Genomic DNA, 131,203 nt, shown 5'->3' on the forward strand with positions numbered 1-131,203 from the left:
CGTTTATAAATGGGTAGAACATAGAATTTCTTATAATAATTAAATTTTAAAATATTGATTTTTTACAATTTATATGATTCTAGCACAAAAATAAAAATAATAAAAATAAAAATCTCAAATCTCAAACGTAAAAATTTTACTATCAAATAAAAATTTCACGTAATTTTTAAATATAAAATATTAAGTTTTAAAATTTGAGAATAATAATAATAATAATAATAATAATAATAATATAACACATGTTATATACATGAAACGAAATTAGTTTGGTTGATTTTTGGTTAAAGTAGTGTGAAATATAATAATAATAATTAAAAAAAAGACATGTGTAAGAAAAAAAAGTAAAGATGAGTAAATCTCCTGGAGTAGGATAGAATTGGCCGTATAACGACCAAAGCATAATATCTATAATAACCAAAAAGGTATCCTACAATCTCCAAAATGCATTAATTAAGCATTCTTAAGCATTTACTTAATTTTTAGAACTTTAACTAACATATTTCATAAAGTTTAATAAAACTCATCAAAATTTACAAAAAGTGAAATTAATAAAAATAAATATGTTTAGTGTTCATCAAGGCACCAAAATAATCCATGCCTCTACATTTACAAATCCATCAAAAGTTAGAACTTCAAACCAAACAAAAAAGAAAGAAAAAAGAAAAAAAAGTTTTATAATTAAGAGCAACCTCGAGTTCAAAACTGTTATACTCGAGTATTGTATATTGTATTATTTTATTTTATGAAATTGTTTACCGTATACCCAATTTGATATTCGTTCGAAATTCATCTAGATTACATTTAAATTAATGGATCAATAACAACATTTACATGATCACTTGTTTAGATGCTTTTGAAATCACTATCTTTTTTTTTACTAGTTTACTAATTAATACAATGTATTTCAATAAATGCCATATAGGAAACAACTCAATGCATTTACATGAAATGTTAGAACAAAATTTGAACCACGCAATCGATAATTAGATCAATGGATTTGAAATCAATAACTTCACATTTTTTTACTACTATTGTACACGATCTAAAAACCCATGAATAAATCCGACGGTGTAGAACCCCTCACATGGAAACTAGCCGTTACATTCCGAGCGTCCAAAGCTCAACGTTTTCTTTTTCCTCCCTCCCTCCTCTTTCATTCAATGAAATCTAACCAAATCAAATAGCAAAAACCTAAGGTCGCGAATTTTTCATACTGAATCGCTCCTCTTCCTCTCTTTCTCCAGGAATTTCACCATGGATTTGAGTTCGAAGACTGCTGCTGCAATGGTTACTCCTGGGAAAGAGAAATCCAGCCTATCAAATCCATCCAAAACAAACGATTCCAAAAAATGTTCGGAGAATTTTAATCCAAATTTGTCGAGCCCCAAATTGAAGTCCTCCAGTTCTCGGTCGGTTACTGATTCTGAAAAGAGTGCCCGAAAGGCTTTCATCAGAAGCCCCAATCCTAACCAAATAGCTTCACCTTTGCTGAAGAGCAAGATCCGTGATAGGAAGTTCGTGATAGCAAAGAAGAAATCTCGAAATGAGGAAGTGAACTCTCCGACCTCCGCTGTGGTCTGTCAGAAGTGTAAGAAGAGCACCGGGAAATCCAAGTGCCTGTGTGTGGCTTATCAGAGTTTGAGGGCTTCTCAGGAAGATTTTTCTATGGATCGGGGGCAAATAGATAATGACGTTGAGTTTGAGAAGCTAAAAGAGTATGATGATGAAACTGTGAAGGCGCAGATAAAAGTAAACTCCATTAGCCAAGACTCTAATATTGTCAATGGAGGGAAAATAAAGGGAAATGGCGCAGGTGGGGAAGAGGGTGAATCTGGGTTGAAGAGGAGCAGGGATAGGTTTTTGGAAGAAGCAAAGGCGAGTGAACAGGAGCCAGGATCCGGAAGGGTGATGCAATTGGTGAAGGCATTTGAAAAATTCAATTTGATTCCCAATTCAAATGATTTGAATGAAAAAGAAGTGGCGGAGGAAGTGAAGGACGAAAGTAAGGGGCTAAAATGGGAGTCGACTGGACTTCAACAGCCTCCTAAGTTTTCTAAAACGGTGGTCTCAATCTCTCCGTTCAGTCCACCAGACCTTCTCCTTACATCGGAGAGCTTAGGTTTAGATTCAAATCGATCTTATTCACTTGACAGCAGCCAAGGAAGGTCGGTAGTCAAGCTACCGTTCTAAACATCTGCACAACTAAATACTTTGATGTTTTGCTATTCTTGTATTGGTTCTGAATTTTAATTTGTGCTCTTCTGAAGCGTTAACATTTCAGTCAGGTTTTCTGCGGATGGTAGAACAAGCAGGCGGCGAGTGAGAACTTGCATTCATATGAATATTCCTAGAGATGATTCATTTAGTCAATATAGGTGAGCTTACAAACGTTTTACTTTTGCAGAGTGCCGAATCATCTCTAACCTTTTCTGGAAGACGTTGTAAGAGAAAACAGCTCCAACCAACCTCTCAAAAGCCCTTCACGCTCAAAACTGAGGTTTGTTGCAAATCATATCCTTCCCATCTGGCAGTTTGGTTTGCGAAGGTTAAACACTGGCAACGTTTTATTGTACACATGATTCTCGTAGCTGAGTTTTAAGTTAAACACCATTTCATCTCGACATAGCTTCTTATTTTTAAAAAGCCTTTGGTGTTGGGAAAGTTGACATACAACGATCGAACTGTAAATTTTAGAAGGATATTTAACAGATATCGTCCTTCTATAAAAGAAACCATTCTCAACTCTGTGCCCTGGTCAAATCCCAGTAAGTATATTAACAGTGAGTGTTCTTTGTGGAGAGATTATTGAAATCCCATCATAAATTGGATCTCCCCAGACAGTGCCACTGGTTCTTCCTAGATTACATTAAGCGGTGAATCCATTCTTTTCCCTGCAATTCTCACAGTGGAAGGAAATCAAGAAATTAACAGCAGACAAGCATAAAAGACATGTAGATATTTGGCAGGGAATTTAGAACTTTTAGTCATGCTTATGTAGGTATTTACTGGATTGATTTGCTAAAATTGCAAAATATAATAAAATGAATTACAACTACTTACTATCACGTGGATATCCTTAAAAAGCTTAATATCCTCCTACATTTAGTTACTCTTTTACAAAAAAGAAGTGATCAAGAGAAGGTGGCTGTTCTGATTTTCCACTCTCAAACCTACAGATAAGTCAACCAACATATTCTTGAGTTGGATTGAGTTCATAGTGATGGGAGGAAGAAGATATTTGCTTCAGCACATTTTGGCACATGTAACATGTTAAGTAACACAAACCTAGCCAAATAAAAGTTTGAGAATGAAAGGAAAGATGAGCTATATTTTCTTTTTCCATATCAATAATTGCCGCCTACTACAGTTTTGGTAAATCAGAAAGTAATTTGTTTTACAATTAGTTCCAGAGCTATGATCGTGTGTTTGATTATCATGAGTTACAAGAAGTTGTCACTGTTGATATGAGATTGTCAAGTACTAATGATTGTCATCAGATACAGATGTGTCGAAATGTGATGCTTGATTCACTACTCATTTAAGATACGAGTTGCATCATTAACATCAAATACGACTTTTATAAAACGACACATACTTGACCTTAGAGTTTTCTGTATCAAAATCCTACCTCAAAAGTATTTCCAATAATTAAACCAACTCGCTTGATGAGTGGATTGTGGACAGGATCTCTATCTCAGTTCCACTGTTATTTGTGCCTGAAGGTGATTTGCCGATTTTGGTGCCATACTTAGTTGAGTCAAAACTACTACAACAAATGAATACATTATTATACATGTGTGGTGCTTCGTATTTTTTGTCTCTTTACGAATAACACTAATTCTAGCAATTGTTTATACTTTAGCAAAGAGGAAAATGCAAGGAAGAAGAATTCATGAAGAAGTTGAAACAAGTGATGGAAGAAGAGAAAAGATTGCGAATACCTATTGCTCAAGGTCTACCTTGGACCACGGATAAACCAGAGGTAACATTTACCTCCTGAGGGAAGCTTTTTCTTGTGAATTGAGGTTTTCTCGTGTTAAATGCTTATGCCACCTTGATTTCATTTCATAATTTTGACTTGGTCTTTTTTCTTTTGGCTTCGGGCAAATAATATGAGCACCAAGGCTTTCAAATTTTCATGACACTGGTTTATAACTTGAGTGAATTAATTTTGGTGCAAGTTGGCATCTCCAGTTGACACCATCCTGTATTTTATTACTTATGTGTTCCATTGTTGTTCGTGTATATATTTCAGTGAAAAGTTGATAGTGTTAATTTCTTTCTTTTCAGTGTTCGATGAAGCCTCCAGTTAAAGAAAATACGAGGCCCACGAATCTGGTCTTGCATAGTGATATAAGGGCAGAGGAGCGGGCTGAATTTGATCATCAGGTAGGTAAGCACAGCCTTCAGGCTCCACATTTGGACAAACCAGTTGACACTTATAAGAGAAACATACTGATCTCACATATGATTGTTTAGGTCTAGTTGACACTTATAAGAGAAACATACTGATCTCACATCTTCTTTCATTGTCTTATATAGAAGCTAATTTATTTCTATGGAATCGTTACAGATTCTTGTTCACTGTGTTCACATTTCATATAACCATTTCATTTGTCCATGAAGGTTGCCAAGAAAATGAGTTTAATTGAAGAATACAGGATGGAAAGGGAGAGACAGCAGAAGGTAATTCCACAAAGAAATGTTCTAGTCAAAGGAGTGTAATGACAGAGATTATCCTTAATTGACACCTCTTTTGCAGCTTGCCGAAGAAGAGGAAATCAGAAGACTGAGGAAAGAGATTGTTCCAAAAGCTCAACCTATGCCATATTTTGACAGACCATTCATCCCCAGAAGGTATCCTCGGCTACATATACGCTTTGTCACATTGGATTCAACTCAATTTGTTTGTTGCTAAACTAAAATACAAGATGAATGTCTAAATCGGCGAGAGCCACATAACGGATATGTAATAAGACAGCAGAAAAAAGCACATGGTGGCTATCTAATTAATTTTTGAGCCGCATAACAAATATCTAATATCTAATGAAAAAACATACCTAGAAGTTGGCCTAATATACACTTCCGTGTGTGTGCAGATCTACAAAGCAGCCCACCAAACCCAGAGAACCAAAGTTCCATGCACCCCAACAAAAGAAGATAAAGTGCTGCATGTCCTGGGATGACAATTGCATTGAACATGAAGGGTGAAAGGTCGAATGTCGGGTTTCATTTCATCCATGCAGAAATGTAACGTATAGCGTCTTTCATGATCATAGCTGATACTTTCTATGGTGCCGAGGAATCATTGAATTTTATTCTTTACCATTTGTATATATCTCATTTGTTCTATTCAAACGTCAGAAACTGTATCCGCGGCAACTAAACACTCAATTTTGGTAAGCAGATCACATGAATTACCGGCACAATAATGTAATGATGTGCCATTTTATTCTTCATTTCGTGAACAAGGGACGACAAAAAGGTTCGGGACATGCTCATCTCTATCTTTTTAATCTCGTTATACAGTACTGAATGCCAACTTACTACACACTGAAGCCGATAAAACAAAAAAGTTCTTTTTAAAAAAAAAGAATTCCACTTTTCTTCTAGTAAATTTTCTTTTGTAATTTTTAAGTTGGGCTGAATCAACCAAAAGCTAATTAGAAAACTCATCACTCATTTAGAATGATCAAGCCTTCCCACGGAAAACGAGCAATTAGAAAAAAACGCAACAGGTACAGGCTACAAAGCATCTGATATCATATCCAGAAAGTAATTAACTAAATCATATGAAAATGTAAACCAATTACGAGAGTACATCTTAAAAATAAGAAGGTAACCACATGGAGAACTTCGCAACCAAAAATAGTTCGACAACTTCTTCAGACAAAAATTCTCAACAGATAGGACACATCCTTTCACACTCAAATAACCTACGGTGCAACAACAACAATCCTTCCAGCAACTTGATCAAGATCCCTTTGTCCATTGGAAGTGATTCTTCTTCCGCTGTTAAATACAAGGACACACAAAAAAGAAAGGAACATTACATCAGAAAGTTCAAAACAATTTTGGATGCAACTGAACGCTGATCCGAAAAATCTGTTCCATAACATTTACCATAAATTCAGCCGACCTGGTTTACGAATATATTCTATTCCTCAAAGGGTCGCTATGTAGATAAAATATCTATATGCACATATATTATATACATAAGTATATGCACTAGACTCATAGTAGCTAGTGGCTTATTTTTATAGGAGTAGTTAGAAATGTGATGAGACATAATACAAAGTTTCACTTTACTTCATCAGTTTGATATAGCTTGAGTTCTAAGGTACCATAATGATAAATTTTTAAAAACTCACCCCCTTGGTTCCATCTCAACAATGCCCATAACCTGCAACTGTTGAAGTATGTTGCGAGCAATGGACCCACTGCTTTTGCAGAAATGAGGGGGACGACTCCCATTCCTCTTGCTCCCACCATAAATTCTCCGGAAAGCACCAACACCGAGACCTCCCCTCAAATAAATCTTCCTAGCCATGGAAGCTGTATAATTCAACAAACCAAATTTCATTTCAACACAACATTCTGAAGCAGATATAGACATATAGTACATAAAGAAAAACTTCAATAACAACTAAATCAAGAAAGTCCTTTGCATAAACATAATACCACAAACAGGTAACCTCACACGAGTACTGAACAAATGTCAGAAATTACCACAACTTAGAAACTAGATCATTTTGGAGTTGCATATTCCAAATTGAAAGATGAATGACCAGCCAGAACAGGTAAGCAAAAATAGAAAAAGAAAAGAAAGAGCAGTTTACCAGCCCTGATGTAGTACCAGTCAGGATCATAAGGAGCAAGCTCTTTGTGCACACCAGTTTTCACGATATCAGTCCACTCCGGAAGCTCCATCTATTTAGATAACTCCGCATGGTTAAATTATCTTCAACTTTATGACTCAATAAATGCATCCACGAGCAAAAAAACAAAGCAGGAGAATAGGAAGAGAAAACAACCACGAGATGGTTAACAAATTCTTCTCAAATCAAAATCACCAACTCTCCGAAATTTGCTTAACAAAGTACAGAACGTTAATAAAAAACCACAATTGTCTGATCTTTAATCGTGATAAAAATAATCTGAATACCGAGCCTCGTACCTTGCCGGAGCGCTTGAGATGAGCGGCGTATGCCTTCACGAACTCGAGAGGGGAGACATCTTTGACAGTCTTCGCAGTCGCCATAGCTGAAGATCTCAAATCTCGCGCAGACCACGATATCACCTCTGCCGAATATGACGACTCGCCAGGCAGCAGTCGCTAGGGAAAGATGTTAAAGATTTAGGGTTTGCGTGAGATTTATAAATGGGATACTGGGCAAAAGCCCTGCTTCGTGTTATTGGTGGGCTTAGGCCTGTTTGTAAACAGGCCCAACATATTTTTGTGGCCCATTATTTCTACCTGGATTAAACAAATTATCAAATCCTTATCCTTTATTCGGTTCAAAATAAAGAGAAATCATGTTCAATTTTTTTGAAATAATTTGAATTTATCTCGAATCTCGAGCAGACGACGATATTGTTGGAAATTTGAATCAAATTTAGAGTTTGATAGTGTCTTTTGGCTTTCCATATTTTTAAGTTAGTTGAAGAGTTTTGGCTATTCATATTCTTGAGTTAATGAGAAGATTAATTGAGTTAATTACTCTTGCACGACTCTTATGTGCATTTTGGCTTATAAATAGTGTGTTTATTTCTTCATTTCAAATATATGAAAATCTTATATCTTTCAAGTATTCTCTTGCATTTAATATTATTAGCTTTTCATTTGACCTCCGTTAAAATCGCGGTGATAAAGTAAAGGTACGTTTTCAGTTCGTCGTAGTAATCTCCCGTGCTAATTCACTAATGTTTGTTCCGTTGTATTCTGGGAAACAGACGTCCAAGACGATCCTCAAAGCACATAAAAGAGAGGACGAATCTGTTTTAAGGACATTGTATTTCATACAATCCTCAGTTTGCTTTATTTTAAGCATTTCTCTACTGTTTTTCTTTACTATACTTTTCGTTGGTTTTCTTTGTCAAAATATTTCTGTACTATATCATTCTATATATTGTGCAACAAATCACTACTTTGCTATTAATTAAACTAGTTTTTCACTCCGTGCGAAGCACGGACAATTATTTTATCTAATTTATTATTAAAATTAGTATGTATGATAATTTGTTTATTTTCTCTATAGCGTAACTTTTTATCAAAGTGAAATGTTTATTGTTTTCATATACATATAGATCTTAACAATGAAACACTGAATAAAAGAACCATTTTTATATTTCGACTGAAAATTAATATCACATTTGTATTAGACAATGAATGAAATAATGTGTTTATCAATTATATTGTATTCACATAAAAATTTATGTACTATGTAGAACACAATAACTGTAACAAAATAAAATGATAAATATCATACAAATTTTTAATGTTGTTTTAATTTCAATAAATAATTTAAATTAAAATACAAATAAACTAAATAGATTATAGATCATACAATTAGAACAAAACAAATAACAAATTTTGAAAGATAATGGTAGTTTATATTAAAGTGACATACAATTATTTTGTAACCATCATAATAATTCGAGAATTTTGAACTAATTAAATGATTTCAACGGAGCACAATTTTTGAAACATGTTTCAAATTTGCAGAATTCATATTTAAATTTTGAATAACAATTTGAATTTGGTTTATAATTTTCATAATGTAATTTAATTTCTAGATTTGAAATTTGAAATGTAATTTAATTTAGTTTGTAATTCCTAGGAGAGATTCAAATTTCAAGCAAACATTAATATACAGTTTTAATAATGAATTGAATATATTTAGACATTTATTACTATATTTTTCGTGTTTCGTTTTTTAGAATGTCATTTAGGCGAGAATTTACTAAATTTAGTAACAACTCAGCTTTTATATATATATATAGATGAAGATAAAAAATATTTCTAATTTCATAGGTATATTTTAGTTGATGAAAAATTATATTATGATTTTAAAATTAGTTACTCCAATCTCCTTTTTATTATAAGATAAAAATGTTAGTTATAATATAATTATTACCGTAATCGATGCAAGAATTATTTCATATTGCATCTGATCAAATATCGTATTTGATGTTTGTTACTCTTTTTCTTATTTTATATCATCATAGGTAGTTTTGGCAGCTGGTGCTGTTAAGCATGAAGATATAGTTGAGCAAGTGAAGAAATTTTTTACTAAGTTGTCCACAGATGCAACAACAGCTTCTGAGTTAGTTGCGAAGGAACCTGCAATCTTCACCGGCTCAGAGGTATGCTTATTGTGTTTGAGTGCTTGAATCATGTTGAAGTTATTGTGCTTGATGCTTTCCATGGGCAGCAATCTCATTTTGGTTTCTGATATTGGGAATATGTGGATAAGGATGCTGAATGACGATGTGCCTCTTACCCATTTTTCAGTTGCTTTTGAAGGGGCTTCTTGGACAAATCCAGATTCCATTGCTTTAATGGCCATGCAATCGATGTTGGGTTCTTGGAACAAGAGTGTTGGAGGTGGGAAGCATATGGGGTCAATGTTTGCTGCATAACATCCAAACTACTCATCTAATTTAATTGTATACCAGTTTTGATCTTCACTATTTGTATTCATGAAATGTGTCCAAGTTTGATTGCATGCAGAACTCATGAGCTTGCAGAGAGGGTTGGTATCAACGAAATAGCGGAGAGCATGATGGCTTTCATTATCAATTACATAGACACTGGTTTATTCGGTGTTTATGCTATTGCTAAGGTGGGCACAAAAGAATTTTTTTACTCGACTCTTGAATTAACACAGATAGTAGATCATCAAATCTTTGCTTCAGTGAATTATTCTTACCAATGTGACAAAGAATTGATAGTCATGAGCAATTTAGCGCCTATAAATTCAAGAAAAACCAATTCATGCTGACAAATAAACCGACCATGGGAACCGATGCTGCGAACTAGGCAGAAGATGAATATATTTTCCGAAGAAAATGCCAACCAGTTTCTGTTCCGGACGACACAACGCTGCCCGAATTTGTGCTTTCCAACGTGGACTTATATATGGACAATATGGCATCTGTGGATGCAGTCACTGGGAAAGGCTACACTTACAGGGAAGCGAGCATAGATATCAAGAGATTCTCCAAGGCTGTCAGGTCACTTGGGCTGAGGAAAGGCAGAGTCGTGGTGGTGCTCCTTCCCAATGTGGCGGAGTATGCCATCATTGCACTTGGAATCATGGCTGCCTGCAGGGGGTGTTTTTTCTGGTGCGAACCCGAGTGCTCATGCATCAGAAATACAGAAGCAAGTTGAGGCTGCTGATGCAAAGCTTCTTGTGACAGATGGATCAACCTATCACAAGGTCGACATCATTATAATTGATTTTATGTTGGATCATATGTATTCTGATGAATTTGCCATCTGAATTTTTGTCCACACAGGTAAAGGATTTGGGATTGCCCATTATAAAACAAGGTGAAGACCTTGTGGATGGAAATATATACTGGGATGAACTGCTTGAGGCAGCAGACAAGGCACATACAGATACTATTGATGAAAAAGTGGAACAGACTGATCTATGTGCCCTCCAATTCTCATCAGGTAATAATTTCAGAGAAACAAGAGACTTAAACTTGGCTTTTTCACTGGTCCAACATAGCTCAAACCAAACTTGAGATCTTTCCATCACATAAAAACAATCGAGTTTCAGTTCTTATTATCAGGCACCACTGGATTGTCAAAGGGTGTGATGTTGACACACCGAAACCTGGTGGCTAACCACTGCTTGTCCCTATTCAGCGTGGGACCTGAATAATTGGTCAGATCACCATACTAGGCCTAATTCCATTTTTTCGCATGTATGGTCCAATTGGAATATGATGTGCCACCATAAAGAGCAAAGGGAAAGTTGTATTGATGCGTCCGTACGAGCTCCAAACATTTCTCAATACATTGCTCACACATGAGGTCACGTTTGCGCTTATTGTCCCACCCATTATTCTGGGATTGGTCAAGAACCCTATCGTGGATGAATTTGATCTTAGTAAACTCAAGCTTAGATCCATCACGACTGCTGTAGCTCCCCTCGCTCCAGAAATTCATAAAGAATTTGAAAAGAAGTTCCTTGGTGTTGAAGTCCAAGAGGTAAAGTACTATTCTAAATCTGTCCAATCTCAAAATCCCACAAATCTTGATGTGTCTATTATATATGATTGTAGGCATATGGAATGACTGAGCATATCAGCATTACACTAACTCACGGGGATCCAAACAAGGGATGTGGAATTGCAAAGAGGAATTCAGTAGGATTCATTCTTCCAAATTTGGAAGTCAAATTCATCGATCTCGAAACAGGTCACTCACTTCCCAAGAACACACCAGGAGAAATCTGTGTGCGAAGCCAGTGTGTGATGAAAGGTGAACTAGCCAAGCAGAAGGAAGATAACATATAACTTTTATCGTTTCTTGTATAGTAGTTATAACATTATATGGAAAAATAACTTCAGGATACTACAAGAATGAATATGAAACCACTCTCACCATTGACAAAGACGGGTGGCTTCATTTTCCTTGTGGATCAAATCAAAGAATTGATCAAATACAAAGGTTTCTAGGTGATTATGATAATATATACATAAAAATGTAGGGCCGTCACTTGTTTCTAGGCGAAAAGTATAGTTGAAATGGTATGACTTCAATACTTTAAACTGTGTCAAAATCAAATGTCACGTCCAATCATTGTCCCACATACGCAATTTGTGCAAAAGGAGAAAAAATAATAAGACTAATCAAACTGCTAATTATATTATACATTTCTTTTATAAAAAGAGTGAGTCTCATGTGAGACCGTCTCACGGATCTTAATCTGTGAGACGGATCAACCCTACTCATATTCACAATAAAAATTAATACTTTTAGCATAAAAAGTAATATTTTTTCATGGATGATCCAAATAAGAGATCCGTCTCACAAATACGACTCGTGAGACTGTCTAACACAAGTTTTTGCCGTATAAAAATTGAAGAAATGTTAAATTCTTAGTCTAATTCCCTATGTTAAAAAGAAGGCAAAAACTTGTGTGAGACAGTCTCACGGGTCGTATTTGTGAGACGGATCTCTTATTTGGGTCACCCATGAAAAAGTATTACTTTTTATGCTAAAAGTATTACTTTTTATTATGAATATGGGTAGGGTTGACCCGTCTCACGGATTATGACCCGTGAGACGGTCTCACATGAGACTCACTCTAAAAAGAAACCATCGAATTATTTTTGAGTCGATTCAAGTCCAAACATGAATGATAAAACACATGTTGAAGGATAAAATAGACATGTCATATATAAATACTAAATCAAAATTATAAAAAAATAATAAAAATCCCAAAATCAGCACAATTCACGCATCTAGGGTTTCATATTGGTACACCATTTCTGCGTCCAGCGAAATTCAATTCCTCGACAGCACAGGTATTTTCTCGTTTCTAAGAACAGTTGATTTTATCTGACACTCAAATTTCTGAACAGTTGTAGCCAAGGTTGTTTTTTTTTTTTTAAATATTTACGCGAATCTCCTGAAGTTAGAACTATTAAAACTTTCCATTCGAGGATAGAAATTGCTTTATCATGAGGGTTTCTACTTGATTCGATTCGCTTGTGTGAATTAAGTTTCCCTCTCCGTATATATTGGTTTCGGATAAATTTAACTATTTGATGTCGTGGCTCATCGCTAGTTACTAGCTAGAGGCAACGTTTTTTCATTTGACAAGAAAAAAGATTAACGTGAATCCCGTGGAGAATCGAACTGTTAAAATTGAATCATTTTAAGACGGGGATTGTTAACTGTGCTATTTGGACGACAAAAAAAGAGAGCTTTGTGGCATTTGTTTATTAAATGTGTTATTCCACGAATATTTATTTGGATGAAGGGGGCATTGACTGATTATTTTTCCGTTGGTCAAGCGTTTGACGCGTGTCAGACACGCCTCAGAAATGAAATCAAAAGGGATAATATAACTGTTTAAATTGAACATTTAAAGATGGGGATTGCTAACTGTTCTATTTGGAAGATGGAAAAAGAGAACTTTGTTGCCATTTGTTTATTAAATGTATTATTCCATGAATATCTGGATAGAGGGGGAATTTAGTGACTATTTCTCCATTGTTAAATGCTTGACGCGCGTCAGACACTCAGACCGTTTTCCAAAAAGAATAGTGAAATTAAAATTCTAGTCACTCAGTTGAAGATACAGATCAATGGGGGAAGCACTTGACATTTCCGTAAAAAAATTTGATGGTAAAAGGACTAGTTCATTGATTAGTTCATCCAGATCCAGTAAATTTATGGCTTTCCACAATAAAGAATCTTACGAAATGTGTGTAGTTGAGCTCGAGTAACACCCTACTCGAGGTGCCACTTGACCTAACAAATGACAATGTTGCTTAAGCTCGAGTCTTAATACTAAATCTTAATATTAATTTTAAAAAACACTTGAAATTTTATAAAAATAAAATTTGAATGAAATGATGATTTAATTAATATTTTAAAAATATATAAAATAAATAAAATTGTCAAGTTTGAGATTAAAATGACTGCTCAAGAGTGAGATAACAATGCGTTATCATGAAAGAGTGCTCGAGCGACTCAAATTCGGTTTGAACGAACTTAATATCAAACTTTTAATTGCATAGCTGAAGACTTCTCCCTCCACTATTAGTTAGTTTCCCTCCTATATGCACAGCGAGAAGACTTCTTCCTTGATGTTTGTTTATTAATTTTGTTTTTTTTATACTAATGGCTTTTGCCATTGTTGGTGGGAGGTAGAAAGATTAAATTTTTTCTAGGGCATCAATTTTTATGGGTGAAGGAAGATGATGCGGCTGAAATTCATACCTATATTGTGGCCAAGTTGGTAGAAACTGACATGATTGATTGTTTGAAGATTTTGGTTATTTGTTTATCATAATTAACTAGCTATCTCTTTTCTCTCTACTCAACTACAGATGATGACCCAGCCATCCGAGACTGATCGTAGTAAGTTTCCTCCCCATTAAAATCTTTTAGTATGGTAACATACAACATTATATTTTGAAGCTATTAAGTATGTAGTAGTTGTATGACTTGTCTTAAAAATTGGTTGTATGATACTTCTCTCTAGCTTCCACCATTATTTATTAATTTTATAGAAATGGCTTGTTAGATATATTTCACAGATTTTGTTTTCGCCTGATAACATACACATTTTCCATGTGAGAAGAGCATGCAATAAAAGGAACCGAAGTTTTTGTTGGTGGTTTGCCCCGGACCATTTCTGAAGACAAAATCCGCCAGGTATGATTTCTACTTCATCTTGAACAGCTACAAACAGCAGATTGCTAGTTTGCATTCATATGCAACCTAAAATATATGTAAAAACACAAAATATGAATGTTGGACAGAGTGATTATGATTATAAACACTTATTTTTCTGTGTTTTGTTTTCCTGTGATTACTCTTTCTTGTAGCTTCTGATCTACTTCAGATTTCACCTGTTTTCATCCTTTGTAACATGCATGATAGTTGTTGGTTTTAGAACCATCGAGTTATCGTCTTCCTTGTATGTTTTGTAACTGATAGAAACAACTTTATGAGGTTTGAGTTACATTACCTGAACTGTCACTGGATCAACTTCCATTTTCACAGGAATTTTCTGTGTGCGGTGAAATTGTGGAAATTCGTTTGATAAAGGACCAGAATGGCAATTTGAAGGTCACTCTCAGTTATACAATTTATGTGCTTCCTTGAAGATGATTATTTTTAGTGCTGCATGCCATTTTCTGTAACCCAACAAAGAAAAGGTACTGAAAGAAGACCAAGAAGTTACTTCACTCTATGTCGCCATCTTCTGATTTTTCAGGGATTTTGCTTTGTGCGTTTTTCAACAAAAGAAGCTGCTGGTAGAGCTGTGAGAGAAAAATCTGGAACTTTGGTGAGAATTATGAGTGGGAACTTTTATACCTTGAAATTTAATTTTGTTTTCTCATCAAGAGCATTAATTATTGCTTTGTTGATGACACTGATTATTACATTTGAATTAAAGTCTATTTCCTCTTGGGGAGATTATTGAAGACACGCCTGTGAATGATGTTAAGATACTTGAAGTTGCTTGAAAATGAATAAGGATGACTTGTGGCCTAGCTCTTCAGCTCCCAATATTTTTCCCTAGCCCAGAGTCTTTAATCTGTATCTTCTTGCACTTAGTTTCTGCGATGTTTATTGGGGTAGTTATTGGGAAGGGGAGGGCTGGGAAATGATCCCTAATCTATTGATGTTAAATAAGCTAGAATGCCTCCTTTTTTACTGTTAAATCATTCATGTGCCATTTGAACGTGGAGAAGCTGATACAAGATTGTTTGTGATACACTGTTAACATTTCCTAAATACATAAATTTGTTCACTTGGACTCCTATCAAACTTCAACTGGTTCGGGCCTATTGAGCCTCATTTTGAAATATTACCTGATGTATATCTTAGTCTGAAATCGTATGCATTTGGTTTACTGTTATAATTAAATCGTTTGGGTTTATTGGACCTGTTTTGTAACTTTACCTTATTAATTTTCTAGTTACAACGTGGGCCGAAGAATCTTACATAAAAAAAGTTTAAGTACATTCTTTACATGTATTGATATACAACATGCTGTTTGTCATGGTTGTTCTCATCGGTTATTTATTTTTTATTTTTCAGCTTGACGGAAAGGCTATTGGTGTCCTCCCATCAATTGAGCACAACGCTTTGTACTTTGGAAACCTTAATAAAGGTTTATTTCTTGTGGCACTCCCAATTTTAGATAATAATTGTTGACGTGCAGTAACCATTTTTTTAACGTTAGCCTGGCCCTTTATCAAATTTTTTTGGATGTTTAAATGCACAAACTTAATTGAGAATCTGTGTAATAACTAATAACTGTTGTTTATTATGATATCTTGTGACAATAGTTTGAGATTTATGAAATTGTTTCAAAGCTCAACACTAATGAAATGAGCGTTACTTTTTATATTGTAAGTTTAATGTTTTGGATCCTAGCATAATGCCTACAGTATTGGGTCTCCTACAATGATCACTTGACCATTTGATTGCTATCGTTTTTCCTTTCTATTTGTGAATTTTTGCAATTGACTTTTAAATCTTATGATTATAAACACTTTTTTTTGTGTTTTGTTTTCCCATGATTACTCTTTCTTGTAGCTTATGATCTACTTTAGATTTCACTTGTTTGCATCTTTTGTAACATGCATGATAGTTGTTGGTTCCCAATCCTGACTCAGATTTCTTTCCCTCTCCCAGCATGGAGTGCTGATGAGTTCGAAAAACTTGTGCTCCAGGTATTTTCTTGTTTGGTTCAATACTTGGTCTGACTTGTGACTGCAACCCCTTTGCTGCCTCTTTCTCCAAGTGTAATTTTTTTTCATTATGGAGGTTTTCCCTGATGTGGTATCCGTTGACCTTCCTATGGTTAAAGACATGCAGCCAGGTCAAAAGCCACGAAATCGTGGTTTTGCCTTCGTGAGATTCTCATCTCATGCTGTAAGTTTTTCACTTTCAAACCTGTTCTTCTAGTTAATAAATTTTTGGAAATCATACTATCCAAAGATTGTGTGAATTTTAGTTGACTCTCCTGTTGTATTGAAATCATACAGGATAAAAGCTCAGGTTGGTGGTTTTGATTCTCAGTTCCAGCATCAACTAGTGATCCTTATGTTACTGGAAATCCAAAGAAATAAAAAATAAAGAAATACTGTCACAATAGGTGCAAAATATGTTCCTCAAAATTTGATACCTTAATTAATAAATATTATTTTCTTCCACCGTCGAAAATCCTAATACTTAGTTGGAAAATGAATTCCCCAAAATAGTGATACCTTAAATTAAAATAAAATACTCATATTGCTTATGAAACTGGGGACTTTGATTGCGAATCTGGATTTGCTAAAATATATCCTGGAGAAATTATTAAACAACTGCCATGATTTTGACTGACTTGTTGCATCTGAAGTAATGTTGGATAAAAGCTTGGTTTTGATTCTCAGTTCCAGATTCAACTATTGATCATGTCATTAGAAATCTAAAAAATACTTGCCCCAAGGGATGAGAAGAATGAGGCCCAAGCAATTTGATACCTAAATTTAAAATTTAACAGTTCTAGTTCATTAAGGAACTGAAAACATAAATCCAAGTTTGAATTCTTTACAAGTGGACAAAATAGTGTGAGTTAATTGAAACAAAAAATCGTGCATATCTGAAATTTTATCTCTAGTTTGTTGCATCTCTGTTTTATTGGTTTTACAACTAAACTATAATTATAATTTTGATTTGTCTCTGTGGTTTCTCCTCATTTCCTTTGCCAATAATTTAAATTCAATGATCTTCTTCATTTCTTGTCATGTTTGGCAAGAATTTTCTTGTATTGTTAGTGTGTCAATATAGTACTTAAATTGGATTTGTTGGCATACGACATGTTGGTGGTACACAAATCATTTGAAATTTGCCCACCTTTTAAATTTAACGATTATGGAAGCTTAAGGGACCGACCAGTTGTCTTGGATCTCTAGTTTGATTGTGAGTTATAATCTCCCAGGTTTTCTTTGATGCCGAAAAGAAATGGAACTTGAATATATGAAATTAGACAACTATAACATATTCTGGAAAAAGAAATTGTTAGGAATATCCGAACAAGAAATTTACTGGATCAAAGCTAGGAAGAGGAGTTACTAGTTAGAAAATTGGAGAAGTTAATAATTACACTAAAGTTGCTATTAAATTGCTATGAAAATTGTTTGGTCATATACTGAACCTTTATGGTTGATTCTGTTCTCTGCCCACACATTTTCCTATCGTTTTTATGTGGTTCCTAAGGACGGTGCTCCAGTATTTACAGCATCATGCGTGATCCACTTCCTTCCCAACTTCCACTCCCATCCCAAGGACTTTCTATGATCTATAACTGAAAGCCTGGTTCCTTTCAATATAATTAATTATTCTATTAATCAAGCAACTCTACACGTGGCATAAAGAGCTCTCCCAGATCAGTGCTCTCTGAGCTTAAAACTTGGGCTTCTTACTTGGAAAATTGTTCAATCATAGGGTTATCAACCAATCAATTGAGCAATACATCACGTGATTAGCATTTTTGAGTGTTGGTGTTAAAAACTGAAGATATTGTTACTATGTTAGAAGATTGTATAAATAATATCTGGTAGATTTTTAATTGATATTGTGTATTTTAGATTCATATAGGTCTATATTTGGTTTCCTTAAATCAAGAGATTGCTAGGATTAAGATCTAGGGTTTCCATTATAAATAATTTAGTGTGATGTATAAATACCAAGTAGTTATTGGAAAATGATACAAGAAATTATTTTTTACAGTTGGGAAATGAGATAATTATATCTTCTTAGTGGGTTCTAAAATGTTAATTTGGTGTATGAACAGTTATAAATGCCATCCTTCAAACTCAGGGAAACGTCCTGATTTTTCAAATTTTCAAAGTTTGCCATCATTATTTACAAGTGATGTTTGTTAAGAGAAACATTTTTCCTAATTAGTTGGGGTGGATAAAGAAGTTTTAATGCTACTCCAATCAACAGTATAATTAACTAGGTTGAGAGAACTTTTGTTGTTCTCATTTGTTATTGTCTGCTTTTCCTCATGAGATCAGCTGAGCTAGCTATCTGTCTTTGGAGTTTTTGACTGCCTCAATGGGTTTCCTTTAATTTTCTGGTTTTTTTTCTTCTAGTAACTGGATTATCTTTTGTTTTCTTCTCATTATCTCGCTAAATTTGAGATAAGCGCAGCATATATTTCTATAATGTGCTTACTTGAAATTTTGGCATTTTGATTCACATATTTTTTATCCTCTGTTTATTGGTATCATAGAGTTTTTTTATTGTCAGCATTGTTGTTTTCTTCTTAGGATTCCAAAATAATTTTGTTGATCTTGTAAGTCTCTTTGATGACATCAATCATTTTCTCTTTATTTCCTCTGTTGAACCTTTTTCCTGCTTCAGTGACTGCAGATACCTGAATAATGATCTTGTCCTCGAGATTTGTCACAAGCCTTAGTCTACTTCAAGGACTAATCAGAACCATGGCATTGAAAATAAAAAAATCAGGGTTTTTTTCCTTCACAAGTGCGATATGATATTTATTTACTTGTAGACAATAACAAGTTTAAATTTGCACTGTCAAGTACCTCAATCTTTAACATTGTCAGACCACGAGAAAAAAGAAAGAACTGTAAGTTTAAAAGCATAATTTCCATTTCCATGTCTGTATAATACAAAAGGAAGCTTGGTTCCATAGTAACTAAATCCATCTGAAGTCAACATATTGATTCCTGTCTGGTCCTAAGTCCTAACCATATCGGTCTACCATGTCTGAAATTTGGCTTCTAAACTTCAAGAAATCTATTCTTATATAGAACTCTCTTAATCTCAACTGAACAATGTTAAAATTTATTCAGAAGTATCACACATTGACTTCATTTGTGCCAATCCGCTGTTATCCCTTCAATATGTAATCCTTAACCAGTTCTTTAACAATTTCTTCCCAAAAAAGTCATTGGAGGCTGATAAGATCCAAATTAAACTCGCCTCGAAAATTATCAATCACAGGCTGCAGCGCGTGCTCAACGAGTAGGTTCCCAACAAGATTTTCGTCTCGGTAATTTGCACCCAGCTGTTCAGTGGGCTGAGGAAGATCCTGAAATTGATCCAAAAGAGCTTGCCAAGGTTCATGATTAGTGTCTTCCTTATTTTGGTATTTAATCTTTGAAGTATCTCACTTTATCTTTTGTTCTTTCTTTTTATTTTCAGATAAAAATAGCTTTTGTGAGAAACCTTCCAATCAATGCTGATGAGAATTTCTTGAAGCAAACATTTGAGCCTTTTGGCAAGGTCTTACATATTCCGTGTCTCATGTAGCGGTTCCTTGATTATATTTCCATTTTAATTTTTCATTGTGATGATGCATTCTCAGGTTGAGAAAGTTGTGGTATCAAAAAAAGGTGGCATTCCACTTGGGTTTGTTCATTTTATTGAGAGATCGGTGAGTTAGTTTGTACAGTTTTGTATTTGATATCGTAATTCCGTGGTAGCCCTGCTGATTCATTTCCATCATGTGCTATAATTGTGCAATTAATTGGTTTCTTTTTTCTGACTTTGGCTAGGTTGTGTAAATTGCTTCTTCTATTGACTGGAAAATTGAAACTGTCCTGAATTTAAATTACTCTAAATTAAAAATATCATTTTGAATATAATCAAAATATCCTTTATTTCTTTTCTTCCTTCGGTTTGATTTTAATGATTTTAGCCATTTAATAGATATTCAACTACCCTAGCTATCTTTAGCCTAATCTTTTGCTTTCGTTCTCGTTATCCCCTCTTGCGTTTGAAAAAGTAAATGGGTGATTTAGTGGATAGAAGAAATTATTAAGTTGCTATTAGCTTCCCTTGAAGAGCTATTCAATTTCTGAAGTCATGCATTTTTTTTAAGTGCGGCACTTGCTAACTATCAGAGAAATAGTCATTGAACCTCAAAATTTCATCCCAAGAAATTATTTCAAAATAACTGTTTAAAGTCGTGTAACATTACAGAACTTACATACGAACATGTAACTCAGAGAAGAAAGATAAGGAATGGAAATGAACTTCTGTTGATTCTGCAATGTGGCACTATGTGTGATTTTAACAATAACCTTCGTGGACTTTGCGCATGGCTGAGTTTGGTTCCCTTCTCCGTATTTCTGTAGTTGGACGTGGCCTTTTCTGTTTTCTTCCCTTTTTGATTCTAACCTATGTTGTTATGGCTTTTTCGAGGAGTTTTGGCCGAGTCTCCAACCTTTTATTTTTTTTATTTTTTTAGAGCTGTCGAGATCTTAAACAGCTTATAAATTGTTTCAAAGAGATAATTTAAAAGCTCGGTCAAACACCTTTTAAAGAGAGATCATGATTGCACTGCATTTTAAAAGATTGTCAAATATCCAAATTTCGGTCGATACATGGATTTTTTTATAAATGAAATTTGTAGGCCAGACTGTTTCTTCGATCAGGTAACAAATACTGTATTGTTTATCCATAGGCAATTATGCAGTCATTTTATATCATAAAGTGTGGTGACAAATGGAGCTAATATCCGAATTCCAGTAAATGCAGGAATTTTAAGTATTAAATGTCCAATCTAGAAACTGTTTCTTTGATTCGTTAAATATTTTCATTCTTATGCACACTGAATTTTTATGTCCTGTGGTGATAACTGACAAATGCTAAGATAAAAAAAACCTGGATATCTTGTAATCCTTTGTACCTGGGTAAGTGAAATGGGGAGACTAAAGGATTTTATTATTGTCTGATTCTATATGTTTAATTTTGGCTTCACCTTGTATAATTCTTTTTCTTGCTTTACGGTCTAGGTCATAAACACGGTTTAGATTTATTGTGATGAAATTTGTTTTGGCTCGTCGATGTCACTGACTTTTAGTAGTTGCTCCCAATCCCTCAGCACTATTTTGTGGTGCAGGATCTTGACAGAGCCGTAAAAGAAATGAATGAGAAAGCAATTCGAGGACCTGGGGGAGGCCCGATGCATAAACTTCAGGTATTCGGAATTGCCACCGAAGCATTAATAATCCTGATTATTGACAACCGGTATTGAGCATAATTGGAGAGCTTGCGTTGTCATGAGATCAAGGAGTCTTTACTATTGAATCTGATATTTAATGTCTGCAACTAGGTTGAAGTTGCAAGACCTATGGACAAGAACAAGAAACGAGCACGTGAGGATTCAGAAAGTAACCCTGTCCAGGGTCATTCCAAAGTTTTTAAGGAGGAAGCAATTGTTGCTCCATCGATTAATCCTAAATGCCATGTCCAGAATGTAAAGTCATTCATTGATTCACCTTTTCTGTTTATCGATTTTCCTCGTTTTTAGCTCGATACTTTGTTTGGACCAACATTGAATGTCTGTACCAAAATTTCAACGATTACTAACGAGCAGGCTGGGACTTGGCTGTCGAGAAATATAATCATAGGGACAGCTGTAGGTGAAACATAGGTCCTGGCCTGTAAAATCTCGAATTGCACATGTTTTATGGCTGTGATTTAAACATAAAAGAATGAATCTATAGGTTGCACAATCACTTCCCATCTTTTCTTTTTTCTTCAAAATATTTTACTTGGTGCTCTGTGCATGCTAATTATGTTAAGAAAAATGATAACTGAAAAGGAAATAGGAATTAAGTTTGAAGCACTTGTTATTTTAGGCGTCCTTATTTTTAGGAAATAAGAATTAAATTTGAAGCACTTGTTATTTTAGGCGTCCTTATTTTTATATTACTCTCACTACCTGATTACATTTTCCTTTTTCAGCCGGAGTTTTTATCTCCGGATCCTTATGAGGATGCTGTTATAGCTTTGCCATTAGCTGTTAAAGAGCGACTACGTCGAATCCTTCGACTTGGGCTTGCGACTCGATTTGATGTGAGTTTTGAAGTTGCTAACAAAACATGTTTGATAATGAAATTAGATGCAATACTTTCTTGGGCTGACCTACATTGGAAGAATTTGGTCATCTTACGCTTGGATAGAAAGTCTGTCTTCCCTATCAAGTCTTGCATAAACCCTTCTTCCAGTTCATTTGAGAGAAGCAATTATTTGGATTTTGTTGCATTCTATGCATGTAATGGGCCTAGTGTCTCCTCCCTTTTAAATACCCTCGTTTTATGGCAACCTGGGAGAGGTTGACCTTGTAAACATTAAAACTAGTTTGAAATTTACTTATATCTATCTTGATCTTCCTTGCACGTTCTTGGTTCCTAAAGTTAATTTACAATAGCTTGTTTTTGTGCTTAGTCAAGGATTCAAGGCAATTGAATTCTAACTCGTCTCTTTCTAGAAGGAAAATAATCATTTTCGGTTGAATGCTTTTAGTTCACCCCTATTTATCACGCGAAGCAATTTTTCTTAGTTCGTGTAATCGTTGTTGTTCGTGACAGATTGATGTCAAAACTTTACACAGTCTCAAGAAATTACCCGAGTCTACTGCTATTTCCATCCTTGACCAGGTGATGGCTTGAAAATATCTTTTATTTACATTTACGTGACATGCACACCTTGGTTGTATTTTAATTATTCGTTATTGCTCCTTTATAGTTCATGTTAACAGGACCAGGTACCCAACATAAGGGTGCATATCTTGCCGCACTGATTTCTAGAGTATGTAACTGACATATGTTGAATAGATGGGGCTCATTATACTTTTTCTGGAACATTCATTCTTTATTACTCTGTACTGAGCATTTCTTTCCCCAATTTAGCACCTAGTTGACATAGTGGGATTGAGTCCCAGCTTGGGAAGTTGGCCAAAAGTTGGCGCAACTTCTGCGAAAGAATCGAGCCTCTTAAGCTTCTCCCACCGTCTGTCTCCGCCAGCTGTTGCCTCTTTTCCTTCGCACTCAACCGTGGGCAGGTTAGTCTCTTAACTTAAATTTGGCGAGTTGGCATACTTTCATTGAGGTCTTTCTAGAGAGCAGATGAACAATTTTTGCAAGAGGTCTAATGTTGTGGTTAATTTCTCATAGGTCTGATATCTGTGCTCCACGTTACTTATCATCATTGTATGATTATCCCTTGTCAAGCCGAGCAGTAACAGGACGATTGGAGGAGAAAAGCCCAGATTTTCCCTTACCAATCGGAGCTGTAGCAGGACGATTGGAGGAGAAAGGCTCGGATTTTCGTTTACCAAGCCGATCCATCCCATCTGGATCCCAAAGCTTCCAGATTCCAAAAATGGTAACTTTGGAAGACAGAAATCGTCCTCACTGTGAGGTTCCCCGGAGCATGTCTCTGGCATACCGAAAAATTGGATCAAGAATAGACGAAACTCTCCCTTTATTTCAGGCACCACCCAGTTCATCTACAGCTCAAGCAAGACATGGGTTAAATTTGAGTTCAGACACTACACCCAGTGCTGACCGGCAAGGATCTCGCCCTCGAGTAAGATTTGACCCTTTTACTGGCGAGCCTTACAAATTTGATCCTTTCACCGGGGAACCAATTTTTCCTGGGAGTTGATTCTAATGTTACTAAAACAATCGCCTCCTCAAGTACTGGATCCTTGTTATTTGTTTATGCCGAAACAACAATTAAGCTATGCTCTTGTTTTTCCCTTTGTTTGGTTTCTGTGGTACCACAAAATGATCAGGCCACTCTCGTAACGAGTGTTCATGACTAAAGCACATTTAATTATTCTTTTTTTTTTTTTTTATATTTTTTGTTTTGTTTTGAATGTTGTATGGAATTTAGTTATTATGAGGAGCGTAACAATTTTTTTGTAAACCGCATAATAATTTTTTTTAAAATATATATTTTTTAATTTTGAAGTTAGGTAATGGAGCGACATGGTTTTCAAATAAAAAATGTGTGTATCTTACACAGGAAAGAGTTTATTATAATCGAGTTTTAAGTCTATGATACCGTCAAAAACTAAATTATGTTACACTCCTAAATATTTCCCTTGTCCTTATATAACTAGTAAACAAGAAATTAATTTAAATAATTATTGTTAAATACATCAATTGATATATGTATGATATGGGAATGGAAGCACTATCTACATATTTATCAATCCGTAAAACTAAGGGCTATTGGGCAATTTCTGAGAGGGGCAAAATGAAAATACAGCAAGGTTGCGGGAACCTCTGGAAAAACAAAAGGAGTAAAGCAAAATACAAAGCACATGGTTTGATGCTTATGTGACCCCCAAAAAAAGGATTGTCATTTGTCATCGTTATTTTCGAAGCATGCACGTAGCCTATCAGTTCAATTTTTATTCTAAAATTTTTTTAAAAATTAATTTAATTTTTTTATATATAAAATTGTAATATGGTATTTTGATATTATATACAGTTGTTTAGATAATAAATATATATAAGAAACAATGTCGTACACATATTATTATCCAAATGACACATTCTAGCATGTCTACACTGTACTTGACTTTTGCCAATAAATAAAGCTATACACGCATATATAAACATATTTACAACCATGTTAGCTTTGAGGGGACCCTCAAGTTTCTTAGTCATTGGACTCAACCAACACTTGAGCTCGAACCACTTTGAACTGGTCGATTGTTCCGAAGATGAACCCTTACTCCGTGTGTGTAACTCGGATCTACCTATTAACAAATAACACCCTTTAAAGTTGGTTTTGTGACTCAAGAGATATATTGCCACAAAAAAATCCTAATCCCAAACTGAAAAGAAAATGATGCATATGAGCCATTTTAATTTGAAAATATGATTATGTTTTCATCTTATCATCGTATATTAAGCCCCTATAGCCTATAGGCATGCCAACGATTTTTGTCGACTTTGATTATATATAATTCTTTATCCCACATTCTTAATTCTTTACACACACACTAAATTGCTATTACGATATTTCGACCCTCTGGATCATGTTTTTTCCTGTAGAACGGATAGTTTTCAGAATATAGAATTATAAATTCTTTGGACGATTTTCGTTCTCCAAAACATTACTTTCTGAAAATCTCCAACTCCCATCAAATCGAACAATTTCTTCATGATAAAATAGAACCGAACAACCACCAATATGTATATGTATGTGCAAAAAAGGAAAAGGGTGAGATGCTAGCTCGTTCAAAGACGAAGCTACTCTGATACGTATAGTGCATGTGATGGAGGGCATTTTAGGGAAACATGATTTTTTTTTCTTAGTTACTTTAGAAAATATTTGTTATATTCAAAAAGGGGTGCGGGGGGGGGGGGATGCAGGGAATGTGGTGAAAATGGACTACAATTGATTCTGCTTCACTGTCGGTCTCGCCTTTCTTTCTTTCTTCACATGCTATTAATCCACCGCCATGTGCACTCTCACATGTTACACATTACTCTTCCGGTCTTCCCCATAACCAACATTCACATGCCATCCATCCTTGATATATATATATATATATATATATATATATATATATATATATATATATATATAACGATCCCGACTTTTGTGAAATGACTAAAATACCCTTGCTGTACGACGTCATAGAGTTGAAAGAAAAAAAGGGATAATTATTCAGACAACGAGAATGAAGTTCCATTAGATATATAAAATGGATTGTTATTATTATTATGGGGGATATTTAAGTAAAAAAACCGAAGGGTTACCCCGGGTTCACATGTGCCGTTGCAGATGGGGCAGGCTTTCTATGCGTAGATTTCGTATTGTTCGCAAGCTTTACCGTTTTCCCGCTATAAGCGTTTATTTTCAACTGAGATAATCTGAAATTACGAAAGCACCCCTCTATTGCATGAAATAGTGACAATTATATTACTCGTGTAAAAATTGAAGATAACATACACACATATATATATATATATATATATATATATATATATATATATATATATATATATATACTAGTAAAAGATGCACATGCAATGAAATAGTGACAATTATATTACTCGTGTAAAAATTGAAGATAACATACACATATATATATACACTAGTAAAAGATGCACATGCTATTATTATTTTTAATTTAATTAAATAATAATAAATAATTAACATGAACTTATTTTTGATTTAGAAAAATTGTTCGATTTAAAAGAGAAATTTTTGTTTTGATTTTTTTATATTTAAAATATGGAGTGATTTGCAAAATGATTTTTAGAGTAAGAAGGGTAATTATGGAATTAGATATTTTGGTGTCCTCAAAGCTAGTTATTCTAAGACCCTCACAATTAATATATACTAGTTACTCTGCACACGCGTTGCGTGTGTGTACAATCTTTTTTATCATTATTGATGGACTAAAATGAAAATTGAAAAATTATGGAGGGATTAAATTGATATTTGAATGATTGAAATAAAAAAAAAACAAAAAAACAAAAATGTAATATTACTATAACTGTAAGGGTAAAACTGGAAAAAAAAGATGGTGTCCTCCTTGGTAGTTTTTATGAAGTGCTCAACCTTAATAAATAGTATAGATATATATATATATATATATATATATATATATATATATATATATATATATATATATAATAGACAAATAAAAAATTAAATGATGTGGACACGTGATTATTTCAAAATAAATAAATAATTTCTTTTTTGTTTCCTAGTAATTTATTGATTATTTTCCACAACACGTTATTGGGTTAAATGATCGTGTCACACATTAAATTTCTAGCAATAATGAAAAAAATTGAATTGCAATATTTTAAAATAAATAATTTATAAGATAGTCAAATGATCAATGTGCCATGATTTGGAAATTATGAGTTTCTTTTAAAATGTTCTTAAATAATAGTATCTAAGAAATAAATACTTTTCTTTTAAAGATATATCTTTTATTCATTAATTTAAATTTATTAGTTTTTAATAAAATTTTATTGATGTAATTGAAATTCATATCATATAAATTTATATAAAAAAAAATTAACTCAGGTGTTGTGGAAATAAAATATTTATTTTCAGTCTAGGATGGTATTGTCGTAATTCCTGCTCAAACTAGTGGCATTACTGCTTATGGTCTTTACTTATGTCCCCCGTAACGCCATTCGCTTCTGATCCCGTAAGGCCGTGATATCTCCGCATTACCTCTCCCAACAATCCTTCGCCGCCGCTTGCAACTTTTAAATGGGTTCGAGGGCAAGAATTTCATCGCCTGCCGCCTTGAGAGAGATGAGAAGATCATCAAATTCGAACAGAAAGCCGAGAAAACCTCAAGCCTGCCACCGCAGGACCGCCCATATTCGCGACGGCGCTTCTGTTTCCGACAAACTGGAGGCCCTTAAAAACCTCATCCCTTCTCAAAGCTCAGATATTAAGCCCGACCAGCTTTTTCAAGAAACAGCCGACTACATTGTACTCCTCAAAGCTCGGATTTTTGTTCTGCAGAATTTGATCGAGTGTTACGGGTCGGCTGAGTCCGAAGAAAATCGAAATGCTGTATAGTTAGTGGCATTTTTCCATCACCATCGATATCCAAAAGAAAAGAGAAAAAGAAGAAGAAGTCGTAATTTTGATTTTATTTTCACTTTTCTTGGCTAGTACCACATAATTAATTATGTGATAAGTTTACATTGGTGCTCATCATACATTGAAAACGATAAATTTAGCATCTTTTTACCCTCTAATCATTAATAGCTCGAATTTTGATGGTCGATTCTTATTTTTCTTTGGATTGGGTATCTTCATTCTGTCTATCTTTGTGTGCTTCATTCGAGAATGGGACTATTCCCATAAAACATTATAGTTTCTTGGTTGGTATTTGACATTCTGAATCCCGGAGCCTTTTCTTAGAATATTAGAAACCATTGTTGTTTTTCAGTTGGAATCGGGTTTCTTTGTTAGAATTTGCTGTTTCTCCCTCCTTTTCTTTGGAATAGATTTAGTTACTATTCACTTCATAATTTAATAAATGAACTTTTAATCTTTATTTTCGCGTTCTCCTTTTTGGGAAATAATCTGTATAATGCCAGAACTCCGTGTTAACTTTCGACTGCCATCAGTTTTCTACTTTTCTTGTTTCATTTCTGAAATATATCTTACGGCCCAGTGAACCATATCGGAGCATAAAAGAGAGTGCCATTTTTCACGGCTAAATTATCATAATTAAAATTTGTAGATTCAACTTTCTTGTTTTAAAACAAGATGAGTCAACTCAGCTCATGAATTTCTCGAAAATTCAGTCCCATTTTTCATGACAAAACCATCACTTTCTCACTCTTCACGACAATTTGACAGCAGCAGTTCCCTGTAGAGAGCATGCCGATCAATTAAAAATTTTTCCAAAACAATAAATGCTCCGTGAATTTAGACATTAGTAATTTTCACATGATATCTGAATGAAACAGACAGCTCCGGCCCCCACCTTGTAATGGCGTCCACATGCCGTGTTGTGGCGTGGCAGGGACAGAGTTTTGCAGTAATTGGTGAATGTTTTTGTCCCTTCTTTCATAATGTTTGAACTTTGAATAAAACTAGGTCTTCCTTTGAATCTTGTAGAAAATATCCTATCCAACTCTTCAGTAGCAAATCAAGTTGAGTTCGTACATATATCACAAGCCAGTGCTTGATTTTTATAAACATTTGTAGGTTATTTTAGTGAGCATCAGCTTTTAAATAATTTCGATCCTCTTAAGCTCAACTAGTTGTCACGGATACATATTGTTAAAATATCAACTAACAATTGTGTTGCTTTTCATGAACTCGAGCTTTTGATTTGATACTAGAGCAATGTGATCAAAGATTCAAGAATCGCGGAATGCAGAACCTTGTATATTTTGTTTAGTTGGTCATGGTGGTATTTATTGCCTACTATTCGATTAACTTACATTTGTACACCCTGGATACCAATTTCAAGCATGTGTTCTTTGATTTTTGGCTTATGCATAAAAAATACGTTAAAAGTGAAATTATTTATTGAGACAAGTGGTTTTATTCATCACATATGTCGGTCGAGTTCAAATCTACTGATTTTCTATTTGCTGCAGCGCCTGTTATGTACACAACAGTATGGCCTTAGCAGAAAGAAGCTCACAGAAACAGTTATGATACTCAAGATTACTACTGCGGAAAACAAAAACCACAAAATGATAGGTAAATATTTAACTCTTATCAATTAATCTAACACGAAATACTTTAATCTATGCTAATTTCGTAAACCATAATCTTAATTTTCCTCGATCCATTCAACGAACTTGTTGAAATTCTTTTGGGAGCACCCTCCTTCAGCGACATTAGCTTTCGCCTTAGCTTGGAATTCCAATGCCCTTGCTTTGTATCCTCCACCAGTCAGGAGTTGTTCCACCTTATTCTTGATTTCTTCCTGTTTAATGATTCCATTCTCATCTTTATTAAAACCTAGTCCAACTTTTCAAATATCACAAATGTAGCTCTCATTGAGGAACTGGTTAAGGAACTGTTCTGCAAAGTATGGCCAGCAGAATAAAGGGTCTCCATTGCTCAAACCTTCGATAGTAGAATTCCAACCGCAATGGCTGACGAAGCAGGCGATAGAGGAATGGGATGAGACCTGTTGTTGAGGTGCCCATGTCACCGTATGCCCTCGGCCTTGCACCGTCTCTTTGAAAGCTTTTGATAAGCTTTTTCTGCACCAGCTACTGTATCTTCCCTTACAACCCACAGGAATGGCACATTGGTGAGTTCAAGACTCAAAGAGAGTTCCTCGAACTGAGTTTGATCAAGTACAGTGAAACTTCCGAATGCAACATATATGACAGAATTAGCTGGCTGTTGATCAAGCCATGTCACGCAAGCGGAGTCTTCAGGCCAGAAATAGCCTACAGATTTTCCGAGCCGGTTTCTTGCTAGAAGAGGGCCTACTGGTGAAATATTTGAAACAAGGAGAAGGCCCCTGGCTCCAAATCATGAGATGAGTTGCATATGGGCCAATCTGCCCATTTGACTGCTTGGTTATTTTTCACCAGAACATTGAAAACAATCTTCTGTGTGGTTTGGTCACCAATGCAGGTCCACATGAAGTTCGAAGGATTCATGAGCGGTCTTGTTGGAGAAAGCTCAACCATCTCATTCTTTAAGGGTCTTCCTGCATTGTATGGCATAAATAAGGTTGCACAAGTAACAAAACTGTCAAAAATAAACAAAAGATTAATTTGTGTAGCATTCTTGACAAAGAAAACAGGTAATTTCCCTCGATGAAGATCAACCATCACTGTCTATAACACCATCATCCACCAGCTTTTGGATATTAAACGGCAAGGCCAACACTGCAGCTGCCGCAGGCCAGAAGAATGTTTTTTTTCTCAATCCCAATGCCTCCCCAACCTCAAGCGCCCATCACATTCCCCAATCAGCTAGAACACATGTGATTTTATTGACTTCCGACTCATTTATTTTTTGAATGAGAGCCCCAAGCTCTCCAGGCATGACCCTGGAAATCCCTAGTGTTAATTTCCCCAAGTCATTTCTATCCTCCCACGGCTCTAGCCCATCTGGGATACACATCATATTTATCATTCCTCGTATTTTTTCCGACTCTTGCACGGATTTGACAACCCTCTTGTGATTAACCCCGTGTTCACAAGGTGACTTTGATCCCATTCTTTACCAGCCAAAGCAAAGCCTCCATCGAAGGGATCACATGGCCTTGTGCTGGATAAGGTATAGCAATGACATGTGGACTTCACATTGTTTTCTTGTGCTTCCAAGTCTAAGTTCTCAATAATTTTATAGATGTTTTCCAATCTATAGAAGCATCGTGTAAGAAGTTTTTCGTCGGGGTATATGCTTCAACGGCAATCAAATGTGTCCTATCTGTATTGTCTGCTATCATATCTCTGTCCATTCCTTCTGACGTGTTCGCAGTTGCTTGTGTAAACTAAGTGTTAGTTGCTTAGTTCTTCAGTTCTGTTTCCATTTGCATGTTTGCATTATGCAAGTATGCAAGCTTCGATTTGATTTGTTGATGCCTTACAATGTGCTATGCTAGCTAGGTGACGGAAACTCTCAAGTACAAACTTTGTTAACTTTATGCTGTATTCATCGTTACTTGCAAATATACGAGCCACATAAAATTTATTCATCGTTTCTTGCAGGTAAATGGAAATGGAATCTCTAATTTTGAAGATATCCTCATTTGATTTTAATTTATTACTTTTGAATAAATGGACGATAAAAGTATGTCAATGCATCATAATACTAAATATTAGCCCACATTGTTAAAATAAAAATAAAAATAAAAGGATTAGTCCACATCACTTAATAATCAAATTACCAAACTACTACTAATAACAAATATTTGGCACTATCACTGCCGAGTGTTATTATTTAGTAACCAAAAACCTATATAAGTCATCACTATTATTTGGACTTGAATGAAATGACATAAATCTTTCTTATGAGGATATGAATGAACCCGACCCCACGTAAATCAAAATAATTCATCATCCCAATATTGTAACAATAATTAAAACAAAAACATGCAAGTCCTAATACCATTAATTGCAAAAGTTCATACCAAGCTATATAGATATGTGTGTATTATACATTTTGTCTAAGAAAGACACTGCCTTTGATGCCCACCAACCTCACAAATAGGGATATAAATGATCCAAATCAAGCCGAACAGTATCAGGCTGGAGCTTGGCTCGTTTAAGATTAACTCAAGCTCGAGCTCGAGCTTTTATCATCTGGCTTGAGTTTGGCTCGTTTAAGATTGATAGAGCTCGAGCTCTTTATTCGAGTTTTTATCATTAGGCTAGAATTTGACTTGTCTTGATATTACTAAGCTTGTGAAAAGCTCGAGTTCGACTCGTTAAAAGCTCGTTTATCATGTTAATCAAGCCGGGCTCGAGCTTGGTTTATCAATAGCTCGTTTATCATATTTAACAAGCCTGACTTGAGCTCGGCTCGTTTTCGAGCTCGTAAAACATACAATTGATCTCGAATTTGAGCTTGTTAAAATTAAATATATCTATGAACTAATTTTATATTAGACATAAAAGTTTACTTTTATTAGTACTAATATTTTTATTTGTCAACTCAACAAATGAGTCAAACTCGAGCTTACGAGCCACCTAAACGAGCCGAGTTCGAGCTCGCAAGCCTATTAACGAACATGTTTGCGAGCTCATGAGCCGAATATGCTTAGGCTTGAGCTTGGTTTGATTAAGTTGTCGAGCTCAAAATCGAGCTTGAGCTTGGTTTGATATGATTAACAAACGAACTCAAACAAACTTTTTATCGAGCCGAGCTTCGAATAGCTCGCGAACGATTTAGTTTTTTTACATTCCTACCACAAACAACTATTGTTATGCCAAAATTTGACCAAGATTTTGTTTTTTCTACAATTATGCAGCTGTCAGTGGATACGAATCATTGAAAAGGTACATATAAAAATGGGGAATGTAATATTGTCTGTTTTGCATGAATCTTCCTGTTTGCTGACGTGCCACCAAATCCGATGTTCCTAACCAATGACCGGCAGACAAAATTTAAAAAGGTACATAAGAATCCAACTAAAAATGATCTTTTTGTTACCTTTACACGGACAAATAAAAATGTGTCCGGGTCTTTGTACTGATATTATCCCAAGTTTCGGGGCCCACAGAATCAGTGTCGGGGAACAAAGAAAATAAAAAGGTACCACGATTTTCAAATTGTGTGCAGATATTTAAAATTGGCTCCCATAAAGATCTCATTAATTCATACATGTATAACGGATATTTAAATATCTATCACAAGTGAGTCAATAAATATTAAATAAATCGCCCCCTTCATAAAGTACTTATTTTCAGCTGCAATGTCATATCTAACATGGTCGGATTGCAAGAAACAAGACTGCTTCCCCTTCAAGAATTGCCATTTTTATCGGTAAGATCTATAAATCATAAACATTATGCTTTACCGAGAAGGGGTTTTTTATATATATAAAAAAACAAACCACACACACACACTAGATGCTTGTCCGCATACCTGCTTTTTCTTGATTGCTAGATATCACATTTGCATCGCCCATGGAAAGAGAGAACAAGGGAGGAAAGAACAAAATCTTATATCTAAGATTAGTTGCATGATACATGTATAAATTATAATTGAGTCGGTGACGGAGGTATATCCGTGGAAAACACTAAGTTATTCAATACAAGTCGTCTGATAAATTCAAGAAAGGTAAGCAGCCTGCTTCTAAATCTACCTTAGTAGTTCATGCACATATACAAAGATCAATATACTATATACACCGTTGCTTCTTGAAGATCAGCTACCTAGCTTGCATGATGCTAAATGTGCTCTGCTGTCCACCTACATGGATCAAGAAAAGCACTGATCTGCATAACAGGAATAAGGAACTGGAGGGTTTGGCTTGATGTCTCCAAGATCACAAGGAAAGACAATCTATGCCATCTGGTACTGTTCTAGGCATTGGAAGGGCCATTACATATCTTTGGATGTTTGTTCTTTGTACAATTGATTTGCTAGAAGAAGTAGCTGGATCAGTTGCGCTCGACTGAGCCTTGATGTGCAACTTTGCGAAACGGTTGATTATAGAAATTTTCTCCAATTCTTGGTTTTCCACTTTGATGTCCGCAAATAATGAAGTTTTGTGCAGTCTGCATATCACATGCACAAACATTAGTTTCCCCAGAGAATATTAAAAAATATGGACTACTTAAAGCTACAAGACTATGTAGCTCAAAAAAGAGAATTTTAACTCTGAGCTACAAGTTTAGACTGCACCAAATGAACATTCACACACAACCATTTTTCAGGTGACCAGGGTGTACACATGGTTAGTTTCTTTCAATTAAGTTCATAGACAAAAGATCAGATAGCAATTAGATAACATATAAGGTAACAGTATACACACTCTAGTCTTCAGCTGACAGGTTTCAAAGTCAAGATGACTTAATAACATGTTCATGCCAATCTAAACATAGAAATGTAGGAAAAAAATGGATCCATGCCTTGATAAATCACGACCAAGTTCGTTCATTCGACATATTAAAACTTCCACGACTTTAGTGAAACCATGACCATTTGTTTTCTTTGAAGTCTTTTGCTCGTCAGGTGACCTGAACATGGTTGAACAAGAAAATAAGTGCTGAAGAACTAAACGTCAAGATATTTTTGCCAGCAAAATTTTAGGTCTTCGTGAGGAAAAGGAAACACAAAGGCATAAAAATTGTAGAGAAACTCTTACGCAACATTGGTCTCTGATGATAATTGACCAATCAAGCCGCATGCATCTCCTAATGCTAATCTGGCAGCAGAATATACGACACAATCATAGTTTGAACTTGCATCTGCACAGAGAATAGCTGCAGGCGCAGGTTTAAAGACCTTTTGCATTAGCTGTGTTGTAAATATTAGCCTTCTTTTTGCTGGAACTAACGGGAATGCATCTTCAACAATTTCAACATCGTTTTTCACCTGGTGGTGTTCGAGGAAATGTCATTATGGATGGGTTTTGAATTGTAAAAACATGTTATGCGTTATAAAAATCATTGACTTGTATCACCTCCTCTAGTCTTCGATTTGAAGCTTGTGCCCATTCTAACTCAGCCGTGCTGCTATATTAAAAAGAGAATGTTAGATAATATGCAGAACATTGGTCACTTTCAAATCAATAATTTGTTAATTAGGGAAAGCCAATAAAAAATAGGCTATCATGTGTTATCTAAAACCAAAAAATGCTGCCACAAGCAATTCATTTGCTTCTTTCCTTGGAGAGCTGTGGGCGGGGCGACGCTTGCAACGGGAGCAAAGTTAATTTTGTCTTTAAACAGACATTCAATTAGCAGAAAATGACATCTATTTTTGAATGGCTCAAGATATACATACCTAATATCTTGAAGCCTTGATTGTTCGTGATTTACTTCTTTATGCCATGACACCATGTCAAATGCAACAATTTTACGCTTCTTTGGCATTGAAACCAACAAATTTCGATGAATGACATCTGATGGCAACACAATAGTGGATGATAATTGTTTTCTCGCAATCAAGTTGATATCTGTAGATGGCCACACATAGGTTTCTTGACTAGGGCTGACTGAATTTGCTCTCATCATCAAACTTCTTTCCTGCAAACTTCCAACAGCCATTCCAGTAAGTGGTTTTCCAACATTAAATGCTGTGCTTGGACCACAGACCGGTAACCTCTGCTCATTCTTAAAGGTTTCATAACTCTTATACCAGGTTGGAGCCATTTGCAAACTAATCTGTGAACCATACGTTACACAAGAAGCTTCATTGCTCCCAATGGGTTGCCTATGAGTACCATTTTGGCCAAACGCCTCCATCTGTTGGAAATTTTGATGGTGAGTTGATGATGAAGCTTTGCCTAACAGATGTCCTGGAACCTCTGGTGAGAGGTTCCACCCCTTATTATCCCCGGTAAATGACGCACCAAGCTGCGGTACTAAATTCATGTCACCTTTCGCCGCCTGCTGATAACAAGTGTTGTCATATTTAAGTGGCAAACTCAAACCATTGTCAGTGTCAGGATTAATTGGAGGATGCATTGGGTGCAGCAGGGAGAAATTTTGATTCAAACCAAGACCTCTCATATCTCTATCAGGAACAGCGAGTGTTTGTTTGTTCACATGAGTTGCTTGATTAGAGGTCTGGTGATGTGCGTGAGTCACCAATGGATCGGATACAGCATCTGCTTCTAAGTACTGCTTTCTCAAAATCTCTTGCTTGCCAACACTACAGCTTAGTGGCATTGAGTTGTTTATCTCAATTAACCCGTGGTGGAGGGAACTCTGTTTTTCCAACTGCTGTTCATAATCTTCAGATGATGGTAACGAATCTTGCTTGTTGTTTTCATGTTCAAAAGAACTTTGGTTGGGCTGATCATTTAGAATCTCTGAGCTGTTCTCTTGACTGCTAGACACTGAATCAAGGAGCCGAAACAAACTAGAGGAGTAGTATGATGTTTTTGGAGTAGATGTCACAAAACTTTGAGAGATTGGGACATTGTCCAAAAGAGGGAATTCAGGGTCATCCGAACGAGCGATTTTCACATGGGAATATTCTTGCGCATCAGCAGCACTTAAAGTTGGAAAATTAGTAGCCATGTTACTTCGTAATGGTGGTGTTGGATTTAGATTTTTTACATTATCCTTCGCAGTACGTACTGAAGATGCAGTCGAGTTCCCCTGCAGATAGGAGATTAACATCGTTTATAAGAACACATAAAGCATTACGGTCATATGTTAAGAAATCAATTAGAAATATGTGTTCACATCTCGGTGGACCATTGAGATTCGCATAACTAGTAGTTAAACCCACCATTGACAAAGATGGGAAAAATGAGTATGGCTGAGGATTCCAGGTAACTGTGGGGCAGGGTCTAAAGTCAGAGTCTAGTGAAACAGGAGACGTGTTGCACGGTATAGAAAAAGTTGCAGCAGAAGTTTCAGTTAATGACAATTCATTGGGATTTGAGACTTTCGAGTTCAAATGTACTCCAGGTGTGTGATAATCTGATATGTCGTCCTTATTAAGTAGGCCAGGCATATTTTCACTGCAGTAAAGAAATCACAAGATTACAATGAAATATCATAAAATGTATATCAGAAGAAAGAAAGATGACAGTAAGAACAGACATGTCCACCAGGAACATCTAACTAAAAATTATATATAATTAAAAACAGGAGTTATACTTTCAAGGAGATATACTTTGTCATGTTACGTTCTCAGATATTTTCCACCATAACAAGCATAAAAAACGCAAAAAATTCTAACATCTTGAAGACACACACCCCTGAGCAGCTGCGCTTTGACTGTAAAAACCCGGAGAACTTAGGAAAGCTGATAAGGGCTCAACATCGTGTCCAGGAACCATCTTCTCTGATTCTGTTGAATACCTGGGAATGTTGACCTGGGTCACCTACAACAAGTGAATAATAGAATTACAAAATACCATTCAGGAAATAAATCCCCGACAGAACGGTGCTTGATGAACCAAATTTCCATTATTACATCATCAAATGGCTTTTGAACACTGCCAGACACGGGATATGATACACTCCCATCAAGCCAGGAAGTGCCTCTCAAATCCTGACCTGCAAGATATTAAGACCTCTCATTAGGCTTCTTCTTTGACACTGCTATCTTGCCTCTCACAGAATGTCTTCATTTAAAGCATAAACAACTTATGGTCATGAAAAGGGTGGGTAGATTTACGAATTTTTTATATGATTTCTATTCTTATATTTGCCACAAAATAATTAAAGCATCACATGGTTTCTTGATAATTAACCATGTAAGGATCCAAAGTTCCAAACCTCAGCCAATACTCTCACCAGCATCACATGGTTTCTTGATAATTAACCACGTAAGGATCCAAAGTTCCAAACCTCAGCCAATACTCTCGCTAGGAGTCACCACCTATAAACCAATGAATGACGATATGGTACATATTACCTGAGAAATCATTGTTGGCCTGGTTGTCTTTAGCGTGCAACAGAATGTAGGACTGATGTTCATCACTTGTCGTGTGCTCCTTGTGTTGACCAGGCCCAATATTTGATAAAGGTAAAGATGTTTGGATCACACGACTCACTCCAGTCAGACGCTTCAGCTGAGAGCTATAATCAGCCAACTGGCTTGTATATGTAGAAGAGATCTGATTGGAAGTATGCGAAGACTCACAGTGAAATTCCTCTTGCTGTCTGAGATGTTGGTGATCTGACTGCTGATAACCAATGTCACTGCAGTTCCTATGAAAATTCTGATTCAAGTTTTCCGGTTTAAATCTAGGAGAGATGACATTTGGTGAGTTTGCATCAACCCAATTATTATGCTGCTTGTCACTATCAAAGAAATTTGTTGGTTGATTATCAACTGATGGTCCAGGATTCTGGAAACTCAATGCGCTCCACTCTTCTTGCATGCCAGTATCATTGCTTGAAGTTTCAGCCACAGCAGACTGCATCAGAGCACTCCAGCTACCGCTCTGAGTAGAAGACAATGCATCGATATAAGAAGTGTTCTCCACAGTAAAGTCTCCAGTGCCTAAATTGCTACTTCTGCGGAATGAAGATTCCCAGCTGTGGTCATCGGCATTGTACAAGATCTTCTGTTCCAAAGGATCTAAAGAAGACTGGCCAAGATTTGAACCTTTTCTGGTAGAAAGTATAGGCCAACCAGCATCTTCACACCTCCCCTCAGTTTCCAGAGTCAATGCATTGCTTGGTGTTGTATTTCCTTGCTCGGGATAGCTACCAGCTAAATCTCCTCCATTAATACTCTGAACAGGAATTTGCTGAAACAAATTCTTTTCTTGAAAATATTGATTGGGTGATAATGACCCATCTGGCGCACTGATCTGATCGGAGGAGAAATCACATTGTTGGCTCATAAATGCATTGCCGAAGGTTGACGGGTGTAAGGCAGGCATTTCTAATGAGATATTATTGTTTTTGGACAATGGATTGGTCGTTGAATCCTGAAGGTAAGGATAGTTATTTAAATTTTTGTCAGAATTTGTAGCAGGAGCTCCATATAAATACATGTCCAACTGTGGCTCAGACATGTCCACATGGCCTACACCAAGATTCTGACTTTGCGAAAGAACCAATCCATTAGGTGATCTTGCAAAAACACCAGAACCATCATGTTGAATCATTCGCATGTTACCAACCATAAACATTTGTGACGAATCAAGAATAGGTGTCCCATTGGCAGTGGCTGGAAACTTACCACCTGAAGCTAGTTTTAATGGTGACTGCGGATTTATATAATTCTGGTATCTTGCATCACCCAACTCCTGAAGCTGTCCCCTCCTCTGCAGTTCCTGCAGCTGTTTCAACATAATTTGCCGCTGAAACATCTTACATTACTATACCTCGACTACTGTGTCAAAGGAGGACAATACAGCGAATTACTGCAGCTGCTCAAGATTAAGATGTCAGTACACGGCAAGAAACTTTTACAATTTAAATAGCAGTGTAAAATACTGCAGACAAAAAAGAAGTTGACCTAGCTGCACGGCATTTAACAAGCAATACGGATCTAATTAATTGACTGAAATCCATCTATATATTTTTTAAGTCGATTTCAACAACTACATCAGTCCTCTCACGTCTGAAAATATTTCCCTCATTAACAGAATTATAATCAACAAAGGTAGCAAATAGCTAACAATGTTCTGTCTAGTTTCTTAAGTTTCTGCAATACAAAGGTGAATCTTGAAATTAGGTAATAATCAATTGCTGGAACTGAAAATAGCAGAACAAAAAGAAAAAGGGAAAAGAATGAGAAGGTGGGCTGAAAATTTGATTAGTAACTACTAAAACAATCCCCATTAACAAATAGCAACCAAGTTAGAGATCATATAAATGCACCAAAATTGCCGTGGAGATAATTTCAACTGAACCCAGTGAAAATCTTTCTCAAAATCTAAAAAAATGAACATGCACAAACAAGAATTTAGGGTCAAATCCAAGATGCCACCAACCAAACATGACAAAAGGGGGAAAACTCTGAATGACTCTTGCATGTCGACAAACTGGCCTCAAATTCCACAAAACAGAAAAGACAGAAAAAACCCTCAATTGAATTCACTTCAACCCCACGTCCACCAAACCAAAAGACGAATCACGGATAATCTCAGCTGAAAGTACACAAAGTGAAACTCAAACATTGCATAAAACTGTAAAAGCTTCAGTCTTGAGTCTTGACCCCATTTTCAGACAAGAAAAGCAGCAAATTCAAGTATAAGTGTCTAGTGATCTTCTTCAAAGAATGAAGACTGGTTGATCCAGTGCTGGTGTAAACACTTTCTTGAAACTTACACTGTAATGTGCCGTAATTCGCTAAATGAAGATCATACATGTCAATTCACTTCCCCCGATCAAATTGGTTCTACTTTTTTTTCTTCCTCTGTACAGCGCGTATTTATAGGTCCCTCCCTGAGAGATCTCTCTAAGCAGTGAAAAGGGTCCTTTTTCTCACACAAGTTTCCCAGATACAACTGGAGCAAAATAAGGAATGGGAAAATTTCCTTTAGCCTCGGATCCATACCTGAGGCTAAAGGCTTGGATTTTCGGAGCCGGGTTGTACGTTAAAATTGAGGTGAAATTTCAAGCGTTGATTTAGATATTTATCATTTTGGACGGCGGAGATTGAGAATAGATGCTTAATCCCTGCGCTGGGGTGTGGACAATTCTTTTCAAGCGTCGTTTTTCTTGAAAGAATAATGAAAATAAAACTTTATAAATTTTTTTCGTTTCTAAATTTAATTATTTTTTATTTTATTAATGGCTAAAAAAATATTTTGTAAATAAGTTATATCTTTATTAAAATTTACACGAATCATATGGCAAGAAGAATGACATTGTTTTTTAAACCGATCCAAATGGGCTATTATTGAGTCACTAAATGCCGTGACTAAATTCTCTATCGCCCCTTTGTTTGATTTTGATTTTGATCAATATTACTGATTGAGACGTATGCTTCAATTTCGCATGTTAGCATAGTAAATAAGATTGCTGGGTTGACCCACAAGCCCAAAATCAAAGCGGAACCGGATATGAAACTAAATAAACAAAGAGGTTGGAAAAAAAACATACTAACAATAAATCTCACATGTATTTCATATAAAATTCAAGCAAAACATTTTGACATATGTGAATATTTTTATTTTATGAGGTAAAATTAATAAACATTTCAAAACATGTGCTAAGAGGCCTTCTGGTAAACTTCATGGTCATTTTAAAGTTCACCTGCTCTAATAAACTTTTCGAGCCTTGAATGTGATGAAATACATTTGTTTCTTCGAGTCGGCCTAAGAATCGGAATACCAAACTTTCACGATTAATGGCCATCTTAGTAAACCTAAACAGTCAGAGTGGCCTTCGGAAAGCTTCTTTCCCCTTTTTCCTTAAATGTCACTGGACTTCAAAAGTTCCATTATTTATTACAATCAGATCGACCCAAAATTCATCACACGTTCCCATATATGATATTCGTCTTGCACACAACATGACGAGACTGTCTGTTCACGTGAAACTACACTTCTATACGTTTAAACTAAAAACGTACAACGTTACAAATTACTGCGTGGTTCTTGGTTTCCTCTCTAGTGATGGTTTTGGTCATCTCTATTAGGCATGCTATAAATGGTAATTTATCGATCCAAGTTATTTATAAAGGATAATAATATTATGCGAACAATACTTAATCCTTTCAGACAAATAGTAACAAATACTCACGTGGAGTCGCTAAATATTACATGCATCGAATTGTTGTTTAATTCCAACCCACACAATCCCGATCAGTTAGTCTTACGATATAGTTCCAAATTTTGTCTCCTTGTTTACAAACTTGTTTCATCAACTGTTCAGTCCGTCCTCCATTTTAGTAGCCAGAAAAATGTCTTCCCTAAGTATAAGGTTCGTGTATCAGATTCCCAACTTTGCGAGGTGTTTTTCGAGCATAAAAAGTATGTGTCACCATTATTTCTAGCATTACTTCAGATGAATCTTTGTTCGAGACTAATCACCGGCCACGATGTAAAAAAAGCTATCTCGAGCCTGACGAACAAGAGAAAATTGGTTAGTTGTACTCTACAAAGATTTCCGAAAATTCAAACCAGACAATAAATCATAGGGAAATATGTAGTAGCTTCTAAAAGAATTTGTTTCCTAATTAGCCCCAGAGGGATGGGATACAGTACATGGTTTGTAACAATAACCAAATCAACAAACAAACGAGTACCCAATGACTAGCTTGGTTGACCCAGAATGGGTGGGAATCATTTCAGTTACGGTCTTAAAGGTACGTATAAGATATTTAGAGTGATGCAGCTCAGTGACTCGTACCATGGAACCGTTTGTGAAGTTAAAACTATCTGCTACGTAGTTTTTCTATTCCCTCCCTTTTCTATATTTTAATGTCACCGAGGAGAGGAATGGCTCTCTCAAAAATAGGGTAAAAAGAATTTAAGTCAACGTACCCAATGGATTGTTTAATAAAAACATATAGAAAGTTCTCGTCTGAATTCGGTAAATTGAGATGATCCACACCTGAAATTTAAGTCAACTAGCCAATGTTGGGAACAAGCAAGAGCATACCTATATATCACTGGACTGATATTCCAGAAGATATGCAAAGTTTTGAGTCAGCACCACCACTTATTACAGCATCATTTTTCCACCAGTCAGCACAAAACACCTACATTAACAATGCATTTATTTTACCAACTATAACATTAGGTGAAAATTCAAAAATCAAGCCTCAAATTTGGATTACCTTGTCCTTGTGAGAGTCGATCACAGCCAATGGCCACTGCAGAAGACCGCATAATTCAGAAACCATAGAAAATACTTGCATGCATAATTTAAATTCAAAGAAACTGAAGTTACTATATACCGCAGTCCTGAGATCCCATAGCATCACTTTTCCATCATATGATGCAGAAACCAAGTGAAACAATGATTTCTCGTGCCATTTACATGATGATATCCAAGAATTATGTGATGAGAATTGGAAGATAGGTGACAAAGTTCCTACAGAAGACATTCAAATGACACAAACAATATATTGATGGTTAGAGTCGCACCCTAGTCGCAGCAGATGCGCACCAATTTAAAGACAGACCTGGCTTTCGAGGATCCCATATTCTAAGAATAGGGTCAGAACCTCCAGCTGCAATGAGGGTAGAACCTTCACCTCCAATATCAAGACAGTTGATAACCTTCCCACAGGACTGAGAGAAGGGAAGAGTGAAGACAATGTCCATATATATCAATTATCACTCACAATGATTCCGTTTGCAAACAGTTGAATCAGTAACTTATCAAAGTATTATAGCAATGCACAAGTACATATATCTATAGCGTCCCTCATCCCTTTGAGCATGAGGATCTTGCTGAGATAAAATGAGATATCCCAACAACTTTATATCAAACTTGCATAAATGAGAGCGACCAGATTTCAAGATGACCAAAAAACTTTTTTCTTTAGCTGAAGGGAGAGACCACGTTTCCAGGGGCTTATAGGTTTGGGGAACAAATTAAGGCACTGATGATCCAATAGTTATAGGCAATTTTTCCAAAATAATTTAATTGATCACTGGCACATAACAAAATAGATAAAAGGTTACGATATGAAAATATGCCCTCGTGAGAAGTTGAGAGAATTACAAGCACGGAGATTGAATTGTCTACAATTAATTGAAAGGAAGGAAAAAAACAAGAAAGTACGGGTATTATAATACATGGGTACCTACCATGCATATAGAAAAACTTCATTTTTCTTACAGATTGAGTACCTGCATTCACTTACCATGCTCAAATTGTCTTTGCCTGTCTCAACATCCCATCTTCTAATAGAATGATCCCAAGACGCCGAATAAACTGTTTCATGTTGTGGCCAGACCACAGAAGACACACACTGTGTGTGCCCCACAAGTGTTGATAAAGCCTCTCCCTGTCAACCAACAAAAAACATCTACATCAAATACAGGAATCTGCGGCAAACGGAAGGAAAAAATGAAAGTTTATAAGCTTGACTACATTAATAAAAAACCCATAAATTGAACGATTTAATACACACAAAAATCCAAATTTTCTCATGATTTTTTTATAAAAATACTGGATTTCTTTAATATATAAGGAGAACAGACAACAGACTTGCAGGTGCATGAAGAGTCGGACTTGGATATTGTCCAACTAATACATTCATAATTTCTACTAAATTTAGTTCTGCTCATGTCATTCAAAGACTGCTACATTTTACAGATATCAAGCTTGAATCTCCAGCTATTTCTGTAGTTGAACCAAAATCGAATTTTGTAAGAGAGCAGAAACTTCACATTTTATTAACTCCTCTCATGATAATCACAACTTCATAGTTATCTGGTCACAGACAGATCATTTAATGTCAGCAACTTCAGAAAATTTTCAGAATCATCAACCCTATGAATCTTACAATGCAACTCTATTACTGATGAAGAAATGGTACCTCAGATTGAAGTTCCTCATCTTCAGTATTCTTTTTCCTCTTCTTCAATGAAACCATATTACCTTCAATTTGAGAAGCATTTGCGTTCCACAAGTTAATTGTACAATCCCAAGAACCTGAACACACCTAAAACATTAAATAGGAAAAGAATGAGGAAGATGGCATTTTAGCACAAGCACAAAATTGTTATAAATGACATCAAGAGCAAACACATATACCATTTCACCAGAAGGCTTGGCTGCAATGCTCTGAACAGCAGCAGTATGACCACGCAATATTTTAAATGCTCTAACATTCTTTGGTTTATCTAGGGAATCCTCCAAGACAAACTTTAACACAGAAAATCGTCAAAACATGCACTAATTAATATACACAAACTAATTCCCCCTGAGCAGGAAGTAGAAAAACCACCAAGGAAACTTTCAGCAAGTACCTTCCACAATCTTAAGGCCTTATCTTTAGAAGCTGTGGCAACAATTTGATCGCCAATGTTCTCGGCTGCTGAGAAGAAACACAAAGAATAATAAAAATAAAGTATATTAAGGATGTTATCAAATAGCTAGGTTCCAGACATTGTGTAAATTAAACTGTATCTGCATACATACATCACAGACAACAAATATTAATTTTAGACATCATCCCCCATGAGAGAACGGCTGCCATGCAAAATACTTGCAATTGCATAAATCACTATTCACATATAATTTTATATTTTTATAAACTGGTGGTAAAATTATGAGCCAATCAAATGGAGCCACCACATCGCAAGACAATCTTAGGACCCAAATTAATTAGCAAGAGAAAGCAAATCCAAAACACATGTTACAAGGCTAAAGTTTCATTTCAAAGCAGCGTGTTTGTGTTTTCTCCATCCCCTAGACACACAAACTATATAGCTACATGTGGCTTTGTCCTCAATTCGAAGATCATGGACAACTAGATAGGGGCTAAAAAACAAAACTGGAGTAACTAAAAGAATATTCCTAAGAGCAAATAAATCAGTAATATTAGGATGTAAATAAATTATTCACTCAGAAACTTATGCCTCATGCAGATAAGGTTTCCCCTCTCTTACCTTTTGGTTTCAAAATACAAACTGAAGTAACAGGACCAGAATGCCCAGCCAGTACATGTGTACAAATTCCACCAGTTCTCCATATCCTAAAAGGCATAAAACAATTATTTCTTTGTAAGTTCAACTCGATATAAAAGGTAAACAAAGCTAACCCGATTACAGCTTCATGGAGTTACCTTCCAAAACCATCATAGCATCCAGTCAAAATATAACTGTCATATAACAGGGGTTTGAGTGATAGGACAAAGATACTTGAAGGGGGAAATAACAATTCACCCATAAACAAAAACCAGTATACACAGGAGAAAGGGGAAAAAACAATTCCATCAGCACATGGCCTGACCACTACTAAAATTTTGTACACTTACCCGTAGCTGGAACCATCAACTGAACTAACCCAATCATCATGCAAACAAGGTTCTTCCTCTCTTTTTGGAACTATGGCTTTAATGTATTCGATTTCAAGAATTTTTTCCTGATTAAGATACAAATAGCAGATAAAAATCAGAGGGGCGAGAGTGATTTAAGAAAGATAGAGAAGCAAAATACGAAGACGGCATCAAAGTATAACAAAAAAGAATGCTGCTTGTATCATTTTACATATCGTTCATCTTCGCCGCATAGGTATTTTAAAGTAACTTGAACAGAAAAAATGACGTTTATTACAATATAATCAATCACCACTACCAGAGCATGGTCTAAATACTTACGGCTGAAATGCCTTTGGCAAGGAGAAACTCTTCTAGGGACATACGAACCAACTCCCCATCGATGAGAAAATCAAATGGCTCTGCTTCCCAGTCCACATTTCCTGATGAAAATCCAGACAACCCGATATCATAAATAACAGTAACCAACACCACACTCCCATACCGGTAACAGAAGTGGACACAAATTTCAATTTAGAAACCTCATATGTTCACTAACTGTATCCGCTGCATAATTCCATCGAAACAAAAGAAAGAAAAAGGCAGCTTAGCAAATAGATTACCAGCTTGAAGGAGATTGTTCAACAGAGCTGACAGGCCAAAGCGCGCGAGGTTTGCAGGAATGGAGATGGAAGCTGGAGGTACTTTATATGGTGGCTTCAACTTCGTTAAGAAGCGGACTTGCACCTGTCTTGATGACTTTGATTCTCCACCATCTATATCCATTTTCCCGCTGCGCGCAAGTGTGAAGAGGAAGAAGGAAGACACCGTGGGATCTGAGTTTCTGGCGGATTAGGGTTTAAGTAAACTCTTTCGTTACCGGAACAACAATCACGCACGTGAAAAATAATTTATATTATCTAAACTATACAATAGTGAATAAATATTTTTTTTTATAAAAACTTAGATTTTAAAAATAATTAAATGCTTTGTTAAGCATAATTACTAACTCAAAAATTTAAAAATAATAATTAGTTATATTAAAAATATGTGAATAAATAAATAAAATTTCAATTCCAAAGCTGCTTATGTACAAGACAAAAACTTGTGTGAGACGGTCTCACGGGTCGTATTTATGAGACGGATATCTTATTTGGGTTATCCATTAAAAATTATAAGTTTTAATGCTAAGAGTATTACCTTTTAGAGTGGGTCTCATGTGAGACCGTCTCACGGATACTGATATGTGAGATGTGTCAACACTACCCATATTTACAATAAAAAGTAATACTTTTAGCATAAAAAATTATAATTTTTCATGAATAACCCAAATAAGAGATCGTCTCTCAAATTCGACCCGTGAGACCGTCTCATACAAGTTTTTGCCTACTTTTTATTGTGAATATGGGTAGGGTTAACCCGTCTCATAGATTAAGATCCGTGAGACGGTCTCACGTGAGACTCACTCTATGTATAAAGAGACTAGGTCTTTTCTGATATTGTCTCACGAATCTTTATCTGTTAGACGGGTCAATCTTACCGATATTCACAATAAAAAGTAATACTCTTAACATAAAAAATAATATTTCCCATGGATGACCTAAATAAGAGATCTTTTTCACAAAATACGATCCGTGAACCGTTTCACATAAGTTTTTGCCTTGTAAAGATGCATAGACCATGACCATATTCGGATCTAAGTCCTCCAAGACTAGTTTAGCAAAAAACCCAAATCGATGGACTACCAACCAAAAAAACAAACAAACTCGATGTCGGTTTAGTTCCAAGACTGGAATCGTAGGTGATTCCATCAAATGAGAAATTTAAATTGAAAAGATTTTAATTTTCAGGAGGAAAAAAAAAAAGAAACAGAGCTTTTGTGGAGCCTTGGAGAAGTTATTTCCTCATAAACGTGATATAGTCTAAACAAACTTTTTTTATTAAAAAAAAAGAGTAAAGAAAATTTAAAACTATACCTCGAACGACTTTCAAATTTAGAGGTTTTTTCCTCTAATTCGGCCCATCTAAAATATAAATATTATTCATATGATAACCGAAAAATTCGGGAAAAATTGGATGTGATTTAAATTTCAATAACTATAAAATCTGGTGTAAACAAACCATACAATAAATTTATTCCGTACATGTCCAAGTGATAGATATTCCACAGTCTTAACATGTTGAAGATGATATGAAGTTTTTCACTCTCCCTTTCTACATAATCTGTTTGTTTTACAAGATTTATCATCCACAAAGTAAGAAACCGGCGTCTCAGCCTCACGAATAGCTGCATTTGTGCCTCCTCGAGTGAAATCGATGATCAGTTTCGCGATCACATTTGGTTTCTCAATGTGAGGCATATGGCCACAGTTTGATATTTTTCTAATTGTCGCGTTTGGCAGTTCATTCTGCAGCCTCTGTGTTTTTGTCAAAAGTGGACAAATGTCTCAGATTAGTGCGCGTGTGTGTGTCATGAATCGGCATCCACAAAATTTCACTGAACTGGAGAAGAAAGAGGAGATTTAAACTGACCTCTGCAAGCTTATTGTCGACAATATTATCATGCTCGCAGCTGATGAGAAGAACTTTTTGCTTCACCTGAGTTAATAAAAAATCGACGGAAATATGTCAATTGTAGCCATTAAATTTTCTAACGCACTCTTGTTTGTAACCAAACTGATCCATATTCATGATTCTTGGTTTCATAACGGAACTTGTTATAAAAAAATATGGGAGGCGGCAAGTGGATGTTACTTACCCGTTTGATTTGACCCATGACATTGTATCCCCCACTGAGCATAAAGTTTACAGTAGCGTCTTCCCACCACGGCAAGAGGCAGTGAAGGCGTCCCACCTGATTGGTTAAAACAGAAACTGTGCTAACTCGAGCTAGGAATTGATAAATTGGGATTGAAAATTAAGTAAAAACACAAAATCAACTTACTTCTGTATAGTCGAATATCGTAGATAGTGATATACCCTCGAAAACCAGTAGCTTTGCATACCACCGTATAGGCACACTCTTCAGCACAGAGGCCTGATCAAGATGACACTTTAGACAGCCAGGCAATGAACTTATAATAATACAGAATGTGACAAAATTACAAGAAAAAGAGAAAAGAAAGAAAACCAACTAGCCAAATTATATCTGATTAATATAGCTTAAGATGATAGATTTTCGTCAAGAACCAGCTCCTAGAGAAAGATAAAAATGCAAGCATATTACCATTGCATAGGCTAAAGGCTTGGGTAATTTAGTGAGAACCCCAGTCCCATTGACATAAACATTTGCATTAATCAAAACGAGCCTATCGACCTGCAAAAACCTCGTGGAAAGCATCATAAGCATTTACTTGAGGAACAGGCTATAATTTCAGAGTCGTAGCTCGACAAGATTCCGAATTTTCTACCGATGATGCCCCAGATTCAAAAAATCCAAAGAAATTTGATGAGGAAGAAAACTTATACAGCTTCAGGAAAATTGACGGCAAAATCTATTGCAGCAGCTGCACCAAGGCTAGGTCCAACTAAAGTCATTGGTCTTTTGATGTGAGACTTCCATAGCTATTTTGCACGGAAATATCAAAAAGTGAAGTTATGTCTCTTTCGGTATTCATGCTATTTTATTGTTAAAAATCACATCTTTTCATCAAAAACTAGCAAAGTTACTCGGAAAAATACCTGGTAAAGGTGATATCTTTTCGATGCAACGTTACAAGGTGGGCGGCATTCTAATACAATTAAGAAATAAAAGGTGACAGACAGCATGGCTAATATAATGGCTACGTGTGATGTGAAGACTGTATAACAAACCTAAATCAGAGAAACCCCATCCAAGAAGATCGATTGCCCAAGCCTCTAAACCAGCATCCTCCAGCAGCGGATATGCACTTCTCCATTCTAAACAAGAGCTGAATACACAAGGGGAACCATATTCCAGAAACAAGAAAATACATGATTATACTTCATATAAGAACAAAATAAAAAGTCTGATTGGCTTTCATTGATGCAAACCTATCAAAACAATGGAGAAGAACCACCGGATTGGCAGCGCTTCGCATCGTTGGGGTCACACAGCTACTCATTATGCAACTCTCGGAAAACCCAACCTGTAATTCTCCTTATCATGCGCAAGGGTTCTTGAAAGTCAAAATATAATATAAATCAAATCACAATTATAGATGTCCGGACGGGAATCTGGGATAACTTGTACAAGTACATAGAGTTTTTTTATTTGGGTAGTGATTTGTGGCCCTGGTGGTCTACTCCTGAGTAGAGGAGTGGCGCTTTTTGGTGGTGATTGAACGCAAGTACTAAACCAATTGTGCAGAGGAAAACATTAAAAACCAAACGTACAGACTGGGCCATGTTGGACAGTTTTTCACCCCTAAAATCGTCCTCTCAAGCTATCGACCCTTTAAACTTGTAACCAGTTTGCAGAACTACATTGAAATCGAATGCCACGAGGGCAAAAGGAAAATGGGATTTTTTTAATCCTCAAGAAGAAGCAAATCTCTGAAAAATATAGAGAGAGAGCTTCTTCACTTTTTCAATAAATTCAAGCAATATTTCAACCCGCCCTTCAGTAAAATCAGTTCCCAGTTTGATAAAGAAATTCATACCCAACAAGAAGCATCTCAACAAAATGAAATATTAAACAAATACCGATTAGCAGAACCCATCCTTAATACATTTTCCATGTCAGCCATTTTTACATGCAATAGCAAAAGTGCGAAGCCAAACCTGCACAGGGAGCCTCTGTATCCTCTGAGCCAAATTTCTCGCAAAAGGGTCTCTGATTTTGTGCACTTCCTTCGGCAGAAAAGATGGAAATTCTCCGTTGGGATCGCCAACGCACCCGCGATCGCCGCCGCCGCGGCAAGAAAGTCCGAAATCCAGCAACTTTCCGAGATGGCATTGATACAACGGATATCCCAATGCCCAAGCTCCCACCATTTCTCCTCAAAGCAACCCAAGTGACTCCACCGACAAATTTATAGCGTGTCTACCTTCAATTAGTATGTACTACCCAAAATATACAGGCAACACCTGTAATTTGTAACAGTGGAGGTAATTGCCAAAAAAAAAATTCTTTGAAAAAAAAACTCTTTGAAAAAGGAAATTGGATCATCCTTTATGAGAGCACATGCAAGAAGAAAGTATCGGAAATGGTATTTAAATTTGGCCTTTAAAGTTCTACTTGAATTTTGTTCCGTTCTGTGATAGAATGCATTGAACGAGGGAAGCGACTGTTGGAAAATATTGAGTTGGGTGAAAAATAATAATGACTTACAAATTTCTTTGGTGGGGTTGTTGAATTTGAGATTTTCTCTCAACTTTTTGGATGTTATAAGCCGAGGAAACTGAAATTAAAGAACAAAACTTGTGTGAGTCGTATTTGTGAGTTACATCTCTTATTTGGGTAATAAATGAAAAAATATTATTTTTATGCTAAAAGTATTACTTTTTATTGTGAATATGGGTAGAGTTGACTCGTCTCACAGATTAAGATCCGTGAGACGATCTCACATGAGACTCACTTGAAATTAAATTGAGTAGGTGATAGAATCATTTAAACAATTCAATTTTATTAAAATTGATCTTTGTAACATAGTTATAAAATTGTATTACAAAAATCACACCACAATACATACGTCAAGAAAATAATATTATGTCTTTTTACCTTTTGTCCATTCTCCACCGATAATATTTCAAGGATTTTTTTATTACAATTTTATAAATATATCGTGGAAAAAACAAATTAAGTTCAAGTCTCTATCAAATCAAAGCTCAATAATATTTAACCATGGTTACATCCCTAATTAAATTATTTCCATTATTAATCATCTTGTGCATTAATATTCAAGGATATTATTTATTGAAATATTAATTTAAAAATGATTTCCATAACATAATTAGAAATTGTTAAAGCATGGCACATGAGTTGCTACCAGGCAGTACCAGACTACCACTGTGTCCATATTTGACTACTTTTTTTAGGGATTGAAAATGTAAAAAGACAGCATTTTTAGAAATATTTAAATTGATTTTGAAAGTGAAATATAGGGAAAATAATAGCATTCTACATTTGCTTCTTTAGACTAGGGGATGGATCGGGACAATGCACGAATCAATATTCTATATTTTCAATATAAAATAAATTAATAATTAAAGAAATATGGCAATGATGAATTCTACCTAATTAAAAACTTCTTGGTATAATTTATATCTCCAACAAGACAAGGCAGGAATTGATTCAACTAGTTCATTAAAATCCGCCACGCTGAGTCTATATGGATTGTTTACCTTATATATTGAGTAGGCTTGAGGATTTTATATTTCATAATTTAAAATAATTAATATCTAAAATAACTCGATCTTATAATTTTTTTGCGTGCTAATAATGTCTTGTAGTTCATCTGACATTAATTTTTCAAATTTTATATAAAATTTAAAATTCAATTATAGCAAACTCTGATTCGATGCTTTTTTTTTTTTTTTTGAGTTGATTAAAACCTCCCAGCCCAAGACTTTAGCTACTTTGTACCAGCCTATTTCATTTCCTTGATAATTTTGTGAGAAACATTTATGTCTCTTCCTTAAAAAAACATTTATGTTAACTTTTTAATAGCATTAATATCAGTCTTTTTTTAATCATATAAATATATGTCCTTTAACTATATCAAGTGAGATATTTAATAACTTCTATGAGATATCTCACGTAACAATTTGGTGAGTCATATCTTGTCTGACTAGATTCATGAAAAATATTATTTCCACTTCAAGTATAGACTAAGTTGACACATCTCACGAATATAGATATATGATATAGTCTCACGGAGACACAATCCTCAACTATTATAATATGGTATAGTATAGATTAGTCAATGACTTTTAATTCGACTTTTGGTTAACTTAAGATGGTGTATTCATTATAGAAATTTGTTAGCTTTTTTTGTAGAGTTGATATATTTATTCTCACTTTTGTACAATTTTACATATATCTAAAGATTTTCACATAATGTTGTAGATATATTTTGCACGATTCTTTAGATATTTATAAACTTTTTTTATAGAATCTACTGAATTTTTTATGATTGTGTTTTTTTATTTGGGCAAAAACTTGTGTGAGACGGTCTCACGGGTCGTATTTGTGAGACGGATCTCTTATTTGGGTAATCCATGAAAAGGTATTATTTTTTATGCTAAGAGTACTACTTTTTATTGTGAATATGGGTAGGATTGACCCGTCTCACAGATTAGTATCTGTGAGACGGTCTCATATGAGACTCACTCTTTTATTTGAACTAGCAATTGAGCATGAATAATTTCTATTTATTTAAAATATTTTTATACATCAATATTTTTTATCTATTTTATTTTTGAAAAAATAAGTCAATATTAAATTTGGTACAATTAAACTTCAATTATTCAAATCATTTCAACATCTTTGGTTAGTTAATCAATATCTTTTAAAAATACTTAACAATGACATTTAAACATTAATAAATAATAAAATTTAAAATAATGCCATTAATTTTAACTTTTTCTAGTAAAAAAACAATCTCGATTTTGTTTTTGATAATATGTTTAATAACAAAATTAAATAAAAAATTAATTGTACCTGAAAATATAGAATCAAGACTTTTAAGTATTTCAATTCAACTATTGTAACTTTGTAGATTTTTATATATTTAATTTCATATAGTTATCTCTATATATGTGTTCACATATTTTTTAAAATATATCAATTAATACACATTATATATATATAATCAAAATCAAGCCACAAATTAACAAAAATTAAAGAAAATAACTAAAACATATAATTTTACATAATAATTAATACAATAAATTAATTGTTTATTGAAAATAATTATTACTTTAAATATACGGTAATTTTATTTATTGAAAATAATTATTACTTTAAATATACGGCCAATTAAATATTATAATTGTTTTATTATGTAGTGTAATAATATTTTTATTAAAAATAATAAATATGATTTTAAATCTCGTGAGTTTTTATGATCAGAATTCAAAACAAAAAAAAACGGCTTTAATTAATTTTAAACAACCATAAATAAAAATTAGCAAAAAAAAAAAATATACGTTTCTATAAAAATAGGAAAAAAATACGGAGAAATATAAAAATAAATTAACCGCTGTTTTTATATAGATTATTTTTAATAGAAATGAATGCAAGTACTACGTGAGTTTGAGACATTTTTCATTTAAATTTTATCTAAATTTTTAGGCTGATGGAAATATAATTTTTGACATTTTATAGTTATATGTAACTTTAATTCTTGTGCTTAATAGAATTTAATGAAGCCATTAAAATCCATTAATATTTTGAATACATATTAACTTATATTATCAAATCAACTAATTGAATTAAGTACAGAAACAAATTTATCCTTAATTTCACCAGAGCAGTGTGGCATCTCATGTAGCGTCCTTTGTTTGGCCAATACAAACAATAATGGAGCTCACTTGCAACAATAGCAATAATGGAGCATGTGGCATCTTTATAGTCGATCTTTACTATATTAGATTTGGATTCGACCAACACCTCAGTGTTATCAAATTACATTTTTCTAGCAAACAAAATCATATTATTTATCATTCTTTCTATAAATAATGACTATAATCTCATTGTACCAACAACAGCAGTATTTCGGAAATTTGTTTAAAATTGCAAAATATTTTGAAACATGTATGATTGTCAAGAACAACTGAAAACTCAGTGTCATCAAGTGATATTGAACTATTTCACACAACATCAAGTTTCTATCGGTCCTGCCAGTGAAACAAACCATCACTGTTTTTTTTCCTCCTCAGAAGTATCTTCAAAATTACGGAGACATGCAAGAAATGAATGCTGAAATAAGGAGATTCAAAGTGTATCTGGTCTACTTCTTTTTGCCTGCTTTACCCTCTTAATATTTCGTCAGCATATTTCTCACCTTTACCTTTGTATGGCTCTGGAGGTCTCCATTTCCTAATTGAAGCTGAGAATTGGCCAAAGGCCGACTTGTTATATCCGCTAACGGCTATGCTAGTGTTGTCTTCCACCTTCACCTGGATGCCGTCAGGGATTTCCATTCTTACCGGATGAGAAAAAACCAAGATTGAGAACTGTTGGGAAGCAGATGACTCTCAAGTTTCAATCAAAGGAGTTTGACTGATCTGGTAGTTAAGTCCATAACGATAAGTCAGTTAAGCAAGACTTTGGGAAGAATTTCGGTTGGACAGCTGGAAGGCTTGAGAGGAATACATCTCTTGGTTGGCAAGCAATATAAAGGGCTTGGATAAAGGAATCAAGAGATAGAGAGATACAACAGATTGTATAATAGAGTGCGGAGTAGGGAGGAGAATTGAGAGCATATGAGAGTATAGTCGTATTGTGATTCGATTCTTGGCTACTGGTGTATGCACTTGTAATCTGCTTATTCATATCCATCAATAAAGAGTTTGATTGCTTCTTCCGTGGACGTAGGTGGCTTATTGTCACCGAACCACGTATATCATTGTGCCTTGGTGTGTGTGTTTGAGTTCTTGCTCATAAATCTTGTTGTGTTCGGTGCATTATCGTGATTGTTCGAATTATTATAACAATTGGCGCCGTCTGTGGGAAGCGAAGGAAAGCCAAGATCACGATAATCTCAAAGATGGGTTCGATGAAATATGACATCGAGAAGTTCTCCGGCAATAATGATTTCGGGCTTTGGAGAATTAAAATGAAGGCTATACTGATTCAACAAGGGCTGGCAGACGCACTCATGGGAGAAGATGCTTCTCGTGATGATTCAAAAGAAAGGATGCAAATTCTTGCCAAGGCACAAAGTGCCATTATTCTATGCCTTGGTGACAAACCCCTCAGAGAAGTTTCAAGAGAAAAGTCTGCAGCCGCTATGTGGAACAAGCTCGAAAATCTGTACATGACCAAGTCCCTTGCTAACAGACTATATATGAAACAAAGATTATACTCCTTCAAGATCACGGGTGAAAAGAAGATCATCACACAAATAGATGAATTCATCAAAATTCTAGATGACCTTGAGAATATAGACGTCAAACTTGAAGATGAAGATAAAGCCCTCATATTGTTAAACTCTCTCCCAAGCTCATATGAAAACCTACGAGATGCAATGTTGTATGGGCGGGAACAGACCATTTCCCTTGAAGAAGTTCAATCAGCAGTTCAAGCCAAGGAACTACAAAGAAAAATCCAGTCAACAGGGCACGATCAAGGTGAAAGCCTTTCCATACGTGGGAGAAATGAGAAAAGAACTCCAAGAAAGGACAGGAATCACTCAAGATCCAACAGTACAACCAAATTCAGGTGTTTCTTATGCCATAAGGAAGGCCATTATAAAAGAAATTGCCCTGAAAGGAGGAAACATTGGCATGCAAAGCCAAAGGTAACCCCCGAGGCAGACGTGGCATCTGATGGCTATGATTCCGCGGAGGTGCTAGCAATTTCTGACCACAGCAATTCCACCGATTGGATCCTTGATTCCGGGTGTTCTTTCCATATGTGTCCTATCAGAACTTGGTTTGAGGATTTCATAGATGTACATGAAGGACTAGTATTATTGGGAAATGACTTACCTTGCAAAGTGAAAGGTATAGGGACAATTCGAGTCAAAATGCATGATGGTATGGAGAGACTCTTAACAGATGTGAGATTTGTTCCTGATCTAAAAAGGAACTTAATCTCATTGGGAACCCTTGACTCGAAGGGTTATAAATTCAAGTCTGAACATGGCACCCTCACAATACAAAAGGGCTCAATGGTTGTTATGAAAGGTCACAGAAGAAATACCTTATACATTCTACAAGGTACCACTATAATTGGCGCGTCTGCCATTGCACATGCAACCACTGATACAACCAAGCTCTGGCATTTAAGGCTGGGACATGTCAGCCAGCAGGGATTAATGCATTTATGCAACCAAGGGCTGTTATGTGGGGACCAAGTTCAGGGACTGGACCTTTGTGAATATTGCATTCTTGGTAAAGCCAAAAGGGTGAAATTCACAAAGGGAACTCACAATACATCTAGACCTTTTGAGTATGTACACTCTGATCTATGGGGTCCCTCGAAGAATCCAACACATGCAGGTGGTAGGTATTTCATGTCCATAATAGATGATTTTTCACGAAGAGTATGGGTGTTTGTGCTGAAAACCAAAGATGAGGCATTTACAAAGTTCAAGGAATGGCTCACGGTCACAGAAAATAGACAGGATGCAAAACTAAAATACTTGAGAACGGATAATGGTCTGGAATTCTTGTCACAACAATTTAAAGATTTATGCGCCTCAAAGGGGATTACAAGGCACCTCACAGTAGCAGGTACTCCCCAACAAAATGGTTTGGCTGAAAGAATGAATCGCACACTACTTGAACGAGTGAGATGTATGATATTGAATGCAGGCCTTCCAAAGTCCTTCTGGGGAGAAACAATTACTACTGCATGCTACTTGATAAACCGGTGTCCATCTAGTGCAATAAACTTCAAGACTCCCATCGAAATGTGGAACAAAAGGCCGGCTGATTACTCTAATCTACGAGTATTCGGTTGCCTTGCTTATGCTCATGTTAAACAAGACAAACTGGAAGCCAGAGCTAGAAGATGCATTTTTATAGGCTACTCTGATGTGGTCAAAGGTTACAAGGTCTGGAACTTAGAAAACACTGGTCCCAAGAGTTTTTATACCAGAGATATAACCTTTGACGAGTCTAAGATGGGATATCCGAAGTCTGATATCAACACTGAAAATCATGAGCCAACTCTGGATGATACACATGTTGAGGTGGAGCCGCCTGGAAACACCTCAGCCCCACCATCTGATAAGGATGTTAGCCATGATTCAAGTTCCGATCATGAGGAACAAAGCATCCGGACCAATCATGATCTAGCATCCTACAAACTTGCCAGAGACAGACAGAGAAGAGAAATCCGTCCACCAGATAAGTTCGGACAAGCTGATATTCTACACTATGCACTATCAGTAGCCGAGCATATAGAATATGATGAGCCCAACTCCTACAAAGAAGCAATGTCAGGAAAGAACAAACAAAAGTGGGCAAAAGCCATGGATGAAGAAATTTCCTCCCTGAATAAAAACAATACATGGAGATTGGTGGATAGACCAAAGAATCAGAAGGTGATTGGATGCAAATGGATATACAAAATCAAAGAAGGAATGCCTGGTGAGGATAGAACAAGGTACAAAGCACGGTTAGTAGCAAAAGGCTTCTCGCAACAACATGGTATAGATTATAACGAAATATTCTCCCCGGTGGTCAAGCATTCATCCATTCGGATGATCCTAGCATTAACAACACAATTGAATCTAGAACTGGAGCAGCTTGATGTAAAGACCGCATTCTTACATGGAGAACTCGAGGAAACTATATACATGAGTCAACCAGAAGGCTATGCATCTCAAGAAACCAGTGACAAGGTGTGTCTTCTCACAAAGTCTTTGTACGGACTTAAACAGAGCTCAAGACAGTGGTATAAAAGATTTGATGAATTCATGTTGAACAACAACTTCAAGCGTTGCAGCCATGATAACTGTGTGTACATCTACAAGCAAGGGAATGAGATTACCACTTATCTCTTGTTGTATGTAGACGACATGATAGTTGCTAGCACAAGCAGGGACAACATGGAAGCTGTGAAGCAACTACTGAGTTCAGAGTTTGACATGAAACAGTTAGGAGAAGCCAAAAGAATACTGGGCATGGAAATTGTGAGAAAGCGCAGCAGAAATGAATTATTCTTATGCCAGAGCTCGTACATTTGCAAAGTGCTTAAAAGATTCAACATGCATCAGTCTAAACAAGTTAGCATACCTTTGTCTCAATCACTTAAATTGTCTCAGGGCCAATCTCCCGAGAATGATGAAGAAAGGAGAAGCATGCTATCCATCCCATATGCTAGTGGGGTTGGAAGTATAATGTATGGGATGGTCTGCTCTAGACCCGATCTAGCTTATAGCATGAGTGTGGTATCTAGATTTATGGCAAATCCAGGTGAGACACACTGGCATGCATTAAAGGGGGTGTTTAAATACTTAAAGGGATCAGCAAATCTTGGGTTAATGTTCGAAAAACAGATTGATCATAAGAATCCTATAGTGGGTTATGTGGATTCTGATTTTGCTGGTAATATAGACACTCGCAAATCCTTGTCAGGCCTAATCTTCACTATGTATGGAACTGCGATTAGTTGGAAAGCAACTTCGCAATCAGTGGTGGCTCTGTCGACCACTGAATCAGAATACATAGCACTCTCTGAAGGGATTAAGGAAGCACTTTGGCTAAGAGGAATGATGTCTGAGTTAGGGGTAATGCAAGACAAAGTTGTAGTGTACTGTGACAATCAAAGTGCGATACATCTCTCAAAACATCATGCATACCATGAAAGGTCCAAACATATAGATGTGAGGCTGCATTTTGTAAAGGATGTCATATGCAGAGGAGATGTACAGGTGGAGAAAGTTGATACTAAAGACAACCCAGCAGATATGTTGACAAAGCCGTTGGCACAGAGCAAGTTCATGCATTGCATGAACTTGGTTAATATAGTAACATGTAATTGAGTATGCAACGGAGAGGAGGCAGCAAACTTGAAGTCAAGGTGGAGATTGTTGGGAAGCAGATGACTCTCAAGTTTCAATCAAAGGAGTTTGACTGATCTGGTAGTTAAGTCCATAACGATAAGTCAGTTAAGCAAGACTTTGGGAAGAATTTCGGTTGGACAGCTGGAAGGCTTGAGAGGAATACATCTCTTGGTTGGCAAGCAATATAAAGGGCTTGGATAAAGGAATCAAGAGATAGAGAGAGATACAACAGATTGTATAATAGAGTGCGGAGTAGGGAGGAGAATTGAGAGCATATGAGAGTATAGTCGTATTGTGATTCGATTCTTGGCTACTGGTGTATGCACTTGTAATCTGCTTATTCATATCCATCAATAAAGAGTTTGATTGCTTCTTCCGTGGACGTAGGTGGCTTATTGTCACCGAACCACGTATATCATTGTGCCTTGGTGTGTGTGTTTGAGTTCTTGCTCATAAATCTTGTTGTGTTCGGTGCATTATCGTGATTGTTCGAATTATTATAACAAGAACATTGTCTTTCCCTTCAACCATAGCTCGATATCCGGTGCCTATCAATTGAAGTTTTTTCTCGGATACTTTAGAAACACCGACCACCATGTTATCAGTCAGGGTCCTGAAAAGTTTCAAAACTCTACAATTATATCAGATCAAATTGTTAGGGAAATTATGTACTGTATGTAAAGTATTCAGCATCTAACAAATCTATGTTCACATGAAGAAGAGCATATACACAGACTAAGGGGAGCGGTTTAGGTTTGCTATCAAAATTATTTTTAAATCAAACCAAGCACTTGCCCATGCATTCATTGGATTGCAGAAGTACATGAAAGGCAATACCTTTTTTCTTTGCGTTGTTATAGACCATTAGGATAACATATAGGATTTAATGTTAAGAAATTTTACCGTAGTTATGTTTTAAGAACTGAAAATAATGACAAAAGAAGGTTGCAACCAAGATTATGACAGGACAAAAACGCTTTAGGCCAATGATACGCGTTTTAAAACAATGGTTTTGAGGTAAATCATTGATGCTCGTTGAGTTTTGAGTAAAAAGAGAAGGAATAATAATGTTTGAACTTCATCTGAGCAGTAGTACAAGAGAAAGTTCAACAAAAAACAAGGAGGCAAGCCGCAAGAGTGACATATCCCTGGCAATTCTTAGGCAATTCCGAACACCAGATAGATTCATTCAAAGTCAACTTTCACAAAGGCAGAAATTAGAAAAGGGGGTTGACAGGGGCTGTTGCCCCACACATCATAAATTTCATAGTGGATTCATATATTTCAATGCATAAAATATATATAAGAAAAATACGAGGCTGCAGTATCATTTTCTAGTCATCCATGTAAAACAGGGAAACGACACTTCCCTTTTGATTTCCTTTTCCCAAACAGGACGAAGCAAAAATTTAATTGGATCATTTTGAAGGCAAAAAGTTGTATTTTTCTTGCTCGGCCTTGTATTTTTCTTGCTCGGCCTTGTATTTTTCATCAACATCTTCTTGGAAGTATCCATGAAGATTCATGGGAACAATAAATTAAACATCCACTGTTGTTACCGCGAAGCTAAAAATAGGTCATTTCAATGAATTTGGATTCTTTGTCGTGGAAGATTTTATTCATCTTTAATTGATGATCTTACATACCCTTTCAAACAAATTTAAAAAGTTATCAAATAAATTGAGATCATAAATTTTATGATCTCATATAAAAAAATACACAATATATGATGATGTGATCACTCCTTACAACACCTTGTTGTTTCTTGATATTAATATTAAATTTGAGACATTCTAAAACTAATTATAAAAACTCATCTCCTCACTACAAAACCAAGTATTTTCTCTTCTTATTAATTTTGAATATCAAGCATTTTTATTATTTTATTTTTTTTCCCTCCAAATTATCTTTCTCTTATCGTATAAAAATATTTTTTCCATTTACAATCAATATATTTATTGTCATTTTAATAATTAAAAAATTCAGACTCTTGCGTCTCGCCTCCGAAAAAAATATCAAGAAAGCTCTTTCCTTTTGCTGAAATGGGCAAAAATTATATTGCTAGCATGTAAAAATACAACTAGTGATGAGAAATGAAATTTTTACACCAATTACAACATAATATGTCAGTAGTCATAAATCTTCATAAGAGTTGCATATATATGGACTTGGACAATCTTCTTCCTTGAGCTAGTTTTCATAGTTGAATCACTTGTTGTCTTGTAAAACTTCAAGTTCTAGATGTTCATTCTTGGACTTGAATGTGTGTTAGCTGTCGCACATTAATTTGATAAAATCCACGCGAGTTGCAAATATGAACTTTTACAGTATTCTCATTTGAGCTAGTTTTTGTAGTCGAATTAGATCAAAACCTCAATCTTAATATAATGGTTCAAAAAGCCATGAATGGAGCTTATATTCCAACACCTCTCTAAGACAACTTCTTGTGGCCACCATGTAATGATTTTTGGGATCCCTCAAAAAGATCCAAGAGGTAATCCTGCAAATCATCAGCTGTGTATTTGATGTGCTTTTCGCTAATATGATTGATATGTCTTCCAACAAAGGTCCGATAAGCCTGAATTACTGTGAGGGACGAGATATGCAGGTCGTCTCTAAGCTGGACATCCCGGACGAACCACCCTGTTTGGTTCTTGTAAACCTCCTCAAAGGCGAGATAAAAGCTCTGCAGCTTCTCCTTAATAATGGTCCTCGAAATAGAATGCGAACCGGGATGTCGGATCCCGTCGTCTCTTAACAAGGTGAGGATCGAGCTCCAAGTAGCTCTCTCGTAATTCATCGCGTGCTGTTGGAATCTCCAGTTATGCCTTCGAATCCAGTCGTCGCCTAGGACTGTTCTGAGTTCAGATTCCTTAACCTTCTTGGTGATATAATGTATGTTATTCGTCAAGAAAAGGTGTCGCAATGCCTCGTCTTTGTATAACTTAGATTTTTCGTCGAGGTTGGATTCAAGATTCGAGATGAGGGATCTGAAGCGTACGACCATTGGAGAAGGGCAGGACCTCCCATTGACATTCTTCTCCTCCTCACTAACTGGGCTCGAGTCAGGTGAAACTGACGTAGGATCTTCTTTTTCTCCGTCCTGCAATATGACATCGAGTGCCTTGCTGTAATCTGTAAGATTCTTGACGTAATTCAACACATATCTGGTAAGCGGGTGAACTACACCTCCAGAAAAGGCATTAGATGATGGATTTGAGGCAACAGCTTTCTCAAATTCGATAAAGGTTGCCTTCGCACAACCCCCCAATCTCTGCAGGACATATTCACATTCAGTTCTAACACATGATCCAGCTTCATCAGAGTACAAAGATGCAATATCTGGAATGAGATCTGCAAGAACCTCATACATGTCGAGAACCCGCATCAACTTTTCAGGTTGATGGGGTCCCATGGCTATGGCTTCACCAAAATTCAGAAGCTGCAGAATGGCAGTTTTTCCTGACTCGGCAAAGCAAACTGAACTAAGAGATTCGAGCTCTCCAAAAATCTGATCAGTCAGTAACTTTTCACTAGCGAGATAAACCCGCACAAAGATCTTCATGGCTCGAATCCATCTCCTGATTTTCGAGTTCAATCCATTCCACTCCATTTTCAGCACATCTTCAATACTAAATTTCTCCACTTCAAGGATTAAAAGGCATTCATCCAGAGCATCTTTTTGAACATTAATAAACGCTTGTGAGCATTCCCTACCATAGTTCGAATCATACATCAAATGAGCGATACATTTTAGGTCACGAATCACACCCGGATGCAGCAGTTCAATGATGTAATCTTCCGAGGCACGGCCCATGCTCTCTCTTTGGACTAAATCATCAAATGAATCATCCCCAGATGAAATAACGGAGCCTGCATCGATAATATCCTCCTCATTAGAACGAAAAGATATATACTCCGGCTCGAAAGGCTGCCTATTTTGAATCAGTAAGATCTTGAACTCTTCTTCTAGCCTAGCCATTGCTGTCTGAAGAATATCATGAGCCCTACGCAGAAAAGCCAAGTCGTCGCTGCTGTTATTTAAACTCTTATGCTCCAACATCTCAATAAACTTTCGAACTTCATCAACAGCTTTCAAATACTCATAAGCTTCTTCAGGTCCACAATCCCATATCATAGATTGCTCCTTCTCCCAATTCATGATTTTATCTTGAATCTTATTGAGCTGCTGCTCAAAGTCATCAAGACCCTCCTCCTCTTTCAATTCTTCATTTTCGATTTCATGGATTCTACTAATATTACACAAATGGTAAGCCTAAATTTGCCAAGATTCTCCTAGCTTTGTCCGTCAAATCCTTTCTTGATTCTGCTGCTTTCAAGATTTGCTGTACTGCAGCAATAAAGTCTTCTTCTGTTTCCATCACCGGTGTCGTATCTACACTATCCCCCATAACCCCAAGCTTAACAAATCCCAAAAGATACCACCAGTAATATGATTTTTACAAATAATAAGGAATTTCCAAATGCCCAAAATCTATGATTTCCAGTAAATTTCTACAGAATGCAGAGATAGCGAAACCAGCTCAATTCGGCGACCACCATCCACAAGGCAACCATGAAGATCTACTACTTTAGATCAACACAAAATGTGGAGGGCTGACACTAAAAACTGAGAACGCTTGCGCAAGATTGACTACAGAACCAATCTATTAAAGTAGCAATACTCGTGAAAGCACAGAAACAACACAAAGTTTTCCGGGTTCACGAATCTTTCGAAATATCTTCAAACCCGGATACGAACACGCACAAAAAAGTATGTACCTTGAGTAGATATGGGAAGGAGAACAACAGGGGAGAGATAATTACGATTGACCCATTGTGGAACAGTGATTGGAAAAGGTGCTTTGATTTTTAAAAATGAATCACGTAGATTGAATTCTGAGGCAAAAAGGCTGAATAATTTGCTTCCCAAATTAGCAATTTCTTCGAAGTGTTTCGTGGCTGCTGGCTGTTGGCCTTTTGATCTTTGACCAGTCTCCGGTCTTCGTGGAAAATACTCAGAGAAAACAGTCAATTCCAATCTGCATTAAAAAATTAAAATGCATTACAGAGCTACGTTTAGTTAAAGAGAGATGAAAATCTGCTATGGACTTCGGAACCTTCTACAATTTACCGCGTGGACGGACACATGCTGTCTCATTTGGCAACGTAACTTTGGTGGTTGAAGCAAAAGAAAGTAAAAAGTTATGTTATGTTTGACTTTCGAGTTCTTGTTAAAATTAACCTTTCGAAAAAAATTGTGGCGTTCAATTTTTACAGAATTTTTTCCCCTTATTTTTTCTATGTATAACGCGTGATCGCTTCATTAAATCCTTGGTGTCGTCTAGGGATGACAATTTCATTCGAAATTGATAGAGAATCCGATACCCGATATGAATGGAGGAGAGTATCTGAATTTTTTTACCCGATTAAATAAATTAGTAATTAGGTAGATGATTTTTGGATATCAAGATGGTTGCGAGTTTGAATCATGTCTATATCTGACCCCAAATACCTGATTAAAATATATACATTTTAGTCGGATGAAATGAAAAAATTTATTAGTATATAGTCGATTATATTTTTTTAGCACAATGAAGTTATGATAAATTGTTTATAATATTTGTTAATTTTTTGTAATATTTAATTTGCTAATTTTTATATTTATGTTTTTTTATTGTTCTCAACAATTTGGTGAATATTCGTATCTTACTCGAAATATAATTTAAATTTAAGAAAATATAATTATAGGTAATAATACGATATTTGAAAAAATATAGATATTCAATCCTTCAACGAATACAAAATATATATATATATATATATATATATATTTTATTATATTCAACTCATTTACATAATCATCTTTATCGATATATATAAATATATATTTATATATATTTATATATATCGATAAAGATGATTATGTAAATGAGTTGAATATAATAAAATAAATATGAGGATGGATGATATGAATTATTTTTCAAACCAGACCGATTGATCATCCTAGTGTTGCCTAGGTGTCATTGGATTTGGCTCCTCCCATAAATCCACCTTTACAAGCAAAGCTGAATTTAATTAAACAATCACTCATGAAAAAATTCAGATTCTAAAATATCATTAACCAGCGACCCATCAACATCTTTTCGACGGCTAATGAAACATTTATGGTACCCCACCGTATTAAATTCGTTACATTATATGAAGCCTGATTTTTCTTTTTTCTATGAACAAGAAGCCTAGTTTTTAGGTGTAGTAAATGAAAATAAAAATATGAACATCATGACCAGAAAAATAAACAGATTAGGGGTCTTGCATATTAATTTATTTATTTTGTTTTTTTATTTCATGTTATCAAATTTTTTTTGCTATGTATATTCTAAATTTTAACAACTTTTGACATTTCTTTTAATAAGAAGTGTTGATACTGATGATGTACATTTAAGTGTTGTATCGCTGTTTGTCACGTCAATAAAATGATTAAAATTGTAAGAAAAAAGACGACCAGAACTAAAATTTAACATAATAGATAACGAAAATTTCAAATAATCAAGTAAATAAGACCGAAAAACTAAATTTTCTCAAAATTTTAAAAAGACAAGTTTTATGGTTTTCGGTTTCCTGGAATTTGGGTATCAAATAAATTTACTTCATCAATTTTAATTAATCCACTTTGCCAACTTAACCAGCCATTGACCCCGAAGGCGCGGTTTCCTTTGGCATTTTCTTTGACAATTCAATTCAAAGATATTAGTTAAGGAATTAGATCACTGAAATTTCAAGAGTCCTATGTTCTTAAGTTGCATATCAATAACTACCTCAAAATCCACTTACATAACCAAGTTAATATCTAGTTCGGTAATATTATCATAGCAAAATAATGGGTTGTCTACCTCTTTTAATAATATATATATATATATATATATTTATTGAAAAACTTCATATATAGTTCCCCGAAGAGGGCGCCCTTTAATTCTAAATTATATCACTAAATCAAGAAAGTTTCAATAAACCAGCCAATTACGCAATAAAACCTTAAAAATTAACCTTTTTAGAGATTTAAAGGTGTGAAATCAAGTAATAATGTTAAGAGAAAACACGACACGAACTACTAAAACATAACATCGAAAAAACACAAGACGAACGAGTGAAATATAATTTTCTGTTTCATGTGTGAGAATTATCCCGCGCTTAAACTTAATTTATCTCATGTTCATGCATTATGAGTAACAGATGCAATTTAATTTGTGCCAGAGAAAAAAAAGAAGAAAGAAGATAGATTCATGACTTGGGTAGGGGCTCCCCTCGTAGAAATGATCTGAACAGCTGAAGCGCAGCTTTCGGCTTGAAGAGTGGTACTTCGTGACCCGCCCCTCTCACTGTCGCAAATGTCAACCCTTTGTACACCTCGCTCCATCCTCCAACCTACGTCATTTTATAATCGACTTATTATGAAATCTTTAATGTCGAGTTAAAGTTCAATACTAAAACAACGTAATTTCTGCAGTCAAATACAATACTCAATGTGAATTGAGTTTTGCTTGACTTTTTTTGTATATTTATATTGGGATTTAGATGAATTAATAATGTAGCCTAGAGATTTGGATGTTATTTGGTACTTGGCTCACCTGTTTGTCGACATACCAAGGGTACCAAGGAACTGTGGTGTCTAATTTAAGTTGTGCTAGAGAATATCTAGTGGCTGTCACGGGCACAACTGAGTCCACATCCCCGCTGCAAATCAAGGCACCAGCGAATTCAATCAAAATTTCATCACTTATGTTTCGTCGATAAATCTTTAATTTTTTTCTAAAAAAAATACCTAAATACCCAGATTCTCAATCCGGCCGCGATTAGTTCACGGTATATCGGGAGAACTGAGTTGTCTGTATCGTTCCAGTTGCGATTCAACGTCTCACTGCAAGCGGTCCATTTGTATGGAATCCGGCCTGTTGTGTTAGCATGGAGAGCTTTTTGCACGTCCGGTCTGTTGTAGTAGATCTCAGCATATTGTTCCGTACAAGGATCATATCCCCTCAGCTTTCTAAATATCTATGAATATAAATAAAATCCATACGAGTTAATTTTTTTTATCAAACCAAGAATAGTTAAAATTTTCATATCATAGTGCGCTACTCCTAAAATTGAAGAATTTTATTTTATTGAAGGGAGAATAGTAAACTTTGACTAAATAGAAAACGAAAATAAAAATTAGATCAATTTATGGAATGCGTACCGAGTGGGGTCGATGGGGCAAATGCATATCGTGTCGAGTTGGTCCAGTGGAGGCGTCGGATTTGTTGCAAGGCGGAGCGTAAATGTTGTATTGATCAATGCTGCCAAATTCTTGATCCATGGCGTAGTAATATACGGATTCACACTGGTTCGATTCCTTCTGTCGCCGGAAATCGCAAGTGTTCATCAGTTGGTGGTAGGTCTTGTCCGAGATCATGGCGTGGCTCCACCAATAGTTCACCGTCCCCAAGTTGTCGTAGTAGTTGTCTGTCACAGCATTCCCCACCTAAATTCATTGCATGTGTATAAATTATAATGCCAATAAAACTATTGGTCCTTGAAATTAAATTTAATTAAAAGCATATAATACTACTACTGAATTGACAAGTGAATTACCATAAATCCCTTGAGATTTATCTTGTGCTTGGTTTTGGTATTATAATGGACGATCTCTCTGGCCAATTGGGGGACGTAATGTCCCGCATAACTCTCTCCCGTCAAGTAAATCGGCCTGTTTTTATATCTCGGGAAACGATCCATCCATCGGACGAGAAATTGCAGCGAGTCCTTAGCTAAAGTTTTATGATATTTCAGGTTTGAGTTCCATTTAAAAACAATGTCTTATTTCATATTTGGGCATGAACACTTTTTTTCCACTTACCGGTACGACGATCTCCGGTGTCAAAGAGGTCCGACGACTTATTGCTGTAAGAAAAGCCAACCCCAGCCGGAGTTTCGAGGAACAATAAGTTGGCAAACTTGTTCCATGAATATTTGTTGAGATATAAGCCCGAGGCCGTTTTGTTAATCCTGAATGGCCCTATTTCTTCCGACGCACCATATGCCACAGAAGAGCATCCCGGACCTTTTTTTTTCGACAAATATATTAAACATTATATAAATCTTAAATTTTTGCATATAATTTTTATTATAGAGACTCAATATTTTGAAATAATCCGACAAATTATATGTATAGCATGACAATGAATTATTATAATAAGTAATTTGTAAAATAAAATCTTGTACCAAGTTATTGGTGAAGTTGGTAACTATTGCTTTTATATAAATCAAGAATTGAATGAGGGAGGCGTCTGAATTGTTGCAGCACGCATGCTGACAAATTTAATTCAATCCAGAACTGTAGCAGATGATGAGACCAATAAATGAGAATTGTTCAAAGTTAGTTCCCAGCATTCAATTTATGACGTGCTAAAACATACCATTTTATTTTTTTATATAACAGAAAGGAAAAACGTATCTCAATTCAATTCCATGTTTTCAGAAATATTTACTATCGGAAAAGAAGGAAAAACGAGTCATTGTCTAAAGAAATGCGTTGAAAAAGGAAGATGTATAGATACTTACAACTATATAGAGTTTTTTCAACTCTTATTCCAAAGAATTATCTAAACCTAATCTTATTGACTAGTTAGACAATATAATATTCCTTTTATACACATTATAAACCAATCTCGAACGAATATATTTATAATTAATATACCAAGATTATTAACTAAATCAAAGAAAAACGAAAAGATTATATTTGAATATATGGTGGTTTACATGTTTTTCTTTTTGACATGAAAACCACCGACGGACTGAGAATTATTGAAGGCAAGCTCGTTGTCATTTTTTGACGCATGCCATCTTCGTTTGTGTGCTGGATGCTCTCACAAATATTATATTTTAGAAACATTTTGTGTACATATTATTCAAATAATTTATATTATCTTATAACAATATAGACCCTAAATAAATTCATACAAATTCACAACCGAGCTGAGATATGTGCCCGGCACACTTCAAGGGACAGGTAAATCATGCATGAAGCTAGGTTCTATATGCAGATTTTTTTTTAAATATATATAATTAATTTTAAATTGATTAAATAATCATTAAAAAAATGATAAAAATTACCTCCATTGAGCCAAATAACAAGAGGTTTTGAGGAGGGTATTTGAACAGCCTCTGTAAGCCAATAAAAGAGGGCTCTGCCCGCCGCTTCACTGACCGTAACATAGCCGGAGAACTGGTGAAATGCGACCTTAGGCTGGCTGGGCAGAGCTAGAATCCGGTCAGCTTCTTCTTCTTCATGGCTAGCGGAAGCACTGATTACACGCAGTAGTGCGAGAAAAAAGAACACTGAAGCCAGAATGGAAAGTAGACCAGAATTTCTTTCAGATTTTCTCGCCATGAAATATAATTATTTAAAATGAGGGGGAGGAAGAAGATGGAGGTGTAGCAGTTGTAACTATAAAAAATAAATTAAATGTGGTTTCATTAAATCTCTGTATGTGTTTCGTAGTGGTGATCAGTTTGAAATAAATAGGGTGGCAGTACAATTCTTGTTCAAATTTTTTTTTTCCTTTTAAAAATTATCTTATTTGATATATACATTTTGAGAGTAGCTATTTTAATTTTAATTATAAGTCAAATACTGTATTTATATATAATAAAAAATTATATTCAATGTGATTATGATATGGTGAATATGTAGGTTCGCTAATCTTTTTACTTCTTTTACTACATTAATTTGGAAAATATACTTTTTTTTTTGTATATATCTTTTATATTTTGAATATATTAATCGGATAGTATATAATAACACCCATTTCAACTTTATATATAATTAAATAAATACTTATGAAGAAACTGTGATAACTCATTTACGATGTTTCGATATTCACAATATTAAAAAAATATTTATAAGCATGTTGAATAACTAATTTATGATGTTTTCGATAGTCACGATATATATAATTATCATTATCATATAGCTCAATAAAAGCCATTTTGCTTGGAAATTGTGTATCTAAAATAAAATCTCGTCGCACCCTTGCAATTTTGCATGATTATTGGTTTAATGGGTATACGATGACTTAAATAATTAATTCTCGAATTGACTTTTATAGTGTATAATAATTTAATATATGAGAAACAAGCACCGTATATATAAAAAGTATATCTTAATGCATGTATAGATTTTATCCATTTAGTGATCATACCCAACGGAAGATTTAATACAAAATTTGATTTGGTTATAGTACCACAAGTGGTTAATATTGTATGGACTTTAAAACGGAAAATGCATGACCAATATGTGGTCATGTATATTCGTTGTTTTATGGTTTTGGTTTTCGATATTATTAAAGTTCGACCTTAGTTTTGTATAAGTCGAGTTTTAGTCATTTTTCTTCGAAATTGCTGATATGACATTGCACTACACGTCAGCGTCACATTGGTGTCATCTCAGCACTACTTCGGTAAAAAGACTGAAATTATCAAAAAAAAAAAATTAATGAATTAAGATTGTAATTTGACAACATAAAGACTAAAAGTTAAAAAAATAATATAATGAATTAAGATTGTAATTTGACAAACTTACATAACTAAAAATACAATTTTTTCTTTTAAATGATGTTTATGAATTTGTTGATAGAATAATACATAATGTATGTAATTGGAAAATATTGAAAGTGAATGCAACCCCACATGTAACAATTTCCCACAAACTAATATTTACTCCAAATCAAAATATTAGGGTTTCCCACTGTAAAAAAAAAAAAAAAATCATTAATTTTTAATAAGCTAAAAATTTTAGGGAAAGAATTCAGTTGATGTATGTCCCTTGTCGGTGTACGAAAAGAATGGATGGATACATTTCTTTTGTTAAACAGCAATGACGTTTCCTCAGACGAGCAAAGCCCTCACCATGTCTATTTTTAGGATTGCATTCTTTACAAATAAATTTGTTAGAATGTCACGAGGAAAAAAAGCGTCATTATTTTATTATTTTCCTCAAATTAGAAATTTCCGTTATAGATGACCATCAATCATCCTTACAACAAAATTTTATATATACTCACTCTTCTAATTTTAGAGTGAAAGATTCACACATATATCTCTTTGTATGCATACGAAGTGGAATTGTAACCGGATCATGTCGGACTGGAACAAGTATAAATGTTTATGGTTACGATATAGTCGAGGTGCCGAGTCGACTAGTGTTGTTAAGGGCTCATGTCATTCTCCTATCAATACTTTCTCGACGAATATTATCACAAAGATTTTGATTAATGAGGTTTACCTGACTAATATGATTTAAAGGCTATTGCATCGGTGCAAAGTTATCTAGTGTGTACCAATAATAGCGAATGCGATGTCATTTTTATCAAAAATAAAAAAAAAAGAATTTTGCGTTGTCAAGGTCGATAGTTATTAATTATTTGGAAACTTAAAAAAATTGAGTATAATTTTAAAAATTTATATGGTGGATACTAGAATTAGTAAGTGGTCCATTTGTTGATTCAGAAACCTACCAAAACTTCCTCCTGTTCAACATTTATTGTCAATTAACCCATGTTAGTTGACAGAATACAAAAGGTTAAATAATATATGTATATAAATACAAAAATGTAAATCAACATATACTAATAATTAAATAAAAAAAATAAAGTAGAAGAGGATTAGGAATTTCAATTCCATTTTCAAAAACAATCAATTTGTAAATCTTAAAAAAATGAAATCTTTTTGGTAATCTGCAATTTCACACACACACAGACACACAAAATTAATTTGTTGTTTTTTTCTCTTGGATTTGTGTGATTCGTGAGAATGCTAAAAACATACATACGGATGAGATTTAATACTGACACATTCCACAGCCTTTTGTTGACCAAATTACGTATTATAATTAATTAATTAATTAATTAATTAGTCTTTATTTTTTATTTATTATATAATTAAATTAGATTGAAGCAAATCTGACCACCCATCATTTCAACGACTTTCAATGATGTTCAAAGATAATGTCTAACCACAGATCAAACTACTTTTTGCCCCAAGAGAACTTTATGAGAAGCACAAGTGATCCGATACGTATGTGAAAGTATTTATTTTCTATTTATGTGGGCACTATCTTTATTTCATTTCAACGGGTAAGATTTTGTCACACATACAATTTCAAAAAAAAAATTGGGTCTATATATGCATGGACAAATCTTGATCATCCATCTTATCATGAGGACAATGTCCACATAGATAAGATGAAATAAAGCTCAACATGGAAGTAAGATTGATTAACCATGAAAGTTACCTAGATGATCAAGCATTCATTTGTTCTCGCTGGAAAACTAAATAATACAAATTTAAAATATTTCAGTTATCCTTTCCTGAATAGCAAAAACTTGTATGAAACGATCTGACGGATCGTATTTTGTGAGACATATCTCTTATTTGAGTCATTCATGAAAAAATATTACTTTTTTTATGCTATAAGTATTAATCTTTATTGTTAATATTAGTAGGGTTGACTCGTCTCACAGATAAAGATTAGACCTACTCTTACTGAATTATGATACAACGACATAGATGTTTTTGAATTCCATGTTTTGTTGATGAAGTTTTATAATAATTTTTTGTTTTACATAATTTATATTAGGAATTTTTTTTTTGTCATTAACTTGTTTAATTCTGGGTTTTGGTCAACTAAATTTTCAAATTTTGGTTTCGATACACTAACTTTGGTCAAATTGGTAACATGACATCGAAAAATGCTGATATAACATATAAAATTACCGACTTGTCAATGTCACATAAGCAATTGGACCAAAATAACTGAAAATTAAATGTTAATATATCGAAACAAAACTTTGAAAAATTAATAAAGTTCAAAATTTGAAAACCAAAACAATCACAGTAGCAAAATATTTGATAATAAAGATTATACCGAGTTCCAATATATATATATATATATATATATATATATATATATATATATATATATATTGAGAGGAATATGTATCTAGTTATAAGTGGAAATCATGTTTAAGCCGTGGAACTCGGTATATATCTTTATTATATGAGTAGGTCTCATGTGAGACCGTCTCACGGATCTCAATCTGTGAGACGAGTCAACCTTACCCATATTCATCATAAAAAGTAATACTCTTAGCATAAAAAGTAATACTTTTTCATTGATTACTCAAATAAAGATCCGTCTCACAAAATATGACCCGTGAGACCGTCTCACACAAGTTTTTGCCTTATTATATTTGGTTTGAGGCATATATAAATATTTGATAATTTTTGTTTTTTTAATAAATGAAGACAAAAATTTGTGTGAGACGATCTCACGGGTCGTAGTTGTGAGGCGGATCTCTTATTTGGGTCATCTATGAAAAATATTATTTTTTATGTTAAGAGTATTACTTTTTATTGTGAATATGTGTAGGGTTGACCCGTCTCACAGATTAAGATCCGTGACACGGTCTCACATGAGACTCACTCGTAAATGAAACTGAGTAATAACTGTAAAGACCGTTAAGCCCTTGAACAGGATTTTGGGGAAGGTTCGATCCTGGGTGTGGGCATCCTGGGTGTGGGGGCAGTGCCCACACCCAGGATCAAGGGTTGAGATTCATATCATGGGGAATAAAAAAATTAAAAAAAAAAAATTGGGCCAGAACTTTGGATGTACCCTGCAGGCAGGGTAGGGTGAAATAATCCGAATTTTGGTCCCCCTGTCTCCTTGCAATGATATTCCCGCGCCAAACCATACCATATATAATTGGTCGAGAAACATATGAATCTATCAAAATGTCCGAAACATACGCTTTGCCTTCCATTTCAAGAAAGGACAATCCTTCCAACAATAAACCCTAAAACCAACCGTTCGTTTTGGTCTTTCGTTTCCCAAAAAATTTCATCAAGTTTTCTGTCCAAATTTTCTGATTATCAAGCGCTCGCTGCAAGGTTTCTTGATCTGCACTTTTGTGGGTTTTGTTAAAGGTTTATTTTTTTATGGTGAAATGATCCTCCCATAATATATCTGGCTAGAAGGAACAGACCAAACTAGAAAGGTGGATATGGAATCTTGATTCGCATGTTTCTTGATTCAGGTAATGTCGATTGATTCTGATGCGTGGATCGATCATGCCACGAAGATGGTAACAGCCCTCTTGATTGAAATTGGAAATAATCAATCATGGCAGAATATGGCTCATATCTTGATAACCAAGAATAAGTGTCTTAACCATCAAGAAAGCATAATTCAGCCGACATTATAATAAATATGAATTTGCAACTTGATTATCAAGAACCCCCGTTAATAGGCATTCTTTTTATGACAATGTGTTCTGGATCCTGAATGGGTTTTAATTCGATTTCTATAAAAGTTTTCCCTTTAAATCTCTTGCTGAGCCATTATCTTGTCATTTTTTGTTTTGCATGAATGTATTATGTAGCTTCTTTCATGGTATATTATATGTTTATTGGTTTCTCTAAAGACACGTTCCTAATTAAACAAACTGACTGAAAAATATCAGATTTTTTGTTTGAATTTGGAGTCTCTGTTCCTTTTTCTGCAACAGATTTATGTTTAAGCCGTGTATGTCAACAGAACGCCTCGTTTCGTGGTATTACTAAAAATCGAATGTTACTTCACTATGCATGCAGTGTTACTATGGAATCTGAGCATGTCCAAGGAAGCAATGAACGTGGTAAGAAAGACATTGAGATTAAGCATGATGAAGGAAAGCCACTTGTAGGAAAGAATAATGAGGTTTCCTCTCCGTGTTCTTCTTCTCGTTCATCTTCTTCTTCTTCATCATCTTCTTCTAGATCATCAATAGAATTCAATACCGGTGAAAAGGTCAGTCTTGATAATACATCAACAAAATCTAAATCAGATGGGAACTTGTCGTCTTCGCCAGAATTCATTTCTTCACCAGATACTAGTACTCATAGTATTTCTCAGACTAGCCCCGCGTTAGGTTCTTGGCAAATGAAGTCTCCTCCAACCCAAACCATGGGGCAGCCAGCGAATTATGATCCCAATCGCATTCCATCCCATATTTTTTCGACAAAACCTACAACTACCACGGACTGGAGTGTTGCCTCGAATGAGTCGTTATTCAGTATTCATATGGGGAACAACAGTTTCTCCAGAGATAATGCCATTCTTTTTGGTAAATCCGGAGAACTTCCGCCTTGGCTTGAAGAATGGAACAACAATTCATCTTCGATTCTTCATTACGCTTCTGAACCAAAACCCAGCGAGTTTAGCAGCAGCCTTCCCCCAGTTATGGAAGTACCAGCACATGAAGAGAATGATGTAAAATCTGCTAAGGTCTCCAAAGTACTCGAAAAAGAAGACTCTGATAAGGTTCCAAAGGTTCCCGCTGGTGCAAATGTTAAAAAACACGTGAAGGAGACAATAACTCCAGTTGAAGAAGCTCGTCCTTCAGCTGCGGCCACCTCTGCGAGCCTGCCCCGCCTTTCTGATGAGAGTGGAAACAGCGGCAGCTCTTTTGCATTTCCTGTGTAAGACTATTGCATTTTCTTGAATGATCTTTCTTTGTTTTTTTACTGATAAAAGGAGAATCTTTAGCTTACCTTTCCGCGTCAGATTTCAAGAAAATGAACTGGATGTCAAACCAATCTATGTTCTTTTAATGTCTCAGATTTGCGAGTGAGAGTGGGAAATCGAGGTCGTTGAAGGTTATAACAGAGAAACAAGAGAAAGTTCAGACGCAGTCGCATGGTCCAAACGCAACGACCCTGAAAGCATCAGAAACAAGATGGTTTTCTTGCGTCTTTCGTTGGCCTCGGTGCTGTTAAGTTTAGCTTTTAATGAATTCACGGTACTGAAAACAAAGGAGTAGCTTACAAAGAATAGTTTTTTTCCACTGTTATGTAAATGACAGATTTCAAGTCTTGAACCTGATTATCTATCATTTCTTTAATAATTCATGACACAGTACAGAACTAGAACTCCGCGGGGAGCAAACTAGACTACTTGGAAAACACTCAACTGTCGAAGGGAGTGGCGATCCAAAATTGAACCTCATATGTAATTCTAAAATTAAATTGTCCAACTAAAAACAAACTAAGAGAAAAAGTTAAAGTCAACATAAATGACAAAATAACTATAATCATACTAAAAGACATACCAAAAGACAAGAAAAAAAATGAAGAAATGAGAAAATTCAAAGTTGAATATCCGACAAATGACAAAAATACAAAAAATACAATATATCAGCAAAAACAATACATGTAAGTAGATTGACTCATCAAATTTTTATTGAAATAAGATTCATACAAGGAAAAGCATTTGTCATCCATTGTTTATTAGTGTCATCTCGAAAATGTCTGCTCAAAATGTGACTTTCAAATTAAGCTCAAAATATGACTTTCAAATTAAGTTTTAAATTAGTTGATACTCCAAAAGGAGCGACGATGTCAAGATTGAACCTTTATATGTAACTTTGGAATGAAATCACCCAATCAAAAACAAAGAAAAAAAGAAATTCAAAGTTAAATACACAAATAGCAAAATAACCACGGTGATATCAAAAGATAAACATAAACCTATCAAAAGACAAACATAAGACATTATGACAATTTAATAAACGAACAATAAAAATTTACACTTATATAATAATAAGAAAAGATAACTCGAGCGCTTAAAATAAGTCACCAATCACCATAACTTTTAACGATTATCCTAAGATAGACAATTACCATCACTCCTATTTTTTAATACAAGATAGAACTCAAGAAATGATTCTAGGAAGGGGCAGCAGTACTGTATTTCAATAAATATTAACTATTATGTCTTTTCACTCCCTTTGAGAGGAACATCAAGAATTTGGTGGAAGATCTTGTTGTACAAGGATTATCTTAAAAAATTATAAACTGTAAGTGGAATGAAGTTACATTAGAAAGGAGATCAAAACACTACCTACACGAAGACTTCACAATGACATTCAAGTTTCTGATGTTTTCATTTGTTTCTTCAGAAACTAAGTTGACGTCCAACACAATGTCAAGATTGTATTTAATAAAACTAGAGTTTAAAGAAAAACCCTTTGTGTTAATGGTGTTGAAACAACAAAAGATGAATCAAAAAAGGTCCAATTACAAGAGAGGAGAAGGATTAACAACAATGTGCTTCAACGGGTGCTCCACATTGCCGCCGCCGCCACCATGCTTGACGAACTCAGCTGGTGAGAGAAACATACCATGGCAAACGCAGACAATTCTAACATCCTCTCCCTTCTTGTATCTGTACAAGAATCCGTCTACTTTTGTACCATTTGGTCCATACGCCTTTGTGGAAACAAAGGGCATATCTTGCATTACATTCTGATGCGATATGTTTGGTCCTTTTGCTTCCCTTACAGCAGCTTCAATAGTAGATTTTTGTTCATTTCGTTCTAGCTCAGATTTACTGCCGGAAGAGCTCTTCACCTCAGCTAGTTGTTTTGCTCCTGTCAAATATAAGAGAAAAATGAAAGGGTTTTGGCTTTCGTTGTGCAACTCCTCCTCTTCTAATAAAATTTGGTGCATAATTTCCACACATACTATTCCTAGTCAAAAGATTTAAGCAGTAGCTCGTATCCACATTTCTGGCAGTTTAAGACAACTTATATAGTAGCTTTTAGATCAACATAGTTAACCGGTTTTAAGGTGCCCGCTAATCTGTTCTCAAGTGCCATTAGAATGGATCAACTACAGAGATCAGCCACTCGATTAACAAGGGAAAAACTCTAGATTTGATAAGTAGAAACGTCCTGCCATAAATTGTGTGTTCAACGAGGGAATAAATTCAGATTTACGGTTACGCAATCTCGCCAAAAGAATGAGCCATATATATTCATTGGAAAAGAGCAATCAAAATGAGCCAAATACATTTCCTGCTAATGTGATATTATAATGCCAAAACCACATGTTTGTTTATGTTGCAAAGGAGTGCGCAACTAGATGAGACAATTGATGCAAAAAGATAAATTCTCAATATCCATCCCAAACCAATGCTACATTTGATGCCACCAAGATAGTTACCGCAATCTCATAAAGCCGAATATACATATACATAGTAAACCAGACAAATGCGTGGAGAAACTAAATAAGACAACAGATGCAAAACACAGTTCAATAAGCACAAAAAAAATCAGATCACAGATTTTATCACAACAGAACTTCAACCAATCAGTTGATCTTCGCATCAACAGATTATTTACACATTCAAGAGCTATGTTTACATAAAAGATATAAAAGATGTTTATTTCTTTATCAAGTTGTTTTCCCAAATAGCCTAATATGAAGAACTTAAGGTGAGAAAGGAAAGAAAGTATACCCTCTGTGGTTTGACTCTGACCATCGGAAATTCCAGAGGAACCACTCCTTTGTGATCCAATAGATCCTTGCGATGTTTGCTTCACATTTTCGACCAAATTAAGATTCCCATCACCAATAATTCGAACATTATCTTTCACGGTGGCTAAATCATTCGATCCATTGCCATTATTACCATTTTCAGTAGAAATCTCTGTATCTTTCAACATCCTCACATTCTTCAACTTCTCCATTCTCTTCTTTCTAGCCTCCATGCTCCTCGTCGACTCCAATACCTTCCGGTGGCGCCACTCCTCCGCCTGGGTGGGGAGGGAGCATGCCCTCGCCAGCGGCGCGTAGGTCTCAAGCGCCGCCCCACGCTCTTTGTGGCGACTCCCATTATAAGCGACGCCGACTGCGAAAACCAAATTTGATATAGAGGAAGCGCGCCTCAGCTTCTTCCTCTCCGGGTCGACTCCGAATCTGCCGTTCATCGAAAGCCCCAAACTCAGCTCTATTTCCCCATCTTCCTCTTCCAACTTCACATTCTCATCCGAAACACGATTACGGCTCATGAATTCGTTCTTTAACAGATCATTCGAATACCCATCCATGTTTTCTCGGTTCCCTTCAGCTCCTTTCAATTACTCGTACAATACAAGTGTAAAGTCACCAAATTTCTCGGAACCCAAGCGAAAAAAAATCAATCTTGGAAGTAAAACTCAAACGGGTGATCTCCTTTCCCTCAGAAAAGCACGAAAAAAAAAACCCCAAGAAACAAGAAAACTCTGCTAACTTCAAAAGACCTTCTATCTTCCTATAAACATATCAATCATCAGACGAGGAAAATCCGTCAAATCCGCATCTTTCCGGGTTATTCAGACACAGGAAACAGCAGGCGAAATGGATAAAAAGCCATGGAATAGGAGTAAAAAATTGTGTGTGAAAAAGGCCAAAACAGAGATGAACAAGAGTTGAAAAGGAAGGGGGAGATAAAAATGGTAGTGTGAAATTGACACGTGATGAATGGAAAAAGGTTGGGTTCGTCCACGTGGTTGAGACAACCAGTTTTCGAGGATGACTTGTAAACAACTGTCTCCACTTTCATTCCAGATGGCCTTTTTAAGTTTACACGCTCTCCCGACTCATTTACCTATTTAATAACTACTAAAATATTATTTTTTAAAAAACAATTTTATTATTGTAATTTTACATACAAAATTTGAAGATTATACGAAATTCGAAATTTTAATATCTTGTCTGTCTAGATATTTTAAAAAAAAATTAAAATTCATCTAAAATTTGTCGAGTCAAACAATCGCTTTAGGTGTTTTATATTTTAAAAATATTCTTAAAATTAATTTGTCGAGTCAAACAATCGCTTTAGGTGTTTTATATTTTAAAAATATTCTTAAAATTTAATTATCATTCACACGCAATATGATAGCTATCTAATATTAATATTCTCAATGCCAAAAAAGAAATACATGTCTGGGACAACCTTAAATTGGGTTGTAATAAAATATATCCCCGTCTTTTATATAGTTCCCATCAATTAGCACGAAAGATAAATTAAATAATTCGTGGGACAGTCGGATCAAGTGGGATGTATTAATTAATTAGGCTTTGTTAATCCCATCTTGACTAACGATTAACGAACATTGATTAATTCCTAATTGCTCCACTTGCAACACTAATCGCGTATTCAATTTTCTAACTCGTACTTTTTGTATCAATATCTGATTTATTTTTTTTAAAAAAAATAATATGAAATTTGCATTCTGATACCATTAATATGTACAATTATTATTTATTATCGATTTTCAATCTTCCTTGGTCAAAATAATTAAAATAAATTTTGTTTTACAAAATATTTAGTTTATCGAATAAATATTGGATCCAAATATAATTATTTAATAGGTAGATTGAAGTCTGGGCCACAAACCTAAAATGAAATCAGCGTTCGGCCGCAATTAAAGAGAGAGAGTATCAGTAAAGAAAGAAGATCTCTGGTGGGGCCCGGATAAGTCGTTAGATAAGCATTTAATTGTTGGACACGTGTCGGGTTCCTGATGGACTGACGTGTAAATCATAGGACCAAATGATCACGTCATGCGGCGTTCGCACGCATGTGACGTGTCAGATATATCTCCGTACGAACTCTGGAATTTCGAGGAGACTTGGATATTTTTTTTTTTGAACAATATCAGACTAGATATTATAGGTTCAGTCGACACAATCTCTGTGGACAGTGTCCGTAGAGATCGATCCAACGACTCGGATTTTTTCGAGTCGATTTATTTTTTTACAAAGAGGTGGGCTCGGATCATTCATGTAGAATGATCCGGACCGTTCATTGTCCGTACAGGTGAAACAAACCGATATTAAAGCTATTCTTAAAATTTAATTATTATCCGGTACTTAATTTTAACAAATTAATATAATGAAAATATAGTATTTATAAATTATAAAGGGAGTGGTGAATACTGAATTTTTCAAGTTTTGATATGAAAAAGGAAAAAAATCAGAATTTGAGAAAATTAAACATAGTATAATATTTTTTCATATTAAAAATAGGCTTAATATTGATTCTATCGTTTTATTTTAAAAATTTATAAATTTCTTTTTTAAAAATTTAAAAAACATTTTTTAAAGGATCATATGCCTCGTATGTGCCACAACTGACTGATATATATATATATATATATATATATATATATAATGAGTAGACATGATAACCATGAGTTCATATCTAGTCCATACCCGACCCAGTACATTTTGGGTGGGTAATATCAAATATGGGTCTGAGCTCGGGTACGACTTTACGAGTATTAAATTTAAGATATTTAGACATGATTTTAATTAATTGAATCGGGCTTGATTTTTAAGTGAATAAATCGTCAAACCTAATTTATTGTTTCAAATTTTGATAAGTTACTTAGTTATATTATACACGAGCAATTTTATCCTGATTTGAATTAAAATTATATAAAAGTTTTTAAAATTTGAAATTTAGATTTTTTCAAAGCTATTTTACTTGGGGGAGTAGAAAAATGTATAATAAAATTTAAGTAGCTATAAAAGTGGTCCAGAGATGCATCGATGAAAACTGCAGAACTTGATGCAAGCCCACGAGTTTGAAATGGACCCCTTACGCAGTTGGAATGGATGTGACTTGATTTATAAGTCATTTGACATTGCGCTCTAGTTTAAAATTTTAATTATAATGAAAATATAGTATTTACAAGTCATTTGACATTGCGCTCTAGTTTAAAATGTTAGTGTTAGTTTTAAGGAATTTTACTTAGGTATATTGCGAGCATGTCTTCATTATATTGTTAAATATCGATTATATTATATTATTTTTGATTTTTTTATTCTTTTTTTGACTTGACGATATCATGAATTGATGTAACACTGATGTATGCATGAAATATCATGTCAACACTAATTAGAAAAGTTATTAAAAATTGTCAAAAAATGAAAAATACAAAATTTAAATCGAAATTTGACAAAATATAACCAAAATCACAATTTTTTATTATTTTATATGGGAAACAAATTTCGAGATTAATTAAGATATAGGAACATAGGTTATAAGGATACAAAATTAAGGGACGTCTAAAATTTAAGAAGTAACTGGAAACAAATGTGATCAGGATAGTGAAGTAAGGAGTACTTGAGTCATGTGAGGTGGATATGTGTATTAATTTAAAAAGACAAATATGTATAGGATCCGCTGACCATTTATTTATTATTAGTAGTAATTATGGAATTGGGGCCTGGCCTCTTATAAAATAAAAATATATAGTAATAATGAAAATAAGAAATAGTAATTAAATACACTCCAAATAAATTAAGGGCAACAATATGGTTGGCAATTTTAATCAAGTGAGTAATTGAAATTTTATAATATTTAAAATACTATATAAATATAAATTTTATACGTGTAATTTGAATATTTTCCGACTTGTACGTAGTTGGGCTAGTTAAGAGCTAAATGAATAGCTTTAACTACGTGGGAGTATTGAATTTCTTGTATATATTAATTAGCAAGAGACATTAATTATGTCAAAATTAAGAAATCAACGGACTTGTTCAACAATTTTGGCATTTGAAGATTTCGATATTTTGTTGTATTATCGAGGGAAATATTGATTTGGCCAGTTTCCAACAAGAAAATTAATAACATAATATAAATCTTTAATCTTTAAAATTTAGCTGAAAAATATTTCATTCAGTATATTTTTTAAAATACTTTTTTCTAGCTTTTGGGCAAATTTTAATTTTTTGCAAAACCGTCCAAAAACCATGTTAATTTAGTTTAGAGAATAACTTTTTTTTTTAGAAAACTATATAAAGCAAAAATGATTTTCTTTACTTGAAGGTACAATAAATTCAGCTCATAATGAGGCGTGGCGGCATAAACATATCTGGTTGATATATTCAAGAATTTGGGCAGACTTGTTCAAATTAATGCCCCCTTGACACACCATACATCTGTATAGACAAATTAAATTTTAATACAAAGCATAATTTTAAGTATAGTACTAAAATTTTACATAAATATAATTATATCGGAATAATTTCTTTGCCATCATCTATTATCAAATAATAGATGAAAAATCATATTTAACCACATAGAAAATCGAATATTATATATATCTACATATAAAATTATAAAAATATCATTTTTTTACTTAAAAAAATATATAGAGAGAGAGAAATGCTACTTTTAATCATATATATACACCCAAGTGCTTGGTGTAAAAAAAAGTTGGGAATGTGCGAAAGTCTTCGTTAATAAACTATTTTAAAAAAAATTAGATTCACAATATTTCGGAAATATGCATTTAATCCATTCATTACTTCATGAATGTCATTTATTTCGTTTTCCACCCGATCAAGGAGGAGAGTTTTGACAGACTAATACAACAACTCTTCTTACACCGTAAATAAAGTACGTAAAAATAATACGTACCCTCTCTCAAATTAAGGTATTCAAGTCACCTCGAAAGGAAAGACAGGGATTAATGAGAAATGGTTTTTAGCATCTTTAGGAGCTGTTTTTAAACACTGGTAAATTTTTTAACAACTAATACCGTGGTTTATTTTGACCAACACATTTAATTCGTAGCTCATGTAAAGAGTACGCGTGGCCGCTTCTGCACCATTCTTTTATTCTTTCCAATGGAGAATGGTCTGGCTCAGGCCGAGCATCTTCTTTGCTCCAAGCACAGAACTGGATTATATATAAATAAATACGTAGTTGCAAATATATATGCTTAGTACGAAAAAACAATTATCCTATCTGAAGATAGCTTGCTATGGTAAGTACGTTTCCTGGCAGATTTCTTAATGAAGAAATGTTTACTGAGTTAGGAGCTCCATAATTCCATTTTTTTGGTATGTGAGTGTTAAATCTCACATCATTAATTTGCAGTTCGACATATGTTACGTATTCATAGATTTCATGAAAAAGATTCTGTTATTCAATATTGACATGATATATTTTAAACCTTTTTTCATGCTCAATATGCATGACAGGTAGTTTCTTTGGAGCTGGAATTGGGAAGTTTTCGGCAGGATGGGTTCAAGATTTCGAAAGTTTCATCGATTTCATTAGCAAGTAAATTAATTTCCTTGAGTTCCAGAATTATCAGATGAGAGACGTAATGGAAGAAGAAGAAGAAGATTATAACACAATTCAGGAGATCAGCAGCACAAACACTACTACCTCTATGGCCTCATCGAATTCAACATCATCGTCGTCATGGTCTAGCTTTAAGGATCCCCGGATCGTACGGGTTTCTCGAGCGTTTGGTGGCAAAGATAGACACAGCAAAGTATTTACTGTGAGAGGTTTGCGCGACAGGCGAGTGCGGTTGTCGGTTCCGACAGCGATACAATTGTATGATCTTCAGGACAGGTTAGCTCTAAACCAACCAAGCAAGGTGGTGGACTGGTTGCTTAATGTTGCAAAACATGAGATTGATGAATTGCCACCACTCCGATTCCCTGATGGAAGATTTGGCCAAAATTTTCATCACAATCCAGATTTTCTTGAATTTGGGGACTCTCGATCTAACAAAGAAGGCTTAAAGATCATAGGCAGCGCGGTAAATTGGGATGATCCGATGAAATATTCTAAGTCAGATGTTTTCTGGGGGAAATCTAAGGATGTTCCAAGTGGGAAAAGTGACCATAGAGATGGGAATTGGCCAAGAAATCAAGAGGAAAGGCAATTCAACTTCGAAAAGCAGGGTGCATTTGTTGTTTCTGCTGCAAACAACCTTATTTCTAGGCCAAATCCCTCTTCATTACCAATATTTCTCGATAATACTACATCTAATAATCAAGTTTTCAGATGGGATCCTTCCAATTTAATTCTATCTCAACCGTCGGATCAAGCACGGGAAGATTTGCACAATATCAGCCTGATGCCAATGGCAGGTTCTCAGCAAATTCTGGTGTATCAATCTGCAAAAAGTACATATGAATCTCATTTCCCTTCTTCAAATTCAGAATTCGATCCGAAACAACTGAATTTTCAGGCTTCACAGTTATCGGTTTCTCAAATCACTTCAACTGTTGATGACTATCATGCTGCCCAACCGGTAAGGCCATCTAATTTCAGTGTAACTGCAAATCTTCTCCCTTCACAAAACAACGGGGAACATTCTTAGTTACGATAGCCAGTGCTCTATTGGTGAAGCCTTTTTTTTATTATTAAAAATAAAGATTCGAATCGAATTCATCGTTCTGGGAGAGGTACTTCGAACCATTCGATGCGTTTATACTTCTTTTATACTGGATGAATATATAAATTTGTTCGTTGCTGAAAGTATAATTGTAATGAGTTGCAGTACTGACCTCCACATAGAATTATATGGTTGACAAATGACAAATTTTCCTGTTGTGATTATATATTCTAAGATACTTGAATTTCAAGCCTGTAAGCTTTTTTTTACTGACTCCCGCTGTGTATTGTTGAATGTTTGATTTATGATGTTGATAATTAGTCAAACTTACGTATCTCCAACATTTTCTCATTCCATGCATTCGGGACTTTCGGAATAGAACCCTAAATAAACTTCGGATATATATCCATTTAGGCCTGCTTATATTCATTTTCTTAATCATATATTTGCAACATGCGGAGTAGAAGAAAACAAAGAAAAAGGGTTTTTAGTTTCTTGGGCGGATAAGATAGGCGTGGAAATGTCAATTTTCACGCAAGATCCAAGGAAGTAATTATCACGCAGAAAAAAATGAGCCTAATCTTGAAGGTCCCGTGGCATGAAAGAAAACTGGAAAAGATAGCGTGTGGTCCAAATTAAGAAAAAGGAGAAAGGTGAAAAAGATTGGTGAAGGGTACAAAGTTAATTAGGGTTTGGTTTATTCACTTGTGTATGTGAATGTGTGTGTCTATATATATATATATATATATATATATATATATATATATATATATATAAAAGAAACCTCAAAAACAGAAGAAATGGTGGAAAGTAAGGAAGAAATTGATACACAAGAGAAATAGAAGAAAAAATAAAGAAAAAACGCAGCCACCCCCTATATATTTGATATCTTCTGCTACAAAAAAAAAATTATATAACCAACTCATTCGTAATACCATCAATTACTCGTTTATCAAAAAAATGAGTTAATTGTGTCAATCTTCTTATCGAATCAGTTAAGGATGTTGTATAAAAAATATCTATATAAGCATGATTATATAACCAATCATATATAACATTTATAATTTTGTCCAAACAACTTCTCTTAGCACCTGTTTTAACAAATGATCAATTGATTAAGTCGAAATTTTGGAAAGAGGAAATAAATGAGTTTATATAAAAAAAGATGTTAGAAATATTCCGAAAAAAACTATACCGACCGAAAAGATTGCATCTTTCAAAAATTCATACCAATCTATTGAATCATTTGTCTAGAAGGGTACAAAGTTAATTAGGGTTTGGTTTATTCACTTGGTGTATATGAATGTGTGTAAAAAAAAAAAAAAAAAACACACACACACACACACATTATACGTACACATGCATGGGATATAGATGGGACCATATGCGAAGGTCTCGTAGAAGGGTCCCCATGGCTGCTACTGTTGGGTGTCGTGGTGTGTCTGTTGTTATATTCAGTCGACCAAATAAGCCAATTTACTTTAGGGTTGAGTGAGTTTCCTGCATTGTTTTTCCATCCTATTGCTTCAAATTCTTTGAGAATAATTACTTTCCACAAAGAGCTTTAGAATAACGATTTATACGCATATTTTTTTAGAAATACAAAGATTTTGGAATTCAAACTATGCATACTAAAGAGCCATCTTCAAGGATATTTGGCTGGATTTGGCCAAATTGCCCACATATATAACTAATCCTCACAAAATATTAATACTATTGTTTGTTTCTTTCCGGTTACGTACTCTCCTTTATGTCAAAAAAATTCGGTTTTTATCTTACTTCTTTTAATTTTTTTCCAGAAGTACTTGTGTGACTTTGCATATGGCAGTATTATGCTAGCATCACATCAACGTTAATTATGTGGGAATCCATGAAAATCGCGAACAAAAAATCAAAGATAATATACTAAAACTTAAATTTGATAACGCATGAGACTAAAATCATAAAGAAACAAATTTATATGACCATAATTATAGTTTACTTAATAATGAATACATCATATATAGTCTTGGGTGTAGAGAGAAAACATTAATGAAAAATTAAGACTCCGTTTGAACAAATACTTATAAAACGTTTTTATAAAATTGTTTTTTACAAAATATTTATAAAATGTTTTAAGAACAAATGTATTTGGATAATTATTTTATAAAAACATTTTTTTAACAGTTAAACAGTAATATGTTTTGATTTGCATCATAGTTTTTCATTTCTAAAAACATACAAAAAAACATTGTCATTTGTTATTTAAAAACAATACTTGAAGAACACGTTTTTAAAAACATTTTTCAAAATTTTTTTACAAAAAACTTATTCAAACATACACTTTAAATTTTTTTCAGTTACAAAAAAATCATTAAAACATTTGACCAAACAAAACCTAAATTCTCTTAAAATGTGAAACATGACTTGTACAATGTTGTATTGTCCACCCGGTGGGCATTTGATTTTTCAATCCTACGATCTTTAGAATAGATACATATTCTCGTGCTCTCAATGATATATTGACCATATGGGAAGAAAATGAATTTATATTTGTAGACACGTAGTGGATATTTTTGAGCTGGTTCATGAGCTTTTATGGACGATTTTAAAAATATCTTATGCGTATTTGAAATTATCAAATTCAAGTTTTCGAACATGTATAAACTCTTTTCAATGTGAATTCGAGCTAAATTATTTTATTTGATAGCTCGTGACACGCCAGTGAGATTTAATAATTATTAAAATAATATAATTTTATATTATAATAAATATATTTTGAGTATTTAATTTCGAAAAACTCATAAACATGTTTGAATGTTTTGAGCTGAGTCTCAGATCGAACTCAAGCCAAAATTATAAAAAAAAAATCGAGTTTCGAATCCGCAATTTGGAACCAGTCCATTCCGTTTTTCACAAGGTCGTATTACTATTAATTAAATATATTTAAGCTAAGGGATATATAATGAAGATTTTAAGTTTGTAAAATGAGTAAAGGGTCACTTGAAATTCAAGTTGGGCCAAGTTCTGACGTCATCCATTATCCAAAATGACTTGTGGATACTGAGTATGGACCACATGTAGTAGTTGCTATGAAAATAATGGACCAATAGGCCCAGTTACGACATGAAATTGCAAGCCCAACAAATAGAAAGAAGTGGATCGAAGGGCAGGAAAACAAACCATCGTGTTCATGTAGTCATTTTTCACTAATCGAGATGCAATTAGTCACCGAAAATTTTAGTCATCATCTTATCATTGGTAATGGTGGATTTGGTAAAGTCTATAAAGGCCTCGTTGATCATGGGAAAGAAATAGCCATAAAGCGTCTAAAGCCATCATAAAGCGAAGGGGCGCACGAGTTTTTCACAGAGATTGAAACACTTTCTGAGCTGCGGCATATTAATATAGTCTCTTCTATTTGTTACTGCAAGGAGAAGATGGAAATGATACAATTTTCATACCTGAACAGTTTTGGAATCACCCCCTTTTCATGGTAAGACCGATTCATTCATGTATCATTTTCGTGCAACTTTATGGCACCGGTGATCACGCCGTCTTCTTCATCCCCGGGCTCACATGTGACACCTGAGTTTTCAGATTTGGGCTTGGTAAAACATGAAAACTTAAGCAACTTACAAAGTCATATAAGGACAGCAGTACAGGGCACGTTTGGGTACCTCGACCCAACTTATTTTAGCACGGGTAAACTAACTAGAAAAAGCGACACATATGCCTTTGGTGTGGTTTTGTTGGAAGTATTGTGTGGGAGACCAGTAATTGATCTAAGGGTTGGTTTATGAGGCTGAGCATAATCTGCGTATGTGGGCTCGAGACAAAATTAGAGAAGGAGAAGTAGAACTGATTGTGGATTCGAATCTGAAACAAGAAATTTCACCAAATAGCCTAGAAGCCTTTGTAGAGATTGTTGAGCGATGCTTGGATAATGAACCAAAGAAAAGGCCAACAATGGCTCAAGTTGTGGTACAACTTGAGTTTTCCTCCGAGCAGCAAGATACTGTCGAATCATCGGTGCCAAAGGAGATAACAATTGATGCTTCATGTACTGGTGAAACTAATTTATATGCTGGTGAGCAAGCAACATGGATTGACGAGCGTATTCCTACATCTCCACGAAAAGAACAAACTAACAACCAAATTGATTATGATAATCTTTCATATTAAGGAAAGGAAGAAAAGTCTTTATCATGGGATGTCTTGTGTAAAAGAGTTGAACTGTCCAGGAAAATTGAAAACTCAATATCAGGTGAATACTATATTGACATGAAAAAACATATTTTTCCATAGTCTGCTCATGGAAATTATCCAATTTCGGAGAATTTCTTTTATTGTACCTTAACTTGAGCCTCATGAAGAGGCCTAGAACTCAAGAGGACTCATTTAGTAATGAAACGCCAAAGTTGACATGCATTTTTTATTTTTGATTACACCACACGAGGCAAGGAGATTCGAATTCGAGAAGCCAACTAATCTAGCAAGGGTGAGACCATTGGGCTACAAGCCCGGTCTCTGACATGCATTTTTTAAATGAAATTATCTTGCTGAAATTTGTAAATACATAAACTTGACTAAATATGACTGGTTAGTGATTGTGTCAAGCCACTAATCAGTTCTCATCTTCATATATGATTGGAGGATCTGGATACGGTCCCTGGTATTATAAGGTGAGTGAGTTTCTGGAGATTGACCATTTTGTTTATTTCCCTCTAATTTAACAAGAAATGACTCGAACTCTCGAAGTTAGACTGAAAATTTTAAAAAACATAAAACATGTTAATTAAAAAAATTATAAGCTACTGCATCCTTTATTTCTTTTTCTTTTTTTTTTTAAAAAAACAAATATGTTTCATTCCCATGTTATAAAAATTCAGGCATTTAGTGTTTTTTACTTGTTATTTTATTTTTATAATTATTATTGATGGGAGGAGATACAATTAGCCTGAATTTTGTTATTTGATTTTTTAATTATTTATAGAATAAATAGATATCAAACACAAAATGCCAATCGAGAAGACCCACTATTCCAGTCAAGAACATTATAGTCTGTCGTTGTACATAATTCACGTTTCATTCTGAATTACAATTCAAAATGGATCACAACTTTTTCCCAGTTTCTTCAATCTCCTTCATGCTATGTCTGTGCTATTTCCTCCAATTTACAGTTTGTGTTGATGATCCAGCTTACCTCGCAGGTGATGTTTCAATTAACTGCGGTTCAGTTGGAACTTCCGCGGCACACATAGGGAGACAATGGCTCGGAGATACGGACCGAAGATTGGCTTCCTCCGTACAAATCAAAGGCAAGTCGACCATCTCTAGGGTTGCACGGGACTCCGTCTCTGCTGATCCAATCCCATACGAAGCTGCTAGAATATCTCGTTCAGGATTTGCCTACGTATTTCTTGTCAGCCCAGGTGAGAAATTCATTCGCCTTCATTTCAAGCCCACTCCATACAAAGGATTTCAAAAGTACAAGGACTTGTTCACTGTTGAGGCTGGCCCTTTCACCTTGCTCAGCAACTTCAGTGCTTCCCTAACTACTGATGCTCTTGGCTCGACTTCTATTATTAAAGAATTCTGTATTAGCGTTGAAGAAAATCAACCACTTCATATAGCTTTTACTCCTGCAAGTAGTCTATCAGGGGATACTTACGCTTTCCTAAACGGTATTGAGATAATCACGGTTCCTTTAGGCCTTACTTATTTTCACAACGATGGAGATATTGGAGCCCAAGTCGTTGGACGTAAGTCTCAATGGTTCTACATTGATAACAGCACCGTGCTTGAAATGATTCGTCGAGTAAATACCAAACGGGATGGTTATGTTTCGTCCGGTGATGATATCAGTTATGTGTTTGGGATTTTGAAAACTGCTCCAAAAAAAAAGGCTAACCTGATCGACAATATCACTTGGAAAATACCCGTGGATGTGGGATTTAGGTACTTGGCCAGGCTTCATTTCTCAGATGTAGGACTCAAGAGGGTGCAAGAGACTGGCTCCATGAATTTCGAAGTCCTGATTAATGAGATGACTGCTTACAGTAGTATAGATTTTGTTAGAGAGAGGGACACCAGTAATATTATTGTGTACAAGGATTACATGGTAATGTCGAAAGGGCCGAAAGGTGTTAAACATCATATTTTGGTTTCTTTTAAGCCGTACGGTGTATCCATAGATGGATATGTTCCTTTCACGGGATTTGAGATACTCAAGCTGAGCAACTTTCATAATAGTCTTGCCTGTCCAAATCCATCTCCTGCCTTGGTTTCACCACCCAGAACTGTCCAATTTTTACTCTCAGTTCTTGGTCACAGAAATTCTATTGTAACTATTTCAATAACTATAATTACTCTAGCAAACATCATTGTTCACATGCTCGGAGAAATTTGGGAAACTAGTTGTATGGAGGAGGAAATCAAACCGTCAGCCAAGGCCGAACGTTTCTGTCGTCGTTATAAACTAGCTGAGATACACTTAGCCACCAGAAATTTTAGTGATCAACTTATCCTTGGTAAAGGTGGATTTGGTATTGTCTATAAAGGCCTCATTGACAAGGGGAAAGAGACGATTGCAGTAAAGAGGCTAAAGTTCGATTCGAGGCAAGGTGAACGCGAGTTCTTGGCAGAGATTGAAACTCTTTCACAGCTGCGACATAATAATCTAGTCTCTTTGATTGGTTATTGCAACGAGCAAAAGGAAATGATTCTGGTTTATGAGTATATGGCTGGCGGAACACTGGGGGATCACCTTTACAAACTCACCAGAAAAGGTAGTAGTTGTGCTACTCTTACATGGAAGCAGCGCCTTAACATCTGCATCGGGGCTGGTCGAGGACTAGACTATCTCCACACAGGAAATGGAGTCATACATCGTGATGTCAAGGCTTCAAACATCCTGCTGGATGAAAAGTTCACTCCTAAGGTTGCAGATTTTGGCTTGGTAAAACATGAAAATTTAAGCAACTTACAAAGCCATGTAAGCACAAAAGTAAAGGGCACGTTTGGGTACCTCGACCCAGCTTATATTAGGACGGGTAAACTAACCAGGAAAAGCGACACGTATGCCTTTGGTGTGGTGTTGCTGGAAGTATTGTGTGGGAGACCGGCACTTGATACAGGGGTTTCCGAAGCTGAGCAAATTCTGTCCCAGTGGGCTCGAGAAAAAATTAGGGAAGGAGAAGTTGAACTGATTGTGGATTCGAATCTGATAAAAGAAATTTCACCAAATAGTCTGAAATCTTATGTAGAGATTGCTGAGAGATGTTTAGATGAAGAACCAAAGAAACGACCAACAATGACTCAAGTTGTGCTACAACTTGAATCTGCCCTTGAGCAGCAGGATATCCCAGAATCGTCAGTACCAAAGGAGATAATGGTGCCCTCCATCGATGAGCGTACTCCTACATCTCCACCAAAAGGACAAACCAACAATCAAATCAATCATGACTATTCTTCATATAAAATTAAAGAAGGAAGCAAAGCCTTGTCTTATAAGCCATCACGGAATTCGCCGTGGGATGCATTATGGAAGAAACTTAAACCATCCAGGAAACACCAGGACCCGATATTATTAGGTACGAACAATGAAATAAAAGAAACATCTCATACATTGTCTTTGATCAATATATTTTGAAATGGTCCAAAATTTCTGGAGAATTTCGTTGCCTCAAGTACTCAAGCCTGAGTGGATCCAAGCTCAAGAAGACTTGATTAATTTTGAATAATAAACTTGGCATGAACTTTTTGACAATGAGCTTACATTGAATGAAACTATCTTGCAGAAATTTGCAAATTGGACAAAAACTTGTCTAAATTTGACTGGTCGACGATTTCATTTGCCACCGATGGTTTCTCAAATTCAAATTTCCTGGGAGAAGGAGCATTTTTTTCTGTTTATAAGGTGATTTTCTCGAGACTGAAAATTTTATTGACTTCCCCCTAATTTAAAAAATAAATGATTCGGAGGTGGACTAAAAAAATCTCTCTGTGTCTACTATAACTCTATTTTTGCGTAGGGTGTGCTTCCGGTGTCAAGACAGATAGTTGCTGTTAAAAAAATTAAAGCAGGTGTGAATCAAAGGTATACCCGAGAGCTCGTGATTAAAGAGTTTTTTATATCTCAGAAAATTCATCACCGAAACATCCTTAGACTACTGGGGTACTGCATTCATAAAGAAACACTGGTGCTTGTACATGAGTTCATGGAAAACAAAAGTTTATCTGACGTTATATCCGGTTAGTGCCCAACAATTTATTCTTCTGTCATCCCTTTCCGTCCTCTTTTCTTTCTTTTTTTTAATCAACACTGAGATTCACTGACACTTTATTGGATTTGGTTATAAACCCAACCGGATATCATCTCAAAAGGCCATTCATTCATTTTAATTAAGTCTATAATATGCATGTCTTATTTTCTTTTCTTTTTTTTTTCTTCTGACACAATTATCGGCACTAATGATAGCTATTTTTATAGGTTGTCCCTTCCATTAGGCCGACTCTTCGAGAGAACACCAATATTATATTAGGTTACACGTACAAAAAAAAAATATCATTTCAAAAGCTTTGCTTAATGGATAGTATAATCTCATGAGTTTATAAACTAGTTGTTTATCACAAAAACTTGTGGGTGTGTCAAGGCACGTGATCGTATCAAATGTGAAATGAAATGACTTTTATTATTAAATATTGTGTGTCCAGATTCGATCGTTTGTTATAATTCTTTCAATATGACTTCAAAACTAAAAATTTGGTTGAGAAAAATAATGAAAATTATAGATGAAATCTATGAACAACATCAAATTTAATTATGCTGTTATGGACTCAAATAATATTTTTACAAGAAAACTGAAGGAATATATCAAAAATTGAAGAAAATAGATTGCTGGAATTTGAAAATTAGCAAACAAATTATTGAGAGAATTTGCATAAATTTTGTTGTAGTTTTTTGATGAATTTTGTCGAGAGTCTCTTTTGATTTTGTCGAGATCTCTTCTGATTATTCCTTATTGGCCATTTTCCACTATTGTTCATCGTGGGTCAGTTTCTTCAAAATTGTGCATCAATTTATTTTTTTATGGGATCGACAACTGGGCTTCTCATATATTTGAAGGGCTCCCATTGTTAGTGGACTTCAAAGAATTCGGACTCAAGACTGCTCTTTATTAGTTTTAATATGCAGATGTTTGTAACAATAACAATCTTACACGCTGAAGTAGGGAAATTTCAACACCTTCGGTGGACACAAATTTTCAAGATTATAAAGGGGATTGCTCGAGGAGTTGCTTATCTTCATGGAGATTCGGGAATAAGGATAATTCACAGAGATCTAAATCCAAGAAATATTTTACTCGACATCGATATGGATCCTAAAATCTCATGTTTTCTCACCGTAAAAACTTTGGAAGAAAAAGATTCATCCAGTAAAACCTCAGCAGTATGGGGGACTGTGTAAGTGTAGGATCTGTTTTCCCGTTCGGTCCCTCTTTATTCTATGATTTCTCAGAGTCGGGAATAGTTGTAAATGCCACTGTTATTTTTTGCAACATTTGTGCAGAGGATATATTTGCCCGGAATACTGGAGACGTGGCAGGCTTTCAATAAAGTCAGACGTGTACAGCTTCGGAGTTGTGGTTCTGGAGATTTTGAGAGGCAGGAGAGGCATTCCGGTACACGGCGAAGACCAGGGTTATATTGTTAACATTGTAAGTCACTTCGTCTAAGGAATTCGAACTTGACACAGCTTCGTCGTAATTTCTATTTGTTCACACATGCACAAGGTGTTGGGGAGAAAAGTATTTTTCTGAAAATGAGATTGGTAAGTAGTGGTAATAAAGCTTTTGGGAAATTGGTCGGTCAGATATCATTTGATCACTCGGGAAACCCAAACAAACGTGTATATATATGATGTGATTATTCATACTTGGTAAATGGAACGAATGCATGTTCAGGCGAGGAATCTGTGGCTACAAGATAAAAAAGCATTCGGCCTGGTGGATGAATCAATTCGATTTGATGCATCAACTCCAGTGGAAGAAGAAGAGGTTCTTAGATGCATCAAAGTTGGGTTGTTATGCACCCTAAGTAGACCAGAATGCCGACCAACGATGCCTCACGCGATTAAGCTTTTGGACGGATTATCCGTGGACCTGCAAGAGATGGAATTGCTACTGGGACGTGAAGTCAATGAATCCGAATGTGATGATGTTAGTCCTGTTAGTATGGGAAGCTGGTAGTTTGCTTTGTATTACACTCCTTGATGTAGCTTCTGTGGAGCTCAAAGACAGCAACCTGTGATGTGGTTTTTATGTATTTTTATAGACCGAAATTCTAAACTTGAATTACGTTGCAAATTCTAGACAAAAAAGGTTTCCCTCTTTTTTTTCTTTTCTTTTTCAAACGAATTTAATTAAAAATTTATAAAGATCCAAATGTTCAATCAAACAATATGTTGAATCTCAAAATAAATAAATGGACCAGTATAGAAACAAGTAGCTTAGGTAAGAGCATGAGCGGTTCTATTTGCTTGCCTATAAACAAATTGAACTGAAAATCGAGGTTCCTTATGCAAAAGATATTTGCGTTAGTGCATGGCATCGCCAAAATAGTTTCCCTCTCTTAAAATGCAGTTATGTAGACATTTTTACTCACCTAATTTCATATTCGGTATTTTCTATTTTCATCTGATGTCATCTTCCATTATTTTAATTTAATAACTCTCATTTTGATTTTATTTTTTTTATATATAAAAAAAACACTTAATTTCTCTATTTTTTTTTTCAAATTGATCACTTTTATGTCCAACATTTTCTCTTTTTATCTTATTTCCTCTTATACCATTTTTAATTCAAAAAATTGATAACTTTCATTTTGAAAGAGTGTGTCTCATATGAGACCGTCTCACGATATTAATATGTGAGACGGGTCAACCCGACCCATATTCACAATAAAAAGTAATACTCTTAGAATAAAAAATTATATTTTTCCATGGATAACCCAAATAAGATATTCGTCTCACAAATTCGACCCGTGAGACTGTCTCATACAAGTTTTTACCATGAAATTTTACCACAAAAAAACTACTTGATTTTCTCTATTTTTTTTTCGAACCATACATGTTACACGTGTCATAATCCGCTAATCTATATTAAAGTGGTTTCCATCTCTTAAGATGCAATTAATTTTTCTGGGAAAAAAATATGATGGTGTGAGTTTTAAAAGTTCGGGATTCGATGTAAACTATATACAGCATTCATATTACCTTTTCAAGTTTGAGAAAGGCTAACCATTTTAATAGTGTCAGAATTAGTATAGTAGTTGATCATTCAACCAATGATCAAAATTTCGATTATCTTTATTAACATTTTTTGGATAAATTTGTCAAGTACGATTTATCTTACTAATTTAGTTTGCACGATACTATATGTTAAGTTGAAGCTTACCCAACATGCAAAAAAGTTGGAGTAGGTCTCTGGTGGACGGCTACGAATCTTTAATCTGTCACAGCTTGATCTCAGCACTACGTAAAAAATAACCAATTAATACAGCACTAAAACCAGATATTAACCAATTAGAAGATTTATAAAAATTTATTTATTAAATAAAAAAAATCTTTATCTGTTATACGGTCTCACGAATCTTTATCTGTTATACAGGTCAATCCTACCGATATTCACAATAAAAAGTAATACTCTTATGTAATGATCAGACTTTTTTATTGTCATATTAGCAATGTCTCAGCTTGATCTCAGCACTACGTAAAAAATAACCAATTAATACAGCACTAAAACCAGATATTAACCAATTAGAAGATTTATAAAAATTTATTTATTAAATAAAAAAAATCTTTATCTGTTATACGGTCTCACGAATCTTTATCTGTTATACGGGTCAATCCTACCGATATTCACAATAAAAAGTAATACTCTTATGTAATGATCTGACTTTTTTATTGTCATATTAGCAATGTCCCAGCTTGATCTCAGCACTACGTAAAAAATAACCAATTAATACAGCACTAAAACCAGATATTAACCAATTAGAAGATTTATAAAAATTTATTTATTAAATAAAAAAAATTTGGCCCCTAGTTAACGGGGTCCAAATTATTGTTACTTGCCATAGGCACGGATCACGCTTACAAATTAAATGACCATCAAAACTTTCCATTATTTTGAAAACCTGGAAGCTCACCAGCAGAATACAATGAGATACAAAATTACAGAAGAAGCTACAAATTTAGGGAAGAAAGCATGATTTGGATCAGCAGAATTCGGCAAGAAGGGGTAAGAATCCGGCGGGGGTAAAGTGCACTCGTCGCCGTTGAAGTACACTTTCCGGGGAAACCCCCACCCCTGCTTGAAGGTAAAAGTTTCCTTGTCCTTCTGAAGAAGTACTTCTGACTGCACATTTCCAAATGGCCCAGCTTCCATTAGCAACTCGTTGAAGAACTTCATGCCATAAAACATCCCTGTGTCATCTGCATGCATGTCAAGTTATAGTACTATATATTATGTTTGAACTTTGTTAATATAACATGCTTTAAAAATCAAGAAACTTACTGATAGAGCCATATGGAACAAGAGGCTTGTAATCGAAGCTAAAAACTTGAGTCACGTTATTGAGATTCGGGTGCTGGACGACTAGAATCCACTGCGTGTAGTTCATCCGGTAGTTAAAATTAGTTATCGCAACCTTTGCACGCCAGTAATCTTTGTAATTGGCCTTAACGTGCCAATGAACCCGAATCGGGCACATGTGGTGCGTGCATTGGAGCAGAGGTGTGTTGTCTTTTTTTGGAGTATTTATCCCCACCACGCTCAGAAGTTTCGAATCACTCCTGTTACAAAACCAGGTCGAAGATATGATACTTGGATTTACTTAAATGATTTTAGAAGTTCTGGTGCAAAAAAGTGAAATCTTACTTTACACATTTGTTTTTGTTTTCACAGCCACAAACACAAGAAGGGCAGGACGTGATTGTTTCATTGTAGAAAGACGAGAATGAGACACAGCAACTGGGGTGCTTCTGCGCCAGAAACTGAGAATACGTGCATGTCACATTCCATGTCACTGCCCACAGAAAGCTTCGATTAAATCACAAAATTATATCACCTGACTTTCAGAGAAACAGGGCATTAAAACTTACTGAGGGCTTGAGTTTTTCTTCGATGATCCGGGGTGAGAAATTTAGTTGGAGGCACAATCTTGGCAGGGCCACAAGTATATCCAGGTAAAGGGCCTAACAGAGTGAAGTTTTTAGGAAGCTTAACCGTCTTGTTAGAAGTTCCAGCTTGGCCAACACTGATTTGGAATGCGGAGACGGCTGCCTGTGGATCTTGGCCCCAGGCAGCCAGGACTCCACCCTTGCAGCAGTTGCTGAATTGCTGGTTGTAAGGCGCGCCTGGAAGTAAGTCCACGACGGTTGGGTTCTTCTTGCAGCAATGAGGGATAGTTCCTTTGAACTTGGAACAGTCCCCTTGTTCGGTAGCTTGTGCACCCTTCATATCCCATATTACTTCTTGCTTATCCCATGTCCACCCAATGGTCCACCCAGGACTCATAATGTGCCGATACATTTGGAAATTGTTCGTCGTTACAACAGCCTACGAAGCACCCAAAACGAAGTTCATTAGAGTGTTCATATCATAAATATTTCTTACACGTACTCTGTAGACATCACTTTTCTTGCTACCTTGCTAGAGCTTTTCACCATACTAAACTTTCAAATCTATAATCTTTGGCAGTGGTGATGTCAGAAAGAACATACTAGATTATAAAAATTTATGGATATCAGAGGTGTTAGGACCAATGGAATCCGGATATCTCCACACTAGTATGATATTGTCCACTTTAAGTTTAAAGTGTCATGGTTTTGTTTTTGGAATCACCCAAAAGGCCTCATACCAATGGAGATATCTTTCCATATTTATTAACCCATGATCTTTCTCTAGATCTTCCAATGTGGGACTTTGGTTGTATCCCAACAATCCTCCCCTCAAACGAAGTTCCACTATTATTCTCATAGTCCGAGCCTCCCCTCAAGCCTTATTCATCCTCCAATCGAGGTTACTCCACTTCACTACGTTGAAGCTCACGCCTTACATGAATACTGTGAGCATAAACCACCCCGAGAGTTTAATCAAGGATTTTTACCGGGAGCCCTCACCTCCTTCGTTTAGGTATCGAGGATTCCACCCACACAGCTCGATCTAAACCTGGCTCTGATAACACTTGTTGGGACCAATGGAATCCGGATATCTCCACACTGGTATGATATTGTCCACTTTGGGTTTATACCCTCATGGTTTTGCTTTTGGAATCACCCAAAAAACCTCATATCAATGGAGATATCATTAATTCCATCTTTATTAACCCATGATCTTTGTCTAGATCTTTCTACGTGGGACTTGGTTACATCCCAACAAGAGGGCCACCCTGCGTTGCTCGGATACTAAAATATGAGAAGATTGCGAGTATTCTATACGCTGTCATATGTTGATATGTTCCTGATCATTGTTAAAGTTTTGATCTCAAATTAATCAGAGTCATTCACGTAACGACTAACGCAACTGACTATGGTTGGATATAGGTGCTCACCACATAGCCATCTGCTGTCCAAGATATCACGTCCCATTTGATTGTTAAGTTCCCATTTGGATCCAAAGGATCATAGGCATCTGCAAGAAAACAAAAGACTTCAACTCACCGAACAAACATATCTAGATTCAAACTTCATTTGGAGAGATTGACACAACATTGTACCAATGTAAGAAAACAGCAAACCAAAGAAGAGAGCTACAATAAGGAATCTCATGTTCTTTTCAATGTTAGAAGGCCTGAATTTTTAATCTATGTTTCCAATAAATGTAAGCGACAAGTGCGTGAACATGAAAGGTTTTTACAGTATTCTGACTTTCAACTACTGGCGGTTGGACGCTCAGTCCCTTTTTGCAGACTGCATAAATAACTAATGGATCGGAATTCCTGTATCTTGAAGCAAGGATTTAACCTACAACCAGAAATATTTTTTAAAAAAGAATTCAAGAAACTCTGAAATTTCCTTCTAATGCATTTTTAACGTGGTTTTGTAACTTTAAACTACATATTATTTATGAAGAAACTAAGGTCTAAATTTGTATATTGGTTTCATTATAAAGCCATTTTTCTTGTTCAGTATGTTGGTATTTTATTGTCTGTACGACCAAGTAAAACTGTTTTTGGTAAAACTTCGATATCGTCGGTACTCATGGAGACATAATATGCGAGTTTCCATTTCTAAAATTTCATAGGTTGAATATGGTCGTATAATAAATATTTGCCAAATCATTATGATATTACACACATGTATGTATGTATTTTATGAATCAATATTAAAATTTTGAAGTTCTTCCAATATTGAGTCAATAATATCAAATTCTTTTCTCCAAACATTGTATGAAAAGAAGTGTTACAAAACCCAAAAAGAAGAAGTTATAATTGATATTTATATATTTTTAATGGCTTTGCTTGGCTCTTTGACTAACCTGTTGATAACACATAATAATTATTACATTTAATTTTCTGTTGTTTTCTGCTTTGTACCCAGGATTTCTATTCCACGTATCGTGTAAACCAAGGTTCATCAAGCATGATATTTGAACTGGCCCTCAAGTTGTGAGCAGAAAAATAGGCCTACTAAAAAGACAAAATTTAATCTAATTTCATCCTAACGTTATCTTAAATGTAGATGAATGATACACTTTAAATGTTATAAACAATATTCTAAATTGATAAAAACTAATATTTTTCAAATAAAATTCGAAAAAATTACTTGCAGAGACGACTTTTTACCTATCTGTGACACAATCTCGACCCAACAGCCTGTATAAAAAAATAGAAATAAGAAGACAAATAACGAAGAACGAGATGAACATGAAATAAACAAGGTATAAAAGGAAAACAAGAGGCAAGGCACCTTGTATTGGTTTTGTTCAAGTCAAAACAGCCCATAGTAACTTTAACAATTGTCCAAACAATATTTCATAATAGTATTCAAATATACGTAATTTTCAGTTAGAATAGTCTAGTCCATATTTTGTAGCCAATTTTCGATGCTCTACAAGTATAAATATCGGGAAATATGTAGCTACAATTTTCTAAAACAAATTAATTCCAATCTTAGAAGAAACATATTTTTACTTATTATTATTATCATTATTATACATACATAGGCCAGAGATCGATATCAAATGGGTGGTTGGATGAAACCCGAGGTATATTTATGAATTTCGTGTATATATATATCTCGAGTTTTATGTTATCCATTACTATATATTAAGTGGGATTGTGTTATAAATTATAAAAATATTGATTTTACTCATTCGAACGTAACATTTTTACCTTCAAATGTAGGATACAGCATTTTTTCTTTTAATAATTTAATTAACACCTCTTTTAAAATTTTGTTTTAGGAATTATATGTTATTCAAGAATGACAGTAACTATTTTTAAAAATCAATAAATGAAAACAGGTTTACCCTCTGATGGCTGCCATGGCCTTTGTTACTGGGATGTGCATATCTCAACTTACAAGGAATTTACTACTTAATCCCGATGTCAGGTACAAACTCCTTTTTTTTTCAATTTTATTATTATTATTGCTAATTGAATTAAATATTTTAGACCCAATAATGGTAAGTGGAATATTAATTACATGCATGATAAAATGATAAAAATTAAACTCCCACGTTGTTGGCAGAATAAACAAAGTTCATCGCAAAACAGCTGTTCTTGAGAACCAAGAAGAAGGCGAAAGATACGCAGAGCACGGCCTCCGTAAGTTCCTCCGTACACGGCCGCCAGAGGTCATGCCGACTGTCAACCGCCTCTTCTCCGATGAAAACTGAATGAACTTGTTATAATCATCCCCTTTCTTCTATTCAAAACTTATATTCACAACTTGTAAAATAAAAACCCTAGCTCGTGGGTAGTCATGTTTCGAAAGTCGAAACAATTGCGATTTTCACTTCCACTGTAATCATGTTCGTTTTTTAAGGAAAAGTAATGATCTTGGTTTGCCAAGTGTAGTTTAATTTATATAATTGAAAAAAGAAAAAGAAAGAAACATAGACGAGTCATAAATACGATAAATTAATATATTTTGAAGAGTAATATGAGTACTCTACTTCAAAATTTTTGTACGTTAAATAAAAAAAATATTAGTGTAAAGATATATAAACTTATTAGGTATTAATTACAATTGATCAAATTAACATATATCTTCCATGACATACATACCAAAAAGTAATCAAGTTAACATGATAAAATTATAAAGGAAGCAAATTTTGGAGGGAAAAATTATGTTAAGGTTTTTATTATTCAATTTTTTATGTATAAATAACACATATGGTCAATATTTCTGTATTATTGGAATTTGAGTGAAATTCTTCAATCTGTTATCATCATAAAATAATATCTTTATAAGTTATTTATATATATAGTTTAGCACATTTAAAAGTAATCAAATAATGTTTATAATATCATTTAGACGTCTTATTTAATTTGCATTTTATTGCGTACATTGATGATTAATTATATATTACAAAAAAAACAAAATAATATCATAAAATTTACTACTGCAGATTGAACATATTAAAATATTAATTATCTGCCATTTAGAAGCATATTCTATAAGTGAATGACCGTCACTACTTGGAGAAAATTTGGAGCCCATATTTATTGCGATGTTGTGTACTTTAAATATGGCCCAATTAGATTTTTAAGCAACGGGGCTTTCTATATATATAATTATAATTTCAGTTTTATTATGATTTTGGTTTTATATGTTGTGAAATTTCAGTCTCGATCAAATATTTTTTAATTTCTTGCTATATAATTAGTCATTTTTTGAAAGAACTGTGCATCAACGTTATTTCGATATCACGTGAACATTATATTAATGTTTTATTAATGTCATGTCGGAATAATGACTAAACTTGTTAGGGAAAAAAATTGTGCACAACTTCCCGACATGAGTCCATGAATGATCGTGGATGGGTCCAAAGAGGGAACTTTATCATCAATTATCACTTAGTATTATTTAGTTGTGCCTTTCAGTTTGTACTAAAGTGGCATCATTTAACTAACTTTATAATGTAAACGTCTCAACTAAAAGCGTATATCATAAAAGAATGACAATAATAATTATTTAGCAGATTTAACCTACAATTTTTGAATTAATAACGGCAGTCAACAAACCTGATTTGTAGGGTATAATATTATAAATTCAATTAAATAATTTATTGAAACGATCAATCATTAGAAAATACAAAAAAATTAGGTGTTATTAGTGAAATAATATTAATATATAATAATTAATAAGCGTGCGTGCCAAAATAAATAGTTGATCAAAATTTAATATTGTTTAAAATTATATTTGTGTGAATCATGTGATTAGGTGAATTTTGTGGCATCTAACACATGCTTTCAGATCCTAAAATGTAATAAAATAACCATAAAGAATTGTAAAATAAATTCTTAAAGAAATCCAAATAACTCTTTTCTTTAGTTTATTATATTATATATAATACAAATAAAATTGTATATGGGTTTATGTTTAGTTAAAATAAAGAACAAGAGGATCATCATGATCTTTCCCTATCTCTCATGATTTCTTTATGAACAATAATGTGGTAAATAAAAATTAATACTAATTAGTGTTTAATTAAAATAATGTTAATTATGATTGGAAAAGTATGGTGCAAATACAAAAAAATCAATTTAATGTACTTTATAATGTCATATGCTTTGTCTTACAATTGTGTTACATCTAATATGTCTTGAGTTTACATTGTTTAATGATAATTAAACGTCTAATTATTTGTTTTAAACCATAATAGTTTTGAAATAATAGGAGTTTGAATTTTTTTTCAATTTCTTCGGATACAAAGAACGAAATCGTTTGCCAAAATTAACATTTTCAGTTTCCTATCTAATTAATATAAATAAGGATGTTGTCATTAGGGTTTTATTAAGTATAGGGAAACTTGCAAATTTTGTATTTTTGCAAAAACAAATGACCAAAATTGTCAAAACAAAAAGAAAGAGATGAAACTAAAACCCGATGCTAATAATATATATATCGAACCAAAATCGCAAAACGTCATATATCGAGAACGGGAAAAACAATTTTCTCTAAAATATATAAGCTACAACTTCTTAATTACTTCCATCTCCGAATCAAGCCACCAATCAAAGAATATCATTTAGCAAGAAAAGAACGCAATGCATGCGCAATATACCAAATAGAAAATAACAATAGCCAAGGGTGATACAAATTCACAAGCAATCCAAAGAGGAATTATGCCTCGATTCCTTTCTTTCTTTATTTCCTTTTTTTAAAATTTTTTTTATGAAAATAAAATATCGTAGGGCTAGGGATAATGAGAGGTGGGTGTTCAAGGACGATTACGATAGTCCCACGAGGGGTAACATGCAATTGGAAAATTTTCCATGGACCCCTTTATTTAACATAAGGGAAAAAATGAATCCATGGAAGGGCTAAATTTCTTGCTTATTGTGGCCAAGCAATCACCGGATCACATGGCAGTAGAGTTCTGGCTCGCAGAATATTTTGTTCTTGCTAATTAAGCGCGATCATTACCGTGCAATGGCTAGCTAGTATATATATATATAATATAGATACGTGGGCTATATGGAATTAATGCAAGAGGAGAATATAAAGTTGATATATGGATTGCAACAGAGCGATGTGTGCCAATGGTGAAATATGGGAAGAAACAAAAGCAAGGACAAAGAAATTGCTCAAAGGGTCGTCCATCCAAAGGGGGACCTTATTAACACATGGTGTGGGGTTCCGTATGGCTGCTTTTTGAGTAATTTTTGCAATGGTGCCAGCCAAAAGCTAAGATTCTTTCGCCATATGTTGGTTGGAAGAGCACATACATATATATTTATGGGAATGGTTGTGAAAATATATATAATTCGAATTTAAACCCTAAAATTCATTTTTTAAAAAAAAAAAATCAAAATATGTGAGTGAAGATTGCGTATCGAATGAGAATATATAAAGATCTTCGCTCAGAAAAGGATACGTAGTTCGAAATGATTCCATGTTAAAGATCAAATGAAACTCTATCTATTTTAGAAATGCATGGTTCTTTAAAAAATGTGAAAGTCTTGCGTATGTTATTAGTTATGATGCCTAATTTATTATACAATTAATATGTTATATAATGAGAATAAAAGATGGATAGGATATTTATTTGCACGAAGTCAGTGTCTAATTGTCTGTCACATGTGCATGCATGAAGATGAGATTTAGATACTTCATTTACCTACATCCACATATATCAACGTTGGATAAAATCGAGGGCAAACCAAGGATTGAAGGAGGGCGAGGAAAGCGATTTTGTTTATTTTTCGCGTAAATTTACTTGGATAAAATAAAATAAGGGGCGATTTGAAGGAGTGGTCGATATCTCATGAGTTTTCAGATTAGAGTATCAATCATTTTAACTCGTGTATCCATCCTAACCTTGATAATTAAATGGCGTAAATAAGATTTATATATATATATATATATATATATATATATAGACACACACACATAAATTTTAATTTTATGTACAAATATTTTGGTACTAATCTTTTCATAATCCTACAAAAAGAATTGGTACGGCGTAATCCATTTAATGTTTAGTACGTACTTGAGAGCAGAAAGCGATCAATTTCACATCAACGTATGCGTGTGAAAATTTGCAGTAAAGAATCTCCATATATTGATTCTAGATATCATTTAATATGTATTTATTGTTGCACCGTGGTGGAATAAAGACCTGGAATTCTTGATTTATCAGTTCAAGATTTAGGACCATGTAATGAATGATCTCTAATTGCCGCATTACAAGCATGGTCCATACGTACAATATATCAAGAAATCGAAACCAAGATGAAGAAGAATATGATCGACAAAATACGTACAATATACTGTCAACAAAATCGCGCTTAGAAATTATTGTCATTTTCGTTTCGATTTAAATAAGTTTCTTGCAAGTTGATAACATTATATATATATATATATATATATATATATATATATATATATATATATATATATATATATATATATATAATGTTATCTTTTTGGTCTGCCGTGGCTGGGGAATGCACGAGCAATTGATGCGATTGCCACCCGCTGAGCGGCAGTAGTAAATAAAATGCGAAAACTCGAAAAGAAAGGCAGCAGCTTTCTTTACCTGTGGATATTATTATTTTTCAGCTCATGCAGTAATTAAAGAATTTCGTGCCAATGACATTAATAAATTGAATTTTAAAGTGTCAGGGAGGACCATTACAATTAATTTATGAAAATGACATTTAACTGTGTTACACTTATCTTTCTGCATCATTCATCGAGTCAACCATCCTATTATCCGGATCGACCCTGTCCGGTCTATACTATCGTTAAAGGCCTGATACGTGAAACCACCGGTTCAACCCAACAACCGGCGGTTCTAGACCCATTGTCGACGGGTCAATTAGGCATTACCATCTAGGGATGTAATCGAGTCGAGCCGAGCTGAACTCTTGAATGTTTGAGCTTGGTTCGTTTATAATCGAGCCGAGCTCGAGCTTTATTTAACGAATATATGCATGACTCAAATGCTTATTCAAGCCTTTATCGAGCCTAAACAAGCTTAATAAATATAAATTATACATTTAAATTTTCATTAAATTAATTAAAAAATAAATTATATATTTAAAAAAAATATATTATTCTTATTAAAATTTGTAAATTTATTATAATAAATAAAGTTAATAGATTTTCAATATATTTCATAAATAAGATGTAAAATCAATAAATCATATATCAAAACTATTATTTTTCATCTAAAATATTACTCATGAACTTTCCAACGAACATGTTCACGAGCTAACGAGCCGAATACTGTAAAGCTTGAGTTTGGTTTGTTTATCTTAATGAACCTGATTAAACGAGCTCAAACGAGCTTTTATCGAATCGAGCTTCGAATAACTCACAAACAATTTAATTCGTTTACATTCATATTCTCATCTCATTTAATTTTTTCTCTTTCCCCCTTTATAGGCCTCTTCATTAATTTTCTTGATTCCGTGGTCAGGGAAAAAAGAAAACTAAGCTACATGAAATCCCACTAAATGCATCGGGACTGTGTTTTTATTTTCATTATAAATTTAATATATTAGAGACAGAAACGGAAAATAAAGAAACCTAATAGGGAAAACTTCATTAAATTAGAACCATGTGAACCTAAAAATCATTTAATTTCTGATATGAAATAAATGACTTTTAAAATTCTGTTTGGTAAAATGTCCAATGTTGATCATACATATACACGAATCAATGAATATTTATCTCTACTGAAAAATGCAAATCATGTTTAAAAAGAATATGTCTCTTGTGAGAAGATCTCACGAATATTTATCTGTGAGGGTTGTAACGTCCCAAATTTGACGACTGTCCTTACTGTACCAAGACGAGTCTTTCCAACGTACTTATGTCCTCATTCACACGCACCCTAAGAAACTTCTCAAGAGGTCACCCATCCAAAAATTGCCCCAAGTCAAGCACGCTTAACTTTGGAGTTCTTATGTGATGAGCTACCGAGAAAAAAGATGCACCTTCGTGATATGAGTAGTACCAATCAAATCTTTTAAGTCATCTTCAACTGTACAGTCCATTATATTGAACAGTCTCAGAATCCCTCTCATTCTCGTGTGGGTCGGTTAATTCATGTTCCCTCTATCTAGAAGCCTACCAGGAGCCGCTCATTGTCCGTGCAACTGATGGCACCGGCGATCACCTCCCGCCCTCTTCGGCTCCGGGCCTCACAGGCCCACCAGCTTCCGCTTGGTTCGTCCCCGAACCACACCGTACTAAGAGAGGTCGGCTCTGATACCACTTGTAACGCCCCAGATTTGACGACTGTCCTCACTGTACCAAGACGAGTCTTTCCAGCGTGCTTATGTCCTCACTCACACGCACCCTAAAAAACTTCCCAGGAGGTCACCCATCCCAAAATTACCCCAAGTCAAGCACGCTTAACTTTGGAGTTCTTATGTGATGAGCTACCGAAAAGAAGATGCACCTTCGTGATATGAATAGTACCAATCAAATCTTTTAAACCCTCTTCAACTGTACAGTCCATTATATTGAATAGTCATCAAATCTGGGACGTTACACGCGTCAACCCTATCGCTATCCACAATAAAAAATAATACTCTTAGCATAAAAAAATAATGTATTTTCATAAATGACTCAAATAAAAAATTTGTCTCACAAAATATAACCAATGAGATTGTTTCACACAAGTTTTTACTTTTTAAAAATTACTTAAAGCCACGCTTTGGCAATCCATACGAGATGTACGGATCTTTTGGATTTGAATTCACACACATTATTACAAATGAGGCCAATTTCGGATCGACGCGAAGATAAACATATCAACTTGTCCCTTTCCATGAATTACACTCATTTTTAAATCTGACCCATTAAATAACAACAACAACAATAATTTCAAATCGGGGATTTCAAAATTAAACCCTTCATAGCTAGTGACACGAGATAATAAGATGTTTTTTTAAAAAAATTACTAATTTAATAACGATTAGGGAATAAAGAAAAATGTACAAGGATTTTAGAAATTTTCGAATTTAAATACAAACTTTTTAGAAAACAATTTTCGATTTGTTAGGACACACACGCACAAAGCAACATAGGATGAAATGGGCAAAGTCCTAAATTACGTGAAACCCTCTTCGTGTACAGAAGCGTGTTTGATGGAACGACAATTATGGCGTAATAAAGAGACAAAAACCAATCAATTTCAGCTTCCCCTGGATAAAAACGAGTGCACGTGGATGCACACCACACGTGCGGTCAATCATGCGTGGAGGCCCATCCGCCCAACCCCCCTCGCCACCACCATCCCGGAGGGGGGGGTTGGGGTTGGGGGGGGGGGGGGGGGGGGGGTGGGGTGATGGTGGTGGTCCCCTTCCACAGTCCTCAAACAAGATACGCACGTATGCGAGATCAGGTATTAATAACAAACACGACTTTGATTATGGATCACATAAGTACTTGTCCTCTACGCACAAATACTCTGTGAGGATGGATAAGTACAACATAATCTTTGTAGAAAATATGTTTTGAGTTGTGATCAAATATGAAATTTTGTCTCAAACTCAAGGGAGGTATATCAATATAAGAGATTTATTGACTTTTAATTACTTTAGTAGATTTTAAAAGTCTAGATGTATTCAATTAAGATTTTTACATATTCTATAGAAGTCTAGTGGTATTCAAAATAAACTTTCATAAAGTTTTAAAAAGTCAAGTGGTATTCAACATTAACTTTTAAAAACTCTATAAAAGTTTATGGGTATTCAAATTTTCCATAGACTTTTAATAACTTCATGTAATTCATTAACATACAAACATTAAAGCCTAATGTACAACTATAAATGGTAAAAAATTGTATTTGGTTTAACCCAAAGATTTGGATGGATTTTTAAAACTTCTAACTCATACACAAACTATTTAGTTCTTTTCATGTCGCTTCACATCACCTCTCTTCTCATCTTCTCTCCTCTCATATATCCTTATCACTCTCTCAAATTTTCGAAGTATATCTCTATATATATATTTTCATCTTTCTTTTTCAAATTTTTCATTTTTTTTGCTGATTCTTCGTTTAATAATTTTTTATTTTAAAATCAGAGGAAATTTTGAATTCTAGAATTGATTTTGTGATTTTAATTTTATGATTTATTCAAATTAATGTAATATTCAATAATAATAAAAGATGATCCAAAAAAATGTTGGTTAATTCTTAATAATTGAATAGTCTCGTAACAACCATGATTTTTTAAATCATTTTATTGTTTTCAATTAATATATAAGCTATGATATTTTTATACAAAATTATATTCACACAATATTAAATAATATTCTTTTCACATTTATATTATCAATTTCAAAACAAGGATTCAGATTAATCAATTGATTTATTTAAAAACAATTACAAACATGCATACAAACCCACATATATACATATGTAGGCATTAAATGATTTAATTTTTAAATAAGTAAATTTATTTATTAATACAAATATTTAAAAATTATTTCAAACTGAAAATGCTATATATGTCAATTAATTATTGGTTCAAAGAAATTAATAAAAAATAATATGTCATAATTAAGTACAAATTTTATAAAATTTTATTTAAAAAAGTCCACAAAATTCTATAAAATTCTTGCAAAAAAGTTTACATAAATCCACATAAATCTGTTTACAAATCTATGAGATTCTGTAAAAGTCAATAAAAATCTATCAAATCCATAAAAGTCTATCATTTGAAAAAGTCATTAAAAGTTATCAAAACTCTGAATTGAATACACCCCACTAAGTATCAGATGAATTATAAGAGGAGCTCAGAGAAATTGAATTCGACACACACACACACACATATATATATATAGTATAAATTTATACGATAAATTGATGTTCACGTAAGTTTATAGTTTAATATCATCTCCGAGACACTCAATTAAATGAATGTGATAACCAACTAGGTTAGGATGCTTCGTACTAAAAACATTCACTTGACTAGACGACGAATATAATTCATATCACTTGATCCATTAATTAGGAACACCAATCCATACAACATTTCGATCATACATTTCACATTATGACAATTACAATTTTGGACACAACTATTTGCTTAATTTGGTCAACCTAAACATTCTTATGCAATTTCACTTTATTCATTGAATCTTAATAGGGATGTCAATTTTCTCCATAGTTTGAGACATCACGGAGAAAACCCGAAATAGAGACGAAGATCTCCGTGTTTTTCAGGTTCAGTTTCAGATATTTTTTAAAATCCCCGAAATTGTTCGGAGCGAGTATGAGATTAATATCATCATCTCCTAATCCGTACCGAAAATAATATCAATAATGAAATAATATTATTATTAGTATTAATAATATAATAATAATATTTTTTAAATAATAATAATAATAAGTTTTGATTTGAGAAAAATTCACGAACCCTTCCTCGTCTTACCCCATTAATATTTTTTGAAACCGAGATGAGGGCGGGGATGAGAAGTTGAGCTCCGTAATTTCGAGTTTGGAGATTCCTCGAACCCAAAAAAACGGAGATCGGGACGAGTATGGAGTGAAAATGAAATTCGGGGACATGTATGGAGATGACAAACCCGTACATGTCTCGCCTCATTACCATCCCTAAGTCCTAGAATTCAAAATCAACTATAGAAATTTTTTTTAAAAAAAAAGGCACTCATGCAATACATTTTTCGCACAAAATTGTTAGGCGAAGATGATCGATCCAATACGTACATATCTAATATAAGATATAATCAAATTAAATTGAATAAAGCCTCGTGTGAAATTCCCTTGTTTGATTAATTTAATTTAATCGAGTCTACATATATAATTTTGTACATATCTTGAAAATAGCTAGCATTTTATCGTTATATAGAAGGAGAAAAATCTTGTCAATAATTCAATGGAAGGGAAAAAAAAATAATTGTGGGGAGAGAAAAGTGAGGATGTGTTCCATGGCCAACTTTATGAAAAAGCACAAGAAAACAAAATGGAGGCCCTCGTGCAAGTCTGGAGCTTTGATTGTGTATCACACATTTATTGCAGCATATAACTCTACGGTCCCACCCCACTTCAATTCTAAATTTCATATATACATTTAAAATTATCATTTTTTTTTCATAGAGCTAGAATGATGTTAAAACCGTGATAATTAAAATCGGGTCGAGTCAAGTTGATGCATAACCTACTAAATTAGTAGAAGTCGAGTCGAACCGGCCTGAGTGTTGTTGAGATGCTGATATATAACTCGAACGAATCATCTAGCATCATATCGATTTGGTTCTCTTAAATATTTAATTTATGGACATGTTGCATTAAATTATATAAATATGAATATTTAATTAAATGTATAATATCGGCTAAAATAAAGAAGAGGGGATAATACATGCTGCACGTGCGGTCGACAAGACATTGCTTCTTTACATTATATTTCTCTCTCGAAATTATAAAGGACAAAAACGTATGTGAGACGATATCGCAGATCGTATTTTGTGATACAGATCTTTTATATGGGTCATCCATGAAAAATATTATTTTTTATGCTAAGAGTACTAATTTTTATTGTGAATATCGGTAGGGTTAACCCATATCATAGATAAAGATTCGTGAGATCGTCTCACAAGAGACCTACTCATTATAAATTACAATTATGCAAGCAACTTTTTGCAGCCAATTGTGTGTAGTCTCCACGCACTTGTTCTTAGCTTACCGATCATATTTCCCAATCGTTTTCAATAACCCCGCGATTTATTGCAATTTTAATTTAAAAATAAATAAATTTTGGGATTTTATTTTTCCCTAATTTTTTTTATCAATTGTCGGAAATATTTCTTCTCCTGTTTATGTTATCGTCCATCGTCACTAATGACACAAGTCATCAAGATATGTATAATATATAAATTTACAAATATAAAAATGGAATATACAAATTAAATATAAAGTAATTTTTTTATTAAAAAAATTCTTATTCGAATATATATGTTCCATCTAATTTTTTTGGGTCCAATCTTACCAATAGTTATCAAATTGTCCTTTACAGTATACAAAGAAAAATTAGATAATGAATTAATGGTCAAATCAAGTACAAGCCGAATAAATGTAAGATTGAGAATTGTAATAGAATACGGAATTCAATGTTTCGCTTAAAAGAATAGTTCGATACTGTTTTTTCAAGTTTGTGTTTATATACAAGGGTGATTCTAATTTGAGTAGGTTTTTGTGAGATTATTTTTCGAATTTTTATTTGTGAGACGGGTCAAACCTACCGATTTTCACAATAAAAAGTAATACTCTTAGCATAAAAAGCAATAATTTTTTATGAATTATCCAAATAAGATATATATCTCACAAAATACGATATGTAAGACCGTCTAATACAAGTTTTTGCCTTCTAATTTTGCACATATTTTTATACAAGATGTTCTATTTCAATAATGGTTTTTCAAGTGTGCGTGTTTATATATAAGGGTGATTCTAACTTCATGCAAATTTTTATTGATGAACATCTGAGAGAAAAAAATCACTCTATATATAAATATAATATATATGTCTAGTGTGATATATTTATACAGAGTTTTTTGATGAATTTTTAAAATAGGTAATTAGCTACAATTACATAAGTTTAAACTAACGTAACATTAATAATGTTAGACATCAGTTTTTTGATAATTTTTTTTTTCAATTTTAATTATTTTTATTTTTTAATAATGTGACTCTAATATGATACAAGTGGAACACTGATTTCGGTCTTGTCATATCATCACTCCCTGTGAAAAAATATCAAAATTCTAAAAATCGAAATATATGAAACTCAGATTGAAATTTAATAACATAAATAATCAATTCGTAAAGAAACAAACATACATAGTCCGAAAACCAGTTCTATCTCCAGAACATTGTTTCTTGTAATAATAAGAATAAATTTTGACGTGTGGATAATTAAATTACCACGACTCTTGTATAAAAAAAGAAAAAGAAAATAGAAAGAATAGCAGCAAATTTCTTTGATATTAAAAAGAGGGACTGTGTCAAATCCCTTTCGAAGGATCTGCCTAAGGATCCACACTTTTCTTCAAGTCGTTGTCCAGCCTACCTTTTTGTGCCACATTATGACAATACTTCATTATCTCTACAAACATTATTACAATGTATTATGAACAAAAAATGATAAAATCAGTGGTGATAAACTTAAATTAATTTTACCAAACAGATTGAAACATGTAATAATTATCTCACGTCAGATAATCTTTCGAGCTAAATTAATTTTTCCATCAATTACATACAATTTAGGCAAAAACTTATGTGAGACGGTCTCACGGGTCGTAGTTGTGAGACGGATCTCTTATTTGGGTCACCCATGAAAAAGTATTACTTTTTATGCTAAGAGTATTATTTTTTATTGTGAATATGGGTAGGGCTGACCCGTCTCACGGATTATGACCCGTGAGACGGTCTCACATGAGACTCACTCTACAATTTAATAGATTATTGAATTATCGTAGAAGAAAATATTCTTTCGAGCTTTAAAATGCATGTTCTCCCTGAGCATTCAAAAAAGTAAGTAATTTTAAAAAAAAGGTAATTAATGAGGTATAAGAAGTATTTATTTCCGATACGACATAATTTATCTTGCGACAAAAGATAATATTGTAAGTTAAGTCAAAGTTTGAATATTCAAATTGTTCTGACATTATTAATTTATATTTTTTAGCACGCTAGCTAAGCATATATTAAATCAAGCCGGAGATAATCACTTTAGTTGAAAAGATAAATGATTTGACCAAAAAATAAATTTGTCTTAAAAAACATTATTTCACGAAGAAAATAAAACCAAGAAATTTGTGACACGAGAAGTATTATTTGTCGCATGCATATGTATAATATTTTTCTTACCAACCGATAAGACTTCTCGAGCATGTAAGCCCGTAGCAATCCCTTGTACGGTATCACCACATCACATTTTCTTTTCTTTTCTTTCTTTTTTTAAAAAATAAAATTTATGTGATAAACCTAGAAATGTGAAAAAAATCCAAATTTTCATTCAAAAAATTGTGAAAATAATATAAAAATAATAGAATGCCAACAAATATTTGAATTTTGATGGGTAAATTAATATTTTGAAATAGGTTTAAACCCTATAAAAAAATGTGATTTTTATATTAAAAAAATATTATAAAGCAAAGAGCCAACTCCCCTCTATTGCCCCCCTAATTAAATTAGCAGTATATGATAGGAACACGCGTGAATAGTCCCTCTCCACATTGAATGGTACAGTTTAATATATATATATATATATATATATATATATATATATATATATATATATATATATATATATAAAACTGTTCCATCATCGACATATAAATTATATTTCATGATTTTTTCGATTTTTTTTTGGGTTGCGATGTATATATATCCTCTGTAAGTTTCTACAATGATTGAGGCAAAATAATGGGTATTTGCTACGTATTAGAATTTATCTAGTAGTTTGTCATATTTCTAGTCGTATGTTGACTGCATCAAATCTTGAAAAAGTTTCAATAAAAAAAAAAAATGACCGCGAGTCATTTATATCATATTTCATGTGAGTGAACTTCGAACTTAACATAATGGTTTATAAATCACGTGAATTCATGATTATTTAACATCATGTTTAACTACACCAACTCGCACATAGATACATTTCCATTAATTTAATACAATTGCATGAAACACATCTAAATTCTAATCACATCTTATACTACCCCTATGTATCAATAATGTATGGCTTCCAAATTACTAGACGAGGAAATGCTACATGAAATCTAAAATGGGCAATAAAATTAAGGCTGGACCGAGACAGATAGTACAAAACACTATAAATTTATTAGCCATTTTTTAAAAAAATGTGATCTCATCGAAGTCAGTTGCCACTCACCAGTTTCTTGAAATGTGTAGAACTGGAATTAAAAAAATGTCCTCTAGAAAATTTGATTGCCTCTCATTATCTGACTTCTTTTTATTGCTCGACAGCACCAAATCTAAGTAAAAAATTTATAAGCTCGTTTAGTCTCCTATGTACACAAGGCTCTATAAAGACGAGGATTGTTTGAAATATGATTAAATATTAGAACATGGCGTGCATTGGGACAGAGGAAAACATCCTCAAAAAGTCAAATTTCACAAGACAAATTGCTAATAATCACAAGCCTAATGTAGGAGAGGGACCGACTCGATCATTAGTACTATCTTCATTATAACACCTTGTCTCCAATTTAATAACCAGCACCGTTTTCTTCACAAAAGAACACTTGCCCTTTTGCTTTTAATATAAGGAATTTGAGTAGCAAGTGCCCAGGAATCGAAATTTACGTTTAAATCAATTCAAAGTGTAAAGGGCTCGAACATGAACAAAACCGCAAACAATATTCCTTTCAATTTTCGAGTGACTTTTGTACTTTATTTTATGCACAAATCTATGTGATAGACATGTGAACTACTCGATACCGAGGTTTTAATTTTCTTCTGATAGAGTGGCGTCCATGTGCTCCTCCTACCCCCCTAATTTTTTGATTAATGCTCTTTAAGAAATCTCATGATAATTAAACCAAACTAGAGTTCCGGTCTCCCCACGGCCGATGTATAAATCGAGAAAAAACATATTCGGCCTGATCCAATTTTCGAAATCGGAACATAAAAAAATGTGACTTTCCAACTTCTGATATATGTTAGTATTTATCTTATAAAACATTGAAAAAAAACTCGGTTTTAAAATTGTCACCTTTTTTTTAAAAAAAAAGGAAAGAAAAAGGGAAAAAAAAAACCTTAATAATATGGTTGTGTTGGAAAATTACACATTAAATTTAACAATCTCCAAAATGGCTATACCTCTTTTTTTTTCACCGTAAGTTTGAAAGATGTCCTACCATTGCAGTTTGCATGATTCTGACGTATTCTGCCTCTCTCTACCTCTGTCTCTCTGTCATCCATACGCCTACTGGTTTCTTATGTCTATATAAGCACCCGCACGAACTCATGATCAGCCAGTATTAAGTAAGAGCAAATCACACCTCTCCTCTCTCCATCTCTCTCTTTCTCACTATTGGAGATTCTCTGAAGAAACAATGGCAGGCTTGCTAGTACTTGCAGGGGTATTCTGGGGGCTCTGCATCTTGAGTGCTGCTTTATTGAGATGGAATGAAGTCAAATACAGGAAGAAGGGATTGCCTCCAGGTACCATGGGGTGGCCTGTTTTTGGAGAGACCACTGAGTTTCTCAAACAAGGTCCTGGATTCATGAAAAACCAGAGATCAAGGTAGATTTCACGGTTCTTGTTGCAAGATTCACTTTCCATGTTATTTTCATTCTTTTTTAGTAAAATATTGTTCAGATTTTGGCCATTCTTTGACAAAACTTCTACTGCTGTGACAGATATGGGAATTTCTTCAAGTCCCACATCCTGGGATGTCCCACGGTTGTTTCAATGGATCCAGAGCTAAACAGATACATTCTAGTGAATGAAGCAAAAGGGCTAGTACCTGGATATCCTCAGTCCATGTTAGACATATTGGGGAAATGCAATATTGCAGCAATCCACGGCTCTGCTCACAAGTACATGAGAGGGGCATTGCTTGCTCTCATCTCCCCCACCATGATCAAAGAGCAACTCCTGCCGAAAATCGACGATTTTATGAGATCGCATCTTAGTGATTGGGATAGCAAGATCATAGACATTCAAGAAAAAACAAAAGAGGTATGTTTCAGAAACTCAAGATCCAATGAAAGAATCGGTTTTTTTGCCACGCTCCGTGGTTCTTAGTTCTGACACTAGAATATCCGTGTTTATTTCAGATGGCGTTTCTATCATCACTGAGGCAAATAGCAAGCAATGAAGCTAACTCAATAGCTCACGATTTCATGCCTGAGTTCTTCAAGCTTGTATTGGGAACTCTTTCGCTGCCTATTAACCTTCCCAATACAAACTATCATCGTGGATTCCAGGCGAGGCGTCACATTACAAACTTATTGAGAAAACTAGTAGAAAAGAGACGAACCAGTGGAGAAACTCAGTATGATATGCTGGGTTACCTTCTTCAAAAAGAGAATAAATATAAGTTAAGTGACGAGGAAATGATTGACTTAATCATCACAATCTTGTATTCCGGGTACGAGACCATTTCGACTACTTCTATGATGGCTGTCAAGTACCTTCATGATCATCCAAAAGTACTTGAAGAATTAAGGGTTAGTGTAGAACGTTTGAATTCAAAGTGCGTGCTTATGTTTAGTGTGATATTTCCCAATTATCCTAACTCAATTTCGAATTTTCAGAAAGAACATATGGCAATCAGGGAAAAGAAAAAACCAGAGGACCCTATTGATTACAATGACTACAAATCAATGCGTTTCACACGTGCGGTAAGTAATGTAAAGTCTCGCATGAAAAATTTAGCACGCTAAATTTTCAGGGAGCTGATCCCTTCTTTCCTGATATTTTTTATGCAGGTTATATACGAGACATCAAGATTGGCTACAATAGTCAATGGAGTTTTGAGGAAAACAACTACAGATATGGAAATAAATGGTATGTAAAATAGTCCTTTTGCTGTATATTTTTAATAATTTAATGCCCTTGTGTGTTCTTTGTGATTTTTATCCTATCACGTTTTAACCTAGGCTGCCTTTCTAAAAAGAAAATGTTTTAACAATAGATAGGAAATCAAGATTTACTGTATTAAAAGGTTTTATAAAAGTAGCAGTTGCATACCTAAGCAATGATAGAATAAGAGATCATCTTTCTTAATGGACCCTACCCTATCAAGATCCACATGGAAAACCTACCATTCCAACCCAAGACATTCCATTGGTGTCCCCTTTTCTGTCCAAATGAATTATTTTGTTCATAATTGTGGATAAGAAAGAAGGAATCTCAAATCTCCAAGTGCAATTTCTCACTTCAGCCAGAAACTCAGGATTGGCACCTTCTGTTACTCTTGAGAACAAACAATTATTGTGATTTGATCTAGTTTACAGCAAAATATGCTAGAGTTCATGATAGCACAAGAAACACTAGTTTAACTCCCAAAAAAGGTTGCCGTCAATATATACTAAATAGTCGCGCGTTCATCAGGATAGCTGATCAGCCCTGATCTTGCTGTATTTTGAAATCAAATGTTGCTACAAATGCTTACCTCTTGCTTGATCCCATTTCAGGATATGTCATCCCCAAAGGATGGAGAATATATGTGTACACAAGAGAGGTCAACTACGATCCACGATTGTATCCGGATCCATTAACTTTCAATCCATGGAGATGGATGGTTAGTATGCAAAACTACCAGATTCAATTATTTCAAATACTATACAACTACAAATCAATCATTTAAAGAAAAACAAACTAAACAAAAACTGACGAAAGGCACTAACTGAGACAGTATCGAACATTGCAGGAGAAAGGCCTTGAAAAACAACACCATTTCTTGATTTTCGGAGGAGGCACGAGGCAGTGCCCTGGAAAAGAACTGGGATTGGCTGAAATATCAACATTTCTTCATTATTTTGTGACAAAATATAAATGGGAAGAAGTTGGGGGAGACAAGTTGATGAAGTTCCCAAGAGTTGAAGCGCCTAATGGACTGCACATTAAGATTTCCACTCACTAAATCCATCTACAATAACAATGTACAGAGAGAAGAATAGCAACGGTAGATTAGAGTAACGATCGGGATGTACATTATCTTTTTTTCAACCAACACATCGAATTAGAGAATTGAAACCCATTTTTCCAGATCAATAATTCTTCAAATGATCCATCCATCGATTTGTCTTCACATTAAGCTAAAGCTATATAAAAATGACATGATCAATATGAATTCCATATCATTAACTATAGACTCGGTTGAAAGAAATTAAGGTGCTTCCGGTGGCGAGGACCACCGGAAGGCTTTTTGTGCTTTTTGTTATACATTTATTTGACTTTTGTATCTATTTTGAACGAACTTATTGATGTCCCTCCCAATATTTCTATGTATATCTATGAATAAAAACATCCCTTTTTCTAATTCCACCACATAAATGCAGATAAATAAATATGAAAATAATTAATATTTTTTATAAAAAAAAAACAGACTAGAAGAAGAAACGAGAATGCTTGAGGTCTCCCAAAAACATAGGTCAACTACCACTTTGAACAATTCCCATACCATACAAGTTAATCTTCCAATTAAACACCCTTCACACGTGCCTATCCCACCGCTCTCGCACGTGCAAACACGTTCCCCATGATCCATATAATAACGTACCGTCTTAATTTGGACAAAAAACATTGTCCATTGTCATCACATTATTACATTACACTTAGTAAAGCCTATCACCACCACCATATACTTCAATTTCTCTATCCCCATCCACCGTCCGCCGCCATGACCACCACCACACCACCACAATTGAAGAATGAGCTTGATATCGTGATACCGACGATCCGAAACCTTGATTTCTTGGAGATGTGGAGACCATTCTTTGAGCCGTACCACTTGATCATAGTCCAAGATGGTGACCCTTCAAAGACAATCAAGGTCCCTGATGGCTTCGACTACGAACTCTACAATCGAAACGACATTAATAAGATCCTTGGCCCCAAAGCGTCCTGCATTTCCTTCAAGGATTCTGCTTGTCGTTGCTTCGGATACATGGTCTCCAAGAAGAAGTACATATACACCATTGATGATGACTGCTTTGTAAGTGAACATTGGATGCACTCGTTACCTTTGTCGAGCAAATATGACAATAGTGTCATCTATAAAGAGAACATAATAACCTATACGATTAGTTCACTGAGTGATATGGAAGAACTATTATTTTGACCTTCTCTGTGTGATGTTTCATGGCGCATTAGATGTAGGTAGCACAAGATCTGTAAGTTGTGTCTTGTATTATAAATACTCAACTCTTTGTACGCTACATAATCTAGAAATTTTTACTTATATTTGATGGTGAATTGTTTGTAGGTTGCGAAAGATCCGTCTGGTAAAGACATCAACGCCCTCGAACAACACATCAAGAATTTGCTTTCCCCATCAACTCCACATTTCTTCAACACGCTGTATGATCCTTTCAGGGAGGGCGCGGATTTTGTGCGTGGGTACCCTTTCAGTCTCCGAGAGGGTGTTCCAACGGCCGTTTCTCACGGCCTCTGGTTGAACATCCCTGATTATGATGCTCCTACACAGCTTGTCAAGCCTCTCGAGAGAAACACTAGGTATGAAGCCATTCAGTCACATTCGTTTACGTACGTGAAACAAGATATGTAATAACATGTATAACAGAAAAGGTAGGCTGTATTAGTTCCCTTGATGTGTATTGTGGGATATGCATATATAGGTATGTTGATGTAGTTTTGACCATACCAAAAGGCACCCTTTTTCCAATGTGTGGCATGAACCTGGGATTTGATCGAGACCTCATCGGCCCCGCAATGTACTTCGGACTCATGGGTGATGGTCAGCCCATCGGGCGATACGACGACATGTGGGCAGGCTGGTGTATTAAGGTACGATATTTTCTTACAGTTTACATCACGTATTAACAGAACCATGACTTTTATTCGATTCAGGACATCAAGCGTGCTAGGTTTTCTGATGATTGTTTTCTTGTTCTTGATCATCGTGTAGGTTATCTGTGATCATTTGGGATTGGGAGTGAAAACAGGGCTCCCTTACATCTGGCACAGCAAAGCTAGCAATCCATTTGTTAATCTTAAAAAGGAGTACAAAGGAATCTTTTGGCAAGAGGAAATAATCCCATTCTTCCAATCCGCCACCCTTTCGAAGGATTCAACCACTGTGCAGAAGTGTTACCTCGAACTTGCTAAACAGGTGAGGGAAAAGCTTGGAGAAGTAGACCCATATTTTGTGAAGCTGGCAGATGCTATGGAGACATGGATTGAAGCTTGGGATGAGCTCAACCCTGTAAAGGCCAAGTAAACGAGGTTTCTTTAAGTGGGAAGCATCGTTAAATTAGACCTCTAGTAATTTATATACATGTCTCTATTAGTTACTGTTTAGTTGAAAAGAGTGTAGCGTAGAGTTCTCCCCATTTACTTTTCTCTCAGTCGCGATCATAGAAATTGGTGTGTGCAAGTTGAATTTTGATTGCTCTTACAAACTGAGATGCTATCCTAGGCAATATCCGTGCCTTTGCTGCATCCAAATGAACATTTTTCATGATTTTGTTAACATATGTTTTTATTTTCCCACTTATCTAAAGTCCTCAAAGTGACACGAATGTGATTCTTAAAGAACATAACCACTCTGGCAGAGAACCAAGGATGGGACAAAAATAACTCGACTTTTAATTCAAGACGGGTAAAATTTTTTTGAAAACGAAGCAACGAAAATGCAGCTGAGGAAAGACGACAAAGTGACTATAAAGTTAATCTTCGCATCAAAGTTAATATAGGCACTGAACAAATGATAAAAAGGACATCTTTCAAAATCATGAATTAGGGGTAGAGCCTTCAGTCTTGATACGCTTGCTTGGGTTCTCGTCTTCTTCGTTATGATTATTTAGTCCGTTGACTGCTTCAGCACCAAGAAGAGAAATGTGTTTGCTAGTAATCTTGCGACCGGCCCTGAGCTTAGGACCCCAATGTCGCTCAGGATTTGGAAGAAATCTAGCAACTTTGTTCACCTGAGACTTGCTAAGGGAAGCAACAGCTCGTGCAAAATTAGCCTGCAAGAAGGTACAAGTAAGTTTTAACACGCTTCTCACTAAAGGGGAGTAATTTTTCCAGTTAAATTGAATGTTGTTTCAAGCTTATTATAGAACATAATCGATGAGGGGACGTATAGATTGATTCGAAATAGTGGGAGGCTGTTGCTGATTACCTGCAAAACAGGTTCCTTGGCAAGGATTACGCTTCCTGCCTGATCAGGTGGCTGAGCTTTCACAGGATGCTTCTTGACCTAAATAGAAGGATAACATCAAATTAGGCAAAATGCATCGAAAATTTAAAAATGTGAAACCATCTTTTCCGAAGATAAATATGTGTAGGGTATTTGCATGCATATGGAAATATGCTATGCTTACCCAGCAGCGCATAATGTCCCAAATCACATTCATGGGAGCATCTGTTTTTAATCCCAGGGGATTGGCATGACTTCCAGATATACGATACCCTGCATTGATCACCGCGGAACGAAATATAACCGCTGAAGGAGATGTGCATTTTAATGTTGCACCGAGATTGTGCAAACTCAGAAACAGAGGGACATCAGGCAATTCCTGTAAAATGGATCAGAATCAAGTAAGAACACAACCACAGATTGCCGGTATAAATTTACTGCAAACTCTTCGTTCTCTTCACAATATTTGGAAATACTTAAAATAATGAATGGAAATGTATGCAGCAAAGTATCTTGCTCAAATCTCTCAAAACTTTGGCAGTCTACACGAAGAGATCATTGGCAGTCTACGCGAAGAGATCATAGACCAAATGTAAACTTGAAATAAACCAGGATGCTTCCTTTGGAACTTTTTTTGGACTTCTGAAAAGCAGCTCACTAAAAGGGTTCAACTAAAAAGATCCTTATTTAAGCTCGGGATTTCAAGAAACATATCCAAAATTAAAGCATAAAAACAATTCCACGAAACTGGAGAACACGACAGATTCTACGATAATAAATATGAAAAATGCTACTTTGTTCAAAGTAACAAACATAAGCAATGATCAATTGTTTTACAGCCAATGAATTTTCCCATGATGGTGATTGATTCCCATTAACAAGAGAAGTCATCAACACAATTTGCAATGTATTTCTACAATCTTGCAATAATCAGCAAATAAATGTACAGTAGCTTGTTTTATTATTAATATCCAAATCTTAACCAACTAGAGCGAAACAAAATGTTTGCCAAGAAAAGGCGGCATACCTCTGAAATAGTAGTCAATACAGCTGAAATCTTATCATAAGCAGGATAATTATCTTGCGCGGAATTAACATCCGCCAAAATTGAAGTTACCCATTCCTGATCATGGATTGGAGCAGACCATACAGGCCCGCCCATGTTGTATTTCTTGCCGCACTCGCTGCATACTTGGGGAACAACAGGACCAAATCCAGGATGGTATTTAACATTGTTATTCTAGAGGAATAAATAGGAAGAAAACATCATTTCATGCACATTATTCAAGATACGAATTGGATAGCATCATGTGATGATGAATTACGTTGAACAAATAATAGGCGAGATTTATATACCTTCGAGACAGTCCTTCCAATTGGCTGGAGATAAAAAGAATCACAACCAGTGCACTGATAAACATATGAGAGCTTCAACGGAGTGTTCTTCATCGCACTTGCTGAACTGTAAGCAACAATTCCATAAAGTAGACAATACGACACAGATTGCTAATCAAATCACCTGGCAATACTGATCAACAATCTTGGAGGAGAAACACTCACCTGTATATTCGAACAAAAACTCGTACATAAAAATCCATCTGAACAGATAATATGGGAACAATGCATCTCTTGTGACGGTTTGCATGGCTCTGTATTCCAAAAGAGTATTCATGTGTCAGAAGGTCGGAAATAATAGCATGAAGGAAGAAATATAAAATCAGCTGTATCAACAATCTAAAAGAGAATTAAAGTAAGAATAACTCCTTTAATTTATTTTTGGAATATAAGCTCATGAGGTAACAAGTAAAATTCAATCCAATAAAAATAGTGTTTCACATGGACTCCATTGAAGCCTCACTTCCTTGAGATAAATAAGTTGACCAATTGTACAACCAGCAAATTGAACACGATCTTCATCTTTAGTAAAATTGTATTTTACATACACTACATGACTGAGATAATAAAGGAGCTGTTTTGACGTAATTTGATAAAACATAACTATTTCCACTTTGTTGTCGATCAAGACATAATCAAACCAACCAACTAAAACCAGCAACCATGTCAAATGACAACCGATAATATCAAGCACAGAAAGTAAGCAAAAAATGGAGCTGATACAAAAATTCAGAATCACAGCTTTCTGTTTTCAAAAATAGCCTTGGTCCTGAATATTAAATATGAAGGTTAAATAAACATACCTCAATACATGCAAGAAGGATCCTCAAAGCCATTTCATGGCAGTATTTTCCTCTCAGCGGGTAAGAGCCATATCTACTCCACACAAGTTGTGTTATTAGTCATGGCTACTTTTTGAGGTCACATAGCTACGAGTTCAATGATTGCAAAATCTTACTTGGAGTAGCATGCCTCACCATTGCTCCCACACAGCACAGCCATATCAGTTGCTGTGCACATCAATATCCCTCCATCTGCAACCGATTGGACAGCAGAGTCTAGGAAGACAGATGGTGAACCATAAGGGTCAAGATCAACCTGCAATAATGACAAAGTGAGCAGAGAGTATATCTCACCAAAACATAACAAACAAACAAATAAATAAAAGCCAACGAATTTTAACAGCTATATTCTATAAAATACCAAAACATGGGACAGAAATAAAAGCCGAGCCTGGAGTGATGTACTTTGTAAAGATGTTACAGTCTGTGGAGAAAACATCATAAATGTGGTGCTCGAGTACTGACTAAATTGCCAATATTATAATTGATACAAAATATATTCACCATCAATATTATGGGATTGTTGGACTATCTTCAAAAACTCTCCACACGATACCCCTAATTCATTTCAAATGTAATCAGTGATCAATTTTACTGAAAACTGTTGCATCTCTTGCTTGTGTATATAGCTGGGTAAGTATTATCCTTATCATGTGAATGGCAAATGAATTTTAGCAAATGTCCTCTTTCTGAATCAGTAAATATATGCAACAAAAGAATTTGTCTTTTGATGAAGTTATTAAGCATACCACATCAAATTCTTTTGGATGGGTAAGCATGTAAACTCGAGCATCAGCAAACTGGGATTCCACCTTCGAGCGTGCTACTGAACCATTAAAGTTTATATTTCTCCTGCAAGCTTCCACAGATGCTGCAAAAGGAGTAATATTAGCATTTGACGAGATTGCATCATGATACAGGAATAATCTATGCTACAAGGGTGAAATTCACCCCTATGGTGTGGCTAAATCATAGCCACTGGATCCTAAAAAATGATGTCGGCGACTCGGCGGTCCCTCATAATTTTTAAGAGGGGCCCACAAAATCAATGATGCCGAAGTGATGGGAAGCTTCTATCTAGGAATGATATAGACTCTCCCAGCAGTAAACTGTGCATGGTTGTAAGAGGACTCAGAGCACATGTATGGGTACGTAAAATGAGAAAAATATCCTCATCTACGAAAATTAATATCCTTTCACAAAATTTCAATGGACCAACAATAAATATGGGTCTTCCACCTTAGCTTGCTTTCCTTTTCTATACATGATGAATGAACTTGCCTTTATCATTGTCCAGGGCTACAACTTGACCAATTTCATCAACTTCAAGAGCATATCTCAAAGCTCTAAGTCCAGAGGCTGACAATGCCTGTGAATTCAAAATTGTAGCAGTCATGTAAAACACTATTGCACAAAAACTGATTGAATGATCATACCATATGTAATTTCTTGAAAGAAAATTCAGGAAGATGATAAAATGAAATGATAAAAAAACCTCAAGAACTCGCGGTGGCGTCAATTCTCTCCGAGTGTTCTCCAAGTGATTAGCAGCCGCATTTTCGGAGATGCTGCAAGGTCCCTCTTGTGAAATCTCTTCAGAGACTTCACACTCTACATTATCTTTCCCATTATGAGGAATGGAATCAGTAATACCTTCTGGCTCAACAGAAGGCTCCTCTACAACCTTGGGCTTAGTTTTCATTCTTTTGGACATCATCGCTTCGTGCTCTAGTTTGTGTTTTGATATAAATGTTCTCAAAACCGCAATGGACATGTCTCTGTTGTTAACCTGTCATAATTATTATGAATGCAAACCTCAAATTATATCAACAATATGATCGCAAATAAGGAAAGTGAGGTAATTAAAGCAATCGACCAAGCCTGAAGTTACTCTAGTTGGGAATAGCCTCTCAGAAATTATTGATCATTCACGAAAGCAAGAGTAAAAACTTTAGAGTTTTCAGAAAGTACTTAGGCCTGAAAGAAAACCGCTAGTAATCCAAATAATTAATCAAGGGACACAGAATATTAAATCCATTAAAAGAAATATAATACTAAACCAATGTAGCAAGCGACTAGATTCCCGTCCACTGAATATAGATTAATAACCGCGAAAAACACAATCTTTAAGCGAAAAACAGTGGCACAAGATTTAACAAGGCACCTGGGCTTTATTGAAAAAAACTTGATTTTTGGTGTGCATTAAGATTTCAGCCTTCCCTTCTTTAATCACGGTGAAGTCATTGAGATCAAACTGCTCCACTGCAGGGGCACCGTTATGCTTTTCCCGTTCATCTACGATTACTTCACCAGCGCCGCCCATCTCTTCGGCGGACTACAATTGATTGGACTCTTGGCGGCGAGGGAGGAGCGCAAAAGCTCGGAACTTTAGGAGGGTTCTTCTTCTTATTGGAGTCTTGAATTACAAGTACATGGGTTTATTTGGAAAGCGGTAAAACCCTACCTGTATGTGTGTGGGAACAGGATTGGAGTGAGTGCTCAGATTCCGTGCTTACAAAAAAACGGCCAAGAACAAAACGTGGTTAAGGAATAAATGGATTTCTTCCCATCCATTGATTTGTTTGAATAAAATAATCAAACAAATAATTTTAGAGTTTAAAACCTCAAATATTTAAAGATCTCGTTTGGTAAGTTTAATGATAATTGGAATTAAAAAATATTTAATATTATTATTTTCCAATTTAACATTACATCATTTATCATTTTAACAATTCGTTGTCGAGGAGGTATTAATTATTATCAGTTCTATTGACATTTTAGAGCCGATTGACGTTTTTTAAACAAAAATATAAATAATTAGACAAGTTGGAGCATCTTTAATGGGGAAAAAAATTGACATAAATATTAAAGAGAAATTGTTGTGAACTCACCTATACTCCCTACAAAACAGTGTTAAAATTGCACATTCATTTTAATCTGAAATTAGCCGCGATGACACAGTTCTTGTGATTCATTTCCGTATTTTCCTTCTCCGACCGCAACGACAAAACCATGATCTTATGAGCTAATTTTTTTTTCATTCAAATGCAATCTAAATTATTGAAATTATGTATTAGTAATAATTTACTTCTGAATGATAAAATAAAATACACAAGTGAAATAATAACGTTATCCACTAGTTCTTACGATTTTTTTTTGCCATATTCCTTTGTTTCGAACCTCTTAAAACCCCTATTTCTCTCGTCAGTATTTTTATTTCCTTTGACTACGAGAACCTTGATGTAATTATCTATGTTACATTACATTTTATTGTTTAAATACGTGCGAATGAATCCTATTTCGGTTTTTTCGGTTTTCGGTTTTAGAAATATATAATCCGAATCCGAACTATTTTCCTTCAGTTCGGTTCGATTCGATTTTCTATCAAAACAGTTCGGTTATTTTGGTTTTGGTATAATTATTTAAATTAATAATATAAATATATTGTAAAATATAATAGGTTAACTTTTTATATGTTTTTTTAGTAAAATATTTAAGTATAAGATCTAAATTAATTAAACAAACAACAATCAACTAAAAATTATTCAAAATGATTTTTCATTCACTAAATATCATATCAAAATATATAATATAAATAAAAATATAAAAAAATTATTATTTTAATGAAATTTCGGTTTTTTCGGTTTGGACATGTATAATCCAAAGCCGAACCAAATAAACTTCGGTTTTAACATTTATATCCGAATTACAAAATTCGGCTTTCGGTTCGATTCGGTGTTCGATTTTTTTGATTTAGATTTTCGATTTTTTCGGTTTTATACGTCAAACATAACAGCATCGCGGTCCATGCAGAGCAGTTTTTTTTTCCCAAATTTTTTTTTATTTTTTCCATTAAATAATTTTAAAATTTTATTGTAAAATTTTTTCCCAAGCAGGCAGAACCAGGGTGGCTCTGCAGATCCGTTTTTCAGAACTACTGTACAACAATTTCTAAGATAAGCCAGCTGAAAAATTTTAGAAGTGATAAAGCCCGATTTTTACAAAAAGACATACTCTATACCGTATAATCTGTACTAAAAAAGGCTAAAAAAACAGACAAGTGGAGTCAAAATTAAATCTGTTTAATTTTGAGTCAAGATAATCGGATGTGAAAATGGAAGAGAGGGGAGGAAAGGGGAGGATGAATCAGAAGCCTTTGGTATGGGTGGAATCGGAAAGGGATTTTGAAGCAATCCTTTCCGATGACACCCACCCAAATGTTTCCGATGGCTCATCGATCCCTTGTCGCCGTCCCCTCTGACGTAGCTGAAGCAAATCGCCGCTACAGATTTCCATTTAGGAAGCTGAGTTTCTTAATTAGGGGTTGGTTAGGTATTTATAGTGGATAGATTATCGTTTTGGGCCTTATTCCTTGTTTCTAGATTCGATATGGGCCTTAACCCGATTGAACGTGTCAACACTTTGTGCTTTTAAAATTTTAAAATCAATACATTGTTGTTAATTTTTTCTTTGATTCTTTGATTTAAAAACTCATGAAAGATGAGACGTTGGCTGCTTATGCTTTGTTTGTTTCCTGTGAATCAATCACCAGCTGCAAAAAAAATATATTAAAGGATTTGTTAAATTGAGCAACAAAGTCCAACAAGGTCCAGTTTATGTTCTACCGAACATTTCTGTGTTCAATACAACATGTTGTGTGTGGAGTGTTATTGTATATTCTCCACGAAGAATGAAGTTAATCGTTCACGGCGGCAAATCCATGGCGGAGTCCGTCGTGATCCTCCAATGCATATAAGAAACATGGCCTGAAGCGACAACCCCTTGAATCTTGATGCCTGCAGATCCTTATGACTGCATGCCCTCGCTCGTTTTTGGAGCAGAAGGTGATAAAATGATGATGGAATAAGAATTTTACCTTCTTTCTTGATTTGCATGCTCCCATCTTTTTCACCTTCTTTCTATCTTCTGAAGAGGATGGATAAAAACACGGGAAAACAAGCGTTAAAAACTATGAGAGTCATACAAGATGAGGCACTGGCAGGCAAGTGTGGATTTGTCATTGGGGTGGCTCGTCCACTCGATTGAACCGTGGAAGAAGACAGAAGTTGTCCGATTGCGGATTATGGAGCCACACATCCTGCCTAAATTGTGCGAGTAGGCCATCAAGTTCAGGCAAGAGCCTGTCATTAAGGAAAATCTTCCGGACAAGGTGGAACTGGTGGCATGTTCCAAACGCGTTAGGAGGAGGAGATTGACCTCGAACAATAGACTTCTGGTCGTGCTGAGTTGTGCTCTTCGACGTTACAAATGGATTCATTGTGTTTGTTCAGCTGTTTTTATCTGATTTGGATCTTCTTCACTTTTCTATTTTCATCTTCGATTATCATTACGAAAATAAAATTTCAAATTAATTGATTTTGAAAAAATAGTAACATATGCACAATCTTGTGATCACCAATTCTTGAAATAAGAATCAAATTTTCAAGTAATGAGGCACAGACGTAACAATAATTTAAATAAGTACTTTTACCAATTAAACAACAAAATTATAAAAAAAATACTTATGTTCATAAATTTCACACTAGCTAGGATCCAAGTTAAAATTTCCCAAGAGAATCTTCTATAGGATAGATTTACATGTTTGTAACCAACTAAAATTTGAAATCTTCTACAGGTGTACTTGGAAGATGGATTTTGAAATTCATGTATTTCGA

At 34.7% G+C, this 131,203-nt stretch overlaps 17 protein-coding genes and 2 pseudogenes across 26 annotated transcripts; 9 read left to right on the forward strand and 10 right to left on the reverse strand.

The window, feature by feature from the left end:
* Positions 1-1,036: 1,036 nt before the first annotated feature.
* On the forward strand, positions 1,037-5,448 carry LOC140809974 (microtubule-destabilizing protein 60-like). 2 transcript variants are annotated; one of them, XR_012113218.1, is made up of 8 exons: positions 1,037-2,165; positions 2,268-2,319; positions 2,405-2,497; positions 3,863-3,982; positions 4,291-4,393; positions 4,627-4,686; positions 4,763-4,857; positions 5,100-5,218. XR_012113218.1 is itself a non-coding variant. In XM_073167767.1 (8 exons), the coding sequence occupies exons 1-8, from the start codon at positions 1,255-1,257 to the stop codon at positions 5,209-5,211; spliced, it is 1,542 nt and encodes a 513-aa protein (XP_073023868.1). In that variant the 5' UTR covers positions 1,039-1,254; the 3' UTR covers positions 5,212-5,448. The 2 variants fall into 2 exon arrangements, 1 of the variants encoding a protein (XP_073023868.1); XM_073167767.1 differs by having other exon boundaries at positions 1,039-2,165; positions 4,291-4,389; positions 5,100-5,448.
* Positions 5,449-5,739: 291 nt separating this feature from the next.
* LOC140835741 (small ribosomal subunit protein eS19z-like) lies at positions 5,740-7,357 on the reverse strand. Its single transcript, XM_073201166.1, has 4 exons — positions 7,178-7,357; positions 6,840-6,930; positions 6,372-6,555; positions 5,740-6,012 (listed from the first exon to the last, which is right to left on the reverse strand). Exons 1-4 carry the CDS (start codon positions 7,259-7,261, stop codon positions 5,937-5,939), a joined length of 435 nt encoding a protein of 144 aa, XP_073057267.1. The 5' UTR covers positions 7,262-7,357; the 3' UTR covers positions 5,740-5,936.
* A 2,661-nt stretch (positions 7,358-10,018) lies between these two features.
* On the forward strand, positions 10,019-11,726 carry LOC140814618 (4-coumarate--CoA ligase-like 1; annotated as a pseudogene).
* A 718-nt stretch (positions 11,727-12,444) lies between these two features.
* On the forward strand, positions 12,445-24,371 carry LOC140835802 (uncharacterized). The gene is made up of 18 exons (XM_073201228.1): positions 12,445-12,546; positions 14,080-14,110; positions 14,334-14,407; positions 14,759-14,824; positions 14,973-15,044; positions 15,803-15,875; positions 16,403-16,440; positions 16,535-16,642; positions 19,730-19,846; positions 19,931-20,011; positions 20,094-20,162; positions 21,633-21,710; positions 21,846-21,989; positions 22,481-22,591; positions 23,107-23,175; positions 23,264-23,326; positions 23,428-23,579; positions 23,692-24,371. The coding sequence occupies exons 2-18, from the start codon at positions 14,080-14,082 to the stop codon at positions 24,182-24,184; spliced, it is 1,839 nt and encodes a 612-aa protein (XP_073057329.1). The 5' UTR covers positions 12,445-12,546; the 3' UTR covers positions 24,185-24,371.
* A 5,119-nt stretch (positions 24,372-29,490) lies between these two features.
* LOC140809987 (UDP-glycosyltransferase 83A1-like) lies at positions 29,491-31,313 on the reverse strand (annotated as a pseudogene).
* A 2,347-nt stretch (positions 31,314-33,660) lies between these two features.
* On the reverse strand, positions 33,661-40,604 carry LOC140835856 (uncharacterized). Of its 5 annotated transcripts, none has more exons than XM_073201336.1 (10): positions 40,429-40,602; positions 38,057-39,524; positions 37,613-37,695; positions 37,393-37,520; positions 36,920-37,154; positions 35,465-36,786; positions 35,142-35,190; positions 34,824-35,053; positions 34,588-34,695; positions 33,661-34,233 (listed from the first exon to the last, which is right to left on the reverse strand). In XM_073201336.1, the coding sequence occupies exons 2-10, from the start codon at positions 39,462-39,464 to the stop codon at positions 34,002-34,004; spliced, it is 3,795 nt and encodes a 1,264-aa protein (XP_073057437.1). In that variant the 5' UTR covers positions 39,465-39,524; positions 40,429-40,602; the 3' UTR covers positions 33,661-34,001. The 5 variants fall into 5 exon arrangements, with proteins under 5 accessions (XP_073057437.1, XP_073057393.1, XP_073057507.1 ...); XM_073201292.1 differs by having other exon boundaries at positions 35,142-35,193; XM_073201406.1 differs by lacking the exon at positions 40,429-40,602 and having other exon boundaries at positions 35,142-35,193; positions 38,057-39,225; positions 39,335-39,521.
* A 1,193-nt stretch (positions 40,605-41,797) lies between these two features.
* On the reverse strand, positions 41,798-46,936 carry LOC140836200 (ribosome biogenesis protein WDR12 homolog). 3 transcript variants are annotated; one of them, XM_073201752.1, is made up of 14 exons: positions 46,666-46,936; positions 46,385-46,485; positions 46,043-46,149; positions 45,851-45,886; positions 45,675-45,760; positions 45,033-45,097; positions 44,818-44,928; positions 44,600-44,725; positions 43,922-44,065; positions 43,235-43,343; positions 43,007-43,143; positions 42,887-42,922; positions 42,709-42,808; positions 41,798-42,168 (listed from the first exon to the last, which is right to left on the reverse strand). In XM_073201752.1, exons 1-13 carry the CDS (start codon positions 46,826-46,828, stop codon positions 42,716-42,718), a joined length of 1,314 nt encoding a protein of 437 aa, XP_073057853.1. In that variant the 5' UTR covers positions 46,829-46,936; the 3' UTR covers positions 41,798-42,168; positions 42,709-42,715. The 3 variants fall into 3 exon arrangements, with proteins under 3 accessions (XP_073057853.1, XP_073057776.1, XP_073057709.1); XM_073201675.1 differs by having other exon boundaries at positions 41,798-42,016; positions 45,033-45,100; XM_073201608.1 differs by having other exon boundaries at positions 45,033-45,100.
* A 1,183-nt stretch (positions 46,937-48,119) lies between these two features.
* On the reverse strand, positions 48,120-51,356 carry LOC140836361 (alpha/beta hydrolase domain-containing protein VTE7-like). 2 transcript variants are annotated; one of them, XM_073201953.1, is made up of 11 exons: positions 51,243-51,356; positions 50,786-51,091; positions 50,057-50,151; positions 49,856-49,953; positions 49,724-49,773; positions 49,511-49,606; positions 49,269-49,358; positions 48,987-49,079; positions 48,801-48,896; positions 48,575-48,640; positions 48,120-48,459 (listed from the first exon to the last, which is right to left on the reverse strand). In XM_073201953.1, the coding sequence occupies exons 2-11, from the start codon at positions 50,996-50,998 to the stop codon at positions 48,244-48,246; spliced, it is 1,113 nt and encodes a 370-aa protein (XP_073058054.1). In that variant the 5' UTR covers positions 50,999-51,091; positions 51,243-51,356; the 3' UTR covers positions 48,120-48,243. The 2 variants fall into 2 exon arrangements, with proteins under 2 accessions (XP_073058054.1, XP_073057972.1); XM_073201871.1 differs by having other exon boundaries at positions 50,786-51,303.
* A 10,424-nt stretch (positions 51,357-61,780) lies between these two features.
* On the reverse strand, positions 61,781-64,815 carry LOC140836485 (exocyst complex component EXO70E2-like). The gene is given in 2 exon segments (XM_073202072.1): positions 61,781-63,959; positions 63,961-64,815. Coding segments are annotated over 2 exon segments (1,980 nt in total). The 5' UTR covers positions 64,098-64,815; the 3' UTR covers positions 61,781-62,116.
* A 2,018-nt stretch (positions 64,816-66,833) lies between these two features.
* On the reverse strand, positions 66,834-70,210 carry LOC140836554 (serine carboxypeptidase-like 25). The gene is made up of 7 exons (XM_073202194.1): positions 69,838-70,210; positions 68,582-68,785; positions 68,317-68,492; positions 67,922-68,206; positions 67,508-67,737; positions 67,314-67,419; positions 66,834-67,110 (listed from the first exon to the last, which is right to left on the reverse strand). Exons 1-7 carry the CDS (start codon positions 70,112-70,114, stop codon positions 66,967-66,969), a joined length of 1,422 nt encoding a protein of 473 aa, XP_073058295.1. The 5' UTR covers positions 70,115-70,210; the 3' UTR covers positions 66,834-66,966.
* Positions 70,211-74,513: 4,303 nt separating this feature from the next.
* LOC140836619 (uncharacterized) lies at positions 74,514-76,642 on the forward strand. Its single transcript, XM_073202310.1, has 3 exons — positions 74,514-74,819; positions 75,376-76,242; positions 76,383-76,642. Exons 2-3 carry the CDS (start codon positions 75,383-75,385, stop codon positions 76,537-76,539), a joined length of 1,017 nt encoding a protein of 338 aa, XP_073058411.1. The 5' UTR covers positions 74,514-74,819; positions 75,376-75,382; the 3' UTR covers positions 76,540-76,642.
* A 940-nt stretch (positions 76,643-77,582) lies between these two features.
* Positions 77,583-80,038, reverse strand: LOC140836691 (ninja-family protein AFP3-like). Its single transcript, XM_073202433.1, has 2 exons — positions 79,061-80,038; positions 77,583-78,191 (listed from the first exon to the last, which is right to left on the reverse strand). The coding sequence occupies exons 1-2, from the start codon at positions 79,650-79,652 to the stop codon at positions 77,839-77,841; spliced, it is 945 nt and encodes a 314-aa protein (XP_073058534.1). The 5' UTR covers positions 79,653-80,038; the 3' UTR covers positions 77,583-77,838.
* Positions 80,039-84,200: 4,162 nt separating this feature from the next.
* On the forward strand, positions 84,201-86,084 carry LOC140836760 (transcription factor TCP5-like). Its single transcript, XM_073202558.1, has 2 exons — positions 84,201-84,452; positions 84,586-86,084. Exon 2 carries the CDS (start codon positions 84,702-84,704, stop codon positions 85,722-85,724), a length of 1,023 nt encoding a protein of 340 aa, XP_073058659.1. The 5' UTR covers positions 84,201-84,452; positions 84,586-84,701; the 3' UTR covers positions 85,725-86,084.
* Positions 86,085-90,746: 4,662 nt separating this feature from the next.
* On the forward strand, positions 90,747-96,121 carry LOC140836824 (putative receptor-like protein kinase At5g39000). 2 transcript variants are annotated; one of them, XM_073202689.1, is made up of 6 exons: positions 90,747-93,313; positions 93,521-93,639; positions 93,755-93,974; positions 94,952-95,186; positions 95,293-95,440; positions 95,687-96,121. In XM_073202689.1, exons 1-6 carry the CDS (start codon positions 90,829-90,831, stop codon positions 95,969-95,971), a joined length of 3,492 nt encoding a protein of 1,163 aa, XP_073058790.1. In that variant the 5' UTR covers positions 90,747-90,828; the 3' UTR covers positions 95,972-96,121. The 2 variants fall into 2 exon arrangements, with proteins under 2 accessions (XP_073058790.1, XP_073058873.1); XM_073202772.1 differs by having other exon boundaries at positions 94,955-95,186.
* Positions 96,122-97,863: 1,742 nt separating this feature from the next.
* Positions 97,864-100,636, reverse strand: LOC140836950 (COBRA-like protein 4). Its single transcript, XM_073202892.1, has 6 exons — positions 100,500-100,636; positions 100,335-100,414; positions 98,884-99,340; positions 98,660-98,807; positions 98,297-98,574; positions 97,864-98,214 (listed from the first exon to the last, which is right to left on the reverse strand). The coding sequence occupies exons 1-6, from the start codon at positions 100,549-100,551 to the stop codon at positions 97,925-97,927; spliced, it is 1,305 nt and encodes a 434-aa protein (XP_073058993.1). The 5' UTR covers positions 100,552-100,636; the 3' UTR covers positions 97,864-97,924.
* Positions 100,637-101,924: 1,288 nt separating this feature from the next.
* On the forward strand, positions 101,925-102,797 carry LOC140809996 (uncharacterized). Its single transcript, XM_073167786.1, has 3 exons — positions 101,925-101,989; positions 102,248-102,336; positions 102,475-102,797. The coding sequence occupies exons 1-3, from the start codon at positions 101,966-101,968 to the stop codon at positions 102,620-102,622; spliced, it is 261 nt and encodes an 86-aa protein (XP_073023887.1). The 5' UTR covers positions 101,925-101,965; the 3' UTR covers positions 102,623-102,797.
* Positions 102,798-117,498: 14,701 nt separating this feature from the next.
* Positions 117,499-120,274, forward strand: LOC140837016 (cytochrome P450 85A1). Its single transcript, XM_073203020.1, has 7 exons — positions 117,499-117,704; positions 117,821-118,142; positions 118,241-118,633; positions 118,721-118,807; positions 118,895-118,973; positions 119,603-119,709; positions 119,839-120,274. Exons 1-7 carry the CDS (start codon positions 117,514-117,516, stop codon positions 120,049-120,051), a joined length of 1,392 nt encoding a protein of 463 aa, XP_073059121.1. The 5' UTR covers positions 117,499-117,513; the 3' UTR covers positions 120,052-120,274.
* Positions 120,275-120,722: 448 nt separating this feature from the next.
* On the forward strand, positions 120,723-122,622 carry LOC140837160 (probable UDP-arabinopyranose mutase 2). Its single transcript, XM_073203247.1, has 4 exons — positions 120,723-121,125; positions 121,396-121,646; positions 121,769-121,937; positions 122,059-122,622. Exons 1-4 carry the CDS (start codon positions 120,811-120,813, stop codon positions 122,368-122,370), a joined length of 1,047 nt encoding a protein of 348 aa, XP_073059348.1. The 5' UTR covers positions 120,723-120,810; the 3' UTR covers positions 122,371-122,622.
* A 93-nt stretch (positions 122,623-122,715) lies between these two features.
* Positions 122,716-128,082, reverse strand: LOC140837091 (tRNA (guanine(26)-N(2))-dimethyltransferase 1-like). Its single transcript, XM_073203130.1, has 12 exons — positions 127,693-128,082; positions 127,024-127,317; positions 126,810-126,897; positions 126,278-126,399; positions 125,645-125,784; positions 125,490-125,562; positions 124,852-124,940; positions 124,648-124,753; positions 124,319-124,531; positions 123,476-123,670; positions 123,274-123,351; positions 122,716-123,118 (listed from the first exon to the last, which is right to left on the reverse strand). Exons 1-12 carry the CDS (start codon positions 127,849-127,851, stop codon positions 122,882-122,884), a joined length of 1,794 nt encoding a protein of 597 aa, XP_073059231.1. The 5' UTR covers positions 127,852-128,082; the 3' UTR covers positions 122,716-122,881.
* Between the last annotated feature and the right edge of the window lie 3,121 nt (positions 128,083-131,203).

Source organism: Primulina eburnea, chromosome 1 (genome assembly GCF_022965805.1).
Source record: "Primulina eburnea isolate SZY01 chromosome 1, ASM2296580v1, whole genome shotgun sequence".
NCBI classification, from domain to species: Eukaryota; Viridiplantae; Streptophyta; class Magnoliopsida; order Lamiales; family Gesneriaceae; genus Primulina; species Primulina eburnea.

Bases quoted from the DNA above. Each gene is read 5' to 3' on its own strand.
- LOC140835802 (XM_073201228.1), top strand. From the start codon at position 14,080: ATGATGACCCAGCCATCCGAGACTGATCGTA. The intron at 16,643-19,729 runs GTAAGTTTTTCA...TATCAATCACAG, and splicing joins TGAGATTCTCATCTCATGCT to GCTGCAGCGCGTGCTCAACG. The intron at 21,711-21,845 runs GTATTCGGAATT...GTCTGCAACTAG, and splicing joins GCCCGATGCATAAACTTCAG to GTTGAAGTTGCAAGACCTAT.
- LOC140837091 (XM_073203130.1), bottom strand. From the start codon at position 127,851: ATGGGCGGCGCTGGTGAAGTAATCGTAGATGAACGGGAAAAGCATAAC. The intron at 126,898-127,023 runs GTTTTTTTATCA...TTGAATTCACAG, and splicing joins CGCCACCGCGAGTTCTTGAG to GCATTGTCAGCCTCTGGACT. The intron at 123,671-124,318 runs GTATGCCGCCTT...TCCATTTTACAG, and splicing joins TATTGACTACTATTTCAGAG to GAATTGCCTGATGTCCCTCT.
- LOC140836619 (XM_073202310.1), top strand. From the start codon at position 75,383: ATGGAATCTGAGCATGTCCAAGGAAGCAATGAACGTGGTAAGAAAGAC. The intron at 76,243-76,382 runs GTAAGACTATTG...TTAATGTCTCAG, and splicing joins AGCTCTTTTGCATTTCCTGT to ATTTGCGAGTGAGAGTGGGA.
- LOC140836361 (XM_073201953.1), bottom strand. From the start codon at position 50,998: ATGGTGGGAGCTTGGGCATTGGGATATCCGTTGTATCAATGCCATCTC. The intron at 49,774-49,855 runs GTTTGTTATACA...TAATTGTATTAG, and splicing joins ATGGGGTTTCTCTGATTTAG to AATGCCGCCCACCTTGTAAC. The intron at 49,080-49,268 runs GTAATATGCTTG...CATCTTGATCAG, and splicing joins AGCCTTTAGCCTATGCAATG to GCCTCTGTGCTGAAGAGTGT.
- LOC140809974 (XM_073167767.1), top strand. From the start codon at position 1,255: ATGGATTTGAGTTCGAAGACTGCTGCTGCAATGGTTACTCCTGGGAAA. The intron at 2,320-2,404 runs GTGAGAACTTGC...TTACTTTTGCAG, and splicing joins GTAGAACAAGCAGGCGGCGA to AGTGCCGAATCATCTCTAAC. The intron at 4,858-5,099 runs GTATCCTCGGCT...GTGTGTGTGCAG, and splicing joins AGACCATTCATCCCCAGAAG to ATCTACAAAGCAGCCCACCA.
- LOC140809996 (XM_073167786.1), top strand. From the start codon at position 101,966: ATGGGTGGTTGGATGAAACCCGAG. The intron at 101,990-102,247 runs GTATATTTATGA...AAATGAAAACAG, and splicing joins GTGGTTGGATGAAACCCGAG to GTTTACCCTCTGATGGCTGC. The intron at 102,337-102,474 runs GTACAAACTCCT...CGTTGTTGGCAG, and splicing joins CTACTTAATCCCGATGTCAG to AATAAACAAAGTTCATCGCA.
- LOC140837160 (XM_073203247.1), top strand. From the start codon at position 120,811: ATGACCACCACCACACCACCACAATTGAAGAATGAGCTTGATATCGTG. The intron at 121,126-121,395 runs GTAAGTGAACAT...AATTGTTTGTAG, and splicing joins CCATTGATGATGACTGCTTT to GTTGCGAAAGATCCGTCTGG. The intron at 121,647-121,768 runs GTATGAAGCCAT...ATGCATATATAG, and splicing joins CCTCTCGAGAGAAACACTAG to GTATGTTGATGTAGTTTTGA.
- LOC140836200 (XM_073201675.1), bottom strand. From the start codon at position 46,828: ATGGATATAGATGGTGGAGAATCAAAGTCATCAAGACAGGTGCAAGTC. The intron at 45,887-46,042 runs GTAAGTGTACAA...GTTATATGACAG, and splicing joins GTTGATGGTTCCAGCTACGG to TTATATTTTGACTGGATGCT. The intron at 44,929-45,032 runs GTACTTGCTGAA...TCTGTGTTAAAG, and splicing joins AGGCCTTAAGATTGTGGAAG to TTTGTCTTGGAGGATTCCCT.
- LOC140835856 (XM_073201292.1), bottom strand. From the start codon at position 39,464: ATGTTTCAGCGGCAAATTATGTTGAAACAGCTGCAGGAACTGCAGAGG. The intron at 37,696-38,056 runs GTAATATGTACC...AATATCTTGCAG, and splicing joins GGCCAACAATGATTTCTCAG to GTCAGGATTTGAGAGGCACT. The intron at 35,194-35,464 runs GTATGTATATCT...TTTTTAATATAG, and splicing joins TCAAGGCTTCAAGATATTAG to CAGCACGGCTGAGTTAGAAT.
- LOC140836691 (XM_073202433.1), bottom strand. From the start codon at position 79,652: ATGGATGGGTATTCGAATGATCTGTTAAAGAACGAATTCATGAGCCGT. The intron at 78,192-79,060 runs GTATACTTTCTT...TATATTTGACAG, and splicing joins TCAGAGTCAAACCACAGAGG to GAGCAAAACAACTAGCTGAG.
- LOC140837016 (XM_073203020.1), top strand. From the start codon at position 117,514: ATGGCAGGCTTGCTAGTACTTGCAGGGGTATTCTGGGGGCTCTGCATC. The intron at 118,143-118,240 runs GTATGTTTCAGA...TGTTTATTTCAG, and splicing joins TTCAAGAAAAAACAAAAGAG to ATGGCGTTTCTATCATCACT. The intron at 119,710-119,838 runs GTTAGTATGCAA...CGAACATTGCAG, and splicing joins TCAATCCATGGAGATGGATG to GAGAAAGGCCTTGAAAAACA.
- LOC140836760 (XM_073202558.1), top strand. From the start codon at position 84,702: ATGAGAGACGTAATGGAAGAAGAAGAAGAAGATTATAACACAATTCAG.
- LOC140835741 (XM_073201166.1), bottom strand. From the start codon at position 7,261: ATGGCGACTGCGAAGACTGTCAAAGATGTCTCCCCTCTCGAGTTCGTG. The intron at 6,931-7,177 runs GTACGAGGCTCG...TTATCTAAATAG, and splicing joins ATCTCAAGCGCTCCGGCAAG to ATGGAGCTTCCGGAGTGGAC. The intron at 6,556-6,839 runs GTAAACTGCTCT...TGAATTATACAG, and splicing joins CTGGTACTACATCAGGGCTG to CTTCCATGGCTAGGAAGATT.
- LOC140836554 (XM_073202194.1), bottom strand. From the start codon at position 70,114: ATGGCGAGAAAATCTGAAAGAAATTCTGGTCTACTTTCCATTCTGGCT. The intron at 68,786-69,837 runs GTAATTTTTATC...CGAAAAAAAAAG, and splicing joins TGTTATTTGGCTCAATGGAG to GTCCGGGATGCTCTTCTGTG. The intron at 67,738-67,921 runs GTACGCATTCCA...TTATATTCATAG, and splicing joins TGCCCCATCGACCCCACTCG to ATATTTAGAAAGCTGAGGGG.
- LOC140836950 (XM_073202892.1), bottom strand. From the start codon at position 100,551: ATGAGATTCCTTATTGTAGCTCTCTTCTTTGGTTTGCTGTTTTCTTAC. The intron at 98,808-98,883 runs GTAAGTTTTAAT...TTCTGTGGGCAG, and splicing joins AAGAAAAACTCAAGCCCTCA to TGACATGGAATGTGACATGC. The intron at 98,575-98,659 runs GTAAGATTTCAC...GTTTTGTAACAG, and splicing joins AACAAAAACAAATGTGTAAA to GAGTGATTCGAAACTTCTGA.
- LOC140836824 (XM_073202689.1), top strand. From the start codon at position 90,829: ATGGATCACAACTTTTTCCCAGTTTCTTCAATCTCCTTCATGCTATGT. The intron at 93,640-93,754 runs GTGATTTTCTCG...ATTTTTGCGTAG, and splicing joins CATTTTTTTCTGTTTATAAG to GGTGTGCTTCCGGTGTCAAG. The intron at 95,187-95,292 runs GTAAGTGTAGGA...ACATTTGTGCAG, and splicing joins TCAGCAGTATGGGGGACTGT to AGGATATATTTGCCCGGAAT.